The sequence below is a fragment of the Lepisma saccharinum genome, chromosome 2 (assembly GCF_977018435.1).
Source record: "Lepisma saccharinum chromosome 2, izLepSacc3.1, whole genome shotgun sequence".
Lineage (NCBI taxonomy): Eukaryota > Metazoa > Arthropoda > Insecta > Zygentoma > Lepismatidae > Lepisma > Lepisma saccharinum.
The window spans coordinates 182,783,725-182,919,132 of record NC_139230.1 but is presented as its reverse complement, the minus strand read 5'-3'; the positions used below and the strand labels follow the sequence as shown (position 1 = coordinate 182,919,132).

The 135,408-nt window shown below is 38.5% G+C and overlaps 1 protein-coding gene across 2 annotated transcripts; it reads left to right on the top strand.

The window, feature by feature from the left end:
* The first annotated feature begins 15,317 nt into the window (after positions 1 to 15,317).
* Positions 15,318 to 129,178, top strand: LOC145984222 (phenylalanine--tRNA ligase alpha subunit-like). 2 transcript variants are annotated; one of them, XM_083117784.1, is made up of 10 exons: positions 15,318 to 15,623; positions 29,991 to 30,128; positions 38,790 to 39,007; positions 43,806 to 44,027; positions 49,421 to 49,536; positions 54,182 to 54,366; positions 65,744 to 65,879; positions 83,623 to 83,845; positions 87,454 to 87,555; positions 127,122 to 129,178. In XM_083117784.1, exons 1-10 carry the CDS (start codon positions 15,441 to 15,443, stop codon positions 127,930 to 127,932), a joined length of 2,334 nt encoding a protein of 777 aa, XP_082973910.1. In that variant the 5' UTR covers positions 15,318 to 15,440; the 3' UTR covers positions 127,933 to 129,178. The 2 variants fall into 2 exon arrangements, with proteins under 2 accessions (XP_082973910.1, XP_082973911.1); XM_083117785.1 differs by lacking the exon at positions 127,122 to 129,178 and having other exon boundaries at positions 15,370 to 15,623; positions 87,454 to 87,979.
* The last annotated feature ends 6,230 nt before the right edge of the window (positions 129,179 to 135,408 follow it).

The window sequence follows — 135,408 nt, the reverse complement described above, 5'->3', positions numbered from 1 at the left end:
GAATTCCTTTGCTATAGTGATTTTCGATGGGTCCGGACACACTCTATACACGCCCCTGTTTCGTATCCATCAATAGAATAAAACACTGATATGAAATAAAGTTTTTCTTTCTTCGATTGAACATTCATGAAGGTGGGGTCCGGAGCCCCCGAAAGACTTACTTTTCAGCATAATACTGTACTTGATTATACTATAAGCTATGGTTATTTATTTCCTATGAAATTGGAAGGCACAGAAGAACACACAGACTGTAATGTTTTTACAATTTATTTATTACAAAACTATTCCTATCTGTGCTAGCGTTATTGCTAATCGTGTTAGTCCCATAAGGAAATAATCGCAATGCTCTTTTAATTTAATGATTCATTCATTCATTCATTCATTCGTTCATTTGCTTTATTTTACTTCTCTTTTTGTGCCACTTTTGGCTTATTTGCAAAGATGGGGATGAGTGATGATATGATGAAACTGATGAATGGGATTCGAACCCGGGACCCCTGGCGTCGTAGCGCGATGTGCTAACCACTCCGGCACGGAGGGCGGCTCTGCGTGTTCGAAACGAGGCAGCAAACACATCATGTTTACATTTGTTCGTTCGTGGATTTCCCATATCTCACGTGTCAGTTGCAATTGTTGATATCGTGTGATACACGAAACACTCCGTGGTGATGTGGTCAGAGGGCTGCATATCGGTCAGAATCGCTTACTAGGCCCGCCTGGCTGGTCGGGCGGGCGAGTAAAACTATATACCTGGGTTTTGACCCGTCAAGCATGGAAAGCCCTGGAAAACCCACGGGTAACTGGAAGGTCTTGCAAGACGAAGCTCGCTTATGTTCAGCGTACGCTCATTCCGGTTTTGCACAGTCTCCAGATACATGAGTCACGCAGTCACCATTGCCAACTTTTAGATTCTAAACTGTTCTAGGAGCACTTAAAATGTTCATCACTTTTATTCCTTGGTAGAAAACATTTGTATCACTCACACCCAGTGGCAGCGATTAGGTTCCAAAACTAAGGGGCCAAGGTGCAAAAGTTAGGGGGGGGGACAAGGACAGTTTAATTTCCCTTGATTCATGAGGTGAGCGTGGTGCAAAAGTGTCAAAACGTCGGGAGGGAGGCAACTGCACTCTCTCGGCCCCGCCGCTAATTTGCCGCCACTGCTGACACCTGTAAAGGAGTACGAACTATAAGTTTGGCAAAAAGTGCTATCGTAAATATTTTGGAACTTTGTGTTACTGGTGGTTGTTCTACATTATACTTTTTGGGGGGGTGCTTCCCTATGGCGCAGTGGTAGCGTCGTCCCCTTGTAATCAAGGGGTGCCGGGTCTGATACCGGGTGGAGGCACATGGTGGTTCGGATCCCACTTTAAACTATAGGTCCAGTCCCGATTAGCCTTATTGTGCATAAATTGACCAAATAAATGAATCAATCAATCAAACAGATTTTCTCTCTGGTGTAATTTTACCAATTCTATATCCCAATTAGTTGCTCAAGATCCCCCACCCATCTGAACACTAAGGCACGATGGTCCATAAAATGGAACATGAAATCAGAATTTGCATTATAAAAGGTTTTTGAATATTGTCATCTCTTTCAACAAATCGTCGTTCGCTCATGTTGTTGTCGCTCATTAAGCCATGTTTCCATGATATGAAAAACTCAATATGCTGACCAACGCAGAAATTTATTTTATTTTAAAACATAAACTAAACGTAACGTTTCAACCTTCTAGCAAGATTTTCTTCAGACTCTGTACCCAGTACAAAAAAAAATGTTGCAAGTTATCTAGTTCTACAGACTGCATTGATAGTAATACGTTGCAAAATATAATTATTGTTAGCTTGTATCTTCATACGGGTGCAAATAGCAGGCAATGCTATTTACACATTTCAACAAACGAACAACGTAAAAATGAAACCGTGAGAAGATTTAAGATTTCAAGACCAGAAAAGTGACATAAAATGAACAAGACACACAAACCTATTTGAAGACCTTCGAAACAAATTTGGAAAATGTGTGGTAGTTGGTTTGACAAAATAATGAAACTAATTTGAGAAGTTACAAAAATCTTAGGGACAGTGGCGTAGCAACATATCGCGAGACCCTGGGCGAGATTAGAATGCAAGGCTCCATCCGTTCTTTAAGTTTGAAATGTCAATGTGAATCGATATACAGTCATCAAGGAAACGTCAGCAAATTATTATATTTATATAATAGCCTATAATAATAATTAATTTCTGACGAAAATTATATTTAATAGTACGCGACAGAGAAATTTACACTTGGCAGAGCTACATTAACACGCTGCTGGAATTTTCATTAACCAAGGCAGTAGTAATAGCACGTTTTTTAAGATGTTCTTTAGACAGTATAAGACAAGTGAAATATCCTTAAATAAGAACCTTTAAATATAACCTATATATTATTTAATGAGTTGTTCTTTGTCTCCTCATTTCAAAATTTGTAGGATGTAAATGTCACAAACCATGGCTTAAGTAGAAAATATCGAAGGACGCACATAAAATGTCTGTGCTTGATAGAGCGGGGGGGAAGGGGATGCGCTAAACCACAATCCTGTCTAGGGGCCCAAAGTATCTACCTTTAAGGTCTTCGACACAATCGGTTTCAACATCAACAAATCTTAAAACGATAGTCATTTACACCATAAGTGTGAAATCTTTGTTGTAATCAATTGATACAGCTAATTTGACTTTTTTAATTAGCAATTTTGACTTTGTTGCACATTAATTGTACCAGTTTACTTTGAATTTTAGGGCTTAGATGATAATAATAATTGTCAATCTCATTTTGTTGTTACATCTTAATGTTCTTGTAATATTAAATATTTGAAGCAGTGACGTAACAAAATCGTAAAGTACGCGTCCGCAAGAAACAAATTTGGGTCCCTCAAGTACAGTCAGATTCTTCCTGGAAATGTATGTAATTACTTAGAATGGCTGGTTGTGGCTCACTTATATTAATAATTATACAAATCGATGCTCTACCTCTGAATTTTTACACATTACAATATATCTTTCTTTGACATTTATATTCAAAAGAAGAAAATCCAAAATACTTACTTATCCCCTTCCCCGCCCCTCTTAACAGCTCGGTGGATAAAAATAATATTTTTTTAATATTTTTTATTTAAATCGATCTTTTCTTTGGCATCGTACACATAGACATATTTTTTTTAAAATAGAAAGGCTTTTTCTGATAAACGGCCCTGTAAAATATTTGAACAGTTTGATTAAAGCAAATAACAAATTTCATGTAAATATGCATTTCTCTGTTTCTGGAGCTGAACATAATGAACCTAATATGAAAATGTTTGTTAAGTGTGTTAATGAAACTATTAAAATTTCAGTAACTTTTCTTACAGTGAAAATATAAATTCTGTATGTACTTTATAATTTTAACTTAAAATAATATTTTAAGTCTTTGTAGCCGAATTTTAGAGGTTTTAATGATAGTTAGCCAAATATCAGCTACCATATTTATTTACAGTTTAATGAAAATGACACTATTTACGGTTTAACATCATTAGTATTTTGTATATTATTCTATTTAAAAAATGTGCTATTTTTGCTTATAGAAATTATTGAATTTTAAATAAAGGGAAATTTAAGTGGTTTTTTTTTCAGATGACATATTAAATTTATTTTCGTATGAGCTTCACCCCATCAGAACATATATTTTGTTTCCTTTATTTCCTTTCTTAGAGCCTAATAAACACTATTAAATGAATACCAGATGAATATACTTTCACAAAAAGTGATTCTGACATCTACAAATTTCTTGTGTACATTATTCTGTAATTTTATTTAAAGTGATTTCAATAAGTGATTTTTTTAAAATAGAATTCCCCAATTTAAATCTTGATTTAAATCAAACCACCTTGCTTAACAGAAAGCTGGCTTCTGGGCAGCGATTGATACTTTTACATTAGATCTTGCCCTTTCTCGTTCAAGAGTGAGATTACTGAGTCCGGTAAATTTGGGCTGAATCATACCATTCGACACTACCTTCCAGAAGTTTTTCCTAAGTTTCAATTTTGAGAAATATAGGTTTTTTTCGTGGTTGTTACTTGAAGAGTAGGAAACAAACAGAAGGCTGTATAGGATACAGAGAACACTGGAAGCTAGTGTAGAGCTATCAAGGAGAAGAAACTTTGCCAAAGCACTTCATTTCAGATTTAAGCACATTCTTGAAACGTAAAACTGTATCAAGATATTCTGAAGATAAATCATCTTCGTGCCCGTTACAAAGGGCAATAGCTGCATCTGAAGTTGCAGCAAGGAAGGAAGAACTGCTAATATTATCCAGACCCTTCTTCAGTTTAAAACACCGGAAGCATTTAATTGCCCCATACTTTGCTCCGTGGCAGTTTGAGGGGCTTTATCATTAACATATTAAAATCGTTTAGGCTATGCAAGGTCACGAGACAGAAGAAAAGCCAAGACAAAGCGTTTTCTATTCAAGAAAATAATGATAGGATAAAATTGTCCAAGCAATTTTTGCGTTAATGTTTCACACGAAAAATGAGAATTATTTTGACTTTTTTAGGGCCCCTTAGGCTTAGAGCTCCCGCCCGCCTCTGATTTGACGTATTCATTCAAATTGTAACGTTAAACTAGAATATAAAACCAGATAAAAATGTTTTAATTTTATTGAACACAAAAATTAGCCTTTTGTATCTTTCTCACTTCCATTTATTACGTTTCTCGTATCAACCTCATGGGACGCGAGGCCCCTACATGCGCAAGGCCCAGGGTGGTCGCCCACTTCACCCACCCCTTGCTACGCCAATGGTTATACAACCTCAAGGCACCTGCGCCTAGCAGAAATTCAAATATTTCCATGCGTAGTGAAATATAAGGGCCGTTGGCAACACTGACAGCACTGCTCGCGTCTACTTGCAAGAACTACATCGAGTGTCACGGGTCTTCTTAAGACCCGGGTAATAGAAAAGCCTGGCAGGCCTCGATACCTGTGCACAACTGTGACGTGAAACTTGCTTGCGCGATGTCGAACACCTGAGCTTGACGTGCGTGTTTCATACTATTGTAGGCGCGCCTCCTCGCAGACGGGTTTTTTCCGGGTCTTGTGCAGGTCTCTACAGCGCAGAAGAAATAGCTTGGCAGTGACGTCATCTCCCACCTTCACCTCTCCTTCCAGAAGCAAAGGCTCATTCGCTAGAGCGGACGACAAGGTGGCGTGCAAACCAATCGAAATCATTCCGAGAGGGGTGATGCAGGCGTGCAAACCCCCACACTGCTAATTAGTCTAACAAACCGCAGCTACGAGCGAGGGATTGCAGGCTATTTTGTTTCTTTGTTAGGGAGGGTTTTTTCTTTGGTTTTGTCATTGTTTACAATGAGCAGTGGAGTAAAGAAAGGTAAGCCCTTGCACAGCGATACAAGAGAAATAGTTTTCAATGTGTATAAGTACTTTGATTGCGATGAAAACAAAACCACAGCTGTTCACAGAACGCCCGTGGCGACAGGTGTCAGTGAAAGATCTGTGTGGAGAATTTTGAAGAAGAAACACAAAAGTGTTGCGATTGCGAGCGGGAAATCTTTTTCAACGGCGGGCAAAAACCGACCGAACGCCCAGCAACGTGTCACAAATCTGGATTCTTTTGATGAAGCAGTCGTGCGCCAAACAATCCATTGTTTAATACACGAAAGGCATTGTTGTCACCATACATAAACTGATGAAGGAACTGCAAGAAAATGTTAATTTTAAGGTTTCGCGTTGGTCGTTGCGTATGATCATAAGAAAATTAGGATTCAGATTTAAAAAAGCACAGCGTAAACAGCAGGAAGCTACTCCTTGAACGAAACAGCATCGTTGCGTTGCGGCGATCATTTTTGCGTGAAGTTAAAGAACTGCGCACAGAGCAAACCGCCGGTCTTTCATTTATATGGATGAAAGTTTCGTGAACACACACCACACTGTCCCCAAAGTTTGGCTGGATTCCAAAGATTCGGGGGGGGGGGGGGGTTAAAAGTGCCAACAGGAAAGGGTCCCAGGTTTATTATTGTGCATGCCGGTGGTGAAAGTGGATTTGTGGAGGGGCGAAGTTAGTGTTCCTTTCAAAAACAACTTCTGGTGACTATCATGGGGAGATGAACGCTAACCATTTTATGTTGTGGTTCGAAGAACAGCTTCTTTCCAATCTGCCCCCAAACTTGTTATTGTGTGTGACAATCCTCCATACCACAACAAGTTACTGAAAAAAATCCCAACATCAAACAGCAGAAGGATGAAATGAAGTCATGGCTATCATCTCACAATATTCCGCATGCAGAAGGTTTGCTGAAAGCCGAATTATATGAAATAATTAAAATAAACAAACATAAAATAAACATCTAGCAGTGCTAACATTAAATTGAAGATTGGTAGTTTGCACCGCGATTCTTGCTGCTCGTACTCTTACTCGTGCTATGGTTCCTTTCATAGTAGTTGGCAACGCTGACTTAGCAGGGAGTGACGTTACTGCCAGGTTATTTCTTCCCGGCTGTAGATGTGGTTAGCACAGCTCGCTACGGCGCCAGGTATCTTGGGTTTAAATCCTGGCCTAGACATTGGTGTAATTTGTTATTTCATCATATCATCCTCATCTTCGCGATTAGGCAAAGGTGGCAGAAAAGCGAATTAAAATATACCAAATCAATCAATCAATTATGGAGATATTTTAGAATGAGTAATCTTGTCAATACTGTCAATGCTTCTTACAACATCGTAAGTATCATTAACGTTTTGGATTTTGCTCAGGCAAGACTCCCAAGTTGTTGTTTTCAAGTCGTCTCTCTTAACGAGGAACGCTAGTGGCAACCCTGTCCTGCCACGCGCCTCTGGTATGTTAGAGCAAGCGTTTGCTGTGTTGGGTTGCATACGTACAGGATAGATTTTAAGCTCTTATAGCACAGAAACTAAGCGCTTTCGAGGTAAACTTTATAGGAAAAAGTTACTTGTTTTTTGATATCTACCAGCACCCAAGCGTTGATGAAAGAGTTTTGCGACACCCTATATATAGGGATATAGGGCAGGACTAAAACATGTCACGTTCGACGCTGAGGTCGCGAGTCGATCAACACACTGTTCTACTGCGAACACCAGGGCCGTAGTCAGCCAAGGAACAGGGGCATTGACATTACCCTCGTTGGGGGGGGGGGGAAGTACTTGGATAAACGTGCCAACAACTACAATAATAATAATAGTAATAAAGTAGCATGAATGGCATTATTATCCTCATAAATCATGCAAAAAGGGGGTAGAAGTCGGTTCTCACGCATTTGTAATGAAGCAGAGGATTAGAAATATTTTTTTCAACACTTCAATTTCACATTAGCTAATAATGGAAAACAAGCACACAAACTGTTTTTGAAAGAAAGAAAGTACATGATAAATGCATTCCGAATGTACATACATATGGCATGTAACATTTTCATCTACAATATTTTCTCTTCACATGGAGCGACGTAAAATAAGATATACATATGCTAACACTAAATTGTGTACATATTGAAAGTTTCATTAAAGCATATATATTATTTAAATACATTACTTAATCAATTCATCCAACTCATAACAAACATTAATAGCAAATAATATCACGGGCTGCCATGGCATTCTCTGTTTTAAAACTTTTCTCACTTAGATCTTTCGGCGCCCAGGGCCGACTCCCGCTTCCCCCTAGCTTCGGCATTGAACTTGATGAGACTGTATAATATATTATAATATATTTCTACTTTCATAAAATTTGAAATCAATGGGTTGCAATTACCCCCTTTGCAGGTGCCCTTGGCCATCTGGAAGGAAAATGCTAGATAAATATGAAAACTAATTCCATCTTGAGTATCCTTTAGCCCTGTTAGTCTTAAATTCTGCTAGCCTGTTTTTTCTTGTACTTTAATGTTTGACTCCCACCTTTGCCCCTCCGCTAGACTTAATTTTCGTCCAAGGTTGTAGTGCAATGCCCCCTGCCCCCTCTGGTTGCGCCACTGTGTGCCTGGTTAAGGCACCATGCAATGAAAAACAATTAGTTTTCAGTGATGAGAATTTTGTTTGCTCGATCATTCATTTAGATAAATGAAGCTGTAATATTGCTTACACTTCCTGGCAATAAGATAAAAACTGCTTAGGCTGAACTGAAATCGCTAAGTATATAAATTCTCCTAGGAGCAGAGCAGTGGCGTAGCATGAGCATTTCGGATGGGAACGCCAAGTCCGAAGGAAGGGTAGGCCTCTTTTTTTTTGCTTAAGAGTTTACTTATGGAATTAGCCGACATATGTATTGTCTATTTAAAATCACAATCTCATTGTGTTTATTACATGAAGTCAGCCGGGTTCCGATAAAACATGATCCATGCTTGTTTTATCTAGAAAATAAGATGCCTCTGTGTGCAACAAATGCTTGGAGCACTGGTGTTTTATACCATTTTTAATTAGATTGCTCAAGTCAGAAAAACCATACACCATTCGGAGTATTTTGCTCCGCACGTATAACACATGTGTAGCAAAACCGTATTTTATAATCAAGGAAACCTTTCGGCATGACGCAAGTAATTAAAAAAAAACTACCTGAATCACAAGCGCCTCTAGAACAACACTAGACTTCATTGTTGTGGATGATACAACTATTGATTGATTTGGTTTATTTTACTTGGCTTTCTACCACTTTTGGCTAATCGCAAATATGAATATGAGTGATGATATTGATGAAGTCACACTCACAAAGAACAAACATGCGTAGGTCGGGATTCAAACTGGAAACCTCTGGCGTCTTAGCGCGCTGTGCAAAACACTCTGTACAATCGTACACTCTACTGACGTAACAGTGCCTATTAGTAATTCAGAATCTCAGACCACTGTTTATTGCATCTTGAGAATGCTGATAGACATTTTAAAATAATTTTGTCAAGAGATCATACGATGTTAAAAGTTTTGAAACGAATGCTAAACATTTCCACTGGCACAATATTAGACATTAAGATACTAACGAAAAAATATTTTTTTTAAAAATAAATAGTTTTGCGGGTTAGGTGGTAGAGCAGCCACAGGCTGAACTTCTACCACGAGGACTTTATCAACTTGTTTGACAAAAACTGTTTTGTTCTTTTAGTTTTTAATGCACATCACTGTTCTTGCGATAAATTACACAATGCAGTGGTCATTAAAGATACGTCAGTGAATATTGCGTATTGTAGCATCACACAGCACGAGCAGAGGCACGAGGTTTGTCTATGGGCACTAGCGCTTAAAACCGGGTAGGAATTCTACTTCTGTCGTCTGCATCGGAAGTACAGCGCCTTGAATCTGAAGGCAGGAAAGGTCACATGGCCCCTAGAACCAATCAGGTGCTCCGTACGCCCGCGTATGGCGAGAGCATTTCGCCCGTGCTGTAGAGATCTAAGCGACAAGCTTTCCCTCCTCCTCTCTGCCTCAGGAAGGCATGGTCCTGTACGCCAAACCTAGCCGGCGTCCGGCAAGCAGAGACATTAGAGAAATGCTACAACGAGAGCTGTTAGTGGAGCGTTGTAGACGGATCGAGAAATTAGCTTTTATAATGCCATAATGCTCAAACATGTATATAATTAGTCACGTTTTACTTTATATTTACGCATTTTTAAAATTTTAAATCAGGGAACGCCGGACGTATGGGCGTACTAGGACGCTACGCTACTGGAGCAGAGAGCTCCTCCTAACACTTCGTAGGATTTAGGAGCTACGTAAGTAGCCAACACTGGCTGCCTTAGCTGAGACCATGGACGGAAGTGCGCATGCGCCAACTGGACGTGTTCATTGGCAAAATAGGGATGACTGCACTTTGGCCACGAAGCGGGTTCCATGAAAATGATCTGCTGTGGAAACAACAACAACAACAACAATAACAATAATAATAATAATAATAAAATCGCCTTTATTGGAGCGGGCGTGTTTCGGCCTCTAGGGCCGTTCTTACAACAGACCCTTGTCTGGGATATACAATGGAATAAAGAGTATACATTGAGAAAAAAAATAAAAACATGAAAAGGATTACATATCAATACAAATAAGAACAATTAAATATATACGCGTATATGTATAGATAATGAAAAAGAAGAACAGTTTTACGTCTAAATTGTTGAACATAGGTATCTAATGTTTGTTGCTTTTGTTTTAGTACATATACATATATATTCAGTAATCTGGAACAATGAAAAATATAATAATAATACTAATAATGAAGTGAAATAAAATAATGAAATTATAAGATTTATATGCACACAGTTGCCAAATGATAGATTGAGTATTTTTATGAATGAAAACTTGCTCGTGATTAAGTACAGCGTGTCCACAAAAACACTACTCGATTTCATTTGGTTATAAAATAAAAACTTTGAGGGATATTGTGTTCATTTTTTGGGTAAACGTGTAAAAACTCATAAAGTTTCATGTGATTGAATTTCATTACAGACACTCAATGTGTGCCCCACCTGTCACACGGCAAACATCTAGGCGATAATCGAGCTCATTCCAGACTCTGGAAAGCATATCGGGCGTGATTGTGTTTACAGCTTCTGTGATTCTGTCCTGCAGAATTTCAATGGATGCAGGTAGGGGTGGTACGAACACTATGTCTTTGATATCGTATACCCCCACACGAAAAAATCGCAAACACTAAGGTCCGGTGACCAAGGAGGCCAGGGAAGAAACACCTGATCATGGCGTCCAGCACGACCTATCCATCTGTTTGGCAGGACCTCATTGAGAAAGTTACGGACGTTACGATGCCAGTGCGGTGGTGTCCCATCTTGTTGGAAAAGGTAGTCACCTACCTCAGTAAGTTGAGGCATCAACCAGTTTTGTAACACATCCAAGTAACTATCGCCGGACACAGTTTCGCCTTCAAAGAAAAAAGGACCATAAACTCTCTGTTCAGATATGGCACAAAACACATTACACTTAGGAGAATCACGTTGTATCCCCAGCGTGGCGTGGGGATTCTCCAATCCCCATATCTGCACATTGTGTCTGTTTACCTTACCATGCAGGTGGAAGGTTGCTTCATCACTGAAAATGATCTTCGACAGAAGATTTTCATCATTTTCCATTAACTGCTGGAGATCCGAACAGAACTGCTGTCGCTTTGGACGGTCTTCAGGTTTTAACTTTTGCACCAGTTGCAGTTTATATGGCTGAAAGTGCAAACGTTTTCGTAACTCCTTGCTAATCGTACTTTTTGGGATTTGTAGTTCAATACTCGCTCTGCGCACTGACTTTTTGGGGATCCGAACAAAAGTTTCCCTCACACTCTCAACAACTTGCTGTGGGACTGTCGATCGGCCAGAGTGCCCTTTCCGCTTGTCACAGATGCACCCTTCTTCGACGAAATCCTTATACCACTTCAAAATGGACTTGTTCGAAGGTGGTTCCACACCAAATTTACGCCTGAACGAAAGTTGAACAGACACGACACTCTTTGTTGTGTGAAATTGTAACACACACCAACTTCGTTGCTGTTTTGAAAGCGCCATCTTGAATTTACTGCCCTCTAGCGGAAAAATGGGTCAATTTCAAAACCTGTAGGGAATAAACAAAAATATTTTGAGTTACTACACCTTCTGACACCATACTTACAAACATTTTGCAAAAAGTTTTCATTTTATAACCAAATAAAATCGAGGAGTGTTTTTGTGGACACGCTGTATTTCGCTGCCTTGCCAGTAGATACTGTTTGAGATTCTTGAAGTTTCAAACGTAGTAACATCGCCGCCAAAATACGTAGAGATGTTTACGAATTATGTAAGGGTACAGAATGAAAAAAAATAGCCATCCATATACTACATACGCAAACAGGAAAGTATTCATTACTTCACATTAGTAGATAAACTTACTATTTGCAAACCAGTAACTTTTTTTTGGACCATTCAATTAAAATTATCTCCTTGGTAAATCTTATAATTAGCACAAATGTACACAGTAGTAATCAGGATAGCATTCACTAATAATAGTTTTATAATACATAGTATTATAAATATAATAAAGAAAATGAAGTAACTGCATAGTTTGTGGCATTGTGTATTATATCGAGGGCGTTTTGTAGAATGTGCAACAGGGACCAAAACGTCACACTTTTCTTTGTTGAACTTTGAAACGGTTTGTTACGAATTATTGTAAGAGACATCACAAACACAACACAACACAGCAAGCAGTAATAAACACAACAAGCGAACCCATACAAGCAAAATGCCATAGGGCGGGTTGGTGATGTTCTACCTGCTTCCCCTCTCGCGTCTGGAATCCGACTTTCCAGCTTGTTTCGTTTCCCTTGGCCGGACTGTAAGCGCAGAGCGCCTTGAAGACGAGGAACCGGGTAAAGACGCAAGTCGACTGGGAACTCCCCCTGTAGCACGTCGCTTCGGTCTGAGCACCCTTCCTTTAAGGAACTTTCCGACCGAAGTAACAATTGATTGATTGATTTAGTTTTATTTTACTTTGCGTTTTGTGCCTCTTGGCTAATTTGTGAAGAGGGGGATGATGAGTGATGAAATTATGAAATTGATGAATGGACATTCACAAACAACCAAGCCCGACCGGGATTCGAACCCAGGACCCTTGGCGTCGCAGCGCGATGTGCTAACCACTCGGCCACCGGGTTGGGCTTAGAAATAACAAATAGCACGCGAATACGACATATGGACGTGTCGTTTGCTGTTTGGACCCTCATGCGCAATGAATGCTATTTTACAGTCTGGAAGTGTCTGTCACTAGTCACATCAGTGTGAACATCCCGTGTCGCTTGTCCCAATGGTCTGAAAGTTTTCTTACAATCATGTCGATGGCAGTAAGGAAGTTTTGTGGGTTTCCCCTTGTCGTTTTATGCTATCATCATTATCAACATCGCCGCGATTAGCGTAAAGAGGAAGAAAGAGACCGTAAACATAAAAAATACAAATGCTTCAGTATGTATATCTTTAGAAGGAATGATGATGATGATGATGATGATAATAATAATAATAATGAACCTAATTCATACACAAAAATTTAGTTACCAAGAGCATTCCACGCGAATTTTTTTCTCCCGTATTATTAATGAAAGTATAACGATAACAGGACGTGGTCGACTGTCTAGAATGTTCGTTAATATCTTTGCGACCACTGTACAAAAATATCAAAGCAATTATAACATCCATAGAAATTCTTCATGTAAAAGAAGCAGACGTTGCAGCGAAAACTCCATTCACTTCCATTATAAGCAGACGAATGCCATGCAGCTGTACCGACACCAGCGCCTCTAGTGGTATCATGTTCGAGTGGAACCAGCCAGAGAGCCCAGAACAGAACCGTTTTCCACACTACGTTATTCAAGACACTGTAGCTCCCAGCCTTCTCCTTCTAATAGTCTTGCGTCACAACATGGCGCAGGTGTATTTTGTGCGCAACGCAAGGATCGAAAGTTGGAAAGTCAATTTTTTACCTAAAAATGAACGCACATGAATGTGGGAAATTGCAGGGGTTATTTGTCGATGGTATAGATTTTAAAAAATTGACTTTAAAAAAATTAATTGAAATGTCCATTACACATACTCGAAATCAGTAAGGAACATAAAACGTAGTGAGACAGGGGCGATTCCTCCATGTAGGAAGTGAGGAGCTTCCTACAGTTCATTTATACTTGCATCCAGTTCTCTACTTTTTAGGAGTTTAATAATAATACGCGTTATAAAATTATGAGATCAATGTACGTACAATTGACTAGGTTAGCTACTGTCAAGAGTTGACTAGTGGCGCTCCATCCAGCCGCAGCCAAAAGACGATGGACACACACGCTTTGCTTCTCCGCCTGAGGGATCTCGCTGGTATAACTACAAACAGATGGGTGAGGAGTGGAAAAGGGGCAGGGTGAAGGTTGCTGTTTTAAAGTATCCAGCGAGGAAGGATCGAGGAGTTCCTACACCAGTGGTGCCAACCCCATCAAAATGGTACTAAACATAGCACAGTTTGATCTTCGTTGGCCCTAGCATCCTGCTTTTGCCATAATGGTCAAATCTAGTTTAATCTGCAAACGCGAGCCCCTGGGAGAGGAAAATCGAATTCAATGGAATAGGTTTTCAGGAAAATTAAATAAAGTTACGTTCAAATCTTATTTATACTTCACCAGCGGACTTGTTTCAAATAAAAGGGAGTATGCACACACAGCGACACGCTTTTTTTTACAACCATGCGACGATTCATCATGCTATCTTTTCTTTATTCTGTCGATTTTGTTCCTGAGGAGATTTTACGGCAGTAAATCGATAAGTTTGGGGTAAAGAAACAATTTTCTCAAACCGTTTCAAGTTCTATGCTCAACCCGTCTCGTTTGTTGAGCCATTCTACACAATTTTGTGTAGCGAATAATAAGTAACGCAAGTTCAAAACTCGAAAAATATATGCATAATTGAACTTAAAACTGTTGTTATCAGAAAAAAGTAATTAATATTAAATCCTAGCACAATTTAGAAGCATTTATCATAATTTCAGAGTTTAAGCAGCACTTTTTATTATCCTCAATCCACACGACGGTGAGAGGGGACAAAATCGAAATTCTTGCAAAATTTGAAATATCGTCATGTATTTTCGTTTTTCTTTAAGGTTCACATTAAAAAAAAATCATAGTTCAAGAGGGCAGGGGCCCCTTGCCCTACCTTGTGCGTGGCTCTGCAGGTAACATTCTAAATGCAATGGATAGTACGAGCGAATTGTGCGACTGTAATTGAACGCATTTTTCAAACCTTCCTCAGTTTACGATAACTTCTTCCTACACTTCAAATAAGCCACGAGTCGCCACTGAGTGTAGAATCTAAATTTCTGTATTATCGACCCATGGCAGCTAGGGACGGCACAAATGGCGTCAAGGTTAGTGCACTACGTGCATATGCATACGATATTTAGCCCGTTCCATCTACCCTGCCGTTGCGCTTTATTATATTAATTCTTAGGCTCAGGAGAATGTAATTCTCGGAAACTTATCAATTGCTAATAATCTTCGAAATTTGCTAAACACATTTTTATTATCGATTTACACGACAATTTTTTATCTTCGTTGAAAATAACGTTTGAATAGCCATCTTATGGCGCTCCAATGTAAAGCTTAGGGCAACCAAATGACGAACGAAATACTTTAGAGACACCACCGGTGTGGCGCTGCCACTAGAAAAATTTGGCAATGAGCACTAGCAGCCCCATTCACCTGGTTCGCGAGGCACCGTACATACTTTTAAGAAATAGCTTTCTTGCCATGCTTGTGCAGATATTGTCCACAGCTTGTTTCGCTTTTTGTTGCAATTCTGGGAGCTCTCATTTGGTAAAATAAAGGGAATAAACATGGTGATGGACAACTTGTGCAACTCAATCGTATAAGTTTGCGAGATGAATTCTGTTCGTGGACAATTCCTAGCACTACTGAATGCACGAGTTGGCATGGCATGACAGCATGGCAGCACAAATTGCTATGGGGGATTTGCCGGAAAAGATTTTACAGTATTTATCAACACACAATGGGATTAATTCCCTTGACTTGGCAGTATCTCTGAAGGCTGATCACCAAAAAGTAGTTGGAGCAGTTAAAAGTTTGCAGGCTTTAGGCAATGTAAGTATGTTCACATACAGCCCTTGCATGCTGGACTATTTCATATGTAAACAGAAGTACATAAGTGCTGGAACGATGTTTTCTTAATATTACAAGTTTAACCCCAAGGAGGTAATAGGGCTATCTGCATGGTCTTATTTTACGTCTACTTCATGTACGTTCTAATACAAGTACAAATTGTAACTGTACGTATTGCATCATCAATAATTTGCTTGGTGTGATAAAATGTTAATGTTAGGAGACAAGTATCTCACGTTGGAGCATGGTGAATGGGAATACATCAGACTTGTCTGCTTACAGAGCGGAAATATCGTTTGGCCCTGTTCACTGTTCCAGTAAAAGCAATAACATATGTTACTTTACTTTAATATTTCAGTTGTCCGCCAACTGGACAAAATTCAAAAGTGGTTACAACGATAACTGTTTTGTCAATAAAGTTAATACCTTTGAAGCCACTGTCAACTTTTTAAAGTGTTTATTATTGAGTTTTACATGCTTTAAACATACCACAGGATGCATAATGCATGGAGGACAGTGTGTTTGCAACGAGAACTGTTTTTCGATGCAGTTAGTCCTTTTTAAGCCAATGTCAAATTGTGAAAAGGCCCAAGTTCCTTTTGTTTAATTGTGATATCATCATGCTACACACATATTTTTACATGGGCCGTTTGCATTTGTCTGTTCACGCATACTGTGGAATTGTAGCGATTACTAACTGCATGTTTCCTTGAGAATATATACTTCGGGTAACGGTTCTGATTGTTTTATGATTTTTTTTTTTCCAATTCTCTTAGCAGGCAAACTAATTATCGTAGAATTTCATTGGCACACAAAATTTGAACCTCCCTTAAAGTAATGAGCACTCTTTGGATATCAAAAAAAGTTATGGTACTTGTTTACTATCCTTCGGACACATTTATTTATTTTTACGGAAGAAACTACTTACCGTAATAAGTTCCTGTAGGATTGTCGAACATCGGGAAGGTGTTTTGTGTGATGTGGGAATGTTTCATAGCTGAAATTCATATTGTTTGTTGAAAATTAATTCTCTGACGGAGAATAGCGTTTGGCGCGTACAACTTCGTACGCCATCACCTTCGTACACTGTCGTGACTATCATGATGCATCGTGATTGTGTTTTGTTCATGTTCATTGGGTATCCAGTGTTTCGAACTGTCTGCATTTGCAACGAGAGTTACAAGCATGACGTGTCCTGGATGCATGGTGAAGTTTGTACTGGGTGTGGAGGATCCAGTGGGTTTTCTAATTGAACACGGGGTCGTTAAGAAAGGAAAGGAATGTCGTGTTAGTATGAGGATCTAGAAATTGGAAATAATTGCGAGCCATTGACGCTAGCCCCACGAACCATTGGCACGTGGTTAGGTTAGTTCAGTTAGGTTAGGATACATAGTTAAAATTTGGTGTACATAGTTAAAATTTGGTGTGGTTTTAGTATCAGGATCTAGAAATTGGAAATAATTGTGAACCATTGGTGCTAGCCCCACGAACCATTGGCGCATGGTTAGGTTAGGAAACATAGTTAAAATTTGGTGTCGTGGTAGTATCAGGCATATATTGTGTGAAACAAAAAAATTCGCGAAAATCGACAGTTTTAATTCCGAAAACTAACTCCTTATTTTCGCTTATTTTGCAATTTCTAGATGTTTCCCACTTATTCCAGGACGGATAGCCGCAAAAACGATTCACGGATAGCGCGACGAAAGATTATAATTTTCTTCATTAAAGAACGTGAAAAAAAGATGAAGTTTGTTCATGGGAATTTCTTGGGTTCCGAATGTTGAAACACTGCATAACAATTGAAAATCGAGAAACGACAAGCCTGACGCGTAATTATTTAGGAAGGTGTGCACACCATGTTGTGTGTGGGGCAAGCGAAAATGCTAGGAGAAAGAAGTATTGGTAATGTGAAAAATTGCTCTTACTTTGATCAAAACAACGTTAAAACATCTTCAGGAATGTTCCGCGATGCAGATACATAAGTACGAATGTCAAAAATTTGACAAAAGACAATCACGACGCGCGATTATGTAGGAAGGTGTACTCGCCATATTGTGTCTCAGGCTTGCAAAAAGGCCTACGAGAAAGACGTACTGGTAATGTGAAAAATTGCTCTTTCTTTCATCAAAACAACGTTGATACACCTTCAGGAATGTTCCGCGAAGGAGATTCGTAAGTACGAATGTCGAAAATGTCCGAAGGATAGTAAATTTTTTTTACCGAACCATATAAAAATTGCATTTGTAGCATGATGAAATTGCAATAAAACAGGAACTTGGGCCTATACTTCTATATAATTCTTTACTTGCCACCAGCCATTCATTTACTGTCGTCTTAGTTACGGGTGTGACTAATCACACATTAGTCGAACACCTTTGGTAAGACTCTAGTTTACGTCCTTTTCCTAAGGAATACGTGTCATATATCGTTGGAAAGCTTATTTTATAAGGAATTCAACAACGTAAATCCCAAAGCGAGAAAAAATTTCCTGGAGGAGTAAATCGAGAAAAACCGATGTTGTCCGGATATGCGTAATTGAACGTACTGAGGAATTTTTTCGATGATGAAGCACATATTTAGGGGTGAAATTAGTGCTAATGGAACCTAACCTAACAGGCCTAACCTAACCTCATAGGCATACCTCATCCCCGTTACAGCGCCTTGAATAACGTAGTGTGGAAAACAACCCAAGAAACTGGTTCCCCGAGACGATTACAAGTAGATGGCAGTGTGATCGACCCAGGTGCTAATTTTGTTATGAAAGTAATGTGGCTTAGTTAGTTTTTGGAATATATTGTGTAGATTTGTTTCTCTAGAAAGGTGGTAAGTGAATTGATGGAAACAGTTATATTTGTGGAGTGATTTGCAGTCACGAAATGGCATTAATTTGGAAAGAAAAGTAAAATAAAATTAATAAATAAATAGCATGCGTAACACAAGAAGAAACATTGCAATGTGATTCCGGACGTCAGGTCTTGGACTGTGTATTAGAGTTTACTTTTCTATGTTATTAGAATATAAATAGTATCCTGAGAGATATTTCATACCGAGGCGACAAACTACAAATGTCGCTTGAAAGCGAGCAGTCGGAAATCAATGCAGCCTTTCGAACCGTAGGGACAAAAGCTCTGACTGCACCGTTTCCTCAAGGAGATTTCACACCAAAGCGACACGGGTCATTCGGTCCAAGGCAACTTTCATACCGAAGTGACAAATGTTGCTTGGAAAGGAGCCAATCAAGAGCAACATTTCACATCGTAGCAGCATGACGGGAAGCACAGGCCAGCGTTCGGTTGGTGAAATCCTCAAGCAATAAGTGTCGCGTACCGCTTGTCGCTTTGGTGCGCAATCTCACTAAAGCAAGACACTCATTGCATCGCGTATGCGAAAACAACAAACCACGGCAACATGTTGCAAGCTATTAAGGAAATGGCCCAGTTTGAGCGACGCAGAAGCGACAAAGCGACACGTATGGCTTATCGTGTCGCCTAGATCTGTTGTTGTAATGTGCGGTTTATCGTGTCGCCTATCGGTTGTTCGCAAGCAACTAATAGACTGAAGGCACCATGTCGCTTGTCACTTAGTTGGGAACTCCCCCTGTAGCACGTCGCTTCGGTCTGAGCACCCTTCCTTTAAGGAGCTTTCCAACCGAAGTAACAAGTAGCACGCGAATACGCCATATGAACGTGTTTGAACCCTCGTGTGCAATGAATGCTATTTTACAGTCTGGAAGTGTGTGTCACTAGTGTGACAGTGTGAACATCCCGTGTCGCTTGTCCCATTGGTTTGAAAGTTACCTTACACTCATGTCGATGGCACTAAGAAAGTTTTGTGGGGTTCCCCTTGTCGTTTCATGCAATCATCATCATCATCATCACCGCGATTAGTTTAAAGCGGAAGTAAAGAGACAGTAAATATCAAAAATACAAATGCTTCAGTGTGCATATCTTTAATAGAAATGATGATGATGATAATAATAATGAACCTAATTCATACACAAAAATTTAGTTGGCAAGAGCATTCCACGGGTATATTTTCTCCCATATTATTAATGAAAGTATGATGATAACAGGACGTGGTCGACTGTCTAGAATGTTCGTTAATATCTTCGCGACCACTGTACCAAATATCATAGCAATTATCACATTCATAGAAATGCTTCATGTAAAAGAATCAGACGTTGCAGCGAAAACTCCATTTACTTCCATTATAAGCAGTCGAACACCAAGCACCGGGGTCAACACCAACGCCTCTAGCGGATCATTTTCGAGTGGAACCAGCCAGATAGCGCAGAACCATGCCGTTTTCCACACTATGTTATTCTAGGCGCTGTATCCCCGTGAATGGTTAGTGGGGCTATCGTGAACAGAAAGTGTAAAAAGAAAAAGGTACTTACCCAAAGAGATGCCGGCTGCCGCACCGCGAACACAAAGAAGCAATCGCCATGCAAATAAGGACATAAAGTAGAGTCTAGCCACACCTTAATCAATTGTTGTATTTCATCTTCTGGTGCACTAAATGCGGCGCTGACCGAGAAGCTTGTATTTCGATGCATGCAATAAATGAGAGCCCCCCCCCCTGCCCTGGTACAATTAAGTAGCTGTCGTATCCCTCGTCAGTGTGAAATGGTGATGTTTCTTTGCTGAACGGTAATGGTTCAGAATGTTTAATGATTCTTTCAAATTTTATAGAGAATTAGGAAGTCTCTTTGAATATTGGAAGTAAATTGAAGCTTAGATAAACTAATTAGCACAGTTAAAAGTTTCACTAAGTATTATTTACTGGAAAATCTTGATTTGAAAAGTAGTGCATGCGAGCATTAGCTTATGGTTATCTCAGACCCGGACTACTGCACAAGGCTCCAAGCTGTTTCATGGTTTAGATCAGATATCTCATGACCAGCTGTTGGAAGCATTTGGTGATGGTATTTTAATGCCAAGGGTCATAACCTTGAATGGCCTAACCTAAGAATGGAAGCATTTAGGTACATAATACCCTCGGTAAAATTTCAGTAACCACCAAACATCTCTAATTCCCTTATTTTCTTATTTTTCACATTGATACTTACATATTCTGCATTCCTAAGGATTTTTGAAGGTGGCAGGCATTTCGTTTTTTCCACGCAAATAATCTCAATTTTAGACATGTCGAGTATTTTTTGTTTGTTCGCTTCCGCTTGCATTACATGCGATATGGCAAAGAAATCTTGACTAGCGTTGTCCATGATCAGTGGTTATGCAGTGTTGCAACCTTCTTCATAGAAAAATACCTACTTTTGTGTTACTGATTTTGTATTTCTTTCCAGGTTCAAAAATGCACAAACCATGCACATATAGCCCCACGAACGATTGATAAATAGCCCCACGAACCATGCACGGCAAGGTTAGGTTAGCTTCTGTTAGGTTAAGCAAACATAGTTAAAATTGTTTTTTAAAATTAAAAAAAAAATTTTTTTCGGGTTCGAAAACCCCACGAACCATGCACGGCAAGGTTAGGTTAGGCAAACACAGTTAAATTTGTTTTTTAAAATTAGAAAAATATTTTTTTTCGGGTTTGAAAACCCCACGAGCCATGCACGGATAACCCCAGGAACCATTCATAAAAAGCCCCATGAACCATGCATGGATAGCCCCACGAACCATGCGTGGCAAGGGTAGGTTAGTTTCTGTTAGGTTAGACAAACAGTTAAAATTGTTTTTTAAAATTAGAAAGATTGAAGATAATTTATTTTTTTGGGACATTCCAATTCCTTCACAATTCCATGGTGAATTACAAATTCTACTGGATCTTCAACGCCGTGCAATTTCACCATGCATCCTGTGCACGTCACGTTGTCGCAAGTTCGTAATCAGAAATGATGAACAGTAACGCACGTTTATTTACATTCTACAACTGTTACACAGTTACAAAACAGTGTATTTGGAAACACTGACCAGTTGTTACATCATTAAACACACGCAAAAAGTTGGTTCACATAGTAGACGGACATCAGGGGAACAGCTATCGTGCATGTCGAAAATTACATGATTTACCAGCAAAAAAATTTTAAGCGAGGGGAAAACACACTTCCAAGACCTTCCTAAAGTATAAATAAACTCATTTCGGTAAGTACTTTCTCCTGTAAAATTGAAGAAATACGTTTTGCGGAAATAAAAATTTTACGATACCCTCTTTACACCTCATTTCATGTGATACAGTAGTAGCAGTCTGCAGTCGAGACAACGGTAAGGGAGATTTCACACCAAAGCAACATGTTTTACATCATATGTTACTTTGGAAAGAGCCAATCTCCAGCAACATTTCACACCGTAGCATCATGGCAGACATGGCAGACGAATGGTTGCTCACAAAGAGAGATGCATTGTGGAGTATATTGAAGGAGAAGCATGCTTTCCACTAAATATGCAGGAAATAATCACCAAGTGGAGGAAGTGTCTGACATGAATAGGAATCGAACCATGTTAAAAGTGTGTATAGTGTAACCCACGAATTTCTGCTGTGATCGGCGTAGCACAATGCGAGAACCAGTGCTGCTAATCAGTTCGATAGGAAAATCGTTACAGTGCACTGAGGCACAGCTGTTACAGAAATCAGCTCTATCTAACGTTGAGTTTTGAACGCCATGCATTATAACCAGGGCTGTGATTGATATGTACAGTCATGGACAGTTCTGGGTTGTAACAATCTCATTAACTTCCAATGGATTTGTTACAACCCAGTAGTGTCCGTGACTGTACATACATATGAATTAACACTTCGCTAAATATGGACTAACACATGCATGAAATTACCCAAAATGATTCAAGGAAGACGTGATTCATTATTTGTGTGATTTCAAATAAAGTAAAAAAAATATTTTTCCATTGCACTAATGGACCTGGTGGTATTTTAACTGTTCACTCCCAATAAGCCCATCCACACTGGTACTGGAACTGCAATTATGTGTGATTGATACATGACTGACACTACCACTGGTTTGAGAATTAATAACCAGCAAATGTGTTAAACCGCGACAATTGGACCACAAACACACGTTCCTTAAGCAGTATTATTGCCTCTCTGTGATGGGCGACCGTCGGCTGCCTTTGTTGCACATTTACAAACGATGCCGGCTTTTGCAACAATAACAAGAATAAGAAGTTCATATATTGTCACGAGACAATAAGCCGTGTGGCTTTTTCCATTGTTATAAACTTGTCACCCGTCAAAGCATGCTAATTTTAACAAAGAAAGCAATATGCATCGCATTAGCAGCAAAAATAACAGCTTCCGTCATAGAATTTCTACAAGAACATGTGCCGGAACCGAGAGTTGAAATTCTCATGCATCCACATAAGTTATTTCGTTTGAGCAATTCTAAAGTGATGAAATATGAACAATAGTACTGGAGACATTATGGAATTGAACGTTCACTAACCAAACACACACACTTTCACATACACACACGCAATACATGCACACAATGTCAAACCAGTCAAATACTTAAAATAAAAATATGGTGCTTCCAATCCAACAAAACTCACCGCCACTTTGCCTTTCTTCTTCCGTGATATAATTAGTGCTTCATTAATACAGTTAGCAACACTAGTTACTAGCTAGCCAATGTACATGTACTGCATAAAAGAAGCAACCACTCCGTCATGCTATATTGCCACATTACCGTCCCTGTTGAATGCTGTGAACCGCAACCTGGAGCGCTATTGAATTGTTTTCAATGATGTTTGCGCGAGAGTGTCCAGTAATAGAATTACAATTGACAGCAATGGCGAAGGTTGGCGAGCAGGGTATAACACGTGATGCTGAGAGAGAGAGGAAGACAAAACTAAAATTGGGATCTGCGCAATGGCAAAGATATGTGTGTTGCACTCTATGTACTATGATTAGCTTGGAATTAAACAATTGGAACTTGGGCCTAGATAACTAGTATTTCTCTTTTATTTATCAGTGAATTATTGATTAATTTATTTTCACTCTTTGTAAATAACGTTATTTCTAATGTTATAATGTAATTTAACTTTCATGATGGAGAATAAAGAACAAAATATACATTAATTACAGTCAAATAAAGTCAGTTTAATTGCATCAACTATTCCATCAAATCAGGGGAATAGTTGAGCATGTTGAGTAATCAACTCATGATCTCTCTACCGAAGCATCAAGGTTCAAGTACTAGCTGGGCATAAATTTCATTCTGAGTCTTCATCAGTTTTATCTGATCATAATGCATTTTCATTCTTGTGTTAGAGGCAAAAAATCAATGTAAATATTTTCTTCAACTCCTGTAAAGATTTGACTGCCATCTTTTTTTCATTTGTATTTTTCTATCTTGCTTTCCTTCCTCTTTATTATTAGATGAAATTCATAAAGGCAGTCACAAACACTAATGCCCAGGCAACAACTCAAATCCAGAACCTTCAGTGGGAAGAACATGATTCAATCACTTATTGGGCCTCTCTGATGATATAGTGGCAACACTGTTCCTTTTTATCTTTCATTTTCTTAGGTTATTTTTGCATTGCTTTTCTGTCTTGTTTCATTGAAAATGATGATGATGAATAACAAACAGATAAAATGGACGATGGGACAGATACAACAATACTATAATGATTTGTGCAGAATTTAAACCCGGGACCTCTGGCTTTGTAGACTGTTACACTGACCACTTTGCCACTATAGCCAGTTCCTTGTAATCAAAGGGCTCCCAAGTTCACACCCTGATGGAGAAACATTGCACGAAGGTTTGCATACCATTTCAACCTTTAGTGGACAGCTGTTTAAATGAAACCTTCCAAATTATGTGCATCAGGATGGCTGGTTTTGAAACAATCACTGGCATGGCAAGAATTAGTGTCATATTTGTAAACCGTGGTAGCTCAGTAGTTAATTTCATCTGACTACCATGGGAGAGACCCAGGTTCAATTCCCGGTGGGAGAGAACGGGAGGAAACTCCGCAGGATAAAGGCAGCCAGGGGCATGGTGCTGATCACATCACCCCAGGTGCAGTTGGCCCTATAGCGCACAGGATCAGTGAACCCCCAGTAATATACGATAATCACCTCGAGAATGAACAATAAACAATGTTTTTACATTATTTCGCTAAATCTTTACACAATAAGTCATATATTTGTGTCCGAAACACGGCGAACTCTTTTGCTGAGAAGGAGAAGCTGCACCTTCATGCAGACCCTCAGTTGAACCCCCACAGGAGAACACCTGCCATAGTGAAGGTTCGGGCAGCAGGCAGAAGCTCGGGGCAGCTATATGTGCAAAATACATGGCAGAGGATACAGAGGAACTTTATCTCCAACCAACGGGTCATGCGTAGTTCGTGCTCTCTCAGAAGCTGCAGCAGAAGCCAGAATGCACCGTCCTTGCTGCGAGTGAGACCCAGCTGCTTCCTCCCTTCCAGTGTTGCCCTGTGAGGTTCAAGTTTGAAGTGCATTCATAACATATTCAATCTTCTCTGTGGAATAATTTTTGTGTCGAAGTTCTTGGCATAAATGCAAAATTGTGGCAGAGAAGGATGAGTAGAAATGAATGAAAGCTGGAATTAGACACGATGAATTAAAATAAAATAAATACATTACTAAAATAACTCGTGCATGCATTCAGACTTTTTCCTTAAAGTTGGAATCACTTCGGATATGTGAAAGTAAAAGAATGGCTCGATCTTAGACAAGAAAGGAAGACGGGACAAACTCTGTCGGTGTCAATGTTTCAAGTTTGTAAGTAAAACAAAGTGAAAGTGCTTGGATAGTTGTTGCAAAGTATTGATGCTCCAAAGGATGGACTGTGTTACGTCATTTCTTGCGTTGTAGGCGTTGCTGTCTGAGCAGGTAAGAAGTGACCGCTAAAATGCATACTATTAACGGAAACAAACTTTCTCGTATGTTGAAAGAAAATTAGAGATAATGCGTGTGCTGGTCGACCAACTCCAAATTTGAAGGAAAAAAAAGCTGTAGCATTTCAATGAAAGGGTCTCAGGTTCCTAGTCCGCACATGCCCTTTTTGCCATTTCCCTATAATAATTGTAGGACCATTGTGATTAGTCGTTTTATAATTGCAGGCATGGATGTCCGAAGAAGAAAAGGGGCCACACCTGCCTGGATAATTAATGTCAACCTAAACCTATTTATTATCCACATATAACTTGATTTCAGTCACAGTAATTCATGATAATTATTATAAAGACGTTGCAGGGGCTGAAGGAGTGTTTTTTTTGAAAGAACAACACTATTACAGGGAGAAATATATGTTGTTTGTCCCCCCCCTGGAAAAAAATGATCTTGCTTCCCATCCCTGGAACAGATCCTGAGGACGTCCATGATTTTTTAATAAAACACGAAATATCTTTCATAGAAGCACAATTTATTGTACTTAGCTTTTGCCCTAAATTTATTTGCACACCTTTACTATGAAACCTCATTCTATGAAAAAAATATGTACCAGTTTTTAAACCCCTCGATCCCTTTGTATCGCGAAGAAGTACATTTGCGGAAACTGAATATGTGATATATGACTTCGGTGAACCCCCAGGAAAGAGCCACGCCTGCATCACCCACATCCCCCACATCCCCTATACACCTTCATGGTGTGGTGCATAGCGGAGGGGAGCACTTTTCTTTTTTTTTTTTTTTACTTTTTTGAAAACCACACATGGTATTTCAGTTCTGTCTTTTTATGTTCATTTATATTAGGGATGGGCGGATACCGATAAAATTTACCGATAACCGATATTCTACCGATCCGATATAAAATTAGAAATGGTGCTTGAAGAACCTGAAAGGTTGATTGCCCCCCTTAATAAATGTGTGTTTCAAGGTGACTGCAGTGCAAAAGAAATTGCATATTTAGACATTGACTTTTTTTTAGAAATTAGGGCATGGAGAATATCCATAAAAATTACAACAAAATGCCAGAATTTTGCACTAAATTATCAGATATTTATCGATATATCAGATCGGTAAAATAATCTGTAATTTTTTCCGATATGCCTATATCGGCCGATACCAATAGAGTACAGATTAATCGGTCTCGTCCCTAATTTATATGCATATGAAGAAATGACGTACAGGAATGACAAGGCAATATATTTATTGTTACTGTTTGTAACAAACTGACTTTGAAACTTTCAATTGTTTCCAAGAAAAATTATACAATGCCATTAAAAATTACTTATGAATGGGAATTGGTACCCTTGACCCTCTGTGCACCCTTGCGAAAGTGAAGTATTTTACATTGTTTATGAAAATTTTTCCATTCTTTTTAGCTCTGGGATATGTGCTATTGTGAAGAAAAGTGCATATGTTACCTTAGCATGTTACCTTGCTGTGAAGCAGAATGGCTCAAAAGTTTCATGCAAGTTAATATGGCTCCTAACATGACATTCCATAACAGCAGCTATAATTTTACATTGTTAGGAGTGTTAGGTTTGAAGCTGAAAGGAATTTCCAATGTGTTCTTTCCGTGTTTCAGTGTTCATACAAATGGTTTTTACAAGGGGTGTGCGGGACAGAATTTTTTTGCTCAGGACGGGAAATATTTTAAATCCTGCCATTTGGGACAGGAAAAATTCGCGATTTCCCGACCAAGTTGGGAAGTTTTTGGAATGGGAAATGTTCGAAATGTCCCAAAGCTCTGGTAATCTTGAATCCTACACATCATTTTCACCTTCAGTGATTGTTTTTACATTTCTGGAATAAATATAACAATTTCCGATAAGTTCCAGACATTTGCAATGCAGAAAACATCGAGAATAAGTGACTTTTTAAAATGACCATTTGGTATTTCCTGACTGCTCGGGATCCTGAAAAGTCGGGAATTCATTTCTTGAAGTTGATCTCGGGATGGGAAATATTTTTTTCCCAATCCCGGTCCCAACTTTTTGGGATCCCGCACACCCCTGGTTTTTACTAATATAAAGTATTCCGAGGTTTGTACTTATGCAGGCCATATTTTGGAATCAATTCTTGACGGGGTACAGTGGGCCAATGGCCCCACAATTAGTTACTAATATGTTTTACTTTTACATGTAAGAATGAATAAACTTTGGAAAATAACCTTATTCACAATTATGTGAACCATATAATGCCATGTTTACCGCCCCTCGTGGCAGAGTGGTTAGCACATCGCTTTGCATGGATGTTTGTGAGTGTCCATCATATCATCACTCATCCTCATCTTCGCAAATTAGCCAAAAGTGGCACAAGAAGCGAAGTAAAATAAAGCAATTCAATCAATCAATAATGCCATGTTTATTATTCTGATTTAATGATACTTGTGATACAGAAACACATCAATATTGAAAAAAAGAAAGAAAACATACTGAACTTGTTATTTAAAAAAATATATGTGATGGAAATTTCCATACACAAGCTTGAAATATGTGTAAAATAAAATTGTTTTGAACTGAATTGAAAAATTCAGGTGTATTGCAACTTTGCATCCTGTGTTTTTTTACCCATGATTATAATGATACTGCAGAAACAGCTTCTTCTGATATAATTCTAATGCTGCACTGCACTGTTAATTGTGAATTCAATGACAAGAGGTTTCCCATTGCACAAATGCAACCTACGATGCCTCCTGCCTCCCTCACTCCCTTTGTTCTGCCCCCTTTACATTGCTACAGTACTGCTGTTCACTCTGCATCCTGCAGGTGGTGTGAGAGCACTATTCCACAAATATGGCAGGTTCACTAGGCATGGTACAGGGAATTCAACCATTGTGCAGATCATGACGAGCAAGACAATGCAACACTACAATTTTTTTTTTTAATATGTGCATTTTGTTTTAGTGTTACACCTTCATATGCCATGGTAGCTCAGTTGTTAGGGCATCTGACTACCATGCGAGGGACCCGGGATCGATCCATGGTGGGGGAGAACCGGGATTTTTTCCACCTCTTGAAGTAGCTCCTGCACCCACCCAGCATCATATAAAGTGGGTACCTGGAGGAAACTGTGTGTGGTAAAGGTGGCCAGGGGCATGGTGCTGATCACATCACCCTCACCTTCGGCCGTGATCAAGAAAGTATGGGGCCCTAACTCCACACCCCCTATATGCCTTCATGGCATGGTGCACAGCACAGGGGAGCACTTTACTTTTACTTTGTTACACCTTCATAATAGTACTTGTGACATATCACATGGCTAGTGTCCAGACAACAATGTTTACAATCATGTTGCCAGCCGAATTCTGTTGTATCATAGCTCCACTTTTCGTCAGAAATGAGTTGATGACATTATTATGTTCCATATATGTTAATATGTCACACTCCAAACAATGATTCTGGATGAAAAGTGGTGTGAATGATCAACATTAATTATATGTTTGCATAGGTCCTGTAGTGTATTCAAAATCCACACATATCAAAGTTCATTCTGCTCTCCTGAAGAATTAATTCAGATGGGTATGACAAAACCATATTCAGCCAGCAATTTATTGGCAATTGTCTGTGCTCAACATGTAGACAGATGGTGAGTTATTGAACTGATGTGAACAATTCTTTTTTCATGGGAGAGGGGTTTAGTGGGGCTAAATTGAAACCATTTACCACTTTCCACCAATACCATTAAACTTATCGCCCACTGAGACATAGGGAAATGTGGCAACAGAGCTTCTGTTGTCTGCTTCTATTGAAATCAAATGGTGTAATGCCCACTACAGAGAAATTCATGGAACCGAAATGCAGAATTTCTGTGCCAGAAATCTGCTGGTTTCTAGGGTGGAAATTTTCCATTGGCCACATCTCCAAATGCCCTCTTGTGTAATTCCGCATCTGTTCGTTTAGCTCTGGCAAGTGTCATGCTCGGCCCCGCTGTAGCCGAGCATGGAAAATGTTTCATGCAGTGGCATGGGCCATGGGCATCCAGTGGGAGAGGAAAATAGGTGGGGGAGAAATCTAATGAAAGAGAAGGAGGACTACCCTCAGAAAGACGCATGGAATTTTCCACTCAGATGTTCGGGGTGACACATTTCCAATGTCTCAGTGGGCAATTAGCTTTGCTTGAACATTCTAACACTATTATCAGTTTACCAGAATCTCACTTTAGAATGCTGAAAGATTCACAATAAGGGATAATTAGAATAATAAATTGGCTGCCATTTAAAATCCACTTTTGCCTCACAATATTGGCTCAAAGTTTAAAATTATGTGAATTTTTTGGACCCTTGTGAGATCCCCAGACTTCAGAAATGTATTTTTATTGTTGATGTAATTAGAATTAATACTCTGATGACAATACAACTATATATCATGAGATTCTCATACTTCAGTGTGAGCACAGTGCAAACTTAAAAGAATGTAGATGTGTCTGAATTTGGTACATGTATTATTTATCTTGCAGGTTGTCCAGGTAGAGCCTCAGAGTAAAAAGCAGTGGGAGCTGACAGATGAAGGGAAGGAAGTCGCACTAATGGGAAGCCATGAAGCCTTAATTTATAATGCTGTTCCTCCTGAAGGAATTCCTGTTGAAGATCTGATGGTAATTGTACTACTTGTTCTTGTTGATAGGGAGTTATTATTATTAATGAATCAACTCGCATTGAAGAGCTGTATTTGGAGTCTGGTCAACATAACTGCATCTCTTCTCCTTAGCGAAGTTGAGTCATGCATCCTCCCCCTTCCCAAATGGAGCTCTTCAAAGTGAGTAAATTTGTTATGAAACTGAACCCTGTGTTTTTGTAGTACACTTCTTTGGTTCCCACACAATGATATGATGGATTTAAATAGCGTTAGTGCCTACTAGAGATGGATGATATCGGAAATTTGATATTGCGATATATCGTCAAGAAAATATCATTACAGGTGATACATTATGATATTTTTTTCATATCATGATATCAGTGATATATTGTCTCCATGATATATATCGCCAACTCAATTATATCACCAAAATATTGTGACGATATGTCACCGAAACGATATACAGGGTGACCTGTAATTAGATTTATTCCCTGAAAGAGGTTAAAGTAGAGGCAATTTGCATAAATTTGACCATATGATGCCCCATCTGAAAAGTAGTAGTTTTCAAGATAATCGAATTTTTATTGTTTTTTTTTAAATTATAATTTTCCACATAAAAGGACAAATTGAGGAAAACAGCTCATTGTATGGCACTTATTTCAGCGTTTTCTGATAGTTAAGAAATGAGTGGTTCGTTAAAAGTAGTTTGTCCCAAATGACAATCACATATGACGGGTGGGTCTAAACTTACAAATGGTGATAAAAAAATGCACTCTTAGTTCATAAATAAAATAAAATATAACATATTTTTAATTACGTTCAGTGAGTATGTGTTGAGTAATTTACGTTTCAGGGACCACTGTCCCCTTCTTCAGGTCAGTGTATCGGCTTCATGATTATCCACGAAATCGCGTACGATTCAAGCTTTACGCTCTACTTCTGGGGTAACCTTGAATCCGATTTCCTCATATTCCCGCTCCCACAAAAAAAAAAAAAAAAAAAAAAAAAAAAAAAAAAAAAAAAAAAAAAACTGAAAAATGCACTCTTAGTTTACTTGGCAATGTATTAATCACAAAAATGGTATGACACGAAGCATACAAATTACTTAAATTACTTCCTTGTGGCATCAGCTATCCAACAAAGTACAAATGTTGCTAACATTCACGTTTGTGTACAAGAAATAATACTTCATTCATTTTCATGTTAATTTCCTTAGAAGGGTGCTATCTGGGCTGCTGTTACTCATGCTTTGGTTGTTACATGTTACATTGTACGCACACTAGAGGACAATACTTGTCTTATCACATAAACAAGTGATACAAATGTGAATCATGCAGCTCACTAGATGGCAGTACCTAAGAACCTATCTCAGGTTGAAAGTGGCTGATGTACATAAATCTGCTTTGCGTAGCCTCGTAATGAAATAAATAAGTGATAGAATATATGCTAATGTTGTTATTGTGCTGTTCAACAATGGCTGCATTCGACAATGAAGAAAACTCGGATATTTTGTACTGTTGCGGGTTTTGTGATTGTGACGCAGCTGCAGCATGAAGAGAATACGAGCGTCGTTTCCATAATTGCCATTTACCAGATGTTTGCAAGTGTTTTGTATGACATACCGGCACATCCGGGAAACTGGTTTGGTTCAACAATGGCAAGGGGATGCAGGCAGACCTCGCGAGTTTGTTCCTGAAGTGGAGGAGGAAATGCTGGAGTGTTTTCAAAGAGACGGCAGAACACTATTTTGACTAGAGTTGTGGCCAAGCAACTTGGCATTAGTCAGTAAAAAGTGTGGTTCACTACACACCCGTGCATGCTCTGGAGGAGGGAGACCCTGCTAGGAGAATGGCTTTTTGTCATTTTCTAATAAACACTGACCTCGAAGATCCAGATTACCTCATCAAGATTTTATGGATGACGAATCAAAGTTTGACCCGGAATTGTGTAACCAATTTCTGTAATGCACATTATTGGGTGTGCAACAGCGGCTGGATGAAAATTACCCAAATAAATTGATTGGCCAAGGTGGCCCAATTCCCTGGCTGGCTCGATTCCCGGATTTGACACCTTGCGACTTCTACATTTGGGGCCACACGAAAGACTTCATTTATAAGACACCGGCAAACTCTCAAGAAGAGCTCAGGGAGAGGATCTTAACAGCTGCTCAACACATCAAGGACACCATCACACTACGAGTTACGAGAACAAATATCTGTAAAGACCTACATGCCTGCATTTGTAACAGAGGTGCCCACTTTGAGCAAGACGTGTAATGTTCTTTAGTTGTAATGTTCATTGATTCCATTCACATGAAAATGAATGGAGTATTATTTCTTGTACACAAATGTGAATGTTAGCAACATTTGTACCTTGTTGGATAGCTGATGACACAAGGCAGTAATTTGTATGCTTCGTGTCATACCATTTTTGTGATTAATATGTTCCCAAGTAAACTAAGAGTGCAATTTTTTATCACCATTTGTAAGTTTAGACCCACCCGTTACTTACATGAGATTGTTATTTGGGACAAACTTTTTTTTTTCTACGAACCACTTATTTGTTAGCTATCAGAAAATGCTGAAATAAGTGCCATACAATGAGCTGTTTTTTCTTAATTCGTCTATTTATGTAGAAAATTGTAATTTAAAAAATAACAATAAAAATTCCATTATCTTGAAAACTACTACTTTTCGGATGGGGTATCATATGGTCAAATTTATTGCAAATTGCCTCTACTTTAACCTCTTTCAGGGAATACATCTAATTACAGGCCACCCTGTAAAAAAAGTAAAAAAATTATGACATATATCATCTAGTTGATATTTCCTGGACGATATTTTTTCAATATCACGATATATCACCCAGCGTGTTAATTTCATTCATTCAATCACAGAATGATAAAAGACATGATGATTAACAGTATTTGTTAATAATGTTTTGTCCACTCAGGCTTAATTTTGATGCTATGTGCATATATGAAATGGCAACATTTACCTTTTATATACTGTACTGTTACACTAAGTACATTTTCCAAGAGAAGAAAATAAATGTCATTGGCAGGGACTATTCCCCCCATATACAACTCTGGAAGATGTCCTCCTACCCATTATCTCAGTTGGGTCTTGAAAACTGAGAAATGAACTTTGTTTTTCAAAGGCAGAGTGTATAGTAATAACGGCAGTGACACAAAAACAGAAAATCTAACTGGTCATAAGTATTGTGTAGGTAAAGTTCCATATTTTCACATGGCAGTTTTTCTCCATTTTCCAATTAATTTCAGAGAACCACTACTTTCATTAACACTGGTTATGTCATCTTGGATTGCATGAAGGCAGAGGTCCTTCGAAATTAATCAGAAAACCATCAAGAAAATGTAGAACTTTACCTATACAATACTGAAACCAGTTTACCACACCAAACTGTTTAGTCACAAGTAACTTGCCATCTCGCTGCACTACTTTTGACAGTGATTTATTGTTTTGTCAGAGCATTTTAAACAATGATCCCACCTGTAAAGACAGAATCCACATGAGTCTCTGGGTAACATAGTGGTAATGCTGTTACCCAGCATTCCAGGTTCAATTATTTTAAGTCCACTTTATGCTCAGATAGACTTATCAGGACTGGGCCTACAGTTTAAAGCAGGGACCTGTAACGTAACGCAATTCATTGGTATTTGTCACCGTTCCACGTTATTTCCGTACCGGGTACCGCGTACCGGCCCAAGTGCCGTGGACCGTTCCAAGGAAAATACCAGAACCTCTTGGTAAGGCGAACAGTAACGCTTCTGCTATACCGTTCCGTTCGTACCCGAGAGTGCTTCGGGGACGACAGCTTTGGGTACACAGAGTGGAACGTTAAAATACCCGTACCAGAAAGCATGGAACTTGATCCTTGTCTGAATGCCGGTTCCGTTACGGTACGTACCTCTCCTTAGAATCATACCGGTACAAATTCATGATGGGTATATCTGAAACTTTGGGATCGGGTACAATTGTAACAAAACCTATTTTCAGCAAATCAAATGGGTATTGAATGGATCAGAAAATATATGTTACGTAACTCTTCATTTTAAAACTTTCATTGTTGAATTCTTGAAAAATCGATAATAACTAATATTAATGGAGGTTGTAGGCAATATATATATATAAAAATAAATATGGAATCGTGAGATTTGTTATTAATAATGTTACTTTTATATAACCAATACACGTAATATTAGGGTGCAAGGTGATGCCAACATATTAAAAAGAAATCTTTTCAAGCAAGATATTGAGAGTTCGACATGATGATAGTTTATATAATTAGAATATTACCAACTAATACATGTGGAAAAAAGGGAAAGTTAATGTACGCCATATTGAGAAATGTTACCATCTAAGTTACAGATCTTAAATTCGGGTTGACCTGGCATTGCCAATCGATATGATTTAGGTATAACTGGAAATTAGACGCCATATTGAAAATGTAACTTCATAAGTTAGAGAAGTAAAATTTGCTTTGACGGTAGCTTATGCTAATTACAGTATGGCAAATCAACATGAGTGTGGAAAACCGGAAGTTGATGGACGCCATATTGAAAAATGTTACCTCTTAAGATAGAGAAGTGAAATTCGGTTTGGCTCTTAAGATAGAGAAGTGAAATTCGGTTTGGTGGTAGATCTTGCTAATTAGTGCAAGTTAAATCAACATGATTGTGGAAAACCGGAATTTGATGGACGCCATATTGAAAAATGTTACTTCTTAAGATAGAGAAGTGAAATTCGGTTTGACGGTAGCTTATGCTAATTAGAGTATGACAAATCAACATGATTGTGGAAAAACGGAAGTTGGTGGACGCCATATTGAAAAATGTTACTTCTTAAGATAGAGAAGTGAAATTCGGTTTAATGGTAACTTATGGTAATTAGAGCATGGCAGATCAACATGATTGTGGAAAACCGGAAGTTGGTGGACGCCATATTGAAAAATGTTATTTCTTAAGACAGAGGAGTAAAATTCGGTTTGATGGTAGATTATGGTAATTAGAGCATGGCAAATCAACATGATTGTGGAAAACCGGAAGTTGGTGGACGCCATATTGAAAAATGTTACTTCTTAAGATAGAGAAGTGAAATTCGGTTTGACGGTAGCTTATGCTAATTAGAGTATGGCAAATCAACATGAATGTGGAAAACCGGAAGTTGATAGACGCCATATTGAAAAATGTTATTTATTAAGATATACGCGTGAAATTCGGTTTAATGGTAACTTATGGTAATTAGAGCATGGCAGATCAACATGATTGTGGAAAACCGGAAGTTGGTGGACGCCATATTGAAAAATGTTATTTCTTAAGACAGAGAAGTAAAATTCGGTTTGATGGTAGATCATGGTAATTAGAGTATGGCAAATCAACATGATTGTGGAAAACCGGAAGTTGGTGGACGCCATATTGAAAAATGTTACTTCTTAAGATAGAGAAGTGAAATTCGGTTTGACGGTAGCTTATGCTAATTAGAGTATGGCAAATCAACATGAATGTGGAAAACCGGAAGTTGATGGATGCCATTTTGAAAAATGTTATTTATTAAGATATACGCGTGAAATTCGGTTTAATGGTAACTTATGGTAATTAGAGCATGGCAAATCAACATGATTGTGGAAAACCGGAAGTTGGTGGACGCCATATTGAAAAATGTTATTTCTTAAGACAGAGAAGTAAAATTCGGTTTGATGGTAGATTATGGTAATTACAGCATTGCAAATCAACATGATTGTGGAAAACCGGAAGTTGGTGGACGCCATATTGAAAAATGTTACTTCTTAAGATAGAGAAGTGAAATTCGGTTTGACGGTAGCTTATGCTAATTAGAGTATGGCAAATCAACATGAATGTGGAAAACCGGAAGTTGATGGACGCCATTTTGAAAAATGTTATTTATTAAGATATACGCGTGAAATTCGGTTTAATGGTAACTTATGGTAATTAGAGCATGGCAAATCAACATGATTGTGGAAAACCGGAAGTTGGTGGACGCCATATTGAAAAATGTTATTTCTTAATATAAGCCAGTGAAATTCGGTATGCTCTAATTCCCACAAGCTACCATCAAACCGAATTTCATTCCCTTATATTAAGAAATAACATTTTTCAATACGGCGACCATCAACTTCCGGTTCTCCAGAATTATGGTTATTTGCCATGCTCTAATTCCCATAAGCTTCCATCAAACCGAATTTCACTCGTATATCTTAAGAAATAACATTTTTCAATATGGCGTCCATCAACTTCCGGTTTTCCACAATCATGTTGATTTGTCATGCTCTAATTACCATAAGTTACCATTAACCAAATTTCACTCGTATATCTTAAGAAATAACATTTTTCAATATGGCGTCCATCAACTTCCGGTTTTCCACAATCATGTTGATATAACATGCACTAATTAGCAAGATCTACCACCAAACCGAATTTCACGTCTCTATCTTAAGAAGTAACTTTTTCAATATGGCGTCCATCAACTTCCGGTTTCCCACAATCATGTTGATTTCATGCTCTAATTAGCATAAGCTACCATCAAACCGAATTTCACTTCTATATCTTAAGAGGTAATTTTTTTCAATATGGCGTCCATCAACTTCCGGTTTTCCACAATCATGTTGATTTGCCATGCTCTAATTACCATAATCTACCATCAAACCGAATTTTACTCCTCTGTCTTAAGAAATAACATTTTTCAATATGGCGTCCATCAACTTCCGGTTTTTTACAATCATGTTGATTTAACATGGACTAATTAGCAAGATCTACCACCAAACCGAATTTCACGTCTCTATCTTAAGAAGTAACATTTTTCAAAATGGCGTCCATCAACTTCCGGTTTTCCACAATCATGTTGATTTTTCTTGCTCTAATTAGCATAAGCTACCGTCAAACCGAGTTTCACTTCTCTATCTTAAAAAGTAACTTTTTTCAATATGGCGTCCATCAACTTCCGGTTTTCCACAATCATGTTGATTTTTCGTGCTCTAATTAGCATAAGCTACCGTCAAACTCAATTTAACTTCTCTACCTATTTTAAAAGTAATGGGGCCTTCTGCGCATGCCTCCTAGTAACAGGTTGCCTGAAGGACGAATATCGACCTTCTGCGCAGGTCGTTGTAATTAGTATATTCTACATGAGCTTGTTAAAACTAACTGTATCTATTGTTAATAGTTTGCCAGAGTGACGCCTTGGAAATTTTTGCATAGCTGATACCATTATTAACAAATTAATGAAAGATAAACTAGATAGTATTTATACATATTTTTCGGATAAATAATTATCCAGAAAGATCACGCATTAGTTTTTTCTAAAGTTATTATAATAATTTTTTAAACAACGAAGTATATATTTATCGGTATTCCATTTGCTGCTGTGGAATTTTGATTGACAGTAAACTTAATTCGGATACCCTCAGTATGTTATGATACGTACTGTAAGTTCCTGTTACAAATGTTACCCGCTTCATCCTTTTCTATCCACGTACCGGTATTTTAATAACAAGCGCTGGTGCTTCAGTGCTTCAGTACCGGTTACCAACTTGTGGTTCCATTTCGTACCCGGTAGCAACCGTTCAGGTACAGTATGTACGGGTACGATCATACCCGTTCCATCCGAGACCCGTTCCACTCAGTACCTGAAGCGAATGGGTCGTTGAGTAACGGTACGCCTAATTTACCCAGGTTGTAGGTAGGTCCAATCTGTCCGGTACTGTGTGGAACGCCAATGCCATTGTAACGCATATCGATAGTTCCGTTCGTAACTTGACAGCGTTACAAGTTGGGTTACGTTACAGGTCCCTGGTTTAAAGTAAAATATGAACCACTGGGGTAATGTCTGTGGCAGCATTACCACTACACTATCAGGATGGCTGGTTGTCCCAATTTTGATATCAGGTGGATAAACATTGCATAGTGGTTTGGATACTTTTTTATTATTATTATTATTTTCATTTTTTTTGTACTTTGATTTGTTTTACTTTACTTCACTTTTTGTGCCACTTTTGGCTAATTTGTGAAGATAGGGATGAGTGATGAAAATAATGAATGCACACTCAAAAACATCCATGCCCAGGTCGGGATTTGAACCTGGGGCCCCTGGCATCGTAGCGCGATGTGCTAACCACTCTGCCATGGGAGCCGGCTGGGTTTGAATACTGCTTTAAACTGCAGGTCCAGACCCAATTAACCTATCTGAAGTAAATTTTGAAAATTTTCTGTGTAAGGACTCCTTTTGATTTAAATTTCCATGTTAGACTCTATTCAATCTGGGGAAATTAACATTTTTCAGCTCTGGTGTCACAGGACTGGGAAATTCGTCTTTTTAATAAAGGGTTTTCTTATGTCAGGATACTAACGCAAGAACCCTGTACCAACTTTCATTCAAATCTGAGGTGGTTGTGTGAACACCCCTGGATGATTTACGTGGAATGATCTGAGATTAAATTGAGCTTGACACTGTAAAATGCTGACATAAAATACCAGTTTCCTTCTTCAATTAATACTTTATAACCGTAAGTAATATTTGTTATATTTTTTTTTATGTCACAAGAGAAACCATTTTATTACATTGTTGCACAATAAAGCTAATGTGTACTCTTACAACCTTTACTTTTTATTTCCTCATCAAATGTATAATTATTTTTATTACAGAAAAAGGTGCCCAATTCCAAAGTTGGGTTCCAGAAGGCCATGGCATGTCATTGGGTGCATTTGGATAAGATGTTTGAAAAGCCTTTGGTCTTTAGAAAAACAGATACCATTGTAGATTCTGTGCAGGTTGACCTACAGCATGTATTGAACAATAACATTAATCAAGTTCAGGAGAAATTAAAGCAAGATTACAAGAAACGGAAGTTACTTCGGGAACAGTAAGTTTTATTTTTTGCATTATCGTGTTTTCTTTGTGTGTGTGTGTGTGTGTGTGTGCGTGTGCGTGTGCGTGAGTGTGTGCGCGTGCGTGCGTGCGTGCGTGCGTACGTACGTACACATTTGGGGGTGTATGCATGTTTGTGAAATTTTTTAACTAGTCTCTCTCCTGGGAATTTGTGGAGTATGGCTGTGCATAATGATAGAAAAGGGGAGAATGCGAGTGGACAGAGCAAAGCAGTGCATGCTGCTGCACACAGCTTTTAGCTGCAGCCAAATTCTTCCCTCTCACTCACTCATTCATTGGTCGAGCCCCCCTCAAGTCATGACTTGTTTTCGTTCACTTGCACCAGAGATTCTCAGACTGAGTGTAATACTGATAACCAGGGAACAGATTTACGTGTAGTAAAAATGTGTTAAATATGTAAATACATATTTAGTTATTTTCACCAAAATATGGAGTTAAATATGGACTTAAAATTGTAAAAATTTACCTTTTTAATAATATAAGACACTATGTACGTAACTCATGAGTTTTAATACAATTGTCAGCATTAGAACTATTACCGTGACTGGCTTGAAGACAAACAAGAAGTCAATCCCATATCTGTGTGACAAAATCGTTGCTTCTGGCGATGCTGTCATGCTCGCAAATAGTAGCGAGAGTGGGGTTAGCAATGGGCTGCTCGACTTGGGACTCTCTTCCAACATTGCTAAAATAATGTTTGTAACAACCAGGAGCCAATGCTTGAGCCCTCATTCTTAATTGTTGACATCAATTGTAAATAAACAGGAATTTTAAATGTTTTACAATGTCAAAAGCAAATAGTTGGAACGTGTAAATTTTTGAAAAAAAGGTGTTTGATTGACAGAAAACTTGTAATTAACGCAATTGGAGGGTTTAAAAAACCTTGAAACTTTCGTTTGTTTAACATTGCTTTGGACTTCTTCAGTTATTCGCAAGAAATTCAATCAACTCTTTTGGTCACATTTAGTTATTGCGCAAATATGGAGTATGTTGAGAAATGTTCTGAAATATAGATATAATATGTACAAATAACTAAAATATGTAAAATTTGAGCCAAAACCTAATATAAGTACAAATATGGAAAATATAAAGTGAATTTTTCGAGTCTACATGCCATAATGCACAAAGTGTTTAAGTGCTCCCCTGTGCTTGCACCATGCCACGAAGGTCTATAGGGGGTGTGGAGTTAGGGATCCACACTTTCTTGATCTTGGCCAAAGCTGGGGGTGATGTGATCAGCACCACGCCCCTGGCCACCTTTGCCCCCCCCCCCCAGAGTTTCCTCCTGGTACCCACTTTATACGACGCTGGGTGTGCGCCGGGGCCGCTTGAACAAGTGGAAAAAAATCCCGGTTCTCCCCCACTAGGGATCAAACCCAGCCCTCTCACATGGTAGTCAGACACCCTAATGACTGAGCTACTGCATCACAAAAATATTACAAAATATGGTACCAGTTCCATATGGGCACAACACTTGTTACTCGTTTATTTCATCATTTTTAACATTCGTACTTACCTATTCTACATTGCGAAACATTCTTCAAGGTGGTATGTTGCTTTTTCATGAAAATAATTTCAATTTTTCACATTAAGAGTAATTATTGTTCTTCCTTTTTTCGCTTCCGTAACACACAATATATCGCGGGCCCAGCTTGAGTAGCATTGTGGAATTCAGTGTTAACATTCTTAACTGAAAAATTCCCCACAAACCATTCACGCATAGCCCCACAAACCATTCACGGTAAGGTTAGGTTAGGTAAACATAGTTATAAAGAAAGGGTTCGTAGTTCAATTCAACATCAGAAAATCACGGCGTGGTTGGAAACAGGGGGTTACATCATCAACATCCGGTTCACGTAGAGGAAGCAGATACAAGCAACGGCAATTGTGCGTCGGAGATATATTTCTCTTCAGAAATACATGAATTCCCGGTCGAATACATTCAACGATGAAAGAAAATACCTTCACGAACTTTGAAAATGCCACAGAAACTCATTTTCGTAAGTACTTTCTTCTGTAAAATTGAAGAAATGCGTTGTGCCGATATGGAACTGTTACCCAAAATATAACTGATTTCAGCTTCATACATAAATATGTATTTACATATAAATCCATTCTCTGCTGATCAACTTGAAAGTTGATGATGTATCATTTTTCCCCCCAAGACCTTCAAGACAATTAGTTTGAACCAGGTAATAATTTTATTGTAATTTTTATTGGTTATTTATAAGTATTTTGCAGGTTTTCCTTGCCATGTTTGAGGTTTATATGCACTTCATGTTTTTTCATGCATTTTATTCACATTTATTTTCCTGAAAATTGTACAATGAACAGTCCAATTCTAAAACATATTATTATTATTATTATTATTATTATTATTAAGATTTTGTGGTTTTGTAACATATATTTTTAAATCCATAGTTTATTTTTTTAATTTTGTTCAAGTGCGAAGAAAGAACAGAGGTTAGAAGGTTAATAAGTGCTACACAAGCTTTAAAGTGTAGTGTATCTAACCTTCTGGTCAAAGTAAGAAGTGCCCATTTAATTTTTTCTTTGCTTAAATCCGGGGTCTTCAACTCGTCAGACAGTGCGGGCCACATTAATAATTTCAGTGAAGCTCGCGGGCCATGAAGCTACACTACGGTATTGAGTACTGTAATATGCTGCCATCTGCCATGTACTTTATCTTTTTTTTTTATGTTAATTACTTAATGTTGAAACTGGCACGGGCCACGGCAAAGGGCTCTATTGGCCATGGGTTGAAGACCCCTGGCTTAAATAGTTTAAAACACCAAAACCTGCTTGTCTCAAATTATTCAAGTACAGGTACTTTGTTCAAGTACCATGATTCTTTTTTCATTTATGAAAAATCAAAGCCTGCAGTTTAATATCTAAAAGAACTTTATAGTTAAACTTATTACTTTAATGTCATTCCATATGTTTGACTTCTGAGTCCTGCTAATAATCAACGTTCTATTGATACCAAATGTAAAATGTCATATTTTTCTTTAAGAATGATTAGTGGTAGTTGATTCATGATGAATTGTTTACACTTTTAACCACTTTTTTTTACAACCACACACTAATTTTTCAGAGACTCATTCTGTCTCTTTCTCCAGTGTAGTGTATTGTGTTAGCTGCTCATTTGTAGATAGTCCCCAAATATGTGATGTGTTTGAGAAAAGTTGTCAATATGAGCAACAATGCCTCCTAGGCATCCAGTTTACTACACTAATTTCATTTCAATTTGTCTTCCTTTTTTTATTCTGATTCATATCATCAAAACAGGTCTGCCTTCCCAGTCTACTTGATAGGGTGATATACACCCACGTGTTATTCAATGTTTGCAGGAAAACACCATAAAAACTTCATTAAAAGGTGCTTCCGCAGTGTAAAACTTTTACTATCAGGTGTTCCTTCCAGGGTTATAGTTTTGTGCATGTATGTTAGGTACCAAAGTTTTGTATCTTTGCAGTGATAATTTATAAAACTAACAAGTATGAAAGTGAAATGTCTGTTTTCCATTATTTTTTACCTTCTGTTAGAATGTTGCAGCAACTGGTAACTTCATATAACATGTTATTGACACCTGGTCACTGCATATAACATGCATGTATCAACAGGCACAAATAGACATTTGCTATGCTAAATAATTTGCCATTACCACTAATCTTTCCCCAAATACATCCCGTTTTGTGGGACTATCTCTGTATGAGCACCTAACACTTTACACTACCCTGAATATGAAAATAGAATGAGTCTATGAAACGTTGGTGTGTATGCATAAGAAACCAAGTACAGTAGTTAAAAGTCCAAAGAATTTCAGAGACCCTTCATGGTTTATTTACGTCCTCCATTTTGTACATAATAATGTGGTTATAGTGTATTTTGTGTTAATAAACTGTGTACAGTAGTTAGTAATTTACATTACAAAATCACAAAATTTTCATAATAAAAATAATATAATTTAGAGAAGGGCAAGTATGAAATGCTCATTGATACTTATAAAATTTAGATATGAAATTTACTGATACCCAATATTGTATGGAACAAAGGTAAAGAAATGGCAAAATATTTCATGAAGATTCTTAATGTATGAGTCTGAGATAGGCTTTTCCACAATATGCTAACTTGGGCTGGCCAGCACTAGACTGCCTATTTCAATAAACTATTAATTATACTGTGGTGCTATGCCAAGAAGCAATAATTCCATTGTAAAAATCTCAAGAAAGGAAAAAAGAATGTTTCATGTTTGGAAGGCATAAGCTGATCATAGGGCTCTCTCCATTTTCGAAATAGGATTATGAGTATCTGGCTCAGCAGGTCAATATTGAATGTGGTCACATCTCACTCTGTTATGAATTTAAATTTGAATTAACTGATGAAATTTCATCCTCCAATAGTCTTAAAGTAATTTAGTTCTTCTCTTTGAGTTTGTTTTAAGTCCATTTTATGCTCAGATAGGCTAATCAAGACTGGGTGTACAGTTTCAAATGGAATCCAAACCACTGTGCAGTGTGCCTCCACCAAAGGTGGAACCTGAGTCCCTTGGATTGCAAGGTAACAGTGTCATGACTGTGCCATAGAGTATAATGAATGTAGATCTTATCCTAGTGTCAACTCTCATTTAATGATAGTGGAGTCAAAATATTAGCAGAGAAAGTGCTTTTAGAGTCTTGAGCTGTGTTTTAGTAATGCAAATTTGTCATTGTGGGAAATATTGTTGTCACAGATGTTGTCGTAGCTCAGTAATTTAAATTTTTATTTTCTAGGCTAGTTAAAAGTTACTACTTGTCAAAAGGGAGTGAATTCACAACAGAAATAACCAAGCCTGATACTGATTTAACTCCGGAAATGATCACAGATGGATCGTGGAGAACAAAAAATTTCAAAAAATACAATTTTGATGCTTTGGGAATTCCTCCTAGTGGAGGACATTTGCATCCACTGTTGAAAGTTCGTCAGGAATTCAGACAAATCTTTCTGGAAATGGGGTAATTATATTTTTTCATTATCCTGAGTAGTGCTTGCAGTTATTTTATATTTTAGTTAGTCATTTCATAAATTTCAGTTTGAAGAATTTTTCATATATTATGTTAGTATAAGTGTATTCATGAAAGTGGTATACATTTCATTGTTGTTCTTTTAAGTTGTCTTTTTGGAAATACAGGGCGGCGTGCTGCTGACTGACACATTTCAATTGGTCATAGGTAATATGTGGCAACTGGGGGAAAATAAGCAAAGCCATCTTTAACCTTTAGCCACCGGACCTCTCTGGCACCTGTATTCTCCTTCACGCCAGCACATTTTCAAGAGCGTGCTTTCAAACTTGTCATGCTAAAAAAAAAAAAGAAGAAAAAAATAATTTGTCATAGACAGATGACATTTAACCGAAGTAAAAGAAAAACTGTAGTATGTAGTGGTGGTACATTCCTACAATCATGCAAAGTTTCATTGAAATCAAACTGGTACTTCTTGAGTCAAGATATAATAACCTTATATAAAGTGGCAGTGTTGCCAGCTTTGGGACTGTCCCGATTTTACACTTCTAGAATCTGCCCTATGGATGCTAGATAGACAAAATTTGGAGGAAAGCACGACAAAAGACCACTCTATGAGGATATGCAATGCACATGCCAAAACTTTGAAGAAAAAAACCTGAAATTATGGGGTTATTTGCGTAATTATGGAAAATTTTGAAACTTTGGGCCTTTGCCCTTGCTTCCCTCCTGGACTCTTAATTTTCAAATGTTACTTAAAATGTTTCTTCTTACTCATTCTTACATTTAGAATTTAAATTGTTCAAAAAGATGAATTGCTTCAGTAGTTATAGCATTTAATCTTCAATTTATCCCATAGTAACAAAAGTGAAACAAATTGGCTTTTTCAAAGGGCGCTTGTTAATAGTAGTAACAATGGATGTATTGCTTTGTAATTACAGTATACAATACCTTTATACATAAACTAATGAACAAAATAGAACTGAAATACAGTGTATAGTTTTCAAGAAATGACATGTTAAATGCTGTCAGGTGCTATCACGTGGTCAGGGCAAATTTCGACAATTGCACCTTTGCCCCTGCGTCTGCCCTGAATTCTTAACTGTCGGACGTTGCTTAAAATGGTGCTTCCTACTCATTCTTGCTTGTAGAATTCATTTTTTTCAAAAAGGATGTCATGGTTTACAAGTTATAGTGACTTTTAGAAATGTATCCTATAAGAATATGGTGGTAACAAGGGAAACAAAGGACTTTTTCAAACTTCGCTTGTTAATAGTTGTATCAATGGATGTATTGTTTTGTAATTTGAGTATGTCATACCTTCATATGTATACTAAAGGTCCTTTCAGTCTAAAACAAACCATTCATTGTGCATGCGTGAACAGTCCAGGGTGACACGAGGCACTGTATTGTGAAAATGGCACAAATTGAATCACATGCAACTTGTCATGCCATTTTGGTTTGAAAAGTTACATTTGTTTCTGAAAGTTTGTTTCCAAGAGAAATGTGTCTCCTTTCACTTAGGTCTGAAATGCAACTACAATAAATGCATATTTACCATTTTCTGAGTAGCTTCATTGTTTGAATTGAATAGATAACATATGTACCGATAACAATAGTATGTCACTCCAATTTTGTATGCCAACTCCCCAGTTTGCAATAATATTTTCTTAGAGAATACAATAAGGCACAAGCATGTGGTGATTTCAAAACTTAATTTGTATCTTTTTCTGTATGTTGTTTCTTCACAATGCAAAATAGTGGGGGAGGGAGGGAGGGGGGGAGAGAGAACGAGAACACGCTCTGGTCACTGATCTAGCAGTTTTTTACTGAATGATATTCACATTTCTTGCATGTGTGAATATGATGAACAAAGAATTTGTATATATATTTTCTTTTTGCATTGTTTTCTGATGCTTTCTCCTAATCATGATGATGAAATTAATAATAGATTAAATTGATGAAGGCCACACTCATAAAGCGGCATTGATTCAGGACTCAAACTTGGAACCTTTAGTGGTGTGGTTGTGGTTTTAAGAAAACTAAAAATTTACTATAGTTCAAACACCTATAATTTCTTTGTTTCGTCAATTTTTGACATTCATACTTACCTATCTGCTTCGTGGAACATTCCTTAACATGTAGTGACGTTTTTTTATCAAAGTAATTGCAAGTTTTCACATTACGAGTACTTCTTTCTCGTAGCCATTTCGCTTGCCTCAGATACAATATGGCACGTACACCTTCCTACATAATTGCACATCGTGCTTGTCTTTTGTCGATTTTCATTCGTTATGCAGTGTTTCAACCTTCGGAACCCAAGAAATACCCATGAACAAAGCTCATCTGATGTATTTTTTTTAGAAAACTTTTTCGCATTTTTTTACGAAGGAAATTGTAATGTTTCGTGGTGCTATCTGTGAATGGTTTTTGGGGCTCTCCGTCCCGGAATCGGTGGGAAATTTAAAGTAAAAAATTATTTTCGTATGAAATTTTTGAGTCCAAATTTCCCACAGATTCCGTGCTCCGCCCCTGTGGTAATTGACTACCGCCCCCAACTGCTACTGCGGCCCTGCCTCCGCACCGGCTCCCCGGCTTTCTCTATAGAGTCCCTGTTAACGGCATTAAAGGCATGTTAGAAATTGGCTGGAATCACCTGCCCCCAAATGAGCACCAAACTTTTAAATTTGAAGAAATCCGTTTCCAGGATATGGAAAACTTACCTGAATTTCACCACGCATCCACGACACATCATATAAGGCATATACCCACAGCCCATTCCTTCTAACGAGTTGCTTACATTCACTGCCACATTTTCGACATTCCTTTCCTTTCTTCACGATCCCATGTTGAATTAAATTAAAAAATCCACTGGATCTTTCACACCCAGTACGAATTTCACCATGCACCCATGACACTTCATGTTTCTAACTTTCGTTGCAAACACAGACAGTTCGAAACCCTGGATACCCAATGAACATGAACAAAACACAATCACGAAGCGTGATGATGTACGAAGGTGTACATGCCAAAGGCTATTCTCTGTCAGAGCATGAATTTTCAACGAAGAACATGAATTTCCGCTATGATACATTCCCACATCACACAAAACACCTTCCCGATGTTAGACAAGGCTACAGGAACTTATTACGGTAAGTAGTTTCTTCTGTAAAAAATAAGAAATCTGTTTGAACTATAGTAAATTAGTACCAAGAAAACTTGCATTATTTAGGGATGCACTGGTGTGAAATGTTTGCCAATACTGCTACCAATGTGTAAATTATATTTTACCTATGATGGAATATAAAATTGCAAATGTTCCATAAAGAACTTCAATAATTGATCCATCTCCTTGCTGAACATGTGAACAGGTGGATGGAATGTGATATGCTTGGACAAAGATACTGTAAGGTAAGGTAAAGTTCTGCCTGCTTTTAGCACTGTGCCATGAAGGCACATTTATGGAATGTGGTGTTAGGATGCACATATTCTCAATCTCTGCCATTTTGGAGGTGATCATTTTGTGTTAATGAAACTATTATAATTTCAGTAACTTTTCTTCCAGTGAAAATAAAATATTCTGAATGTACTCTATAATTCTAACTTAAAATATTTTTTACAGTCTTTGTAGCCGAATTTTAGTGTTTTTAATGATAGCCAAATATCAGCTACCATATTTATTTACAGTTTAATGATAATGACACTATTTACGGTTTAACATGATTAGTATTTTGTATGTAAATCTTTTTTAAACATGTGCTATTTTTGCTTATATAAATTATGTAATTTTAAATCAAGGGAAATTTAAGTGTATCTTTCAGATGTCATATTACATTTACTTTCGTATGACCTTCACCCCATCAGTACATATATCTTGTTTCCTTTATTTCCTTTCTTAGAGCCTAATAAACACCATTGAATGATTACGAGATTAATGTACTTCCACAAAAAGTGACTCTGATATCTACAAATTTCTTGTCTACATTATTCTGTAATTTTATTTAAAGTGATTTCAATAAGTGATTTTTTAAAATAGAATTCCCCAATTTAAATCTTGATTTAAATCAAACCACCTTGCTTAACAGAAAGCTGGCTTCTGGGCAGCGAATTACACTTATACTTCACAACATTAGATCTTGCCCTTTCACGTTCAACAATGAGATTACTGAGTCCGCTAAATTTGGGCTGAACTATACCATTCTACACTACCATCCAGAAGTTTTTCCTAAGTTTCAATTTTGAGAAAGATAGTTCAATTTCCGTGGTTGTTACTTGAAGAGTAGGAAACAAACATAAGGCGGTACAGGATACAGAGAACACTGGAAGCTACTGTAGAGCTCTCAAGGAGAAGAAACTTTGCCAAAGCACTTGATTTTAGATTTAAGCACATTCCTGAAACGTAAAATTGATCAGGAAATTTGGAAGATAAATCATCTTCGTGCCCATTACAGAGGGCAATAGTTCTATCTGAAGTTGTAGGATGGAACAAATAACTGCTAATATTATCCATGAACTTCTTCAGTTGAAAACAAGGGAAGCATTTAAATGCCCCATACCTTGCTCCATGGCAGTTTGATGTTCTTTATCATTAACATATTAAAATCGGGTAGGCTGTGCAAGGTCACGAGACAGAAGAAAATTCAAGACAAAGTGCTTTTTATTCAAGAAAAGAGTAAATTGATAAAAATGACTTAGCAATATTTGCGTTAATGTTTCACATGAGAAATGAAAATTATTTTGACTTTTTCGGGGCCCCTTAGGCTTAGAGCTCCCGCCCGCCTCTGATTTGACGTATTCATTCAAATTATAACATTGAACTAGAATACAAAGTCAGATAAAAACAAAATGTTTTAATTTTTTTGCCCACAAAAATTAGCCTTTTAAATTTTTCTCACTTCCATTAATTACGTTTTTCGTATCAACGTCATGGGACGCGAGGCCCCTACATGCGCGAGGTCCAGGGTCACCCATTTCACCCACCCCTTGCTACACCAATGGTTATACAACCTCAAGACACCTGCGCCTAGCAGAAATTCAAATATTTCCATGCGTAGTGAAGCATATTGCCAAGTGCTCGCGACTACATTGAGTCTCATGTGACTTCGTAAGACCAGGGTATAGAGAAAAACCTGGCAGGCATCGAGACCTGTTGACAGCTGTAGCGTGAAGCTTGCTTGCGCGAATTCAAACACCTGGGCTTGATGTGCATGTTGCATATTATTGTAGGTGTGCCTCCTTGAAAACTGGTTTCTTCCGGGTCTTGTGCAGGCCTTTGCTTAACTGTCTGCCTGTATACACATGTGCATCACGCTGTATAATCTAGGATTTCACATTTTTGTTTATTGTATTTTGCATTATATATTGTAAAAATTAAATTTCTGTTCCAGATTTACTGAAATGCCAACAAATAATTTCATAGAAAGCTCTTTCTGGAACTTTGATGCCCTTTTCCAACCTCAGCAGCACCCAGCTCGTGATGCCCATGACACCTTTTTCATAACAGGTAAGAAAAAGTTCAGATTCCTTCATACTTTGGTAGATAGGATTGAGGTAAATCTTGTAAGGTAAATAATGTAACACTTTTTCATTACAAGAGAGTAGTTACATTATTAAGACTTGAATTCTGGAGTGTGTGTGGGGGGATTGATCAATTTGGACCAGTGGAGAATTTTGAGATGTCTATGCAATTTTGCATGGGGAACAGGAATTCGTGGTAATGCCTATAGATTTGTACCTTTCACTTACACCAATGTGTATGCTGTATGCAAACACAATAAAGAAATTATGCTAAAAATCAATGTAAGCATTGCAAACACCATATTAATCTGTCAAAGTTCTGATTAAAAACTTTTTTGGGAAATATCCTAAATATTCCGATTCAGGATGTCTCCTGTAGGTTAGCACAGTTCAAGGATTGTATGTGGTTCACTTTTGCCATTGTCAAAGCATTTTATGACATTGCTGCATCTAGAATTTTGCCACCACCTAGTTCCACTTATTGGATGTTAAATACAGGGTTTCACAATGTTGACAAAACACACAAAAGATATTGATAACTATTCCTCTGCCGCCATAGGAACCGGTGTCCAATCACAGCGCAGAAAGGTTGTTTTGACAAAATCCTGTTTCCCTGCTGGCTGCTTTGGGGAAGGGGATTTTTTAATGTTTCCGCTTCTTGCCCCTGCATTAGTCCTAATTGGTTGTTTGACCACGAGTGCCTTCGTAGGTAAATTCGCCAACAGAGGGTCACTGCCATAAAGGCAGTCTCTGCATCGGATACAATAACTACTGGACTGTAGACATAATAAACTTGTGTCAAACTGGTATTATATTGTATGTACATGATGTTCATACTTGGACAAACCAGCAATGTAAAACAAATTTATACCTCTCTTGATTAATTGTGAAGAGCTTGAAATAGATTGTGGAACTGAACACTTCCATATCCAGGATTCAAACCTGTAAACAGGGACTTCGAGGTGCAGTACACAAATGATGGTGCCATGTAGGCCAACTATGACTTAATTGTGTTCTGTGTAGTCAGATTAACATGAAGGACTTTAAAATATTTAATATTCTTAAAAAAATCCCATTTTATAGTAAAACCTGGATTTTACGTTTTTCAGGGGACAGAGTTGAAAGAACTTAAAATACAGGAAAATGCAAAATTAAGGAAAATTTTATGGCATTTTGCTGTGTCGGGACCATGAAGATTAAATGTAGAAAAATGTAAAATCAAGGAATGTAAAATTGGGCTTCCTCTGTACTGTAAATTATGAATTGCATTGTGCATTAACCTCTGTTTCCATTTTCTGCACCTGTCCCCACTCAGTGTGCTCAGCCACCAAGAATGGATCTACACTATGTTGCCATTCGTCACTGGACACCCCTCAAAAAGTGCTTGGCATTCTCTGCACACATCATACAACCTATAAAAGGCATTGCCGGTTGAGAATACACTCATACCAGCTACAGCACTCAATATGGGCAGATGACACGAACTGAGTGAGGCGGAAAGAGGGATGATCATTGGAGCCCACAGGTTTGGGCATTCGACCCGTGAGATTTCCAACAAATTTCAGATACCCCGGTCAACAGTGAGTGATGTTATCGTGCCAGTAAACTGAAAATATTAACAGATCGTGACCGTCGATGCTTGAAACGTGTCGTGAAGTCAAACCGGAAGGCGTCGTTACAGATGGTGGCACAGGAGTTTTGATCTGCTTCCAGTAGTGCTGCAAGTGATCGTACTGTCCACCAAGAGGTCGTCGCACTTTGTTTTCATGGTCGCGTAGCAGTTCACAAGCTGCATATCACAGCCCGCAATGCGACCCATCGGTTACAGTGGTGCAAGGAACGCCGCCATTGGACTCTCGAACAATGGAAATCCATCCTATGGAGTGATGAATCGCGCTACCAGATGTAGCGGTCCGATGGACATGTGTGGGTGTGGCGTATGCCTGGTGAACGCTATTTACAGGACTGTATCATACCCACAGTGAAATTCAGCGGAGGTGGCATCATGGTGTGGTCCTGCTTTTTATGGTATGGTCTTGGTCCTCTTGTTTTAGTTAGGGGAAACATGAATGCCGATGCGTACCAAAAAGTTATGGACAGTTCTATCCTACCGACATTGTGGGAACAATTTGGTATTGGCCCATACCTGTTTCAGCACGACAATGCTCCATGTCATACGGCAGGCATTGGAGTTGGAGCACCACCGGAGAGTCAGGCCATGCTGCCCAAAAAACACCACTGAGCTGTTTGCCGCTTTGCAGGAGGAATGGAGCAAGATTCCCGTCGACACGTGTAGTGTACATATAAAAAATTGGTATTTTATTTGGTCTAGGAATTAATTTGTGCGGTTGTTACGCACACATTGAAGCTGTAGTTCAAACACAAAATACATAAATACCTTAAGAAAAAATATTGTCCATCGCGAGCCACCACTTTCGCCCATCTGTCAGGCAAGTTACGGATTCTGTGGCGAAAGAAGTCCTCATCCTTTGAAGCGATCCAGTCAGAGACCCATTTTTCGATATCTTTTGAAGAAGTGAACCGCTGTCCAATCAAATCGTTATTCATGCAATCGAACAAGTAGTAGTCCGAAGGAGTAACGTCTGGTGAATACGGCGGGTGGGGTAAAACTTCCCATCCGACATTTTCTAAATAGGTTTTGACCGGTTTTGCGACATGTGGGCGAGCGTTATCATGTTGAAAAATAAGTTTATCATGTCTGTTCTCCCATTCTGGTCGTTTCCTGGTCAGAGCTTGCTTCAAACGCATTAATTGTCGTCGATAACGTTCTCCATTAATAGTTTCACCCAGTTGCAGCAGCTCATAGTACACCACACCTTTCATATCCCACCATATGCACAGCATAACCTTTGCACAGTGAATATCTCGTTTCGGTTGTGATGGACCTGGTTCACCTGGCTTCACCCAGCCCTTTTTTCATTTCGGGTTCTCGTAATGGATCCACTTCTCATCACCAGTAACAATGCGATGCAAAAACCCCTTTCTTTTCTGTCTTTGAAGCAGCAATTAGCAAATGGTTTTTCGTCTTTCAACGTCTCTGTCTTTCAGTTCATGTGGAACCCAATGTGACATCTTTTGAATCATTCCCATGGCTTTGAGGCGTTTGGAAACTGTTGTTTGATCAACGCCTAATGCTTCTGCAAGTTCTTCCTGCGTTTGACATGAATCCTGATCGAGCAATGCTCTCAATTCTTCATCTTCAAATTTTTTTGGCTGTCCAGGTCGCTCTTGGTCTTCCAGGCCGAAATCACCACTTCTAAACCGTGCAAACCACTTCTGACACGTTCGCTCAGCTAGCGCATGGTCACCATACACTTCCACCAAAATACGATGACTTTCGGTAGCACTTTTCTGCATGTTAAAGTAATAAAGCAGAACACCCCGCAAAAACACTTTATCTGGCACGAACTACGCCATGTTCAGTTGACTACAAAATGCTGTTGTTGATGCGTCAATCAACTGCCCTATACTATGAACGATGCGCGCTGACAGGAGTTTTCAATGCATGTGTGGATACATGGAACTGTGGGACGATACGCTCGTTACACCATCTCTTGTCCAGGCACACGAATTAATTCCTAGACCAAATACATGAAATCTGAAGTGTTAAGCCCTCAGTGAAAACTGAACTCTACATTTCTTGATTACAGTTTTACAGTTTTCACTTGGAGTTTTTCAGTTTAAGTTTGATTGATTGATTGATTGAGTTGGTGTTTTAAGTCCACTTTATGCACAGTAAGGCTAATTGGTACTGGACCTACAGTTTTTAAAGTGGGATACAAACCACTGTGTGTCTCCACCAGGTATCGAACCCAGGACCCCTTGATTACAAGGCAACGACTCTACCACTGCTCTATCGGGGAGGACCAGTTTATGTTTGAATTATTTGATTTTCAGTTTATTTCATGAAAAAATTATATTACCGAGTAATTCCTGCTCATGCGATCATTGTTTTGCATAACAATTTTAAAATAAATTGTGGGAAAATGTAATTGATAGGGGCATGCATATTTCGTTTTTGATGAAAACCCGAAATGTGAAATAGCACATTGTAGTGTTAATTTTCCATGTTTTTGAAATGTGCGAGGTTCCTTTTTCTGCCATGTTTTGCCACAAAACAATACCAAATATACTGCAAAATCCAAAATAAACTCTTAAACATGAAATTTAGGGTTTATTTACCAATGCGACAACTTCAGAGGTCTGAATTATCCTGTGAGTTATGGGAATCACGGAAAATCGGTTAATTCTGCTGTAAATATTTGAGAAGCAAAAATGGACTCCTTTACACAGAAATAAATTTAATACTCTGATAACTCACTCTCTAAATGTGCTATTGTAAGCAAAATGTTAATTTTGTATAATAAGTATAATTTTTGAATGAAATTTAAGTTATCATTCACCATTTTAGCACCGAAATGCCATTTTATATACTGCTTTTTATCGCAAAATATACAAAGTTTTTGTACCGAAATCTTTATCTTTTATTTACCATAAATATGTGGCTCTAGTAATTGATTTTGGAATATTGTTTACAAATTTATTTTTCAAAACAAATAAATTTTTATAGCACAAGTTTAGATTGATTCTATTTTTATCTATTCCTGCAGAACCTCATCTAGCTGGTGGTTTTCCTCCTGATTATGTTGAACGAGTAAAGAAAGTGCATAGTGAAGGTGGATATGGATCTCAGGGTTATGGATATGACTGGAAGATTGAGGAAGCAAGAAAAAATTTACTAAGAACTCACACAACAGCTGTTAGTGCAAAGATGCTCTACACCTTAGCTCAAAAGGTAATTTAAATTTTATAAAAAAAAATAAAAAATAAAACCACTGCTGTGGTTCATGTAATATTGTTTCAAAAGTCACACTACCCTAACTTTGAGGGGATTACAATATGAAAGCTGTCAGAGCTTAGTAGGTTTTCCACAGTATAAAGTCTAGTCCATTTTGATTTCTTTTTAAAAGCACTTTTGAATGGCAGTTTATTCTATACAGGAAATTCTATAAATTAATTAATGGCTTGTGTTGGTGTATTTTTTTTGGAATTACCATTTCATGGAAGAAAAAGAAATGAACTTTTGCAGGGCCATAATTAGGGCTGAACCAATACCAAGGTTGATGTATTTGTAATGTCTGATACCAGTGGTATTGATATCGGAAAGTATCAGATGGATTTTATGTACTGATACAAACCAATACATTTCCAGCTTTTTGGTTGAAGCAAAAATTGCTAAAATGTGGTCAGCAAAATTGCCATGGAATGTAATTATCCTAGAAGTTATGCTAAATTCAAAGTTGCCATTGATATTGTACCAATATTTTGTGGATAGAATGTATTGTGTCATTATATAACATGTCATTGCAGTCACAAAATATGCCATTTTGTTTTTTATATTTTGTGTTTGTCGTTTTTATAAATAAACCAAACTGGAAATCCTGGGTCATGACAAGATTTGTGATTTAAATTTTAAATTTTCAAAATGGATTTTTTTTTTCTGTGGCGGCAGAACGTATTAATCCATAAGATTGTATTTGATTTAAACTTTCTCTGGAAGCTTCATATTGACCAGGGCATTCACTTCTTTACACCAGTCATCTACCCTCTGTGGTATTTCAATAATGCACAGTTAAGCTACAGCACCTTGAATAACGTAGTGTGGAAAATGACCCAAGAAACTAGTTCCCGATATGGATGACAACATAGATGGCAGTGCGATCAGTACGACTGCTAATTTTCTTATGAAAGTAATGCGGCTTAGTTAGTTTTTGGAATATATTGTGTAGATTTGTTTGTCTTGTAATGTTGTACGTGAATTGATGGAAACAGTTATATTTGTGGAGTGATTTGCAGTCACGAAATGGCATTAATTTGGAAAGAAAAGTAAAATAAAATTAATAAATAAATAGCATTCATAACACAAGAAGAAACATCGCAAAGTGAGTCCAGACGTCAGGTGTTGGATTGTGTACTAGAGTTTTATTTTTCTATGTTAGAATATAAATAGTATTCTCAGAGATATTTCATACCAAGGCGATAAACCACAAGTGTCGCTTGGAAGCAAGCAGTCTATAATAAATGTTGCCTTCTGAACCGTAGGGGCACAAGCTCTTGACTGCACCAGTTTGTCAAGGAGATATTAGACCAAAGCGGCACGCAACAAACAATACAGGGATTTCAAACCAACGCAACATGGGTTCTTCGGTCCAAGGCAGCTTTCAGACAGAAGGGACACGTGACACATGTTGCTTGGAAACGAGCCAAACAAGAGCAATGTTTCACACCATAGCAGCATGACGGGCAGCACAGGCCAGCGTTCGGTTGGTGAAATCCTCAAGTGATAAGTGTCGCGTGCTGCTTGTTGCGCAATCTCCCTAAAGCAAGACACTCATTACATCTCGCATGCGCAAACAACAAACCACAGCAACATGTTGCAAGCTATTGAGGAAATGACCCAGTTTGAGCAACACACAAGCAACAAAGCGACATGTGTTGTTTTATCCTGTTGCCTAGATCTGTTGTTGTAACATGCGGTTTATTGTTTCACCTAGATCTGTTGTTTGCACAATTAGCAGTAAATGGTTGCTAATATACTAAAGGCACCATGTCGCTTGTCACTTTGTTGGGAACTCGCTCTGTTTCATGTCACTTCGGTCTGAGTACCCTTCCTTTAAGCAGCTTTCTGACTGAAGTAACAAGTAGCATATGAACATATGCTGAATGTGACGCTTGCTGAACAGTTTGCTGTTTGGACCCTCATTTAAAATAAATGATGATGATATAATAATGAAACTAATTCATACATAAAAATTTAGTTACCAAGAGCATTCCACGTGTATAATTTTTCCCGTATTATTAATGAGTCACGATAACAGGATGTGGTAGACTGTCTAGAATGTTCGTTAATATCGTCATACCACTGAACCAAATATCGTAGCAATTATTACATTCATAGAAATACTTCAAGTAAAAGAATCAGATGTTGCAGTGAAAACCCCATTTACTTCCATTATAAGCAGATAAATACCATATAGTGGGACCGACTCCAGCGCCTCTAGCGGTATCATATTAGAGTGGAACCTGCCAGAGAGCTCAGAACAGTGCCATTTTACACACTATGTATTCAAGGCACTGTAGTATGGGCATCAGTTCAAAATTGTTTGAGGTCATCCCGTGTCATAATTTGAAATTACTAAAGATGCATTTTTTGTTTTGCCTAGGAAAAAGTTGATTATTCACTCATCCCCAGCGGGTGTTTTCATTTATGGCATTTCATTTTACTTGCTCTCGTCCCCTGATTTTCGCTTATAAAAATCAAACTAATGGTCATAATGTAATGAAGTTTGCTTTGGACATACTTTGTTGTATGGGATGCATGGTGATGTCACAGTAAGTGTTGGAAGTGGTTGGGATTTGCATCAATGCATGCCTGTACCCCTACATCCGCATGTTACAGAAGGTAGCCACCAACACATCAGGAGTTACAGTGTAAAAATCCCACCGAATGCTGTCTTGCAGACATGACATAAATACAAATTATGTACTTCTAAATTATGTAGCCTTCTCCACTCACCTGTCTCCTGATCCCTTTTAGGCTCAAATACAGGGTGTCCGGCTTGAAAGTATAATAAAAGAAAAATTAATAACTTGAGAAGTAATTGAGATATTTATTGGCGGTTTGCTTCTACAAGTATGTTCTACAAGTTTGCTTCTACAAAATGTTTTTTTTACATACCTAATACACCTCGATATGTGCACCATTAGTGGCGCGACAGACATCTAATCAGTATTCCACTTCTCTTAAAGTGTTTTGCTACATTGCAGGCGTAACATTAGTGATAGCTGCACGAATGCGATGGTGTAGATCTGGTAGATAATGAACTGGTGTCTGGTACACTTGATTCTTGATAAACCCCCACAGAAAAAATCAAGTGGCATAATGTCTGGGCTTCTATGGGGCCAAGCAATCCATGGACTACCTCTCCCAGTCCAGTGATCTGGAAACTCATGATCCAAGAAATCCCTCACAATGTTCGCCAAATGGCATGGTGCCCCATCTTGTTGGAAGATCACTTCACGAGGAAGTTGTGGCACAACATACAGCTCCAACATGTATATGCACGTTCTTGCATTAACTGTAGGCTCCGCGAAGAAGAATGGGCCTATAACCCTGTACTTCAACAATCCACACCACACAGTCACATTTGGAGAGTCACGTTCCCACTCCATCACTACGTGGAGGGGTTCACTTCCCCATATGCGGCAATTGTGCGTGTTTACCTTGCCGATAGTGTGAAATGTAGCCTCGTCCGAGAAACAGATGAAATCGAGGAATGCGTTGTTTTCATCAATTTGCCAGAATTGTCTCCGCGAAGTTCTTCCGTCGTGGCCTGTCCTCGGGCTTGATTTTGTGACGAAGCGGCATTTTGTACGCCTGTAGGCGCAACCTTTTATGGACGACATTGTGTACTGTCGAACGAGGTAACTGTAACTGCCTACTTGCTTGTCGGATTGACTTACGAGGACTCTGCTGGAAGGACACTCGGATTAATTCAACAATAGCCTCTGGAACTGCATGCTTGGCATGGTGGCCCGACATCGAAAGCAAACTTCCAGTTTCCCGAAGCTGCTTGTCCCACTTCTTGATTGAAATGTAACTGGGAACATCATCGGTTGGTTGCAGTCCATATTCACGCTGAAAATGACGTTGTACCATGATACGTTCTATGGTACATTTACTTCACGCGTCGTATTATTTTACTATTAATATTAACTTAATAATACTCAGCGGTGAACGATGAGGCTCGGTGAAGTACACAGACTCCTCTCAGGTACAGGGATAGTGTTAGGCAAAGACAATATTCACAGCACAGAGAAATAAAATCACATTATTGCAGTATATATAAACTGAAAGGTTTTATTCTTTATTCATTGCAATTATAATGCAAATATACTTGAGATGAAAGCGAGGATTTCGCTTTGTCGATGAATTGACTCAACTAAAACGCATAAACTCAATGCGTGGCTATCGGCAAGCCTATGATCACATAGACCTAGCTTGCGCCCCGAACTACCACACCAAGAGATATGCAATGATAACTGAGCCAATATTTGCTCTTTAGCCTTTTATTTCCAAATTACTCCTTAGGCTAGCTTTATTAGTTAACGTAGATTGGTTGCAGTATTGTGCATATCATCAATGCATGGCTATCGGCGTACCTATGTTCACATAGGCCTAGCTTGCGCCCCGAACTACCATACCAGGATGTATGCACAACACCGAGGAGTTCTTTTTTTTTTGGTTTAAAAGCTTCGACGATCCGTGGCGAAAGTGTGATGATTCTTACGCGATATCCTCGCTTTTATACTATTTTCGAGAACACAGATTAAAGTACAGATGAATCATTCACTATCTACAAAAAGATACTATCAACAAAACTGACATCTATACATCTTTAGAAATACAAATTCGTATAGTGCACTCTTGCAAACATGAAGATACATTAAACTACTCATAACAGAGCATAAAATACAATAAACATTAAACAAAAGATATATATTACTAATAAGGAACAATATTACATAGAATAACAAGGAACTTACGCTTTCTTTCACCAAATAAAAATATTAGTGACATATTTTCTACTTGTGACGTCACATAAAATATGGATCATGTCATCTGCCCCTTCCTTTCGAAAACTAAGTTTCAGGAAGGAAGTTATCTACCTGGAGGAAACTTAGTTTTAAAGTACACTCTCTTTCTTTTTATCCTCCGAAAAACGCACCAGTTTTAGGTTATCCAAGTTAACCTTACCATATAATTCTTTAGTCCTTGGAATTAGCAATGTCACAACATTATTTTCCACTTTGTCCACTAGATAAGGTCCTATCCACAACATAAATAACTTTTGAATGGTCCTATCTAATGAGGAGCTTAAGGAATGGTTTTTAACCATCACGAAGTCTCCAACTGTCACTGTCTTGGCGTTTCCCTTCTGTTTGAAATCCTTCGACAGCTTCTTCTTCTCCCTGACTTGGGCTAAGAATAATTTGGACTTCCAATCCGGTTGGGCTTCTTCCCGTTCGGGCCAATTGAAATGAGTTAGGATCTCTCTGGGTATAGGATGATTGAAGAATAGTTCAGCCGGCGAATATCCAGTTGTTTCAGAAATAGAATAATTAATCAGCATGACGACTGCAGCGTATGTTACCATCAGGCTTACCAACAATTAAGGTGCTCATACAAAATGAATATCAAGGCACAGTAACATCTCATCGTCTCCACTTTTTCAGTTCTTCTTTCAGGAGCTTTCTTGAGGCTATAGGTATGGGATATGGAGATCGATACACAGGTTCTGTGGTGGTGAGTTCAATTTCACACTGGAAGTTTTTAATAGTACCTGGTCTCTCGGAAAATACATCTCTATGCTTCAATAAGACTTCTTTCAATTGGCTTCTACCCCTTTCGCATAAAATCTCATTCGCATTGACCTTCTGCAGAATGTCGTCAGGACTAGCCGTCCACTGATCGACATGGGAATCTTCACGGACATTTCTTACATACGTCCCTTTCGAAGATCCATTATTCACGAGGTCCTGCTCTACCGGAACTCCGTCTACGGTGAGGGATAACTTCTCGCGCTGTAGGTCAATTCCTGCTTCATATTTCCTGAGGAATGGGTAGCCCAAAATAAAGTCAGCTTCGAGACCCTTCAAGACAAACATGTCCTCCAATAAATTTCTTCCAGCAATCTCCAGATATACTTGTCTACATCCTACAACTCTAGTTTTGTTTCTCCCAGTGAAATCAGTCAGCCTAACATCTGGACATGTTTGTAACTGCAATGACGGCAGCTTCTCTTTAATCTTCTTCCAAATGGCGTAGCTCATGAGATTACATTCGCTGCCAGTGTCCAGAACACAAATAAAATCGACGCCTGTTACAGTTGCCTTAATTAACGGAGCCCTGGGTAAATTTTCCTTTCTAACTCCTGTTGTAGTGCTCTATCTAAACTTTGTTCTCCTTCATTGAGAGTCAGCACAACAAAAAGATGATTATCTTCACTATTTATAACGCTGTCATCGGTTCCCAGAGAAGTCCAAGATTTTAGCCCAACCGTGATCGGGAACGAAGAATTCACGTTGGGCGACTGGCTAAATCCGACTGCATACCACTCGGATTAGCACTAGTCGATGGTGCCCAACAAAAGTCTCTTGTTATGTCGACGCTTTGACGTTGCTCGTTCGTCAAACGTGAAGCAGAAGGTTCAAACGGAGGCGCCGTCGCTCTGAAGTTACTGGGTTCAGAGGCGTTACGTGAAGAGTCACGGGAATGGTCTTCTGGATCAGATCTGGAACGACGCGGCCCACGTGCGTAGTTGTTCCTGCCATCCCTTCTAGGAGGATTACGTCGTCTGTTGTAATTGGAATATCCATTCCTCTGGTTCTGCATAACTTGTCTGACTCTGGGTTGTTGGTTTCCAATTCTATTTTGTCTGGGAGCATTTCCCTGGCCTGCACCTTCCCTATTCCACACAGGCTTCCAACTGTCCTGCTCTTCAAGCACCTCGAATCTTTTCAAAAAATCAGCAAGCTGTCGTACAGTTCGAGGAGAGTTAGCCAAACTCAGGCTGCGGGCTCTATATGGAAGCTGAGAGATAATTAAATTCACTATCTCTGGTTCTACATAACGGGCAGACAGATTGCGGTAGGCTGAGTAAATGGACCATGCGTATTCTTCCATACTCATACCAAACTGCTTTGAATATCGACGAGATCTCACTGCCGTCAGCTGCCTCTCTTTGGCCTCTTCAGAAGCATATTGTTTGCGAAAACGGCGGCAGAAATCGGAATAGGACCTGAACTCCAACTGATTTGCTCGAAACCAATGCTCAGCCTGGCCTTTGAATAACCGAGGAATAATTTCCAATCGGTATTCGTATGGAACTTGCATTAAATCAAAGTTGATATTGAGTTCTTTTAAATACTGTTCAGCATTCTGGGCTTCCAGGTCTCCCTTGAACTTGGACAAGGAATTAAGGTCTGCCATCCTTGGGGTTCCTGTCGTCGTTGATCGCTGAGTTCGCGGTGGTGACTCATCTGACCCGCTTCTCACATTTCCATGCCTTCGTGTTCGCTTCCTGATATTCGCTTGATACTGAGAGTCCGAGCTGGTGCTGGAAGAGGAGGAACTGCGATCTTTCTTCCTTGCTAGACGTTTCCTCTTTGCCCCTTCTTCATAACGACGATGCCGTGCCCTGGGAGATTCACGCTCTCTGTAACCTCTATCATCGCCCGAAAGACTAAAGGTAGGTGGAACAGCAGACGCCACTTCATTAGCCCTTGAATCAGCAGTAACTCGTGGGCGACATACTTGTTTCTCTTTTCTAGTTCTCTCTCCACCTGTTCTGTCCATTGCTTCATTTAGTTCAATGTTAATGGTTGGCAACACTGCACTCTCAGCAACTGCAGACGGGTGACCAGCTGTTCGAGATCCAGTTTCTGTTTCCGTTTGCCGGGAAACGTGCATAGTCTCTAACTGATTCGTAAGTTGTTCTACCTGAGTCTTTATTTCCTCAACATCCTTGCTTCTTTGAGACACAACGACGGAAATCTGACTAATATTTTCTTGGACCTCAGCCCGAAACTGTATTTTGTCAGTCTCGGCCTCGGCCAACATCTGTTCTATTGTCAGCTGTTTTTCAATAATCCTATTGCACTCTCCAGTGAATCTCGAGTTAATATCCTCCACATCTGTGCGAACATTTTCTGTGGCTTTATTTACATCGGCTGCCAAGCTACGACGGAAGTCATCAAAGTCTATCTCTCTAGCCTGCCGGATTTCTTCAGAGAATCGCGCTCTAGTTTCCTCGTTCTCAGACTTCAGTTGTTGAATCTCACAGGCCATCTCGCCTATTTCAGCTCTTAATACTTTTATAGATTCATCGTGCTGCTTGCCGATATCATCCTTTAGCAACGCACATTGTCTGAGGATATCTTCCTTTAATATGTCAGATTGTCTACAGATATCAGCCTTCAGTGCTTCAGACTGTTTGCAGATATCAGCTTTCAAGCTGGTAATGGAATCAGCTTGCTGTTTAATATCAGCCTTCAATGTTTCAGACTGTTTGCTAATATCAGCCTTCAAGTTATTAATGGAATCAGCCTGCTGTTTAATGTCAGCCTGCAATGTTTCAGACTGCTTGCTAATATCAGCCTTCAAGTTATTAATGGAATCAGCCTGCTGTTTATTGTCAGCCTGCAATGTTTCAGACTGTTTGCTAATATCAGCCTGTAATGTTTCCATACTTTCAACTTGCTGCTTGCTAATTCCTTCAATCATGGCTTTTAAAGCTTCAAAAATATTTAATGGATCAGATGTAATATTTGTAGACAACGATTCACATTCTTTACAAACGAAATCGGTAACTTCGTGGCTTTCAGATCGAACATCTAAGCCACAACATTCATAATGTAGAAACTTTGTACATTTCATGCACACAAATGTGGTTTTATCTTTATCAATGTTCCGACAACAATCGGGAACATTAAGCTCTGAACTTGAAGCAAGACTTTTATTTGCGCTACGCAAATGTTTTCTTTCCATTTCAAACGAAGTAGTTCTGTGCTTTTCAACAAATATAAAAGTTTAGTGCTCTTGCACAATGAATCTCAACTTTAAACAATTGTCTTGCCCTTGTACACTACAAAATCGAGCCAACACGTTGAGCTGCCACTTGATACGTTCTATGGTACATTTACTTCACGCGTCGTATTATTTTACTATTAATATTAACTTAATAATACTCAGCGGTGAACGATGAGGCTCGGTGAAGTACACAGACTCCTCTCAGGTACAGGGATAGTGTTAGGCAAAGACAATATTCACAGCACAGAGAAATAAAATCACATTATTGCAGTATATATAAACTGAAAGGTTTTATTCTTTATTCATTGCAATTATAATGCAAATATACTTGAGATGAAAGCGAGGATTTCGCTTTGTCGATGAATTGACTCAACTAAAACGCATAAACTCAATGCGTGGCTATCGGCAAGCCTATGATCACATAGACCTAGCTTGCGCCCCGAACTACCACACCAAGAGATATGCAATGATAACTGAGCCAATATTTGCTCTTTAGCCTTTTATTTCCAAATTACTCCTTAGGCTAGCTTTATTAGTTAACGTAGATTGGTTGCAGTATTGTGCATATCATCAATGCATGGCTATCGGCGTACCTATGTTCACATAGGCCTAGCTTGCGCCCCGAACTACCATACCAGGATGTATGCACAACACCGAGGAGTTCTTTTTTTTTTGGTTTAAAAGCTTCGACGATCCGTGGCGAAAGTGTGATGATTCTTACGCGATATCCTCGCTTTTATACTATTTTCGAGAACACAGATTAAAGTACAGATGAATCATTCACTATCTACAAAAAGATACTATCAACAAAACTGACATCTATACATCTTTAGAAATACAAATTCGTATAGTGCACTCTTGCAAACATGAAGATACATTAAACTACTCATAACAGAGCATAAAATACAATAAACATTAAACAAAAGATATATATTACTAATAAGGAACAATATTACATAGAATAACAAGGAACTTACGCTTTCTTTCACCAAATAAAAATATTAGTGACATATTTTCTACTTGTGACGTCACATAAAATATGGATCATATCAACCAGTGTAACAGACTTTAGTTCCACGAGAGAAAGCACACAGAACACCTTCTGCTGTGGAGTTCACATGGCTACTGATGCGCCCGTTTACATGAAGAAAGCAGTTACGTGCAGTTATGCGCATGCACACGGGGTACCAACTGCCGCAAGCATACGTAAGAAAAACATTTTGAGTTAACATAAAAAAGGTTTTTTTGTGGACCCATGGACATAGGTCTAAGGAAGAGATTAGTGAAATGTTTTGTGTTGAGTGTAGCACTATATGGTGCAGAAACCTGAACGTTGAGAAGAAATTAAGAGAAACTACTCGAATCTTTTGAAATGTGGACATGGCGAAAAATGGAGCATGTAAAATGGACGGACAAGGTAAGAAACGAAGCCGTACTGAAAAGAGTTGGTGAAAAAAGATCTATACTGGAGACCATCAAGAAGAGGAAAAGAAACTGGTTAGGACACTGTCTAAGAAGGAACTGCCTTCTAAGAGATACCTTGGAGGGAATGGTTGAATAAAGAAAAGTCCGTGGAAGAAAGAGATATCAGCTTATGGATGATATTAAATTATCTGGGTTGTATGCTATTACGAAGCGTAAGGCGGAGAATAGGGAAAGCTGGAGATTGCAGTGAAAAACCTGCCAATTAGGCAGAAAACAATGAATGAATGAATACTTGTAGAAGCAAACCACCAATAAATATCTCAATTACTTCTCAAGTTATTCATTTTTCTTTTATTATACTTTTAATCCGGACACCCTGTATTTTCTAAGGATCTTATTTTCAAATACTCTCAATTTATGTTCCTGTTTCAATGAAAGAGACCAAGTTTCATATCCATATAATATTACAGGTAAAATTACTGTTTTGTATATTTTATCTTTTAGTTTCTTAGATATTAAACGAGAAGACAAAAGTTTATGAAGAGAAAAGTATTATTCATTATTAAATGATTGTTTTTTAATGCCCTTGTCGAGGAGTTTTAGCCCTTTTTCTAATATTTGTTCCTAGTAACAATTGGAAACAAAGAACTTATTTCAATTTTCGCTTGTTAATAATAGTAAGAATGGATCTGTTGTTTTGTAATTTGAGTATGTCATGCCTTCATATGTATAGTGATGAATGAAAAACACAGAACTAAAGAATATTGTATAGTTTATAAGAAATGGCACATTAATTGCTACCATGCCATGCTGGGAGATCTATCTCCCATCTGTCCTCAACAGGTTTTCTAATGGTGCTAAAGGTTAAATTTGTAATCAAACAAAACATTTTATTTATAGTTATCATTAATGACTTCATATCTGTTAAGCTTTATTAGTATTTGGCATTGATGTGTTAAAACTATCAATGTAATATTTATTTTGACAAAGAGGTGACATTGGTTCTCAACTTTATAATTTTTAAATTGTGTTATGTGACTCATTTTAAATGGTAATAATGCAATTGAATTTTATTTTATTTTTTCTTGCCTTGTAGGAATTCCGTCCTGTAAAGTATTTCAGCATAGATAGAGTCTTCCGGAATGAAACATTAGATGCTACACATCTTGCTGAATTTCATCAGATTGAAGGTGTTATTGCTGACTATGGACTTACACTTGGAGATCTTATAGGTAATTAGTTTAATAGGAAGTTGCATGGCATATTGTACCACAACTAGGAGAAAAGATGGCAACATGGCACTATACTTAAATGTTTACTACCCTTATTGATGTTTGAACAGTGCAGCAATTTAAAAGTTGTTCTGATTGGTTATAAATGTTAAAATATAGGTATTGCATTGGATATACCATGTCAGTGTACCACAGGGTCCATTAAAATTATTCAGTAGCATGACATAATCAGAATATTAATCCAGGTTCAATACCCGGTGGAGGCACATAGTGGTTCAAAACCGTAGGTTCAGTTCCTATTAGCCTATCTTTGTATAAAGTGGACTTACACAAATTCAATCAATCAGAACATTAACCCTTTAAATGGGTAGCCCACCTGTTATCTACAGTGGGTTTGATGAATATATCCATCATAGACATTCTCTGGTTCAATCCTCCTGCATGTGACGAGCTACGGACCTGCTATTCAGTTAATATTTCCACAATGAGGCGTCACTCTTGAGAAGCTACAGAAAATTTAACTATTTATAATCACATCAAGATGGAGATGGTGCTTCCATGTTGGCACTCCGCTATCTGTGTGTATCTTTCAATAATATGTAAAATATCCTGTGGTGCAACAGCCATTGAAGAGATACAGGGTGATGTGTGGTCAGCAGGACGAATCCCCCAGTCATAGGTTTCCATGACCATGTTATGCTACTCATTTGTAGCTCCCCAATTTCCTCATGATGGTGGGTGGCCACTGGTCCCATACACAGGCCAAAATCTCCGGAGAAAATTTGGTACACTTTTCCCCAGGAGATTGGAACCTGCGTGCATCCCATAGCCGGAGCCAAAAGCATGACACCTTAGAATGCACAGTCATGCTACGGGACTTGTTCGTATTTCACTTGTATAAAATAGAGTATATAATCTGAGCTCAGAGCCAAGGTGTGCGCCAATTCAGGAGCCACATGAGCATTTTTCTTGATTAAGTGATTGAATTAGGGACTTTAGGTTGCTTTTCTATCACTTTTGGCTAATTGCGATGATGAGGATGAGTGATGATGATATTGATAAAGATGTGGTGATATTGATGAAGGGGCACTGACAAAGAACAACATGCCCAGGCTGGGATTCAAACCTGGGACCTCCAGACTTCTTGCAATTTGAAGTCTTGCATTTTAGAAAGCAACAAAATGAGACATCTATGCCCTGTCCCAGCTAACTGTGGAGCAAGGCCATTCATAGCATCAGAGAAGTGAGGGAAATCTATTGCTCAGAGCGAGTCAGTAGACACTGATGGGAAGGCTGGTAATTTCAGTCGCTTTCCCCCACTTCATGCAATTCTGTTCGTCTCACGTGTTCATTGGTGGAGCCGTCTCATGTCACTACTTGCGCAGAGACTTGTTTTTGTTTGCCTGCTCCACAGTTACCTTGGATGGAGTATATCTTGTTTGAGTATAGATGATGCACATTGAAGAGTGATGAACAATTGTAATTTTTAAAAATTACCCACTATGGAAGAGATTTGGCATGTGAAAATTACCCACTTAAGGCATTAAAATGTAATTTAATCACAAAGTGCAATTTTAACACACAATAATTGTGCTAATTAATTGAATTTGCATATTATACATGCAAGAATGTGAGACATTTTACTTCACCATAGCTCGAATCCTGTAGAATATTGGTATTTAAAATTGAACTGGTACTTTCTAATATTGATACCACTGATATTCAAAACATAACATTGGTACTGGGATTTTTAATATTTGAAAATCAGAAATATGTTGATATTTTTTGATTGAAAATTCTCCAACTTTTCTCAATTGTGCAGATGGAACAAATGGACAGATTAATCAATACTGTATCAGTATCATGTCAGTTTATCTGTAAAACCTCCAATAATTTGACAAGTCTGCTACTTACAGGAAAACCTCATTAATACGATATTCGTTAAGACGAAGTACCCTTTAATTCTTCCCATTCCCCAGCCGATAACTAGGATTTATAATGTATTTCAGTACGGATAAATCGAAATACGTTGCTGATTGTTTCGGCCATGATTTTCTTGTTTGTGTGCGCACCCGGGCTCCTTTCCTTTGGCATCTAAAATAAAGCAACCAGTTCTGAATACCTTCTTCAAAACGAACAAAAACTACAATAGCTCATTATCCGCCACTGGTGTGCATGGCAATGCGATAATTGCAGAATTCAGGTCCCTCTTTCTTGTTTGAATGCAGCTGTCTGGATAGGAAATATTGCCCATATTATTGTCTGTTGCATGGTAAAACGTAATGCAAGGATCATTTTTGTTTTCCACACTGCTGATAAAAGTTCGGTCTTTGACAATTGCATTATCTTTAAAATGCTGAGGATTTCTTTTCTGCCACCTGCTGCTCTAACTTCCAGCCAGTCTCATTGTGTTTAGGTTGCAGCTGGCGCCAGTGTTTAGTCTAGCATCTGGAAAGTTGTCGCTTGCCGGGCAATGACTCATCCAGCGCTAAGGAAAAGCGTCATTGTTTTGAATCTTGCAAAGTGCAAGTTTCGTAAAGCTTGTTTTGAGTTAATTTTATGCTGATGAGCTAAGCAGGACTAAATATACCATACAGTTTAAAAGTGGGATCCAAACCAGAGTGATTATCGAGTGTGGCGCTGTTTAATGTGTCCTACGATACACATTAGGTGCAAACAGATCGCAAGTTGCGTGTTTCCTTTTTCAGGGTGGATTACAATGCAAGTTGAGGAAGAGTTTGGACTGATTCCTGCAAAGGGGGAGAGGGGGGGGGGCAATATGAAGGTAACTGAAGCAAAGGAAACTTGACTTTTTTTAGGATGTGTTTTAGACAGCCGAACCAGAACGACATTTACAGCCCCGATGTGTTTTTTTTTTGTGCCAGGGAAAGGTTGTGTTCTCTCCCAAGAGAATCTTCTCTTACCAGTTAATCCTGTAAGGGACAATGTTCTAGTGAACGCACATAAAATCCAATATTCATTCTGTCCGATTATCTCCCGTCTCTTGCTTGCGCCAGTGTGACTACTGTCAAGATCCTTCCGAGTTTCACTTCTTGCAATAAACGAGATTGTTTTCCTTTCCGTAGGTCTCGGTGCAAACTGGTTTCTTATGAACTAAAATTGTAAGAATTTCATGGAAGAGCAACGACTTTGCACAATTGAAAGAAAATACAGTTTTTTTAGAAGACTTTTTGCCACAACATGCATCCCGTGCATAACCGGTTGTATAACTAGGCACGATAACTGGTGTTACCGTCTCCTTGGAATCTTTGTGTCCATGTAAGCTCCGTGTTCTCATTTTGTGTAACATTTTTTACACTTCCTTTAAAACATACAATATTATTATATAGTACATATAAAACTTATTTTCTGTGCTACCACCAAGTATAAAACATCCGTTGTGGGGGTAATTTATACTCTACTTTATTTACACCTGAAAAACAAGCGCCATCTTGAAAAGTTTGGATAACTCGGAAGTCGTTTAATTCGAAGTTGACATTTTTTGTCCCTTGAACTTCGTATTAACAAGGTTTTCCTGTATATAAATAGCCTAACAACTAATGCAATATACTGACATTTTTTGTATAATTTTACAAATACAAAGGCAATATTAGGCATTCATATATCCTCATTTGTGAAGTGTATTTCTAAATACACAGTTCCTTTTCTAAGCCCCTGGTTACATTCATTAATTAAGGAGGTAAATGAATCATTCAGGCCAGGACTCAAAATGGAAAGTTTCATTTTACTTTCATGTTACTTTCGTTAACATGGTGTTGTCTCTTTTGTCTGTTTACTACTTACTGACTGACTGAATTTGTACTTTTGGGTGTGTCAGCACTTAGGCTATTTTGCATTCATCACATTACACGGGGTCCAGCCCCTTATCATAACTGAAATGTAGTTAATATCACATAACTGTAATGTCGGACTAAAATATCCTTACTTGGGTTAAAAGCCAAGGCTGTAAATGGACACTCAGCACCCGCAAGGACAAAACAAAGGACAACGCACACAGTCCTACAAGGATTCTACTGGCTGTAGGTCCAAATGCCACAGTCTAGTTAGTTTGCTATATGCAGTCCAGGGTGTACTACCAGGTGTGCCAGTTAATAATTCTTAATTGATCCGAAAGAAAACAAGTGTATCTGGGGAGAAAGGTAACAAATGCTTTATTCAAAGTATGCACCATTGCTAGCTATACATTGTGCCCATCTGTCCGTCAAATTGTGGATGCCCTTCCAGAAAAATCATTCACATTTTGAGGTGATCCATTTAGCAATCCATTGTTTGACATCTTCGTAATTGTTGAAGTGTTGCTGGGAAAGTGAGTGAGACATCGATGAAAACAAGTGGTAGTCCGAAGGTGAGTATGGCGGGTGGGGCAAGAATTCCCAGCCAAGTGTAGAAATGGTGTTTCTGACACCTTTCACTGTGTGTGACGAGGCGTTGTCGTGCTGCAAAATCACTTTTCTGTCTTGTCGCCCAAACTGGGAACTTTTCGATCAATGCATGGTTCAAGTTGATGAGTTGTTGATGGTAGCGAACGGCATTCACTGTTTCACCTGGTTTCAGAAGCTCATGGTACACCACACCCTTCTGATCCCACCAAATGCACAGCGTTCTCTTCCTTCTGAAGCAATTTGGTTTTTCGGTCGATGTTGAAGGTTGTCCTGGGTCAACCTATGACTTCTTTGGATTTTGGGTTCTCGAAGTTGATCCATTTTTCGTCGCCAGTCACTATCCGATGGAAGAAAGACTTTCTTTCATGCCGAGAAAGCAACACTTCACACACCATTTTTTGCTTTTCCATTTGTCTTTCGTTCAGATGATGTGGGACCCATTTTCCTGCCTTCTGGATGTTTCCCATGGCATGAAGACGATCAGATATGGTTTGGCGACCAACATTTAACTTCTCTGCCAGTTGTTGTTGCATTTGCATATCTTCTTCGTCCAACAGTGCTTGCAATTCTGCATCTTGCAATTTTTTCGGCTGGCCCGGGCAATCTTTATCTTTCAAGTCAAAATCACCACTTTTGAATCGTCGAAACCAACGCACACACCTGTCTTGCGTTAGGACATTGTCACCGTACATTTCCACAAGGATACGATGGCTTTCACTCGCATTTTTCTTTTGATTGAATAAACCTTACTTGGTTTGAAGGTCAACATGTTTCCCACACAAACCCAATATCACAATCACTTGCCCTCGGTTGTACATCCACGGCATTTTGACAGGTACTGTCCTGGCAACACACTGACGTAACAGTTGAGACTGTGCACCAACCCTTGCTTCCAGTGCCATTCAGCGACTAAATTAAGAATTATTAACCGGCACACCTAGTATGTGGAAGCGATGGTGACAATTGGGTGTACTATGTGGAAGGGTCACCCCTTACACCCCTGTCTTGATTACTACAGTGATGAGATTAATAACTAGTGAAATGATGTGCTGTATTAAAATTATTAATAGTTAATATTAAGATATTTACATAAACATCAAATAATACAAAATGCATTGGACACACGGATTTTTTTTTAATTTTATTTAAACAGACTGAAAACTTGAATGGTAGTAATCTCACCTGAAAGTCCTCAATCTTGCGTGTGATCAAGGATTAGAATTATCGTTTGACTCACTTGAAATTTTACTCTTGGGTTAATCAGGGCAAAGAAGAATCGATGACAGAAATCTCTGAAAAAAGGGAAAGTCAGAGAAAAAAAAAGAGATACTGCAGGTGGTGTGCTGGCTGCTGTACCAATACTCCGTACATGTCTCCAATTTAGTCAACATACGTGCTGTCATACTTTACTAAGCCCCCTCGCTTCAACGACACAACTCCATGTGTAGGGGAAACTTGTGTGAATGCTATAATATGTACTATTAAAGAGTATTAACAATGTAATTCACACTGAAAAGGAAAGTGTAGGGATGGGACCGATTAATCGGTATTCTATTGGTATCGGCCGATATAGGCATATTGGTTTATCAGAAAAATTACCGATTATTTTACCGATTCGATATAGCAATAAATATCTGTTAATTTAGCGCAAAATTCTGCCATTTTGTTGTAATTTTTATGGATAATCTCCATACCCTACTTTCTAAAAAAGTAAATGTCTAAATATGCAATTTGTTGTGCACAGCAGTCACCTTGAAACACATATTTATTAAGGAGGTCAATGAACCTTTCAGGTTCTTCAAGGACCATTTCTAATTTTATATCGGTAGAATATCGGTTATCAGTATTGGTGAATTTTATATCGGTACTTTATCGGTATCGGCCAAAATTTCATATTGGCCCATCCCTAGGAAAATGTAGTGAAACATATGTGAGAATATTTATAGAAAAATAAACAAACCGGAATGGTCTGTTGTCATTTCTGACAAGACAGAATGGAAAGTTGCAGATATTCATGAACTTGAATGTCATTCCAGTCCACTCTGGTCTATTTTGAGCCCTGATCCAGGTTGTTCGTAGCACATTTGCAATTTTGTCTTGGATTTGTACACTATATTTGTCCATCTTTAATTAATTGCATAGTATCTTGTTGCAACAATTTAAATATTCAATATGTCTACAATTAGCCTGTAATATAGTGCAAAATTCATTTATTATGTGTATGAATATATCCATGTTTTGTAAAGCTAATGTCTAAAAAGCTTCCTTTCTCAAGATAATATTCTTTCCAGTAACCAGGTTACATTAATTAAGGAGGCTAATACACCATGCAAAAACATTTACATGTTTTATGTTGTGTCAGTAGAATATTTTTTTACTGGTATCTAGAGTTGGAAGTGCTTGGATAAAAACAGGCTTTTTTGGAAGGAAAAAAAACAGTTTTTTTTCCACGGCTTTTTTGGCTGGGCGTTTTCGGCTTTTTTCCCCTAAGTGTTTCAAATCAATGAAAATACATTACTTGGCTGCATTTATCTTATTTCACAGCTTTCATTTATCTCTCTACTGTAAAACGATGCCCATATCTAAATTTAAAGTACAACTTTCAACATGGAATTCATAGCTAGACATAAGCAGCTTGCAAAAATGACTGCTTTTTTGAATGGATAGTTATCTTCAAATTTCAGTAGGTTTTTCTACACACAAACTCGCATAACTTGAGTACTTTTGCAAAAATATATATTGTAAATAGAATCTAATAGTATAATTTTCAATGTTTGACTTCTTTGTTAAGTCCACTTTATGCACAGATACGATCATCGAGACTGGACCTACAGTGGGATCCAAACCACTGTGCAATGTGCCTCCACTGGGTATCGAACGTGGGATTCCTTGATTACAATGGTAACACTGTTAAGCCTTGTTTCCATGTTAATTAAAATGCTGACCAAGGCAAACTTTTATAGAATAAAAAATATACCTAAAAACGTAACATTTGCACCCTCTTACAGGGTCTTCTTCAGACGATTATTGTGAAATTTTGTCTGAAGAAGACCCTGTTAGAGGGTGGAAACGTATTTTTATGTATATTTTTATACTATAAAAGTTTGCCTTGGTCAGCATTTTAATGTTTTATTAACTTGATTACATCATCCCCCCTTCTCCCCCCTCTCCTTCTCTTCCATACAAGGCCACGACGTTACCACTACACGTTGGGGAGGCACTTTTCAATATTTGGATTTGCACATAAAAGCAAAATAAAAAGAAGAAATCTTGCTACATCTTTTAACACACTTAATCAAATTTATTCTTCATGATAGTTTCCTTCTTGAACTATGTCTATAAACTAAAATCAAAACATTTGTATTTGGCGTAAATATTTGTATTCCGGCTTTCAAGTGTATCTCACATAATTTGACTTAATGATCACTAAAGTTGGTCATGGAACAAGAGGTGGTGTATTTTGGCCACCTAGTGTAGTGGTTCTCAACCATTGTGAGACCACAGCATGGTAAATTCATTTTAGAAATGTCAATGCCCTATTCAGAACATTCTAATTTCTATTTTTTTTAGCGTTATACATTAATATGCACCCTTAAAATTAAGTATTAATAAATAATGGAATGTGATACAGAAGGTTGTTCGGGATCTCTGGTGACGATTTTGAAAGCCGCCGACGGCGCTGTTATCAACGTCAGTCCGTCCAAACGGTGCATGCTGAGTCACATCAGTACCGAGAACGTGTGTGCAGAGTGTTGTGCTATTTACCTACAACGATGCCGAAGAAAAATGAACCATACTGGGAGGGCTACGTAACAGCCCTTTCCGATGCTAAATATAGCTATTCGGAAATCAAAGGAATGTGCAAGAAGCGTGGTTTTGTGATATCGAAGAACGGGATTGGTGCGGTATTGAACAAAAAAGGCAAAGGCCGACTGGGCCTAATTCCACAGGGGAAAAAACAGGCAAATCCACGAGCAGCTACGAGTCGTACACCGGACATAGTGAGAAAAGTGAAGGCCCTTGTGTCAGGTGGTAACCCTGCCCCCCAAAGGAGTATCGCACGTAAGTTGGGAATGTCTGTGTCAACAGTGAACACCATAATCAAGAAGGACCTGCAACTAGAAATGCGGCATAAGCGGCGAGTTCACAAGCTGTTGCCTCGTCACATTGCGGAACGTCGCACGAACGCTAGGAAGCTCTATGAGACCTATCTTGCAGGGGAGAGATGGAAAAGTGTGGCGACATTAGACGAAGCATATGTCTACCTTAGTGACTATCACAAACCCCGAGCGATTTACTACCGCCCTCGCGACAAAAACAATTATCAAACATTGTATCGAGAATGCCAGGAAAGTTTTCCACGGGGTTTCATGATCATCGCTGGATACTGCTATAATGGCAAGCTAGCAATTCGCCGTGTAGCTAATAATGTGAAGGTGAACTCCACGTACTATCAGGATGAGGTTTTAACACCCATTTATGACACAGATATCCCAGCACTGTATGGGGGAGCTAAAAACCAGGTCTGGGTGCACCAAGATAAAGCATCCAGCCATACCTACCGTTGGACTCGTCTGTTCTTACAGCGAATGGAGGTGGAAACTGGCATCCGGCAATTCCTTACAGCGACATTCCGGTCAAGGCGCCAGATGGGTCACCCATGGACTTCTGTGCATTTGGACTCCTAAAACAGGCCTTAGGAAAGAGACGTCCACGCACTCTCAATGGCCTCTGGAAAGCCTGTCAGGAGGAGTGGGAAAAGTTGGACGTGATAACTCTTCGGAAAAGTCTGTTGTAATGGAAATTACGTTGTCGGGCTATAGCGGAGAATGCTGGTTTTCCAATTGAGCATGATCGTTGGTGGCGACATGGGTTTTCATGAACTTATCACCCTTCCAACATTGTCCTCAGAGATCCCGAACGACCTTCTGTATATGTCTAGGCTTGTTGACAAATATAAAATTTGTTTAAAATACTTGGCAACGATTTGATTTAATGAACTCTTGTTGCCTGGTGTATTCATGCCAGGGCCCGGTACCAGGCCACAGCCTGCCAGTTGAGAGGCAATGCTCTAGTGCATTATGGCCCTGAAACTAAGGCAGAAACTGAAATAGATTTGCCACATTTTTTATAAAATCTGGCTTTCTGGCAGTAAAATTTTCTTTGCTTAAGCCCATTTTATGCTCATACACATTAATTGCTGTTGGACCTAAAGCATAAAATGGGACTTGAACCACTCTGCTTTCATTGGGGATTGAACCTGGAGCCCCTTGATTACAAGGTGACAAAATTACTTTATGCCATTGGCAGACCTGTACCCAGGGGAGGGTCCATGGTCCCCCACCCACACCTCCTTGAGCTATGAAATATTTAATTGTGAACCTATAAAATGCCACATTTATAACATCGATGATTTTTCAAATTTTTAAAAAAATATTCGATTTTGTCCTTGTATAAATTAATATGTTTGTTGTGTAGAGAGGCAGGTTAAAGTAGTCTGCAATATTGGTAGTTTTAGTTTGTACAATCATTGATGAAAGGCAACCAGATGCCCCAATTTAGTTGGGATAGTCCATTCATTTTAATCCCTGTCCCAGCTTTTTCGAAGCAGTCATGAAAAAATATCTATATCTAAATATCTTAGCTTGCTTCAAAGCAGACAGAAGACACCCCACCACATGTGTTTTGCTGTTTCCCACCCATTTTTACACATGAAAGCTATTCACCATGTGTAAAGTTTTGTACCATGCCTGCAGCTGTTATTATCATGTACCAGTCAGAAGAGAAGCAGAGAGAAAAACACCGTGTAGTAGCAGTTTTGGTTTTACAACACTTCCAAATTTGTTACTAAAAATTGTCTGTTTTCCCCACACATGCACATGTAAGCTTTTACCATGTGTACGTATTATGCATGCCAGCCAGTTTTATTAAACATGCACACAAGAAGCAAGAATAAACAAATGCATATAGCTTTCATAAACATGCATCACAACACACGAAGGCAACATGCAGCAGTTTTACCAGTCATCAAGTTCCAGCTACAAATATTTTCCACACTATTATAAGAACAAGGAATTTCCCACAACGGACTACAATTCTACAGTTCCCATTCCCAATTACTGTTCCAGAATAAGAAGAAGAACATACAATTTAGTGTTTTTACAAAGTGCACCGATACATACATGCAATTATAAGAAGAGAGTTTTCACATCAGTTTGTGCATTACTATTTTAATTTTCCATATGCTCATATACAAAGTTTTATCTTGTGAGCACCCAAGAAGCCATACATGCACCTTTTATTAACATGCAGTTTATAGAAGAAAGGAGAAATATCCAAGTGATTATTTTTTTTATTATAATTCCGATCTCCCAAAAACGTCTCTTAACTTGTATGTTCAGTCATTTTTAACATTCGTACTTACGTATTCTTCATTGCGAAATATTGTTTAAGATGGGATTTTGCTTTTCAAGTGAAAATATTATCTATTTTCGACATATCGAGTAATTATTGTTCGTTGTTTTTTCGCTTCAGTAACACGCAATTTGGCGGCAACAGGTTGACTAGCGTTGTTGATCATCTGTGGTTATGCAGTGTTTCCAACCTTCTTGACCGAAAAATACATAGTACCACGAACCATGAACTGATAGCCCCAAAAATCATTCAATAACCATGAACCATGCACGGATAACCCCAAATACCATGCACGGATAGCCCCAAAAACCATTCAATAACCACGAACCATGCACGAATAGCCCCAAAAACCATTCAATAACTCCACGAACCATGCACGGCAAGGTTAGGTTAGGTTAGGTAAGGCAAACAGTTAAAATTGTTATTCACAGTTACAAAACTGCATGGTTGGAAAGACTGACTGGGAGTTATGTCATGAAGCAGACGGAACATTTGATTCACGTAGTGGAAGGTAATAGAGGCAACAGCTTTTGTGCATCGGAGATATATTAACATCCAAAAATATATGATTTACCGGCCGGATAAATTGAACGAAGGGAGTAAACACTTCGACGACCTTCCTAAAGTCTACAGAAACTCAGTTCCGCAAATACTTTCTTTTGCGAATTTGAAGAAATAAGTTTCTGGGAGATCGGAATTTTACTACAATGGTAAAAATTTACTATTCCACAAACAGCTGTAAAAACAGCTTCGTTTCGTCACTTTTAACATTCGTACTTACATATCTGCTTCGCGGAACATTCTTTAAGGTGTATTCACATTTTTTTTGATGAAAGTAATGTCAATTTTTCACATTAAGTGCAGAGTACTTCTTTATTTGCGTTGTCTCGCTTGCGTATGACACAGCATGGCACGTACACCTTCGTAAATAATCGCACATCGTGCTTGTGTTTTTTGTGTTATCCAGTGTTTCCAACCTTCGTAACCCAAAAAACACTCTTGAAGAAAGCTGATGTAATTATTTTTTTTCACAATTTTTTTTTACTACTGTGCATTGTTTTACGAACAAAATTTTAACTATGGGTGCCTAACCTAACCTAACCGGAAATAGTTCGTGGGGCTCCCGGTATGAAATTCACCACGCATCCACGACTTATCATGTTCGTATTTTTTGTTGGAAACACAGAAGGTTGGAAACACTGCATCCCAATGAACATCAACAAAACACAAGCACGATGCGTGATGATCTAGTAAGGTATACGCGCCAAAGGCTATTTTGTCCATCAGAGAATAAATTTTCAACAAAAAACACGAATTTCCGCTATGATACATTCCCACATGACACAAAACGCCTTCCAGATATTAGACAATGCTACAGGAACTTAGTTTCTTGTGTAAAAATGAAGAAATCTGTTTGTGGAATAGTAAATTAGTACCAACAAAACAATAGTGATACTCATATATATGTGTATTTTTACACGTAATGTGAAGTGAAATTTGGCTAAGATTAATAACGCAATCAGTGCTATGTACTACGTATATTTTTCACATGCAACTACTTATATTTCAACACAACGTTGCATGTTCCAGTTAGTGTACAGTGTATTTTCCGGGCGACGCTAATTTTGCTTTGTGTTGACATTCTGATGACCACCCCTTGAATTGAAAGTCATCCTTCACATGAGTGTTCTTCACTTGTCTGCTCACATCTTGTAGTTACGCTCCGATGCTGCAGCCAGAGATGGCTTCAGTGCATGATTTCGGCTAGCGGCCACTTTGGAAAGTGTTTTTCAAAGCGTTAAAGAATGAGCAATATTACATCAATCTTTGGCGTCGGCGGTTTTTTGTATTCCAATGATATTGACATTGAAATTTTACAATGCTAAAGTAGTGATCAGCATTTCTCGACACTTATGAAAATGAACTCTTGCAATTTCGAGTCATGCAATATTGCACATAATATTTTATCCAATTTAAAGACATGCATTTTGTTGAAATGCGTGTACAGAGAACTTATTTTTAACTTTAATTTTTTTTTTATCATCAATTCGTGTATTTAATTTTATGGTTTGAATTATTAATTTTATTAGGGTAACAGGTAAATTTTGGTAAGGAAAAAGGAAAAATATATATTTAGTTGTCTCCAATTATTTTTTAATCCTTTTTGTTTTTTATATTTTGTGTTTGTCGTTTTTATAAATAAACCAAACTGGAAATCCTGGGTCATGACAAGATTTGCAATTTAAATTTTAAATTTTCAAAATGGATTTTTTTTTCCGCGGCGGCAGAACGTATTATTCCATAAGATTGTATTTTATTTAAACTTTGTCTGGAAGCTTCATATTGACCAGGGCATTCACTTCTTTACACCAGTCGTCTACCTTCTGTGGTATTTCAATATTGCACAGTTAAGCTACAGTGCCTTGAATAACGTAGTGTGGAAAATGACCCAAGAAACTAGTTACCGAGATGGATGACAACATAGATGGAAGTGCGATCAGTATGACTGCTAATTTTCTTATGAAAGTAATGCGGCTTAGTTAGTTTTTGGAATATATTGTGTAGATTTGTTTGTCTTGTAATGTGGTACGTGAATTGATGGAAATAAGTTATATTTGTGGAGTGATTTGCAGTCACGAAATGGCATTAATTTGGAAAGAAAAGTAAAATAAAATTAATAAATAAATAGCATGCATAACACAAGAAGAAACATCGCAAAGTGATTCCTGATGTCAGGTGTTGGATTGTGTACTAGAGTTTTATTTTTCTATGTTATTAGAATATAAATAGTATCCTGAGAGATATTTCATACCGAGGTGACAAACCACAAGTGTCGCTTGGAAGCGAGCAGTCCGTAATCAATGCAGCCTTTCGAACCATAGGGACACAAGCTCTGACTGCACCGTTTCCTGAAGGAGATTTTAGACCAAAGCGACATGCGACAAACGATACGAGGATTTCACACCAACGCAACATGGGTCCTTCGGTCCAAGGCAACTTTCCTACTGAAGCGACACGCAACACATGTTTCTTGGAAATGAGCCAATCAAGAGCAACATTTCACATCGTAACAGCATGACGGGCAGCAAAGTCCAGCGTTCGGTTGGTTTAATCCTCAAGCGATAAGTGTTGCGTGCCGCTTGTCGATTTTGTGCACATTCTCCCTAAAGCAAGACACTCATTGCATCGCGCATGCGCGAACAACAAACCACAGCAACATGTTGCAAGCTATTGAGGAAATGGACCAGTTTGAGCAACACACAAGCAACAAAGGGACACGTGTGGCTTATTGTGTCGCCTAGATCTGTTGTTGTATTGTGCGGTTTATCGTGTCGCCTATGTGTTGTTCGCACAATTAGCAGCAAACGCTTGCTAATAGATTGAAGGCACCATGTCGCTTGTCACTTAGTTGGGAACTCCCACTGTAGCACGTCGCTTCGGTCTGAGCACATGTTGCTTGTGTCCGATGCAATGAGTGTCTTGCTTTCCGACCAAAGTAACTAGTTGCACGCGAATACGCCATATGGACGTGTCGTTTGCTGTTTGGACCCTCATGTGCAATGAATGCTATTTTACAGTCTTACAGTCTGGAAGTGTGTGTCACTAAGCCCTGTGACTGGTTAAGTTTGCAGCAGGTTATGTATTAACCTTTTGCCGCCCAAGTGTCTCGAACGAGATACCAAAATGTAACCCTCACTATCCCAAGCATCTTGATCGAGATGCTGTGTCAAGGTCGTAGTTTTTACGTTATAACTTTTCTATTTTTGGCTAGAATTTCGATTTTATTTTTTTATATTGTTCCTAACACATGTATTTAACAGAAATGGTTTTTTGCATTTTTTTTGTCTTTATGAAAGTGGAGGGGAAAAGGCGGGAAAAGGTATTTCTCTTTTGCGGCTCTTTTCAACGTCAAATTTTTGCCGATAAAGGAAGACGGGCTTTGTTGTTCTAAAGCAATGCTTTTCACTCCCGTCTGTTAACTGCATTCGAAGGAAACTTGTTTAACAGTATCCGATGTCAAAATGAAAGTTTTCCCTGAGGGTGCATGCAGGGGATGCAGGGTGGGGGAGGGGGAAGACTGGTTCTTGAATCTGCGTTGTGAGAATGGAATTTCGAAGCACGCTGAAGGAAACCTTTTTTTTTTAGCACAAGTGTCCACAAGTTGCGACAGGGGTTACCCTGCATTGTCTGAAAATAGAATTTCAAGCCGCTGCAAGAATCGCCGCTCATTTTTCACTGCGTTCTAGCTTTTCGTCCGTGAATGTTGTGCGTAGGTGTCGTTTTGTGCCCAAGTGCGAGGACATTTTTGGGTGAAGTGACAATTTTTTAAAATAACTTTTGGGGGTTTTCTCCCTCCCCCTCCATATAGTGTGACAGTGTGAACATCCCGTGTTGCTTGTCCCCGTTGGTCTGAAAGTTTCCTTACACTCATGTCGATGGCACTAAGAAAGTTTTGTAGGATTCCCCTTGTCGTTTCATGCAATCATCATTATTATCATCGCCGCGATTAGTTTAAAGCAGAAGAAAGGAGACAGTAAACATCAAAAATACAAATTCTTCAGTATGTATATCTTTAAAAGAAATGATGATGATGATGATGATAATGAACCTAATTCATACACAAAAATTTAGTTACCAAGAGCATTCCACGCATATTTTTTCTCCCGTATTATTAACGAAAGTATGACTATAACAGGACATGTACCACTGTACCAAATATCATAGCAATTATCACATTCGTAGAAATGCTTCATGTAAAAGAATCAGACGTTGCAGCGAAAACTCCATTTACTTCCATTATAAGCAGACTAATGCCATGCAGGTGTACAGACACCAGTGCCTCTAGCGGTATCATATTCGAGTGGAACCAGCCAGAGATGCCAGAACAGTGCCGTTTTCCACACTTATGTTATTCAAGGTGCTGTAGTTAAGTGTTAAACAAACTTCCTGATGTGTTGAGGATACAGGAGTTTCATCAGAAAAATATGTGGTCAGCTGTAAGTCCAAAGAGAGTTTAGATAAATTGTATTCTACGTCATTTTAAATTTGTCATTATCATTCTTCAGATAGACAAGTATTTATCCAACCAACATGCATGATTCAGGTTTGAAGATTCATAAAACCGAATGAGTGACCATTGTCTTTTCTAGTTGTTTAGAGATTTTATTTCAGATTTTCCTTTCACAGCCAAGTATTTAGACTTGTCATCTTAATGACGAGTGCTCTCATCATTTATGAGGATGAATAATGAATAAGCTACATCACCCATTGATTTATTGTGGGAGTGGTAGGTTTCGATCCCATCATTCAGTAGAATGATTTGATATCACCTACTTTCAAGATACCTGCAGCCTGCAGATAATGAGACAGTGAATCTTTGAAATTAACAGGTTCTTCGATGTTAGCGAATAGAATTTGAGTCTCTCCGATCCTGGTTTACTGGCCATGATTACTATACTACAGTGTGTATATTTTCTATAATTGTCACATTATGTCACTCTTCTGTAACCTAACCATACTAACAGGATCACAGACGACATTGTAGTTTGTCCAATTATTTCTATTGCTACTGTTTCTCTACTATAATTTTTCTCACACAATCTTTCTAACAAAGATTTTGGGTTTGAAAAATTCCAGTCTGAAGATGGCTGTTCCCTTGTGAGCTTACCTTCATCAATTTATCGAGTCGTCATTGTAATATCCCAAAGAGACAGAACATTGATGTAAGAAAAATACAACAACCGTTGTTGTAACTTGTACAGTCAGGAAAAATTGCCATTGTTATGGAATCATTAAAACACCATAAAATTTCTATAATTTGAGCAAAGATCATTCAGTAAAAAATCTGGTAGTATGCACATGAGCATGACAGATAATTAAGAATTTCTTTAGTTGACAATTGAAGATCAGAGAAAATCAGTTTCATGATGATTGTTATGTGTACTTTTTATTTGTGACTACACAAGTTTTGGGAATGGTTAAGGTAAGGTAAAGTTCCCCGTGCATGTAGTACCATGCCATGAAGACATATTTTAGGAGATGTGAGGGTAGGACCCCACACATTCTCGATCTTCTGCCATTTTGGAAGTGATGTGATCAGCAGCATACTCTGGGCACTTTTACACTCCATGTACCCATTGATTTGAGGCTGGGTGAGCCCAAAAGCCACTTTATGTGGGGACAAGGCCGGAAAAATTCCAACCTTAGTTCACCCACCCCAGAAATTGAACCTGTGTCTCCCGCATGGCATTCAGATACCCTGCTGACTAGACCACCATGGCTCTCATACATCAATTTTATGAGTGATTTAAAAGTACAATTTTGTCTCACTGGCACTGTTACAAATTCAAATATTCCCTGAGAAGACATCATTGAAGTCATTAATTGAAATCCACATATTATGTAAATTAATTTATACTAAGGATGGGCTGATATGAAATTTTGGCCGATATCGATACAGTACTGGTATAAAATTTACCGATACCAATAACCGATATTCTACCGATCCGATATAAAATTAGAAATGGTCCTTGAAGACCCTGAAATTTTCATTGATCTCCGTAATAAATGTGTGTTTTGAGCTGATTGCAATGCAAAAGAAGTTGAATATTTAGACATTTACTTTTTCAGAAAGTAGGGCATGGATATTATCCATAAAAATTACAAAAAAATGGCAGAATTTTGCACTAAATTATAAGATATTTATCGATATATCAGATCGATAAAATAATCGGTAATTTTACCGATAAACCGATAGACCTACATGCCTATATCGGCCGAAACCGATAGAGTACCGATTAATCGGTCACATCCCTAATTTATACAGATAGGATTTTTTAAAAAATGTTTATATTCCAAAATCATGGAAATGACAAACTGACTTTTGGTACAGTGAGTGATTCTTGTTTTCCCTCTTCTCCTTTCAGGCACTCTATATGAATTCTTCAGGAAATTAGGAATTACTCAGCTCCATTTCAAGCCAGCATATAATCCATATACAGAACCAAGCATGGAGATTTTTAGTTATCATGCCGGTCTTAAAAAATGGGTAGAAGTTGGAAACTCAGGTGTATTTCGACCAGAGATGTTGCTTCCAATGGGACTTCCAGAAAATGTGAATGTAATAGCTTGGGGATTGTCTCTTGAGAGGTAAGATTATGATGTTATGAGTTTTTGTCTAAATCAGGACTGGCAACTCATCTTAATTGTGAACGAGTGCTCTTCTTTGCTCATGTGCTTCTCAGAGCAAGCAAGGTTACAGTAACATAGTAAGAGGGTGAATAGGAGGAAGATTTGTTGCCAGAGACGTGCAGAAATATACGGAAGCTTCTATCAAGTCACATACAATTATACACACTCAAATTGAAAAAGCACCTGTATTTATCACATTCAATGCACTGTGGTTAATACATTCATGGCCAGCCCAGGGATTTTCTGAGTCCAAACTTACCTAAAAAAAAAATGTGCCAGCCATCTTAAATTTGTGAGTTGTTCATGGCACCTTTTTCGTCAACTTTTTCAGCCCAGCAGATAGGAACCCAGCCTCTTCGAGGGTTCCTGTGGTGTCCCCTACCGATGACCCCACATTGGTTCTGCAAGCATCTGAACCTGTTGTGCGCCCTGGAGCCCTCGGTAATTTGGCACCCCAGACATGCTCTCAGGACCTCCCCCAAAAGTCACATGGACACGGTCTTTTTGTTTGCCAATCAACAAAGGGGGAGAAAATTCCAAAAAACCTGAAAAAAATGGACACAGCAGCTAAATGACCTTAGTTGTTTATGGACGGGAATGTGTTAACAGATGGCTGTCAACACAGGGCATATGTTTGGAGAACAAGGAGTGGAGTTTCCCAAATTAAAATTAGGAGAAAAGCAAGACATTTTACTAATTCAAAATTTGCCAAAGAATTGCATTGTATACCTTGCTAATTGTTCCTGTTTTTTTTTTTTAAGGAAGTCCTTAAGTGAAAGGGAGGGTGTTAAAGTGGAGACGTTAATTCCCAGTAATTGAAGGTTGACCTGTGTTCCGTAAATGTCCAGCTGGACTCTGCCAATGTGGTTAGGAAAATGAAGTTCAAATACAAGTGTTTCAAGTTCATATTCTTGATAAAACATTCATTGATATATTTATATACTCGTATTTCTGATTTTATGTAACTTTTCTGCCATTATTTGGCTGATATGAAATGATGAGTAAATGAAGTTGGTGCCCAGGCCAGTACTTGAACCTGGAATCTTTATTGGAAAGTACCCATCAATGCCCTTGATCACATCGGTGGATATATAATTGTCTATACTTAATTTATTTCACCATTTATCGTTGTTGCAAATTACACAAGGGGTAGAGAAGCTGGATAGAATAATGGTAAAGGAATGATAATAAGAAACACATCTTATGGAATATATTTTTTATTTAGATAAATAAAAAAATAAATAAAATGGATCACTTTAAAATGATTGGTGCTAAAATATACTGAAATGTTACTGAGTTTAACTGAAAATTTTACAAAATTTTAAGTTTCATCTCATGCTGTTTTTGACCCTCCATCATATTCAATTTGACCATGTTCCTTCCATCAATGTCTGTCTCTTTGTGGTCACTGAGGCAATACTTTAGATTGACTGAAAGAAACACTCTCTGAGAGAGGGAAACGTAGGAAACAAAGATTGTACAGGTTTCGTTAACCCTAGAATACTAGCGTGTTCCCACAGTACAGTGTAACTAGTGCTACGTAAATTTTACATACATGAAGCAATCGATTTTAAACACAACCTCTAAATCATGAAAACAAAATGACGATTCTTTTTTAACATTATTTAGTTTATTTTCCTTATATTGTGGTTTTATTCTTTATTTTAAAGTGTATAAGCATGGTTTTATTAACAGACTATTTTAAAATTATGTCTTGATTGACAAGCCTGTATGTACATTAAGAATGAAGGCGAAAATTTCAAACAATGAAAAACAAACAATAATAATATTTATAACACTGTAAATAAGGAACGAATGTAATTTTAAAATCTTACGTGCATGGTTCTAAATTATTTTTTTTCAAAATCTAACTATCCAAGTCGAATTTACGAATGTCTAAGTTACGTGAAAGATTATTTTCATTTTACTAGAGCTACGTAAAATTGACGTACAGTGCACAAGAAAATCAAGATGATCAGCGCTTGCACCCTCCTTACAACAGTGCTGCCTTACGTCTGAAAGACTACTTGAGGCACTGCTGTACTACTTTTCCAGATTCTCTGGAGTAGCCACGCGCAGAGGGGAAAGCTTGTGGGCGGGGCCAGACTGGGTGGGGAAGGGTGCGGCATGAAAGCAACGAAGTGCTGCGCGGTGTAATGGCTGTAAAGCAAAACGCTTTCTGCTGCCAATTTCTTCTTTTATTCTTAACAATGGCCAGTGTATTGTTTTACACAAATAACAAATAATATTGCACGTTTATTTGTCTTTTGATGCTACGAAGAACAGAAAAAAAAATAAAAATACATTTTCAAAAAACATGGAAACAACCACAAACTATGAAACATCATGTATCAAAATGTGTGTTAAACAAGTCTGAAAAACATGTTTAAAACACTTTGTTTTAAACATTTGTAAAAAAAACAGTCATGTATTTTAAACTTTTCAAACAAGTTGTTCTCGAACACATTCAACACTATGTGGTGCTCTCCTGAATGCAGAGTTCCCCTAGACTTGCGAGCTGACATGTTTACTATGGAACTATTGAACCAAGAATGAGCAGTCGAGTTGCCCCCTCCCGTGGATGCCCCTCCCATCCATGCATTCATTGGATGAGGCACACACCCTTCAACATGCGCGCAGAGCGCGTTCACGTTCTCTTACTCCAGAGAATCCGGGAAAGGAATATAGGTGGAAGGGTGTGTAGGTGAGAGGTGGGAGGTAGGGAAGGGAATGAAGGGCAAACCACACGTAAATTTTGCATACACTAGTGTTCTAGGGTTAAAGATTGAAATTATGGGGAATACATTTAGAAAACCATTTGGTGAAACAAGACACACACACATAGAATTTTATAGATTATAGTATTTTTGAACATTTCACACAAAACCTACGCATCATTTCATTCTACGCAAAATTACACACTGGCACCGATAATACACACACACTAGGAGAGAGTAAACAAGGCAGGAGCCCTTCAGGTGCATTGTGCAGGCCTGACGCTCTCTTTGCACAGAGTGCTCGCCAGCTTATACAGGAGCATATGAGTTGCCCAAGCAATGTTCAGAACTTTTTTGTTAACCATTACAGTAGAACTTCAGTAAAAAATTCTTTTAATGCAGGAAAGTGGGGGAGAGCATAAAAAAATTGTATCTTGTACATACTGCACATTACAATTCAGGTTCAATTAATGGCTTTCTTAGTTGTAGTTTATAAAGCTGTTGGCTATGTTGATCAAGAGTGAATGATATCATTCCTATTCAATGAGTCACCTGTTGCTATGTGGACCAAGACGAGAATACCATATTTACTCATGTACAAAGTTCTCCTCTTCCCAAAATTTTTGCCCCCAAAAACTGTGGTGCATATTTTGCACAGAATAATTTGCACAGCAAAATTGTTCTGTGCATAACATGCACCATAGCTTTTGAGAGCAATAATTTTGTAAAAAAGTGCGTTATACATGAGAAGTACATTTTTTTATTATTATTTTTTTTTAGTTTACTTTTTAGAAAATACTAATCTTTTGCAGTATTAAGTGTAGATCATGTGTGTTTTACATTTTTCAGGCCAACCATGATTAAATATAGATTGGATAACATCCGTGACCTTGTGGGGCCAAAAGTGAATTTACAAATGGTGCATGACAACCCAATCTGCCGCTTGGACAAGTAATTATATTTTTTTTTTTCAAGTTTGATGTTTGCATGTGGGTTATGTAATGTGAATCAGTTAATTGAAATGTTTATTTTCCATTTGTTTTACAAAGTGTGATTTATCCCAGTATTGATTTCTTCAAGTATTGGACAGAAAGTATTATGCAGTTTTCGTAGTGTGAGGAAAGCTGGTGAAGTAAACCAAGATAAGACTTAATTGTACAAAAAGGTTGTACAAAATTTCTATCACCAGCATCAATTTGCTTATCACAAACCTCTTTCCAATTTTGTAATGAAGCTATTGTTATTTTTGTGTTATTAGTATTAATTTATAGTGTTCTGTGTAGCCACAAGAATGTTACAAAGTGTAATTTTGTTTGACAGCTACCATTTGTTTTCTTTCATGTATAGTATTTAATAAACTTGAAATATTGATTATTATTGTTTTATAATTTTGCTTATTACTACACACTATGGTTTTGTTTGATTTTTCATTTCTTATCATATTGATTGATATTGTATGCAGGGTGGCTACTCACGTCAGTGGGAATTCTGGGAATCTTGCACAAATTATTGGGTCTGGGTATTATACATCAATTTCTACATGAATTTTTCTCCATAGACGTGAAAAATTGCAATGTTATTAATCCAAATCCCATTGGATTTGTACATAGTTATAAATGGCCTGAGGCATGTTTTCAAAGTTTAGCTTTTATTTTTATCAACGAAGGAAAGGAAAATGGAACAGAATTATCTCAATCCATTTACTTTGTTAGTTTCTTGCAGAAAAATCTGTGACATGAAATATTATTGCAAGTTAAGATATCTTGGAGTTGCTTAGGTGAATTTTATTTTGAAATTGTTATACAAATAACAATTTTTCATAGATTAGTAACATTTGTGATGTGTGTTTGTAAATGTATTTGTAGTCCAAGAATGTGAAATGGCAAATGTAAAATCCGCACCTTAAATTAAATATACATTTTAGTTGATTGATTTAGAATTTTTCGATACATTGGAATCACACAGACCCCTTATATTGTTATATATTTTTGTGTGGGGGGTGGGCATGAGAGGCGGTAATACGTAAGATTGAAATGGAGAAAAATTCTGCTTGTACCTGAGAATTTTTGGAAAGTTCACCTTGAAACCCAGTAATTATACTTGAATTTTATCATGGTCCTAGAGTGGCTGCACTGGTATGGTTTTTGCATTTTGACTTTGTATTGAGATTCTCTGCACTCAAGTTCTATTTCTACAAATAGTAAGTATTTGAATATCCTTTTTTTTTTTTTTTCTAGAAACTTCTTTTTTTAACACACACACAGAATAAATATAATGAAGTGCGTAAAAATTTGCAACTTAACCATTTCGGCCAGGTTTGAATTTGTAATACCACAATTTCTTACTTAAAATTGTATCCTTGACAAACCTGTCCAAAATCTTAATTTAGCCCAAATAAATGGATATGAATATAGCAATGGTACGCAAAATGTATCTAAATATGATTATACAGCTTAACTTCCCAGGATTGACCATTTATGTAAGAAATTATAAAAAACAAAGGGTCTATGGTATATTAGCATATTTTCACAGTTAAGCTGTGATGCATTGTTTTCGTCATACGCAAAACTGTTATAAAATTTAAAATATTTTAGTATCTTGGTTTCATCAACAGCTGTCCTCACAAAACCAAGTATGATTTTCTATCTTGTGGACCTGCCAGCTATTTCTTGTTTATTTATTTGTATGTAGCCCTTCATTTTTTCTCTACAAGACCTGAACTCATTCTATGATTCAACCCTACAACTCCTTGTTACTTCTTACGATTCTCAGTGAGTTGTTCAACTTCTGAAATATTATAAAAAGACTAGGGAACCTTGCTTTGAATTGTAAGAAGCAGCAGTTTATTCAATCTAATGCACTTAATCTCAATGCCCACAGACTAGATTTTGAACTACTGACTGCTGATCAAACTGACCCACCAGTTGATTTGAACTGGACTTAAAAGAAAACTTTGCCAAATCAGCATGCTAGTGAGAAATCTAATTTGAGGGCTACAAGCTTTATTTTCTGTTGTCCCTAGGGTTGAGCCGATACTGCTTTGAATTGAGTCTTATTGATTCCCACTAATACCAATAACGATATTTGAAAATTGTAACAATTAAAAGGTCCTCAAAATATTGATTAGTATAAGTAGGTGAGTATTCCACTCCAATTATAAGCATCAATTTACCAGAGTTTTTTTTTTTATATTATTAAAAAAAAATACATCAGAATATGGAAATACCTGTAATCACATAATACTGGTACAAAATCAGTGGAAACTGAATTTTGCATTACTTCCAGGATAATTAGTCTCCTTGAAGATGCTCCGTGACATTTTTGTGGGCCCTACCAATGATCAAAATGGTGGAAAAGCATCAGGTGGTACTGGTAAATAAAATCCAACCGATATGTTCTGATATCGATACCACTGGTATTGACCGATACAATTACATCAGCCTCAGTATCATCCCACATCTGTTGTCAGTTTCTTTGCCTTTCTAAAAGCACGATTGGTATTCACAAGTTTTCATTTTGAATGTTCTCCCCCCTCTCTCTCTCCCCTTTTTTAGTCAGAAGCAGCAGGTGATGAGACACATGGAGATTTCTCACCGAAGTGGCAAGCAACAGGGTTCATGGTATTATGAAAACTGCCCAGTCCAAGTAGAAAGTGACTCGTGCAGCTTGTCATCTCACTTTGGTTTGAAAGGTTACATTTATTTCTGAGGGGTGATTGCCATGAGACATGTGTCACTTGTCACATGTTGCTTCAGCCGTTACCAAGTTTAAGTCCCATCCTGGGCATGAGTGTTGTATGTGAGTGTCCCTTGATCAATTTCATGTCAATATCACCTGTTATCATCATGATTTTCATGCCAATCATCAGTGTGTCAAAAAAACAACATAAAGTAGGAAATATTCAAATATAGGTATAGAAAAACGTACAAAGAATTTTTTGTTAGGCTATATTCAACGCACAATATTGTTACATATGCAGTTCAGACTGCGTTATACGTAGATTACTTTAGGTCTCGGCAAAATATAATTTAAGAATGTGTTAATTAAACCTTATTTGTTCATAATGCATTTATGCATAATTCAGCGTTACATGTACTAATTTTCATGAAATAAAGTTGGACTTATACATAATGAAGCTTAACAATGTCACAGAAGTATACATTTATTTTCGTTACAAAAACCCAAGGCTAGTTTCAAATACGAAACAGGATAGATGGGCATGATGGCTGTCGGTCTCGAGTTACGAGAAAGATGAGTTTTGCATACAGTGTCTGGGAAGGCAAGGAGAAGCAGCATACAACAAGTAACCAGAAGAGAAAGATTTGTCGCAGTGGTCTAAAACATGAGAATCATTTTCATTTGTACATAATCATAATACAAAAATACACTTGGTAGAAATATACCAATAGCTGATGTGTGCAGTTTCCCATAATAAAAACAGAACTGCGGTTCCTTCAGTGAACATTGTCATTTGCTACTGGTCTACTACCATAGAGAACAGAAAGTTGAAATGTTACGCGCTTGACCAGAATGTAAAATTTATGTGGAAGTGGATGCTAATCCACATAAAACCAATAAAGTGGCAAATGTAATGTATTTAAGAATCAACTGTTAGATTCATTAATTTTCCACTTTGACAGAAATAACCTGTATTATATTGTATTTTGTTCCTCAAAATAGATACAATTATAGTATTTTAAAAATATGATGACATGGTATCTAAATCTAATTTGTAAGTAATTCTCAGTTACACATACTATTTTCTCTTCACCTTGACATAAGTGTAACTCAGCTTCAACTGTATTACACCGGTTTTCTACATAGGTGCCATATTTATTGAGGCATTTGTTGCATTGTGACACTAGTACTGTATACAGGGTTCCCACACACCTGGAAAACCTGCAAATCTCAGATAATTTGGAAGAAATTAAATTCTCTGGGAAAATCATCTAATTGTTTAATGAGTCACAGTGAACTACATCTGAAGGACTAGAATGTGCTCCTGCCTGTTGATAATAACATTTACAAGAGACACCAATAGTTACAACTTCAGTAATTTGCTTTACACAAGCTGTTATTTTGCATTGCATATTAATTACTATTGTGTCCATTTGTAAACTTCTGTTTCTCAAGCTGTGAAAATATTTGGGTCCAAGTTCCAATTGTTTATTTCAGAATTAATCATGGTACACAGGCAGTTTTTACATGGTTCGGTTTCTATTTATGTCTGTTAATGTATAATTCAGAGGTTTAGAGATTACGTACTGTGTCTTGTCTTGAAAATGATTTTTCCCATTCTTACACTCGAATGTGATTTTTTGTTTGTCATTTTTATTTGCCATTCATTCACTCTCGTCTTGGGTATGGGCTTCTGCTGTCATCTACTTCATGGGAATGGGGTTCAAAGAACTAGTACGTCAATAAATGCTTTCAGTGTTAGGTTTAGGTCTCTTGGTATTAATTAAGCATCTCTAAATCGTTTTTGTTATGTTTGGTGCATCAGGTTTAGTGCACTTAGCACTAAAATAAAGCCCCCAAATGCTTCTAACCCCTGATCATGTAACAAATCTGTTGTCATGTACAAAACCCCCTTGAAGCATTGCATGAAATCCATTAAAATGCATGTCTGTGACAACCAGATGCAAAGAGCGACTGCTCGATGCAATGCGTGGATGCTTGCATAAGCTCCTTTCAAAATCATAATTTCTTTCTCCAGTAAATACTGCTTAGTGAAACTTTTAACTGTGCTGCTTAGTTTGTCCAACCTTGAATCTTACTCCCACAACTGTTTCCAGTATTCTAAAGTACTTCCAAATACTCTTGTAAAAGAGCCTCCCCGATGGCGCAGTTACCATCGTTGCCTTGTAATCAAGCGGTCCTAGGCTCGATACCCGGTGGAGGCACATAGTGGTTCGGATCCCACTTTTAACTGTATGTCCAGTCCCGATTAACCTTGCTGTGCATAAAGTGGACTTAAAACACCAACTCAATCAATAAATCAATCAATACTCGTGTAACACTTACGAAGAATCATTAAACATGCAGGATCGTTTCCAATATTTTTTCTACATATGATTATATGATTAGTTTGAAATTTTACCTTGTGCAATGCAATACAGTTTGGAAAGGTGTTGAACTCCCACAAACATCTGCAACCTTAGTCCTTAATTATATTCACACAGGGATTAGTTATTAGTATCAGAAATTGATCTGATGTGAATTTTTTTAAAATAACCAAAAATCAACTGGTTCTTTCACCACCTCAATTAGTGTGTGTGATGAAGTAATTCAATGGGTTTTGTCTCTAATGGGTCAAGCAGTTTACTTATTGTGGAAAAATTGACCTTTTCCAACTGTTCGCAGTTTATTAGGAAATGCTCACCTGGACACACTTCTTCCATTGTTCCAACAATAGCATTCGCTACATATCTTCCCATGGAGTCCGTGATTTCATCGATCGATACACAAATCTTTTTCCCACAACCCTAGAGCTGATCCCTTCCATAGTTTTTCATGGCATCGGTTGACGTAATTTTTACGCAATGTAGAGGAATCCATAGAGGCACATATTTTTGGTAAATAAAAAAAGCAAAATTTCGGTACAAGAACAAAGTCTATTTCGGGTTCAAAAGCGGTAAATAAAATAAAATTTCGGTGTTATAGCGGTGAATAATCACATCGAAAGTGCTATATAAAATGACATTTTGGTTTTAAAATTGTGAATATAATCCTAAATTTGATTTAAAAACTGTACTTATTAAACAATATAAACTTATCCCTTCTAATAGCACATTTATGTAGTTACCAGAGTATTAAGTTTATGCCTGTGTAAAGGGGTCCAATTTTACTTCTCACATATTTACAGCAGAATTAATCAATTTTCCGTGAATTGCATAACTCACAGGATACTTCAGACTTCAGAAAGTGTATATAAACTGTACATTTCGTGTTTGAGTCAATTTCGCATTTTGCAGTTCATTTTGCATTATTTCGTGACAAAACAGGGTAGAAAAATGCACCTCGGACCTTTCAGAAACATGAAAAATGAACATTGCATCATGTTATTTCATATTTCGTGTTTTCATCAAAAATTTGCATTTCGTGTTTTCATCAAAAATTTGCATGCCTCTAGGAATCCGGTATAGCTTCCCCAGTGTGTTTCTCTAAAGGCTGTCACAATTTGGGTGATTTAATTTACTTAGAGGGTTGTCGGCACAAAGAAAGGCTGTACATAATTCTTCACAGAATGGAGAATACGTTCTACTGGATTCTCCTAGAAGCATTTGGTGCACTGTCTTTTCACTTCGCATGCACTGCACACCACATTTATGTTTTTCCATTCCCACATATTGTTTAACAGTAAAAGCTTTTTCAGAGTTCACTCTCACATCGCAAAGTTTACAATAATGTATGTCACCATTATTCGAAGACACTTTCTCACCAACCTGAGAAACATACTGTTTCAATTTAAATGCAAGATTTTGCTTTGTCTCCGGCATTTCGTGTTCAGTACGCTGCAACAGGATTCCTTAACATTGTGGAAGCTCTTCTTTCACCACGACTGCTGTACAGAACAATGGAAAACGTTTAAATGCTTGCTAAGCAGATATCGTCTGGAAAAGTTCATTTCGTGCACTCCACTGTGCAATAGGGGAGAAAGGTAGGAAGGTAGAAACTGAGATATTTGCTTGGAAGAAATTCAACAAATGGCAATAATTGCTTCCTTCGTGCAGAAGTTAATTTTTCGATTTCATTGCATTAGGAAAGGGAGATTGTTTTCCACCATTTTCAGGAAAGAAACTAGGATGTATCCTTCTTTAACATTGCATGAACTTCAGCGAACATAGAATCCAATTTGAAAATAGAAATTCATCAAAATGTAAATAATGCCAAATATGACCAAATATCTACCAAAATATGCTTTATAACGTTGAAATGGCCAAATATGCAGTAATATGCACTTTAAAAGCATCTTTATTCAAGCAGTTTCTTCATAATATGACTCTCTACAACTTTTAGAAACATTTCACCCTTACCAAAATAAATATGCTAAGTCATAAAAATCCTAGCCCAAATAATAAGTAATATTTTACTTTTTATTTACAGCATTCATGCATTTTTTACCCATTTTAAATCGGGGAACGCCAGGTGCATTGGCATTCAATAACTCTACATCACTGATGCTGATACTGAGAATAACAATTAATCTGTCCCATCTCTAATGTTGGGATCAAATCCTGACCTCGGCATGGGTGTTCTTTGTGAGTGCCCCTTCATGAGTTTCATCATACCATCACTCATCCTCATCATCGCGATTAACGAAAAGTGACGCTAAATAATAAAGATCAAATCAGATATAATAATAATAATAAAGAAGGTGAGGGTGGTGTGGCTACAAGGGGAAAGCTATTGTAAAATAAATTTTAAAAGTGTGTGCATGGAAAAAAATCAGAAGATTCTGGAAAACTCATGGAAAATACATTTCAAGTTCATGTGGGAACCCTGTGTATACCTTCATGGAAGAAACTCATTTCCAAGCCACTCCTGTAGAGTGGCCACCCCAAAACAGATTATACATTGTCAGAAACATACTCATGAAAACCAGAAATTATGAATTTTTGCATTCACATTCCTCTTTAAGTCATCCATCATCATGCATATTGGCCCTTGTTTCCTCTGAATTCATGACACCATTTCCTTACAATCCATCACACTCTTTGTGTTTTGCATTTAAAATCTTATCACTGACCACACCTGTGGTGGCAGGATTTTTCATTTCCACATCCATTGTAAACAAATGTAGCAAAGTGAGCAACTTACATAGAACATTACTAGGTGCCTGTGTGTTTCCACCTGATGCCAAGCAAATGACCTGACAATGAAGGGACCATATTTCTAATATTTTTTGTTGGTGTAGCAATGGCACGGTATGCCAGAAACCTGAGTTTGAGTCCTAGTTTAGCTTTCATTTTTCACTGAAATTTCCTCATAGGACATCTGTGTGTGTCATATAGTAAGATACAAGGTGCATTTAAAAAATAAGAGCCGATTGATTGTATCAAAGAAGAATAGAAGTGTAGGAACACACTATTAGTGGTTACAAATATGCACATATCTACTTAATTTCTCAATATAGTCACCATTATTTTCCAAACCAATTTTGGTACCATGAAAAGCTTTTATACCCTCTGCAATCAAGTTCACCTCCTGGGAATTCAGCCAATCCAACACTCCCATTTTCAACCCCTCAGTTCCTTCAAATCGTCAAAATGAGCCACTTTTTTATGTGCAGGAAGACATGAAAGTCACTAGGAGTAAGGTTCGGAATAACAGGGAGTGATCATAAAGTTCCCAAGTGAGGGACTTTTGCCTTACTTTTCCTTCACTCATTACACTCAAACCATACACTTCACACAATTCTTGGTGAATTTTGGCAGCATTGTGACCTTTGACGTTAAGAAATTGAATCACGGACCATAGTTTTCAACTGGCAGGATTGTTTAATTACGCAGACTTCTTAAACATGCTCTCACTCACACGATAGCCAACAGTTGACTAGTGAAAATGTGATTGTTACGTTGCACAGGTGCAATCCAATTACTGTTGCCAGTCACTTTTTATAAATAATTTGCCATTTCTTTTGAAATGTGCCTCATATATCCAGATAGGTCCCAGTACGTATTCTATTTGTAACAATTCCAGATTGGACCAATCACAAGACTGAATCTAAGCTCTGCCACTTAATACACACATATTTAACTCACCCTTGGTATTTTGTAACGACCCTGCGTGATTGCCACATTTAGCAACCCTGCGTGGTCGCCACACTTAACAATCCTACGTTGTCGCCATATTATTTGAAATATTTTGTTAACGGTGTTTTGTTAAAGAAAACATGTAAAATGTCCTGCGAGGCATACACAAACCGTATATAAACGATGCAGCGAGGCCCGGAGCTAAGTCGACTTCCAGATGCCGGCTGCGAAAGACCTGGTTCCCAGATCTAGTCTGGATGTTTCCCCTACCGGGATCCAATAACTAAGCAACCAGAAGGAAGGAGGAGAATAAGAAAAGCAGATTACCTACCTACCTGGTCTGCCCCATAAGAGCTTGGTGTGCTATCCTTAGGTCATGGTAACCCAAGCCCAAGTCTCCTGGGTGCTCCCAGACCTTCCCTTTGTACCTTGCCATTTCTTGCTACTGACTGGACATACCAAGGTACCGAACTCTTCCCTTGCAGTAGCTGGATTGACTTTGCGGCGTTCTTTCATACCAACACCTTTGTGAAACCACGGGCCCCTTGGCCCGTCCCTCGCAATTGATTGGACACTTTCGCATATTGTCCCCAGACGGCATGGCAAGTGACGACTACCAAGGTTCCTATTGGTTACCTGCACTAGTTGGTTTCCCCTAAATTAGATAAGGTTACTAACACTGCCCAGGTACCTCACTGAGAGGAAATAAGATCGTATGTGCTAAACTGATTATTTACATGCGTGTATAAATATAAATAAACTTTTACTAGTTGACTTTTGACCTTTCCATATTAAACCCCGCAAGCCCTGAGATACTTTGAGTTCATGTCTTTGGCTGGCTACAAGCTAGCATATATGGGTACACTTTTGCACCACTTCATGGTGTAGTGTACAGTGCTCCGGCGTGAACGTTGCAAAAGTTTTTGGCACCCAATGTGGGGCCCGATTTTCAAAAATGTAGGGCTCAACTTGTAAATTGTGGGGTCGGATTGGTTACATAGTGAAGCCGTATATGGACTAGAAGTGGCTCACTGGTTGAAGTGCAAGTGTTAGTGACAGTGTTCGTCCATTGAATTCACGAAGGTAGTGAAGGTAAAGTGTTTTCGGAGAAACCATACAGAATTCATGAAGGTAAAGTGTTGTGACATATACGAGTGTGACAAAATGGAAAAAGAAACATCCAGAATGAGTCTACGGAGCAGAGGGAGAAAAACCATTGAAATTGAGACTGGGTTTGGATGCTGTGAGAATCCTGGAGCTGAGATGGAGTCCTTCCAGTGTTGCCAGTGTCTCTAGAATTTCCATTGGAGATGTGAGGGCCAAGAAGAGACCTCAGAGGCAAAGTGTAAAACATGCTCATCAGCACCCTTGGTAGCGTCCCTGTTTGAACTAAGTCTTCCGAGTAAGACCCTATCAGACCACTGGCTGCTGGAGTGGTTGATGAAAGATAAAGAGGAGCGTAAGAAAGAAAAGAAAGAAGAGGAAGAGCGTAGACAGATTGATGAAAAGCAAAGTAAGAAAGACCTGGCTCAATTACAGAGAGCTCGGAAGAAAGAGTTGATAGAGCTGAGACAGGTGGTCAAATCCATGGAGGAGAGGAGACTCCTTGAGAAGGAAGGGGAGACAGCCGGTATTATAGAAGAGAAAGCAGAAGAAGCTAAAAGGGCAAGAGAGAAAGCAGAAGAAGAAGCTAAAAGAAAAGAAGAGGTACAGGAGTTTAGGACTCTGATAGAGTATCTTGAAGAGAAAAGAGAAAGGGAGTTAGAAGTTCTCCGCGTCCTGGTAGAAAGCCAGGAGAAAAGAGAAAGGAAGAAATGAGAAAGAAAGAAAAAGAAGTAGAGGAAGAAAAGAGAAAGAAAGAAAAAGAGGCAGATAGAAGCCGAGAGAAGTAGAGAAGAGCTGCGAACACTTTTACACTTTTGTCTCGGCATAAGACCGACCAAGGAGAAAGTCTTCGAGAAGAGTTGGAGAAAATCCGGATCTCTTGCCAACACAAGGGTGGTAGGAGAACAACTAGAGCCCTTAGCTGAGTGGCGTGGAGAGATAGAACGAGAGCAGGAACAGATGAAGAGAAACCGAGATACCTGCTTAGAACTGGTCCAGTCTAGGAAAGAAACTGAAAGTGACGACCCAGAGAGGGTTAAACAGATAGAGGTCTCTGTTGAAGCAATGAGTTCAGTGGTAAAAACCTTTGGTGAAAGTCATGATGGTTGCGGTAAACGCGGTTTAAAATTACTTACGTGAAATTTAGAAAGTTTCGCACTTCCGCATTGCACAATTTAATGGTTAAATCCTATTAATTTCGAAGATCCACTGTCTTCATTCACAAAAGGGTACGGCGTTTGAAGCGGAGGTGGTACCGCGTCACTGCATTGTTTGTTCCCGGGCAGCGGTAGTTGCGATTTCTCCCGTTCGGCAGCGCTGGCGTGCACATCTTAGTTTGCGTCGTCTGCTTCCTGTGTTCAGGTGGCGTTGCCAGTTGGGGGTTGGGGGGCTGGTCCGTGCTGCTCGGGAATGTGCCATTCCTGTCCCCACGTGGCTGGAGGGGGGTCGAGTATGTGCACCGCATCTTTTCCTTTTCAGGTTGGGGTTCTTTCTGAGGACAGGGTGCCAAGTTGGGTGTGCCTGTCCATTGTCCAGGTTCAGTGCTGGTTTCTGTTGGATGATAGCATGGGTTTCTTTCTATGACAGAGCCAGTTGGGTGAAGTATGGATATGGAGGAGATGGTGTGGTTAGTGGAGTGGAGGTGTTGGGAGAGGCCTGATTTTGGTGTGTCGTTTTTGGCATCTTTTACATGTTCGTTAATCCGTTCTTGGATGGTGCGGATGGTTCTGCCAATGTAGGTGTTGTGGCATTGGCATGTGGTCTTGTAGACACCGGGGGATGCGAGTTTGGGTAGGTAGTATTTCTTGAAGTTGGGTAGTGCCCTTCCGATTTGGAATATGGGTTTGAGGGCCTTGGCAAATTTGCCAGATGTGGTGGGGTGGTAAGGAAAGGCGATCCATTTGGGTTTAGGATTTTGGTTCAGGTTATTTCTATTTCTTGGGTGTCTGAGCTGGGCTTCTGTTTTTGCGCACCACATGGATAGTTGGCACTCAGTGTAACCATTGTTTAGGCCTATTTCAGTTACGCATGCTATTTCATCATGCAGGTCATCTTCCGTGCAGCTGTGTGTGAAGGCTCTTCTGTAAAAGTTCATCCATACTCCAGCTTTCTGTTTTGGTGGGTGGTTGGATTTTGCATGGATGTACTGGGTGCCCGAACCTGGTTTCCTGTACACGGATGTGATGAACTTGTCTTGATGTCGTTGGATGCTGAGGTCGAGAAAGTTGAGGTGGCCATTTTGTTCCCTTTCAACGGTGAAGTTTATGTTGGGGTGTATGTTGTTGAGGACAGTTAGGAGATGAGTTAGGTCCTCTTCCTGTTTGTAAATGGCTATGGTGTCATCGGCATATCTTTTGTATCTTATATGAGCAAACTCTGGTTGGGTGAGTATTGACTTCTCGGCCACATGCAGTACAATGTTGGATAGGGGTGCAGAAAGGGGGTTACCCATCGCTAGGCCTCCTGTCTGGTGGAAGAAACTGTCCTTGAACTGGAAATAGTTGTGGGTGAGGCAGGCTTGTAGAAGGTTGCAAATTTCATCTGTTACAAATGGGGGCATGCTATTGCTGAGGAGCCATGTTCTGGTGGAGTCAAGTGCAAGGCTGATTGGAATGGAGGAGTACATGTCCACTACGTCTATGCTGGCTAGTTTGCAGTTGTTGGCTTTGATGAAAGAGGTGACAAATTCTTTTGCATCAAGGCTGTTTTTTAGGCAGTAGGTGAGTTTGTCATTGTGGGCGGTCAGTTTCTGGAGGAGCCATTTGGTCAGGTGAACACTGGGTTGATTGAAACTGGCCACTATGATTCTCAAAGGGGTTCCTGGTTTGATAGTTTTTGGTACGCCGTATGCACAGGGAAGGCTGGGGTGGGTGTTCCTTAGTTTCTTCTTTTCACTATCTTGAAGGAGGGCACAGTTCTCTATGGCTCGGCGGATGGCTGTATTGCATCTGCTTGCGGGGTCACGTTTCAGTTTTTTGTAGCTATCAGAGTTTAGTTTTGCATGCATTTTGTCACTGTATTGGCCTTTTCCCATTATGACATATTGATTACCCTTGTCCGATTTTATGCACCAACATTTGTTGTCCTGTAGCCACTTTCAGAATTCCTGTGTTGTGTTCCTTAGTTTATTATGCACTGTGGGTTTATGTTTGCCAGTAGGTAGGGCATGTTGGCGGAGGATAATGGATGCACAGGTAAGGCGTACACACTCAGCATCTTGGTTAGTTTTTGTTGCAAACGCGGTTTTTTCAGCAGAGCAGATTAAGTCTAGGGAGGGGGGGGAGTCACTCAGGAGGTTGAATTTGAGGCCCTGTTGGAGGAGGGAGTGGTATTCTGTCGGCACAGTGAGGTTGGTGAGGTTGATTATGGTGCTGGCGGGGGTGCTGGGGTTCACTGGTGGGGTGGTGAGTGCCAGTTGAGTGAGCCGGTGGTTGAGCACCAAGGGTTTGCAGTTTCTGTGTTAGGATCGTTGTTTTCTTGTTTTGCGACGTTTTTAGCATGAAGTCGATGTTTTGCTGGGCTTTTTTCCAGTCGTCGGGGTTAATTCTCAGAAAGGACCGAGTAGATGGAAAAAACTGTATGAGAGCAGAAGGAGGCTGCCGATGCATTTACGCGGAATCTCCGGGAAGAAGTTGTAACAACTGCTGGAGAAAAAGTGAGCTCTCTCCGTGAAGAGACCAAGAGACTGGAAGTGTCCCTTCGAAGAGAGATCCATGAACAAACTGGAACTATAATTAGAAGAGTAGGTGAGCTGCAGGATAAGTTCCAAAGACTGCAGTTGCAACCCGAAGCCACTTCAGATGTACTCCCAGATTCTATTGAACGGGGTGGAAGCTTAAACCCGGAAACGGTCACCTATGAACCTCCTGGAGTAGTGCAAAGTCCCTACTGCGTCGAAAGAACAGTTCGAACAGATAGAGGCAAGCGACCTAGAGAGGTAGACAGTTCTGATGGATCTCTTCCTTGATGTAGAGCTGATTTCAAGTTGCCTAGGATGGCTGACATCGCCCACATACCAAAATTCAAAGGCGATATCGAGGCCCAATCGGCAGAGAAGTACCTTAGAGAGCTCAATGTGAGTTAAAGCTTATGCAGATACCTGAGCACTATAGACTTGAGTTACTTCCTAGAGTATTTGCAGGCAAGGCTGAACATTGGCTGGCGGGAAACGTAGATAGTTTTGTCAATTATGCCGACTTTTGCCTAAGATTTAAGGAGGAGTTTTTCCTCTGAGAAAGCTAAACAAGAGACAGTTAACTGATGTTAGAAATCGACAATATTTTCTCCCAGTCCACAAGAATATGGAGAGCTTTGCTTGGAGCATCTACGCTGCCTATCGAAACTTGAGTAACAATTGAGTGACAATTTCAGCGAAAGTGAAGTGCTGAATCTAATAATAGGACAGCTGCCGTATCGTATCCGGAACCTCTGCCTTGCACATGCTCCGAGATCAGTTGACGAATTGACCAGCTTTCTCAAGGACTTTGACATCTATGATGATCCCGACGCTTGGAGAAATAAGGAAGACCCCAAGAGTAAAGAGCCTGGAATCAATAATAAGAGCTTCAAAGTCCGCAACGTCAAGACCAGAACCAGCGGTAGAGAAAGAAATGTTGCGAGGACTCCAAAGTTTTATAGAAGACAAGACTGGAGAGGAGCGGACCGCAGCCAACAGGATGGTAAGAGGAACTTTAATCGACCTTATCCAGAAAGAGGTCGAAGCTTCCCTGATATGAGAAATTATCAGGATGGGAGTAGTCCCAGTTCCCCTAGATGATACTCACCTCTGGATGCAGAACAGACTAGAAGGCAGTCACCAACCAAAGAAGACTTGACCCCTGAGCAGGAGGAAGCCCTAGAGACAACCCTGGACTTCCTGCATAACCAAAGGTCACAGTCTAGTCGAACAAACTAGAGCCTTGTCTAGGTGCTTCGTTCCCATTTAGGCAAGGGGCCTCAGGAGCGACCACTAAGATCTATCCAGGAACTAAAAGTAAATTTTCAATTGTCCGAAACAGAGGAAATAAATTTGCAAAGTGATCTGAAATCTGCATGAGCATCTTAAGACCAGTTACAAATCACCAGCAGTGTCTGCAAAATTAATGGAAATACTGATAAACTGTGTAATTGATACGGGGAGCGAGTGTTCGATTCTAAGTCATAAGATCTGTACTAAGCTGAAGGACCAAATACCAGGCATTCAGGTACAAAAGGTTCCAGACATAAGATTAGTTGATTTCTCTGGTACCCACAGGAAGTGAGTCTTTGGAAGTAGGCGAGTGGAACTCGAAATTGGCAGAATGACTTTCAGTACTGAGGTATTTATATTGAAGGGATTTAGTATGGATCTTCTTTTGGGCATGCCATTTTTGAGGCAGCACGAGGCAGAGATAAATTTCAGGAAAAACTCTGTGAAGCTGAATTTCTGGAAAACTCCTGAACATGAGGAAGGGAATCCATTGGATATTGAACTTGTGAGGTATATCCAAACTTCAACGAGAGAGACAAGAGATGGATGTATAAACCCGCGGACCTCAGGAAGAAGGTCGACACAGTAGATATTGTAAAAGATTCCCAGAAGCAGGAGTTGTTAAACGTGCTGATTCAATTTTTGGAGATATCCTTGAGAAGCTCGTACCATTGAAGAATGTTGGATATAAGCAGTGTGCCGAGACAGTTCTTTACAAGTCGCATTCTATACCGCTTTTCTTGATGGCTCTTCTGGAGAATGAAGATTGGAAGATTTGGATCTTCGTCCAGCTAATATTGTCTCTCATTGTGAATTTATTGGTTATGAGTTGGCTAATTAACTTGCCATGTACGAGGGTCACTATTTATATTTTGAGCCTAACAATGAAAAAACAGGAATTTGGCATTGAAAACTGCTTTATTGTTTTTCGAAGTATTCTCCTTTATGGTCAATACACTTTTGCATTCGTTCGAACCATTTGTCAAAGCAGTTTTTCCAATCTTCTTGAGACACCTCCATAATATGGTTTTTGAACGCATCAACATCGTCTTCCGCCGACGAAAATCGTTGTCCACTCAATTTATTTTTGACATTCAGGAACAAGAAGAAGTCATTGGGTGCCAAATCAGGACTGTACGGTGGATGACCCATCAATTCGGTTTTTTTTACTTTTCATAAAGTCGGTTGTTAGACGAGATATGTGACAGCTGGCATTGTCTTGATGAAGAATGATCCGACGGCGTTTGTTTGTTTTCCGTATTTGACCGAAGACCTCTGGCAAACAAATTGTTGTGTACCATTCAGAGTTGACCGTTCTACGTTCCTCTAAAGGCACAGTTGCCACATGACCAGTTTTCCCGAAAAAACAGGCGACCATTTGTTTCGATGTGCTTCGAGCACGAACAACTTTTGTGGGATTGGGTTCATCTTGAAACACCCATACAGTCGACTGCTGTTTACGTTCCGGCTCATATGCATATATCCATGATTCGTCACCTGTTACAATCTTATATACGTCTTTTGAAGCACCGCGATTGTATTTATTGAGCATTTGTTTGCACCAATTGACGCGAGCGTCTTTTTTGAGTTTTTGTCAAATTGTGTGGGATCCAACGAGAACATACCTTTCTCACAGCTAAATGATCATGTAATATTTTATATATGCTGGTGGAACTAATGTCTATGGTTGCCTCAATCTCACAGTATGTCACATGACGATCTTGCAGTATTAGGTTGTGCACAGCATCAATATTTTCTTGAAAAACAACTGATTTTGGACGACCTTCGCGAATCTCGTCTATGAGCGAATGGCGGCCACGATTAAATTCGTTATACCAGTGTTTCACAGTGGCAAAGGATGGGGCTTCATCACCAAATGTGGAAGTAAGTTGATCGATGCACTCTTGTCTTGATAATCCACGTCGAAAATCGTAAAAAATCATCGCACGAAAATGTTCACGAGTTAATTCCATTTTATTGTTGTCGCGCAATCTCCAAGGCAACATAAACAACACAAATGAAGCTATTGACAAAACATTTGAAGTACGTTATGGTCAATAATGCCCGACGATTCCGTGCAAACATCAAATCGCGCCTAACTTCAATCAGTGTTGCCAAGGCTCAAAATATAAATAGTGACCCTCGTACCCTGTCTCAGATATTTCAAAGTGTTTTCCTCTCTGGTTGCTATTCCATGTATCCCTGTCTAATGAAGTTCTGGACTACTTCACCATCTCTACGACGAAGCCATATCTAAACCCTGTAGCAAGGCTCAACAATTGTTGGTAACAGAAGAATGAAAGTGAAAAGAAACGCTCTTCAATTAGAAGAAGGTGACTTGGTTCTTGTCAGGAATCACAATTTAAGTTCCAGAAAGAATAGAACTATCGCCAAATTGTTTGAGGTATACATTGGCCCCTACGTCGCCACGGATGTTCGAAGCAACACTGCCCTGCTGATGAACCCGATGACCAAGAAACCAGTCGACCGAGTGAACTTCGAAAACCTACGACTCTTCAGGTGTTCCTCTGAACGGAGAAGAGAAATAGTGAAAGACTTAGTGATTGAAGAGTAAAAGAGATAAAGACTCTGGTTTACAACATTTTTCTGAAATTTAAACTTCATAATTTAATCAAAATTTTTGCCTGACAGAGGGGCAAATGTAACGACCCTGCATGATCGCCACATTTAGCGACCCTGAGTGGTCGCCACACTTAACAATCCTACGTGGTCGCCATATTATTTGAAATATTTTGTTAACAATGTTTTGTTAAAGAAAACATGCAAAATGGCCTTGCGAGGCATACACATACAGTTTATCTTTTATCTAATCTTACGAACATTTCTGTAATTGCTGTAGTGTTGTTTCGCACACAATAGTTGTTAACATTGTATTACCATGTCCTTTTAGTAACTTTTTATGTTAGTGATTTTTACAATGTCAAATGTGAAAATTCATAGCGCATAGGTTCCTAATCTTAAAATTGAAAAGAGTTTGCAACGCTGCAGCCGGCTTAGTTCCGATCTTCTCCACCTGCCTCAGTGCTGCTACCAAATAGTATATAAACGATGCATCAAGGCCCGGAGCTCAGTCGACTGCCAGATGCCGGCTGCAAAAGATCTGGTTCCCAGATCTAGTCTGGATGTTTCCCCTACCAGGATCCAATAACTAAGCAACCAGAAGGAAGGAGGAGATTAAGAAAAGCAGATTACCTACCTACCTGGTCTGCCCCATAAGAGCTTGGTGTGCTACCCTTAGGTCATGGTAACCCAAGCCCAAGTCTCCTGGGTGCTCCCAGACCTTCCCTTTGTACCTTGCCATTTCTTGCTACTGACTGGACATACCAAGGTACCGAACTCTTCCCTTGCAGTAGCTGGATTGACTTTGCGGCGTTCTTTCATACCAACACCTTTGTGAAACCACGGGCCCCTTGGCCCGTCCCTCGCAATTGATTGGACACTTTCGCATATTGTCCCCAGACGGCGTGGCATGTGACGACTACCAAGGTTCCTATTGGTTACCTGCACTAGTTGGTTTCCCCTAAATTAGATAAGGTTACTAACACTGCCCAGGTACCTCACTGAGAGGAAATAAGATCGTATGTGCTAAACTGATTATTTACATGCATGTATAAATATAAATAAACTTTTACTAGTTGACTTTTGACCTTTCCATATTAAACCCCGCAAGCCCTGAGATACTTTGAGTTCATGTCTTTGGCTGGCTACAAGCTAGCATATATGGGTACACTTTTGCACCTCTTCATGGTGTAGTGTACAGTGCTCCGGCACGAACGTAGCAATTTGATCAACACTCCCTGATGGTGACAGAAATGTATGCACTCAAAACATTGGAGGCTAATACGGATTTAACCTGGTTAGCAACCCAAGAACACTCATTCAAATCACATCACCAGGAAAGCTACAATTATTACTATGTACTGTATCTTAATACCCATTGATTTACAATTTACAGCTGCTGTGAAAAGTGTACTCGAACATGCTGAAACATGCTCACACTTTCATTCAAGTTTGGCCACTGTTATAGAGGATTGCTAGATCAAAATCAAAACTAATTTTTGAGTCCTTATTTCAAGAAAGTACATTAAATGCAATTTCCTTATCTGCATATTGAGTACATTCCATGCAACTAACTGATGTGCAACTTGATTGGATGACTCGTTACATAAAATATTGCAATGCTGCTTGTGAGATGAAAGAACATATTAATTGCCGAGTCTGCTGCCACACATGTGTCAGCAGTAAGAATAAGCGTCAAATTTGCTCCTGCCATGTAATTCGTCTGCTAAGAGAATGATGCAAATCTTAAGAACAGATTGAGACAAGAGAAATGCAAGTTTATGATTAGTGGGAATGAATGTACAGGTAATTTAGAACCCTTTTCTTTAGAAAGCATTTAGCGATATTATTTTAATGCTAACAGAACCTAACCTAACTACAAGAGAATTTAGGTTTTTATCATTATAAGAATGCTGAGGGACCTAATCTTAAAACATTTTTGTGAAAGTAATCGCTACAACTTCACAGTATGTGTTACAGACGTAATTGCATACATAGCATGATGAAATCACGATAAAAAAAAAGACTGAGTCTACTGCCAAGGGCATCTTTTTTGAGGTTCCAGCAGAAAAATAACATGGCAGCAGACACTACCTATATTAATGCCAATCTATAATAAAAGCCGAAGTAGTGTTCCACCTGTCAATTTTTTATCTATACTTATGGATTTGATTCTTTTATGCTGTTTGTGCTCTTTGGGTAATATATTTCCTTGTATACTATTCAATGTCCACCCCTCTTTACTTTAATAACAATATAAAGGAGGCAAAAACAATAATTAACTTGAAGTCCACTTTTGTATTCGCAAAAATAAAAATTATCAAAATGAAAGTGATAACACACAAGAGATTTTATGCTGCCATGCATCATAGATTTCTTTTTTTATATATACAAGATATTCAACAGTGTGTAAATGATCAGTCATATTTCACTCGGCAAAGGTTTATGAGACAATATTAGAGAAAAGAGTAAGTGAAGTAACAGAGCTGAACATGAGAGAGGAACAGTATGGATTTAGAAGAGGCAGATCAACAGTAGATCTGATATTCACCACAAGACAAATGCAGGAAAGGCACTACGAGTATGGAAATGATTTGATTATGGCATTCCTAGATATAGAAAAGGCATACGAAAGCATGAACAGAATGAAGATTTGGAAGGCTCTAAGAGAGAAATGAGTCTAGGAAGAGATAGTGTGTAGAGTGCAGAGCACATACAAGGCCAACCAGAGCTGTGTGAAGACACCAGTGGGAAGAACGGAGTGTTTCAGTATAAGTAATTGACTATAACAGAGAAGTGCTCTTTCCCTACTGCTCTTTATAATTACAATGGATGCAATTAAGGAAGAGGTGGAGAAGAAGAAAGTAGAGGAAGAGATTATGACAATCCAGGTCATATGGTCTATTAAGTATGTAATTAGATTATTGTTTTTTATTCAAAAGTATCGATAATCTGTAGCTTGCTAAGCTGCCACTCTTTGTTTAATCATCCCGGTGGGGCATAGATGCAAGAATTGCTCATTCAATGACGGCAGCAAACCCCACAGCTGATGTAACTGTTTGCTTAAACGATTCCATTAAGATCGTGTCCTGAATCAGCTGGGAGAAAAGAAGAGGCATTTTTTTTTTTTGTCATTTTCTCATGCAAGCAATGAATACGATGAAAATTTTAAGTAAACATGGTACAAGTGTTGCATATGTCTGTTGCATCTTATGGACCTTGCACATGGGTGATACGAGGCAAGTAGGATCGAACGGTGCCACTTGGAACCATTGCAAGGAATCGTACAGGTGAGCAGGAAGGAGGAGCGGAGGAATGTTTTTTTGCAAGGAGAAAGGAATAGACATGGACATCTGAATATTAACAGACCGAAGGAATCGGCAGGAATCGTCATGTTCTAGGGAAGGAAAAGTCTTCCCTTTTACTGCAAATAAAGTGCTAAGGACTGGTAATTACGATTTGATGTGAATATAACGTCTATCAATCGTATAGTGGTGGATAATTGATTTTTTTCTTAACTTGGTGATCCAGACATTGTTTTACATGACCGTAACTAGAAAAAATATTTTTATATTTAAGTGGCACCACGAATTAGCAAGACAAACTTCGTTTTTACATTACATTACATCGAAACATCTATGCTAGCAAGTGCATACAATAATGGCCATATTTTGTGAATCAAAGTGATTGAAAAATGTGGGGGACATTACCTACTTCTGTAGCCATCTTGCGACAAGTAAAACGACAAGTCGTAACTTTTAGAATGAGCCCCTTCGATTTTAATGTTCATGAATATTTTCTCTGCAGATAAGGAAGTCAAGCTCACCCAATTTTTTCACGGGAGTGATTGTTTATATACAGCCTTGCAACGGTTGTATCCTTGACTAAACATAAAATTCAAGAATTAATATATGTATTAACTTGGAATTTCCTGATTCTGATCAATTTATAGTAATTCAGAATCTTGTATTCTGGAGAATAGAAGCCTCTTTGGCATCATATGCAATATATTATGGTGTAGGGTATATTGTTAATTCCATTTCAGTATTTGGGTACTGGTTGATATCATTCTTATCAAGTTATTTTAAGCAAAACCTGTCAGATATAATCGGGGCATGTTTATGTTGAAGATAATAACGAAATATGCTGCCTAAATAAGTAACTTTCAAACTTTGTCATATGCCTGATATGAATTAATTTTATTCTTGGTTTATAGTCATATAAATAAAACCTTAAAGTGAAATAGTGGCGTTGCTATTTAACCCCAAAGATATTTCTGTGAGACATTGTGCATGCATGAACTAACCTAAATTTCTATGCAGAGGGGGTTCATGTGGCACTAGTTCCCATATGCATAATTGATGTTTTGAGAAAGTGGAAGCGGTACATGGGTCTTAATTATGTTACTCGGTAGGGACAATGTATTTCTAGTTTGGGTTCTTTGATAATTAACTTCCCACTCTACATTATTTATGTTGCACAGCTGATCTCCTCCCAGGAATATGTTTGCTTTTGAAAATGCTGATAAATAGAGGTAGGGCAGTGGGTCATGAGTTGGAACGTTTATTGTGTGATATGTGAACTTTGGGTAGTGAACAACTGTCAGCATCAGTTTAATGTTAGATTAGTTTGGGCTCCATGCTGGGAGTTATTGGTCATACAGGGTGATTCAAGAATGGGATTAAGTTAGTTTATTTAGATAGATGTCAACCGTAAGAATTTTCAGTTAAATTTTGTTGAATTTCACAATCAAAGAATTGTATGTTTATGGTTGCATGTAGCATTACTCGTCTGAATCCAGTTGACAATTGTAGTCCAGGTGTCATCGCTTCTAGTGCTACCAGGATAATTAGATTATAGCAGTGTACTAAGACTCGCTTCATAAGATGAAGGCCCTGTTGTTTGTGGATGACTTAGTAATATGGGGGAACAGGGAAGAAGAAGTACAGAGACAGCTTGATAGTTGGAATGAGGAAATCAGAAAAGCAAGAATGAAATCCATTGCAGAAAAGAGTGAGGTGCTAATAACAAGAGACAGAGCCAGAAATGAACCAAGAATAAAGATGAACACAGAAGAATTGAGGGTAGTGGAGAGCTTCAAATGTCTAGGAAGCATAATTAAGAGAAGTGGAAGAATATATGAGAAAGTAAACAGAAGAGGACACATGGGTGGTGGACTATATCAAAGCATTCGAAGATTAATATGGAACAGGGATGTATGTATGAAATGCAAGAAGGTAATACAGCGTGTCCACGCTAGAGGGATCGAGAAATAAATGCTTGCCATTTAAAACCAGATAAGGATATTGCTGTATTTTTCATATGACAGGAAAGGGAAACTCTCCAAGATTGTGCAACACTGTTTTCAGACAGCTACACGGTCGCGCATGCGCGTCAATAGCTTTTGTCTCGAAAGGAAGCCAGGCACCATTCAGTAGTCGATCGCGCAGTGGAAAACATGTGGACACCGCAACAGAAAGTTCAGTGCGTGTTATGGCTAGCAGAAGAGAAATCTGTTACTCAGGTTCAACGCCGTGTTCGTCGTACGTGGAATGTGGATCCACCTGGTCATAAAGCGATTCTCCAATGGGACAGAACACTCCGAGAAACAGGTTCTTTACTACCGCAAACCGGCAAACATGCGAAAGTGTCTGTGAATGAGGCAACAATCGAGAGTGTGAGAACGGCATTTGCATGGAGTCCAAGGAAGTCTATCCGAAGAGCTAGTTCCGAACTTCAAATTCCTAGATCGACTATTCACAAGGTCTTACACAAGCGACTCCATTTGACTGCTTACAAGATCGAGCTTCATCACAACATAAAGCCAAATGATTGTCCGCTTAGGGCACATTTTGCAGCTGAAATGCTTCTGCGAATTGAAAATGACAACTCGTATCTGGACAAGATTGTTTTCTCGGATGAAGCAACCTTTCATTTATGCAGCAAAATCAATATTCACAACTGCCGGATATGGGGTTCAGAGATTCCCCATGTTATTCAAGAACATGAGAGAGACACACCTAAAGTGAATGTCTGGTGTGGATTGACGAGGAACTCTGTCATTGGACCATTCTTCTTCTTAGAGGCTACAGTCACAGGACATGTGTATCTGGAAATGTTGCAGAACTTCACCATAGACCAATTTCCCCCAGGATCGATTTTCCAGTAAGATGGAGCACCGGCCCATTATCATCGACAGGTGCGTGACTTCTTGGATGAATGTTTCCCCGATATGTAGATCGGAAGAGAAGGACCCCTTGCCTGTCAAATGCAGTAGCGCTTGTGACTCTTCAAATGCTAGAGAACACTTGGCGGGAAGTTGAATACCGTTTAGATGTGTGCAGAGCCACCAAAGGTGCACATATCGAGTTGCATTGAACATCTTCTGAAACTTGGTGAGTTTTTTATCAAGTAAAAGTAAAAGTTTATGTTACCAATACATTCTGTTCACTAGAAATTATCACTTATTTCTCGATCCCTCTAGCGTGGACACCCTGTATATAACATGTACTATGTGCTAATAATTATGTATGGAGCAGAGACTTGGACAGTGACAGAGAGAGACAAAAGAAAGATGCAAGCAGTGGAGATGAAATTTTTAATTAGTATATTGGGGAAGACTAGAAGGGATAGAATAAGGAATGAGGAGATCTGACAGACAGTGGGTGTGGTGAAGCTTCAGGACAGGATAGATCAGGCACAGATGAGATGGTTCGGACACATGAAGAGGATGGATGCAGAAAGACTACCAGTAAGAGTTTACAATGCACAAGGTGTGGGAATAAGGCCAGGGGCAAAGATGTCAGTGGAAAGAGCAGATAGTGGAGAGTGTTAGGAGAAGAGGACAAGATTGGAACACCATGGAAAGAGAGTAGTGGTGGAAGCCCAGGAAAAAATGGAGAGGCTTGACTTCTATGCTCACCCACCATTTAAGCCACTGATGACAGCTTCATTAGTTTTTGTCATAATGCGATCAGTTTTGTAGGTTTAAAGTCTGCCCTCTTGACCAGTCCTCTGAGGTACCTACAGTGGAAACTCGATGTTACATTTTTCAGGGGACCAAGCTGATAAAAATTTAAAATGCAGGAAAATGTAAAATTGAGGAAAATTTTATAGCATTTTGCTATGTTTGGACCATCAAAATTGAATGTATGATGCTTGAAAATGTAAATCCAGGAAACGTAAAATCGGAGTTACACTGTATCCACAGGTGGTGGACATTGAAACTGAAACACTGGTGATTATAGAACATGCAGCTGTAGGGCTCGTCTGTGCCACCTGTTGGTCATGCACGGACATTTGAGCGCATAGGTGTGTGCCTGCAAGTCACATTGGCACAGTAGTAGCTGGACTGCACATTGAATATTCAGTCTCGCACAGTAGAATGGGGGACATAATCAGAGTTCCAAAGAGAGCAAATTCATGCTCATCCAACCAGTGCATCAGTAACAGAGACTGTGAATATTTGTGGGGTTTCAAGAGTCACAGTATCAATGGTCATGGCAGCATACCAGAATGAAGGACGAACCATATCCAGGAGGAGTAACTGTTGCAAGAAATGGATGCTGTCTGACAGGAACATCATGGTATTGAATAGGATTGGGTCCAAATAGTGTAAAAACACCACTGCAAAAGTCACCACAGAATTGAATACACACTCACTGAATCTGTTACAAAACCATCAATCGAGAAATTCATAGGGTCAACATCCATGTCATCCGCTCCCTCAGTGCAGGTTGATAATTCGGCTACAGCACCACAGGGACAGTTTATTTTGGCAAAGCTGCACTGAGCAAAGGCAATGTAAGACATTGTTTAAAACACCAGTTTTGCTTTCAGTCCTCTTCTCCCCTTCCTTTTCTTTCTTGCCCCTGCTATATTTGGAACAGGGTTAGAAGTGCAAAGATACCATCGACATGTCCCTTTTGTAAGAAAAGATCCCTCGATTTGCAATGATGTGTGGGATTTCATTGACTCTGTCACACAGTCTAGAATGGAACAGGATGCAACACTACATTTCAGAGCATGAGGCATAACTGCTAATGCTAACACGTGCACTGACTGTGTGAGTGAAGGCCCTAATAATGCAAGCCAGACGACCCATTCGCTCTTCTCTCCATGTCTGCTGCAAACAGTGGCAAAACTAACACAATTCAGATTGTGTTCCGAGCACACCACGACATACACAAAACCACATGCTGGTGAATTGATACATGTGATAGGTGAAGTGGAGTGGGAACATCTGATGATTTGAAGGAGATGTTGTTCAATGAGTAAATTTAATAAAAAATAATTTATTACAGATTTGTTTGGGTGTGTAGGCGAGAATGTGTGATTAGACAGAAGCTGCTACTGTTTGTAGGGAAGAAAATAGAAAGCCCACAAGCACCAAGCTATGTCATCCAGGCAAGGTTGCCATAATTGTTGTAGATCCCTGATTCCTATGGCATAGAAGGGAAGTAGGCTGCTGTCGTAGCTACTGCAAGACATCTTTTGTCAGTGCCTCATATGTGCCATGTCACCTGTGATGCACACATTGTATATCTGTTAGGTGTCATAAGAAAACCCTGAGTTGTAGTTTTGTTCAGCACTGGTTTTGTCACATAAGTTTGGTAGTATGCCAGGTTCTGCTTATTGCCCACAGAACATACTTCAATTACACAGTAAACAATTGGGGATGAAGAACTAAAGTAAGAATCACGAACCTTCCGACCTTCTGTAAACAACCGTCTCACTTCGAGTAACGTATCACTCCGTGCCAGCTGTTCGTGAATGGTGCGGCCATCAAATGCACACTCGCAACCTTTAATTTTACGTAACATGGAAAACCGTATTCTTATTTTAACTGATAATCTACACATTGAAGTATAATAAATTTTCTACAAGTGATTAAATATGTGTTCTTGTTCAAGAATGAACTAATTTTTCTAGGCCAAAAGTTCAATTTATCTGACACTGGGTTAACAGATCCCCCTTCCCCCCCCCCCCCCTCTCTCAGTATGACAGCGCCAAAGTTATACAAGAGAGAGGGAGAGATTCGTTTCAGTAATTCAAGCCTTTTGGTTTTACTTCCACCAAATTATTGCCCAACATTGTTGACATGTGGAGTATTGTTTTCTCCTTTGTGCAACAAATATGCCGCCAGTTTTAGCAGAAGCTGACCAAAGATAAGCCGGGGAATAAGAAGAGAATGTTTATCTTTCTCTCGGTTTCTCATGCACTAGAAAACAAGAAGACTGTAATAAGCACATTATTTACGCACGTCTCATTCAAGTAATGTATTTTCTTACCTTGATTCAGCAGTTCCTTTTTTAATTTGAGGCATTTTCGGCGCTAGACAGAGCACAGTCTGTCAAATTTGCTTCCCAAAAAGGAACTCAACGTGGCACAAGAGGCGATTTAACGTCGACTGCTAAAATTGGGGAGATCGTCATCAATCATCACTATCAACATCTTCTCCACAGTGGACAGGACGGCTCTTTGATTGAAAGAATACGAAAGCACCTCGCGTTGTATTGCATTTATCTCAAAATCAGTGTACTTGTTTATACGAGCAACAACGTGTTTTTTTTTTTTTTCGCGGGACTCACAACTTGACCGGTCGTTTTCCTTTCTTTCACCACACCGAAAACACAAAGACGCAGACACACAATTACACTTGGACACCAACTTCACTGCTTGCTTAGGATAGTACCGACACAACGTCACATAAACGTTAAGAACAACCTGCTTCTTGCCACTTTTCAAGCGGCTGTATTTCCGAAAAACTACTCTGAAAACGCGGGAGACCTTCCTGCATGCATGGAAGTCGCCATGTTCGAAACTGGCGCTATTTTCTTGCTGTTCACGTGATCGATTGTAATTTATACAATAATCACGTATTATTATTATAAACAGAAACCTTTAATGAAAATATATTTTAAAATGTATAATCCAATGTAATTTACAAGTTTTTCTTCCATTAGCGTACTTTCATGGAACGGACTACTTGATGCGGAAGAAATCCGTTATTAGGCTGTTGCCAACCACAATACTTCTCACTAAGTACAGAAACGGAAGTGGTATGTCGATTGTCGGCATATGATAGTATATTTTCACATTGTCAGTGACGATCCTCCGGGGGTGGGGAAGGGGGTGGGACGCGGGTGACATCCTCACACTCCGGAATACTTTTGCAGGTGAAGGAGGGCAGGCCGTAGGGTGAGGGAGGTTGATTTAAAATGAACACCTCACAACAAGAGAGAAGAAAAATGTGACAATATTTAAAAATTCACCCACAAATATGCATTTTATTTTATATGTAGCGTAAAATAAAATGCCTCAAAATATTTCTGTGTTCTACAGTCTTCCTTCCCCACTTTTATGCTTCTCTAAGTTGACGTTTTAGTTTCCCTTGGTGTCTTTGCTGCATAATTATTAATTTAGTCAATCAAATCATATGTATTAGCTTACTTTCATTATCTATAATAATAAATCATAACACTTTCCAACATCAAATAAATTTAATGACGAAACCCCGGTTTCAAAACGTAATTTATCTCAATGTGTCACATTCTTCTAGCAAGGTTTTTTTTAGTAAAATATAAGAGAAAATTAATCCTTTGGTACGGAACCGTCTTACTTCTGGGGGATAAGATGTACATTTTGTATTTTATTTTTTTAATTTAGCATTTCTTTTCTTCCACTTTTGGCTAATCCCGACGATGAAAATGAGTGATCGTCAGATGAAATTGATGAAGGGACACTCACAAATAACACCCATGCCGGGATTCGAGCCAGGGAACTTCAGTGATGAGTCTGAAAGTCGGCCACCAGGCAAGATGTACATTTTTTTAAACTTTTTTTAAACATACATTCAATAACTTTCAACAGGTCATCACTCAATGATACACTGCATATTCTGCATCTGTTGACAAATGGAATGTTTTTACACCTTGTAGGCTATGTGGATTATTTTTCTTTCATAAGTTTGCAACACTGTTAGGGTACACGTGCTTTTGTTTACAGAAGGTCTGAAGTTCTATGATTCTCACTTTACATTCTTCACATGATACTACCAGTGCTTGAAGTGGTTGGGAATGGTATCCCCAAATTTGCAAAATTTTCACAAAGCCTCCCCTAGCTGTATCATTGTCACCATGTTAAATCATAGGAAAACACCCCCAGTTAAATCCCAAAGCTCGAACCAAGCATCCCCCACCCAGTTAACATTTTCCACTGCCAGTGTTGGATACTACATTAGAAATTAATTGACTCAAAAACATTCTCTAAACGCATGGCTATGAAAATAGGTGGCTAGGGTGAATTGTGCTGGTGTCACGTATGAGAGAAGCAAAGCAAGAGTGGGATGAAAATCGCTGGTTCCACACACTGTGTGCTAATGTCAACTGGGCTGCGTTGCCTAGTTTGAGCATCAGACCGACCTCTCTCTGGGTGAATTTTGTGTCATCCCTGACCTTTTGAGCAAATACTGTCAGTTTGTATCACATGGATTACAAAGACCAACTCTACAACGAGATCTTTAATTCTCTTAAACCTCCAAACACATGGAGTTGTGCTCCGATGTGTCAACATCATGAACTTCTGCCACCTGCCAAATTTCATGGCCATGCATTTAGGAAGCTGCAAGTAACTCTCGATGTCAATGAGGTCATTTCTTTCCGTTGTCAACTTTCTGTTCATCTTTACACTGGAAATCTGCACTGAACTGAATGAGAACATTTTATTACATAGTTTGCCCTCAGATTCATAGAAATATTTCTGTGTTGTCTTTTTCAACCAAACCCATGTGGGTTCTTATTTAATACAGAACTAATTCCCTTCTTGCATGCTTCTATAAAAAGCAGAGTAGTCATAATTGGCAGCAGAAAGGGCAGTGATGTATTTTACCCAAAATACCTAAATTTTCTAAGTCATTGGGGTGGCTAGACATATGTGTTAATGCTATGCTGTGTATGTTCAATCTTGAAAATATTGACAGTTACCCAAATGTAGTGCCAACTCCACATCTTGATTTCATAACCAGAAACTGTGTGCCGGAGCAATTTATGTAAAATTTGTTTGGGTGAATCAAAATGTAAAGGCAGAATTCATTAGAAGCACCAAGCCGGTCATTTTGACCGTTTTTCAAATTTCAATTTCTGCTTTGTACAGAAAAATTTTTCTTCGTGCGTTGAAATTTTGAGACTTTTCCTAAAATTTGAAGTACATTATTACTGCTATGCGTAATTTACAAAAAAAATAATACTAATGGAAATATTTGTGTTTCTACCTAGAAGCGCCGTTGCCTGTCATTTTGACCGCTAATGTATTTCAATAAAAAACCACTTCTCGGTTGGAACGTTGTACTTACAGTTTCCACCCCTATTCTTCCTTCCTTTTTTGGACTCTCCCATATATGTTGGCGTATTGTCGAAGCTGATAAGAAGGAGAAAGTGATGACTCAGTTTCGTTTGAACACTGCAGTTTGTAAGGATGTTTTCTAGACAATGTGAAAATGAATCCGATGTCGAGGACCCAGATCTTGCTGGAGACGATTCCATGCTTCGACACATACAGAAGTGTACGGAAGAAGAAGCAGCTCGAAACCAGCAACCCAACTGGCGTTTGTCATTACAAGAACTTGATGCTTTCCTAGCTATTTTATATGCTAGAGGAGTGTATGGGTGCAGTTCTATAGACTACGATTTTTTATGGAAAACTACTTTGGGGGCCACCTTTCTTTCAACAAACAATGTCAAGAAACAGATTCAGGGAAATAATGAAATTTCTTACATTCAATTCAAAATCATCCAGATCTGAACAATTACAAACTGATAAATTTGCACTGTGCTTTGAAATTTGGGACAAATTTATAGCTAATTGTAGGAGTTGCTACACTCCAGGGGTAAATCTGACAGTTGACGATAATTGTTTCCTTTGAAAGCGAGGTGTAGATTTACACACTACATGCCAAACAAACCAGACAAATTTGGTATAAAATTTTGGATGCTAGTGGACGTACATTCCAAAATACCTGTGCAATGCCTTTCCATACCTTGGGAAAAATGAATCAAGGAATGATAATGTTACTGTACCTGAAAATGTTGTATTGAGAATTACTTCATCTTATCTAAATGCGGGTAGAAATGTAACTAGTGACAATTATTTCACATCGCTAAAACTCGCTGAGAAGCTAAAGGAGAAGAAGACGAGCCTAATTGGCACTATGAAGAAAAATAGAAAGGAGATTCCTAATGAAATTGTGAATATTAGAACACAAGTGTATGAAACATGTTTGCTAAAAAAGGGGGACATTACATTGTGTGCATACCAAGCTAAACCACACAAAAATGTTCTACTCCTAAGCTCCGTGCATTCAGATGTAGAAGCAGATTTGCAAAGCCAGAAGAAACTCCTAGAAACAATAAAGTATTACAACAAAACTAAATGCGGTGTTGATGTGATTGATCAAATGGCACGCAAATATTCAGTCCGTGCTTCATCACGTAGATGGCCGGTACACGTGTTTTACAATATCTTAGATCTGGCAGCAATAAATGCATGGGGGCCTCCCCCATGGTGCAGTGGTAGTGTCATTGCCTTGTAATCAAGGGGTCCCGGGTTCGATACCCATTGGAGGCACAAGTGGTTCGGATCCCACTTTAAACTGTAGGTCCAGTCCCGATTAGCCTTAGTGTGCATAAAGTGGACTTAAAACACCAACTCAACTCAATAAATGCATGGGTAGTTTACAAGGCAGTCACGGGGAGGAATGTTAGGAGACATAACTTTTTGATACAACTAGCTGAAGAACTGAGAGAAGGACATTTGAATGCAAAACCCAATAAAATATTGTCAACATCTATATCACATGCATGGGATGTAAGTGGCTCTGTTTCCAGAAAGAGGCACCAATGCCAGGTGGCATTGTGCAATGAAAACAAAACAAGTGACATTTGTTCAATGTGCAACAAATATGTTTGTGGAACCTGTGTTTCTGGTGTACAAAAGGTACTGAAATGCAAAAAATGTAATATGTGAAATTTCATGACGGAAACTTATTTCCTTGAAGAAAATGAATATTTATTGTTGTAATTAGTGCATGGAAAATAAAAATCGCTGGGTTTCATGATATTTTTGTATCTTTTTACAAAATATTTTGTTTTATTAGTAATAAGATGATTATTGGCAATATCCATTTTGAGAAATGGTCAAATTTTAAATACTGGTCATTTTGACCAGAGGTGGCGCTTCTAGGTAGTAAAAAGTCCTGGCGCTTCTAGTGTTAACCTGCGATTGGTCACAGGTGAGCATGGTGTTCACTTTCAATTTTAATTGTCATTATAACAGTATTTAAGTTATTGGGGTGTGGTGCCCTCTAGCTGACTTTTAGACATTCTCGAGTGACATGATGATATCATTATGAAGTGACTTAATCAGAGAGACCATCGTTGGTAAAGAAGTTCTGCTAGAGTGAGTGCAGAGCTCACCTGCTACCATTCACATTACATTTTTCCCTGGATTTGTGCATTCTTTAGTTAATTCATCTACATTGTTTTGAGTCACTTTTCATACAGATTTTTTTTTATTGTGTAAGTAGACAATATGAAAAGTTTCTAAGTGATTTTATATCTTGTGAAATCTGAAAAATATCTAATGGAGACTCAAGAATTAGTGAGTGGCTAAAAGAAGACACAGACAACAAAGTTGATCTACAGTTACCTACTGAGTTTGAAGAGCCTCGTGAGAGATGCAGGCAAAGTTTTTTTTAAAAAAGATGCTCAGTGTGGAAGATGAGGAAGATAATGAATATTCAGGAAGTTGGCAGACAAGAAAAAGACAAGAGTATGTTGTAGAATGCCAATTCCCCATCCTAGCATCGATAAGGGAAAAGGCAGAATATAGTTATAGTGCTGCAAAAGATGCAAAAATGTAATAAAGAAGAAGGGAAATAATACATTGATAACTAGAAATAAAAAAAAAAAATCTGGTGAAATATACCTGAAAAATCAAGGGTGAGTGCTGTGCTCATTTGTGATCGATGACATGACTAATACAAGCAAGTGAACAAACGAACTTAGTCCCCAGATTCATAGGATGTCCATGTGACCTATCTTCTGTATTACTACAGGGAAGAAAATTTTCTGCAGCTTTCCCTATTCTTCTTTTTTTATGGGGTGTAAGGGGTGCTCCTTCCACGTAGTTGTTAAGTGTGCATAATATCACAATCAATATTCAATTGTTTGTAAAGTTGTTATTGATAAAATTGGGAGTTCAGCCATCTTAGAAATGGCTATTGTAAGTTTAGTATGAAATCGTTATTTTGTATCCTCGTTTTTATCTTTATACTGTGAAGTACCTATGTGTGCGAATCAATTAACCTCTGCGTGTGAATACACGACAGAGATTTATACATGGCGACGAGACGAGAATTTAGTTAGAAATCGAGGATAAGTATATTTCACGTCTAAGCTTTGTGGTATAGTGTAAATGTATAATGGCTTTAGTAGCTGGTTTTGATAAATATGATCCCCAAGATGGATCGATAGTAGCGTATTTGGAGCGCTTTGATAATTATTGTCAAACACAAGCGATTCCAGAGGACAAGAAAGTTCCTAGATTAATATCTGTCATTGGAAACAAGCCATAGAAGTTCTGCGTGAATTATTTGCACCTATATTGCCTCATGATAAATCCTATCAGGAAATTGCACAAAGATTAAAATCTTATTATAGTCCATCAAGCAACTATATTGTGCAAAGGTTAAAGCTTAGAAAATGTGTACAAGAAGAAGATGAACAAATAGAAGATTTTGTAAGGAGATTAAGAAAGATCAGAGAGCAGTGTGGTTATGGTGAGTTTCTTTCCATTGCTTTATTTGATTCACTAATTAGCGGAATCAGATCTAACACTATTCGTAAGAAACTCATTGCTGAAAATGTAATGTAATTTCACAAAGCTTTTGAGGTAGCTAAGCAGATGGAAAAATTAGAAGCAGATATGAAGGAGTATTACGTCCAGTCCAATGTAAATTTTGTGAACACTAACCGCACATAAGTGCAAGGGCAATACGCATTTGAACTCCGGTGCCAATTCTAATCCAAAACAGGATAGCTGGAAATTCCAAAATACTGTGTCAAGTGGATCTAATCTTAGGTTCAGACAAAATCAATCAGATAATGAGGGAAGTAAAAATGAACGGGAAAGAAAGCAACAATATTTCAAGCATTGCAGATACTGTAAGAAATTCGGTCACTATGTTTCCCAGTGTTTCAAGTTACAGTGCAATAAAGAAACTAATAGTACTAAACCTTATAGCAAGTACAAGGCTAACGCTGTACAGGCTGTTGAACCTGTTTCTTCGGATGATATGGACAGTGAGGTGTTAGATGTAAATGAATTTAGGGTTGGAATAATTACTATGGAAGTAAATGAAGAAAGTAAATTTATGCAAGAAAGATCGATTGAGTATAGTTTGTCCCACTGTAATGAAAGTTCAGTTTCGTCGCAACCATATCTTAAATCTGACCATTCTTCATTGCCTATGAAAATAGCTCAATGTGATAATGCTACTAGTAAGTTTGTTTCTTCGTCCGAATATGTAATTGCTCTCAATATTAATGATTCTATGTTGAACTTTGAAATAGATACAGGTTCACAAGTTTCGATTGCAAGTAAAACATTTTGTGACAGTCAACTGCATGGTTTGCAATATCTGGAAGCTGACTGTGTTTTATGATGTGCTAGCAGTATGACTTTGCCGTTAGTAGGAAAGACAATGGATTAAGCATTTATTGCCTGATTGTCACATTAATCTATCTCAACTTAGGCCATCGTTGGAAGTGTATGAAGACAAGACTCGTGTTTCGTCTATGTTAACATCTGACAAGTTGAAATTTGTTCAAGGGCAAACTTTGGTTAAGTCGAAGGATACGACTAATGCTTTGTCTGTGTTAACAGCTGACAAGTTGAAAATTGTGCATGGGCAAGCCTTGATTAAATCACAGATGGTTAAGTGTGAAAATCTGATTGCATCTTGTGATGTGCAAGGATTAATAAAATTTATTAGGCACGAATATAAAGAGTTATTCGATAATGATTTGTCGGGGCCAATTAAATATTTTACCGCCACGATTCCAATGAAACAAGGCATTACACCAATTTTTAAGAAATTTTATAATCTTCCATATGGCTTACGTGACAAAGTTAAGTCTGAATTAGACAAATTGATTGAGCAATGCATTCTAGAAAAGATTGACTCAAGTGATTGGGTGAGTCCTATGGTCGTTGTGTGTAAGAATGATGGTAATTTGAAGCTTTGCTGCGATTTCAAGAACAGTGTGAATAAATATGTTGAAAACGTAACTTATCCATTGCCCAGGATAGACGAAGTGTTTCCAAAAGTTAATGGATGTGATGTATTTGTGACCTTGGATCTCGGAAGTGCTTACCTACAAATAAAACTTGATGATCAAGCCAAACAGTTACTAGTAATGAATACCCCATGGGGATTGGTACAACATACTAGATTGCCATTTGGTGTACGGATCGCATCACAAATATTTCAAAGAACTATTGAAGGCATACTACAGGGATTAAATTTTGTCATTCCATACCAAGATGACTTACTTATTGTTAGCAAGGGTTTAGAACAAGCAGTATCCAGAACACTTGAAGTTTTAAACCGTCTGAATAAGTACAATGTTAAGGTTAATTGGAGCAAGTGTTCATTCTTCAAAAACAAAATTGATTATTTAGGAAATACTTTAAGTAAAGAAGGAATACATCCTTCTGAAAAGAAACTGCATGCATTGATACAATGTCCAAAGCCTTGCAACACCAAACAATTAAAGGCTTTCCTTGGAGGTATTAATTTTTACAGAAGATGTGTGCCTAGTCTGTCAGTTATCTTGTCAGATCTTTACAATTTATTGAAGAAAAATGTGCGATGGCAATGGACAAATGATTGTCAGCGGCAATTTGAGGCAGCTAAACTGGCTTTACAAAATGTCAAGGTCCTTGTTCCATACGACCAGAATAAAGAAGTTATTATATAGTGTGACGCATCTCAAAATGGATTAGGTTTGCAATTATGCCATAAAGTACAAGGGGAATTGCGTACGATTGAATGTATTTCATGTACGTTAAATAAGCATGAGATTAAGTATCCTATGCATGAAAAGGAAGCTTTATGTATCGTATATGCAGTGAGGAAATTCCAAAAATACGTACAAGGTAAATCGTTTGAAATATGGACAGATTCAATGCCAGCTAAGCAATTGTTAGCTATGGAAAAACCAATTCCTATTATGGCGTCGCCACACATTCAAAGGTGGTGCTTATTTTTGGCTTCTTTCACATATAAACTAATATGTACTAAAAAGGTTGAACTTGCAGACATGTTATCAAGGTTGCTCTTCCTGACGTACATGATGATGATCCTAGGCAAGAAGAATTTGTGTACCAGGTTACGCTTACGCCGAATGCAAAGCAGGCGATTTTGACGTATTTGAAACGAGATGAAATTCTTAAGTTAAGGAAATCTTATTGCAAGAATGGATGGCCACAAGATGTGAAAGGGTTCAAAGGAGATGTATTGAAGGAACTGTTCGCGTACAAGAGAAGATAGGCAGAACTAAGCATTACGGATAAGTTACTGTATTGAGGTCGGAGACTGGTTGTTCCCAAAGGAGTGCGAAATTACATTATTCAGAGAGCCCATGAAGATCATTGTGGTATTGTAAAAATGAAAGTAATGCTCAGAGAGAGATATTGGTGGCCAGGAATAGATAAGGCTATTGAAGAGTATGTAAATAAATGTGAAGTTTGTGCAGCAGTCAAGCCAAATACAAGTGCTAAGGACTATAGTGCATGGACTGAATGCAGACATCCATGGGAAAGGATGCATGTGGATTTTTTTGTGTATAGAAGTATTACTTATATTATAATAGTAGATGCCTACAGCAAATGGGTAGATTGTGATAGAGTTTCGTCTACTTCATTTAAAGAAGTAAAGCGTTATCTAATTAAACATTTTGCTATTTTTGGACTACCAAAGTGTATTGTGGTAGATAATGGTCCCCCATTCTCATCTTCAGAATTTAAAACATTCTGTGATGAACGTCACGTCAATTTGTACCATTCTCCTGCATACCATCCTGAAAGCAATGGTCAGGTCGAGCGCTACGTGCAGACAGTGAAAATAAAGCTAGACTGTGCTGTACGGGAGCAATTGAATAAGAATGTGCATGTCAACGTTTAAGAATTGTTGCAGAGAGTATTGGTAGCTTTGAGAAGCGAATATAATGCATCAGGTGACAAAACGCCACAGCATATGATATTTTCCTACATTCTCAGGAATAAACTTTATGCCAAAATGGGAAGAAATAATAGATCAAAACTGCGAAAGGGATAAAGCAGAAGCAGATGAAAAGGTGAATCAAAGAGGCGATTTTGTATGGGTTATGTTACCATTTAAGGACAAGAGGAATGCTATGAGGTATTCCAAGGGAAAAATTATAGCACGGAAAAGCAAAGTTACATGGCTGGTGAATGTTGAAGGTAGAAACCGGGTCGTGCATGAAGATCAGTTAAAATGGATGCAAGACAAGAAAGATAGATATCATTTTGGAAGTCAGAAGAAGGGGGAGGATAATGATAAGCGAATTCATGGACCAGATACAGGTCAAGACGGCAGATCAGTTTTCTGTGATGAAGACTTATTCATTACAGGAAAAAGTGGAAGTAATGGCAGTGGTTCTGTGGCACCAGAAGCTTCTACGCCAAATGACAAACTGTCTACATCGTACTTGGATGAATCCTGCAGCCAACATCAGTGACAACAGCAGCATCAGTGCAGGAGGTCCTCTCGACAGAGAAAACAGCCTGATAGACTGAAATATAACAAAGTCAAATATGGAAGAGGGGCAACGTTAAGTGTGCATAATATCTGAATCGATATTCAATTGTTTGTAAAGTTGTTATTGATAAAATTGGGAGTTCAACCATCTTAGAAATGGTTATTGTAAGTTTGGTATTAAATCATTATTTTGTATCCTCGTTTTTATCTTTATACTGTGAAGTACCTACGTGTGTGAATCAATGAACCTCTGCGTGTGAATACACGACAGTAGTGTACCCAATAGTCAACCTCACTTCCACGTAGTACACCCTACCCTGGATGCAGACTAACCAGGCTCTGGTGACTGGCCCCATGGCCAGTATAATTTTGTTTGTGTTGTCCTGTGTTTTGTCCTTATTTGTGCTGAGTGCTCCTTTACAGCCTTAGCTTTTATGATTTTAGTTATGCAACGTTAGAGTTGTTATGTGTAACGATAAGGGGCTGGACCCCGTATAATGTGACGGGTGCAAAATAGCTTTAGTGCTGACGCACCCAAAATTTTAAATTCCAATTCTTCTTTTTTTATGGATGCTTCTACTCCAACACTGAACCTAGACAATGGACAGGCACACCCAACTTGGCATCCCATCCTTCAAAAAATCTCAGACCATGGAAAAAGGAAAAAATGTAATCCGTCCATTCGACCTCCCTCCACCCACTCAAAGAAGAGGAACTACACCACACCCAGCAATGGCACCTGTCAATGGAAAGCAGAACGTGCAGCAGATGACCAAGCCAGGATACAACTGTCAGATGGGAAAAAATGCAACTACCACTGCCTGGAAATCAATCATCTCTGCTCCAGATACTGTACCCTTAGTGAATGAAGGCAGTGAGCTTTCAAAATTAATTGAAGAAAGCTATCTAATTGTGCAACACGTAAACACGAAACATCATCTACACAATACTTAAGCTGTGTTTACCTCATTCATCAGGACTACAGCGTGGGTGTTCTTTCAATGCATCATCCATGTTCCTGTCCTCATGGTTGCCACTTGACTATAGCTTGTTTAACGAAAGAATAAACTTCACATTCCTATTTTTGTATTTTCCATCAATAGCCAGGGAGGGTCGCATGAATCAACTTTGTCCAGTTGCTGTGGTGAAGGGAAATTCTCGTAGTATTCTGCGTTGCCAAATTTTTCATTTTCAGTCTTTTTTGAAACAGGTAACACCCTCAACAAAGCCAAGCACAACAAACCGTAATGGTAAATCATTAAAAAGATCAATTACTTACGTATGTGAGTATGAAATGTCAATCAAAACAACGTTTCAGAGGTCATGACTGCCTCCTTCTTCAGGTTAATGCGTATTCTTAAGACACCTGACATAGTGTCACATTAAGAAAGTGTTAGTTAAGGATACAGGTTAAAGGTTATGGTAAAAAGAGATGTAGCAACACTGGTTTTTCCACATTCAAGCTCCCACAAGTGGTAAAAAAAAAGTGTTTTTTTTTTTTTTTACCATAACCTTTAACCTGTATCATCAACTAACGCTTTCTTAACGTAACACTATGTCAGGTGTCTAAGTATATGCATTAACCTGAAGATGGAGGCAGTCATGACCTCTGAAACGTTGTTTTGGTTGACATTTCATACTCACACACGTAAGTAATTGATCTTGGATCTTTTTAACGATTTCTCTTTATTTAGCAGTGAGTAATACGCACATCACAATATGTTATCAAACCCTAATGGTTGCCGCTGCATAGCAAGCGAGTGGGTCTCCGATTGCCTGCCTGTCCCTGAAATGTGAGCGAAGGGTGTATGTGTACAGAAAGAGGTGTCGTGCACATCTGGACAAAATCAGGGATGTAGCAACATGGTTTTTTCCCCTTCAAGCTCACAAGTGGAGGCACAAACTCTGAGTTTCCTGAAGTTTATTCTTTGGCCGGTCGGTCTTTAATGACTGAGTGTTGCACTGTACTAAGCCATTTGCAAACATGTAGCATTGCATTAGCTTCTCAGTACCTTGTAGTATAGAAATATAATTTTCTGTCCCTAGCATGTACCAGTAGCTTTTTTTTGTAATTCACTCTTCTCCTTTCATTATAGCTGGGTGTTCTGTCCTACCAATCCATGCAGGTACTGAATCGTTGCATAAATATTAATGTTTTTTCTCTGTATGATATTACATTAAGAAAAATTCCAATGTTATTAATATTCGAAGCATGGGAAAGCAATTCAAATTAGTAATTTTAGTTCATAAGGCACTATTCTTTTTGCAGGAGTGGTACATCGTTAGAAGATTTAGTGCTATCTGTGGAACACACATGGGATTCGATTATGGGTCAACTTGAAGTTCTCCAGACAGAAGTAAAAAAGTTGAAGCAGAACTTCGGACTCAAAGTGGATGATAGTCTTCATAGTTGTGTACCAGGAAATATGGAAAATCAAGGAAAAGTTGAGAAAGTTCAGAAAATTACTATTTTTTCTGATGCTAATTATCCACCATATTCATTACTGATCTTAATGAGACTGATACGTGATATGTTTTCTATTTCTGGCACAGTACATACTCACTGCACAGCTAATAATACACCAAAGGAACTGGAAACCTTTTTTCGAGTGCTGAACCATGGAAATAATCTTAAGAAAGATATTGAAGTAGTTCTAGTGTGGAAGAAAGGTAATATAGATCCATTGTTAGTAGTGTCTCCTGTAGGACATATTAAAATAAGTGGAGAAGTTAATATTATCAGATACCTGTGTCGCATCCTAGAGATGAAGTCAAATCCAGTTTTGCATTATGAATCTAATGGTGCTTTATATAGTGGAATGATTGATAAATGGTTAGACTTAATTCATGGTTCATTAGTACATGGTGGGTCTAGAGAAAGATCAAATGTTATCCAAATCCTTAGTTCCAGTCTTAGAAACCAAGGGGATTGGATTTTAGGAAATTCTATATCAATTGTAGATGTTTGTATGTGGTCAGTTTTGAAACAAAACCCAAGTATTCACATTGCCCCCCTGGTTATCAAACAATGGTTTGATAGGTGTTCTAAGCATCATTGGTTTTCACATGTAGCTACATAATGTATTCCAGTAGCATTTATATTTCAGATTAGGTTTTAAAATTCTATTGTATTTATATATTTTCTTGGCAAAAGGCTGCAATATAATTTTCTGAAAGTTTGAGAGAATGAAAAGCATATGCATAAATGCTATGACTTTTAGTAATGTGCTGTTTCTTCACCTTCAAAATGAAACAACTATACTCATTATTATTATGATGTAGTCAACCTGTAACTATATCTACTTATTTTGTACCTCCTTATATTTGTCCAATAGGATTAAATTATTCACAAATGAAACTTTTCACCAAGCACATTTTGCAATGTCAAAAAACAAGTTATTTATTTGTAAGTCATCAGGTGCCTTGTGTTTATAATAGAATTAAATTAGACAAAATAGCAATGGGTAAGTAGTTCATAAGGCAGTTAAATTATTGAATATTGAACTTGTATAGATATGTTCTTTTAAGCACTGACATCAGGACAGCATATCATAGCATGCTAAAGCATATATTTTGAGTGTGATGTCAGTTGTCATGTATACTCCTTAGCTCATATGTATGTGTTTTTGACTGTGTGCATGATTGATGGAAGTAGTAGCATGCTGGCAGAAGATTATATTTGTATCCGTGGTGGATTGAACTGGCAGTGAGGTAATATAAATGAGCCACATTATATAGCGCTGATAAATATTACCTACATAATAAAATAGCAACTTGGAAAGATTTTTTTTCCTGCTTGACATCAATTTATTCTTCAAGAGCTTATAAAGACTTTGAATTTCCAATTATTATGGCAATGCCAAGATCATTAAAGTACTTTGTTGAATTTTTAATGTTACTGAACCTTATTTTAAACCTTTTTTCTTTGTAAGGTGCATGTAAAATGTGTGTGTGTATTTATTGATCAGTTACTTGTTAACTTGTTGTCACTAAATATCATTATGTGAGTGGTGTCATATTTCAGATTTAGTCATCTTACTTTTGATATTTGCAGGACTTTGATCTAATTGCCATCAATACAAACACTCTTATAGATCAGAATTTTCTGTTACGTGGATTCTGCATAAACTTTGAAACCTGTATCACAACGACTGAGTGTGAATTCTTATGTATATTACATGGAATGCCATTTGAAATTTGGAAATTATTATTAAAACACACATGAGAAACTTTTTACTAAAATTGCATCTTTTTTTGTGAGCATTTATCTTATTGTGTGATTTGATTTCAATGTAGTCAGGTAGATAACTGTTATTACTATCACTCTGGCTAGTGTTTTTAGTCAGGATGTCTACTGACAGGCGACTGTGTGGAAATTTTTGATGCCAGTAAATTCTACATAAATTTTCTTCAAAAACATTTAAAAAGTAGGAAAATTTCAGCATTTAGTAATTCAAATCCTATGGTATAAAGACTGATCCCAGTTATTGCAGTCGTTTTGCTCCTGTTTTCATCCACAAAGTAGATAGTATTGTTAATGTACTTATTGGTATGTTTATGATAGAAAACAAAACAGAACACCCACCAATCCTTACTTTTGTCAACTTTGCTTGCAAAGCAGTGACTGTAGGGAAGACCAGGGCAAAATGATCCCTCTAAAATGTATTAAGCCATATTTTTATAAACATTGCCATTTATTGAAGACAATTACACACACACATGTACACATTTATACATGTTTCGGTGCACATCTAAACTATTATTGAGAATTGGTTTGGAAATTTTAAATCAAAAATGCAACACAGAGTAAAGGCAAACATAAGGTAATGCAAATTATCATTTTGCCCCGGGTGTATGGGACAATATGATACCTAGTTTTTTAGGTATATTACAACAATACCAGGTGTTTCATAAATAATTGATGGGTTACAAAAAATTATTGCAAGTAAACTATTTAACTTATGTTAATGAAACCAGTCCAGAATGATCGAGGAACACAAACAGTTTGTGTGTGTTTGTTTTATTAAGCTGAGAGCTCATATCCCTGCCGCTCGGTGACAATCAAATCCCCCACATCACTCACTCTGTTTTGTGCAATGTTTTGTTCCCCAAGATCACTGGACCTTGCACTGTGTCTTCTTATGGTGGGATTCCGTCAAAGACAGGGTATTCGTCTTGCCGATGCCACATGATTTGTAGCTGTAAGGGAGCATATCATCACACTGATAGACACTATCAACAGGCCCATGTTGATGGAATGTGGCAAGAACTAGACATATGTCGATGTGTGCTGTGTCACCCGTGGTGTACACATTGAACATTTGTAGGTGTTTGAAAAAACTGTTTGTGTTCCTCGTTTGTTCTGGACTAGTTTCATTAATGTAAGTTCAATACTTCACTTGCAATACATTTTTGTAACCCCTCAATTAATCATGAAACACCCGGAATAAATGCCTTGCCAAAAGTAAAACAGTAATACATTAATTTAGAAATGAAAAATGAAGCATACATAGCACTTTATACATTTAACTTTGTTCGATATGACGTGAATTTCCATGCATTACCTACAGATATGACAAATGAAGTCAACGTCATCTTTCACTGTAGCAGTGAATTACACATTTGACACATGATCAAATTTTCAAATCAACAGAATGTAAGAAGTTATCACTGCAGTAAGTACACACTGGATTGTCATTATCACTACCAGCAGTTCCTCAAAGAGATCATTATGCCCCAATCACTGTTACCACAGAAAACATGCTGTCATGACAAAATGCCATCTTTGAATGGCCAGGGCAAAGCATTTGCAAGTTTTCCTATTATACACTTTTAACACCTAAATATTTGTGATTTCAGTGATTTCAGTTAAGGGCACCTTAACCCTTAAGTAAAAATGTTTGCATCGTTTATGAAGACTATGTTCCATACGAATGAAGATTATGTTCCGTTCGAATGATTTATGTTTGTTTAGTGATGTATTACAGTGGAGTAACAAGTGTTTTTTGGTAGCACTATATATTACATTATTTCCATCATTGCCATCTCCCTGTGGTATGAACTAATTCTGTGGAATTACGTATTGTGCTTTGCTTTTGTATTGTTTTTATGAAGACTATTGGTTTTGAAAGTCATGAGTTGACAGAAGAATGGCAAATGGATGTGAATGAAATTTGAGGTGGTGTTACGTTATGTTTGTGATTTGTTTCTTGGAATAGTATTTGAAGTATCTGAGATTGAAGATTGGCAATCCTGGTGTGATGTCAGGGGTCACGAGATTTACTGCAGACGATGTTTCGATGCATATCATAGACATGACTCATTGCACCAAGCTCAAACACCTTCTTGTTAAGCACCCTATTTCATCTTCTGACATAAGCACGAAATGCTTTCGTGGTTAGTTTAGGTTAAAAACTCTTAGCAGAAATACACTAGATTTAGCCTAACATTGAAAGCATTTAGCCTGACATAAGAAGACAAAATTTTGACTGTTTATTCATTCACTCTGTATGGTAATATGGGCACACCGTTCTTTTAAAATTATCTTTTAGCCTCATGGCATTTTTATCTTCATGTTATTTTAAATTCCATATCCAAACACCTTCTTTTACCTAATCCTGGATTTTTTACATATGTGACGAAGTACTTATGTACTGAAAAGAGACCTGAGGAAGCGGAGCGTAGCTTTGCGAAACGTCGTCTGCAACCATTATACTCACGTAAGTTTTTTATACCCTTTTTCTTTACTGTAAAAGAATAAAGATGACGAAATACGGCACTTGACCAGGAAGGTGTTTTAGTTTGGTGCAATGAGTGAAGCCCCCATGTCGCGTAGTGCGTGGCTTTTGTTTGAAAGGTGGGCATGCGTCTGCAGTATGCTAAGTGCTTGTGACCCAAAATTGGGCAATGTTCCGAGTTATTCAGCATTTTTGCATTTTTCAGCCAGGAGCTGGAGATTTATTTCCGTGAGTTGCAGGAGGATGATTTAGTGACTGTGAACAAGAAATGTGTCAAGAGCAGCAGACGATATCACAGAAATGTAGGGATGAAGATAAAAATACGGCAGCGAGCAGAAAGTTTGTTGGTGGAATTCCTTTTTAGATGTTCCAAACATAGTTTGCATTGCTCCGCTCTGACCGGAAATTTTTTTGCAAATATGAAACTGAGTCTGACATGCATTTTACATTTATATTTCTGTGCTCTTGTGCCATTTCCCTCTGCTGGTAAGTACTTTAAAAAATTATGTTATTTATGTTCGTATTGGAAAATAGTTGTTAGGTTAGGAGCATTAAGTTTGGTGGTGATAGTAATTTGATGGGTTCTTTTTATTGTTAGTGTTTTTAAAAATTATACAGGGTTTGTCCGGAAAGAAACGAGCCCCATTTGTCTGTGAAGCGACTGTACAGCGCCGAGCGGTGTACCAGAGAAAACGAGTGGGAGGGACCTGAAGCTTTCCAGCGGTACCGGGGTTAGTCGCCTCAGTGCTCTCGGCGAGTCAGAACGTGCTGCGGTGTGAACCTCTGTGCAGTGACCTCGTCGTACTTACGATGCAGAAAACGTTAGAGCAACGTTACGCGTTGAAATTTTGTGTCTGGCTGAACAAGATGCCAAAGGAATCGTACAACATGCTGAAGGAAGCCTTTGGGGATGACTGCATGTCCTATTCGCAGGCAAAGAAGTGGCACAAAGCGTTCCGAGAAGGTCGGGAAGACAGCAACGACGAGGCCCGTTCCGGACGCCCCTCAACATCGCTAATGGAGGAAAATTTCACCCGTGTGCGCGAATTGCTCAACACAGATCGTCGAATGAGTGTTCGTATGATGCCCGACCCTGTGGCCGAGTGGTTAGCACATCGTGCTGCGACGCCAAGGGTCCCGGGTTCGAATCCCGGTCGGGTATGGTTGTTTGTGAATGTCCATTTTCATCCATTTCATCATTTCATCACTCATCCCCATCTTCGGAAATTAGCTAAGAGGCACAAAACGCAAAGTAAACTAAATCAATCAATCAATCAATCAATGTTCGTATGATGGCTGAACAGTTAAACCTGCCGAAAACCGTTGTCCATGAGATTGTATCGGAAAAATTGGGCATGCGGAAAATTTGTGCTAGACTTGTACCGAAAGTGTTGACCGACGCGCAAAAAGTGAATCGCGGGGAAACGTATCAGGAACTGAAACAACTTTGTGAGGATGATCCCAGTTTCCTGGACAATGTTATCACTGGTGATGAATCATGGATTTTTTAATACGATCCGGAATCCAAGAGGCAGAGCTCTGAGTGGCACACAACATCGTCGCCGTGCCAGAAGAAAGCTCGCATGTGCAAATCCCGAGTCAAATCCATGGTCATTGTTTTCTTTGATGCAAGAGGAATCGTGCACCAAGAGTTCATCCCCACTGGCCAGACTGTCAATGCTCAGTATTACAAGGGAGTTCTTCAAAGACTGAACGCCAGGGACACCTGAGTCCGAAAGGAGTTCCAAGGTTCATGGAAACTGCATCATGACAATGCGCCCTCTCACACCGCCTTTGTTGTGACGTCCTACCTGACCCAGATCGGCGTACCAATGGTTCCCCACCCACCCAACAGTCTCGACCTAGCCCTGGCTGACTTCTTTTTGTTCCCTCGATTAAAATGGGTGCTTAAAGGACATCATCTGGGCACTGTGGAGAACGTCCAAGCAACTACGACTGCTCTTCTCAAGGACACGCTTCACCCCCCCCCCCCCCCCCCCGAGAAGTTTCAAAAGGCCTATAGAGCATGGACATCGTGCTGGCAAAAGTGTATTGATGCACAAGGAATGTACTTTGCGGAATATTAAGTTTTTGTTTGTGTACGATCAATAAATTGCGTTCAAAAAAATGAGGCTCGTTACTTTCCGGACAAACCCTGTACCCCCTCGAGAAAGTGAAATATTTTGCATGATTTATGAAGATTTTTTTTTTTTAATATTTTCATTTAATTTAGCTCTCAGAAATGTGTTATCGTGAAGCAAGGTACGTCTGTTACCTTAGCGTGTTACTTTTTTACCATGTAGCAGAACAGCCCGATGGCTTCGGGCAAGTGAATATAGCACCGAAACTACTTTCCACAACAGCAAGTATAATTTTACGTAGTTAGGTTTGGTACTGATAGTGGCCGTGGTGGCTCAGTCAGTAACGCATCTGACTACCATGCTAAAGGTCCCGGGTTTGATTCCCAGCCGGTTCAAATGTTGGAAGCGGCCCCGGCGCCCACCCAGCGTCGAATTACATGGGTAACTGGGGGAAACCCTGGGGGGGGGAGGGGTAAAGGCAGTCAGGGGCGTGATGCTGATCACATCACTCCCACTCACGACCGGATCAAGAGAGTGTGGGGCGTTACTCCCACACCCTCTATATGCCTTCATGGCATGGTGCTAAGCACAGGGGAGCACTTTACTTTTTTACTGATGTGTTCTTTCGCTACTTTAGTGTGCAAAAATTGACGAAAATACTCTAAAATTGCATTTTTTAACTTACGTGGGTCATTCTTTGGGATCAAATATCTCCGTTGTTTGTGCCTTTCTAACACTGAAGCCACATGTACATTACGTAAAACATTGAAACCTGTCGATTAAAAAAAAATTGACGTAATACTTGAGGGGGTACAGTGACTAAATGGCCCCTTATATATTTTCATTCATATTGGGGATGATTTTTAGGTTAGGACTGTTTGGTTTGGTGGTGATAGTAATTTGACATTTTTTTGTTAGTAATTTTAAAATATATTTTTTGTTCATATTGGGAGTTGTTGTTAGGTTAGGAGGGTTGCGTTAGGTGGCAATAGTAATTTCACATACAGTGGAACCTTGATTTTACGTTCCCCGGTTTTACATTTTCTCTCATCTTAAGTTTTCTCAGCTTGGTTCACTGAAAAAACGTAAAATCGAGATTTCACTGTAGTTGTTTCATCATGAGTGTTACTTTTGCTGCTCTTTGGGAATTTTTATGGAAAAGAGGAGTGAAAGTATCTCCGTTATTTGTGCTTTCCACATGCTTGGACCACTTTTATATAATGTAATACACTGAAATCTGCTGTTTAAAGAAATCAGCATCATTCTCAAGGGGTTACAGTGGGCCTCTTAAAGTTACTATTCTCTATACAATAGAGAAGGTGCAAAATGTGCGATTTTAACCATTTTTCTTAAACATCTTGTTAACTTTGAATTGCAATATTTTGGCAATCATGATATCCATAGAAGAGATTCAGGTGGCGTTGGAAAGGTCCTGAAGGTCTCTCTCACAAGAGATATTACATGCCTATATCAAGATAAAAAAAATAAAAAAAATATGAAGGTGGTGTAAAGAAAATTACTACTAAAATTTTCTTTACATGACCTTAATTATTATTTGTTTTACCTTGATATAGGCATATAATATCTCCTGTGAGTGAGCCATGCAACATAAGTTTTTACAGAAAATTTTATTCAGAAAATTGTGTGTCGTACATAAACTATTACTCAATAAGACGGCGGAATAATTAGCACATCCTGCTACGATGCTAGGGTCCCAGGTTCGAATCCCAGCCTGGGC

What these genes read in the sequence shown, in the direction of transcription:
- LOC145984222 (XM_083117784.1), top strand. Translation starts at nt 15,441, where the DNA reads ATGCACGAGTTGGCATGGCATGACAGCATGGCAGCACAAATTGCTATG. An exon ending in TTCCTGTTGAAGATCTGATG is followed by an intron (nt 30,129 to 38,789) that starts GTAATTGTACTA and finishes TTTTTATTACAG; the next exon opens with AAAAAGGTGCCCAATTCCAA. An exon ending in TCTACACCTTAGCTCAAAAG is followed by an intron (nt 54,367 to 65,743) that starts GTAATTTAAATT and finishes CTTGCCTTGTAG; the next exon opens with GAATTCCGTCCTGTAAAGTA.